This window comes from Micromys minutus, assembly GCF_963924665.1.
Source record: "Micromys minutus genome assembly, chromosome: 9".
NCBI lineage: Eukaryota > Metazoa > Chordata > Mammalia > Rodentia > Muridae > Micromys > Micromys minutus.
In genome coordinates, this window is record NC_137978.1 from 6,714,661 (window position 1) to 6,858,839 (window position 144,179).

A 144,179-nucleotide genomic window follows, 5' to 3' on the forward strand; every position below is an offset into this window, starting at 1 on the left:
GGAGCAAGCCATTTCAAGATACTGCTCTCCCTTAAACCCCTGGCATGGACTGAGGCCTCCCTTCGTGTGACGGCTATGGTGCCCCGAGCACCTCTCTCTGAGGCTGCAGAGGCCACAGGGACAGCCAGTTGATAAGCATCCTGCAGTCAGAAGATAGGTAGAGGCAGCAGCCCCACCAGAAGATGTGAGACAAAACCACTTGTCCTCAGAGCCCCAGCACCCTTCTTCACACAACTCGGTAGTCTCTCCCAGAACTGACCCTAGATGATCATGAGACCGTATGACTCACAGTTGAAACCAGAAGATTTTCCTGAAATACGGCGATATAAGTGGAATAGCCGGGGGCGGGGCGGAGAGGGAGGAGGGGGGGTTGATGGTTCCGTTGATATTAGAGTATGGGCAGTTGACACATCTACCACACAAAGTTGTCTATACTTAATATACTTAACAGGGGCCAAAGAGGTGGATAGATATGGTTGTCACCAACCCTGGTAACCTGGGTTCCATCCTCAGGGCTCACATGATAGAAGGAAACAATGTGCTGTACCATTTGCATTCACACACCTGCATGCATGCACACACACATGCATACACACACACACATTCGTGCACACACACATGCATGCACACACATGCACACACACACATGCATGCACACACATGCACACACACACATGCATGCACACACATGCATGCGCACACATGCACACACACATGCACACACACATGCACACACATGCACACACATGCATGCACACACATGTACACACACATGCACACACACATGCACACACATGCATGCACACACACATGCATGCACACACATGCACACACACATGCACACACACATGCACACACATGCACACGCACATGCATGCACACATATGCACACACACATGCACACACATGCATGCACACACATGCATGCACACACACATGCATACACACACATGCATGCGCACACATGCACACACGCTCACATGCATGCACACACATGCACACACACATGCACACACACCCGTAAATATAAAAAATTTAAAGCATAATAGATAGCAATGAATACACGAGCTTTATTTCTTTTGCGATTCAAAACTTTCCCCTATTCGAAGCTGCAAAAGGAAAACCTGATTTCCCACGCGCATCAGGTTGTGGGTAAGCTGAGCAGTGAGAGTGGTAGGTCTGGCCAAAGTGAGACACTGTCTTTCAGATGGTCTACGGTGCCTCATCCTGGAGCTGCATTACAAGGCTAATAGAACGAGCCGATGGGGTAAGAACGAGTGTTCTGACAGAAGATTAGCACCACAACATCTCTGATATTCTAGTAGTGAAATCAAGCCTACATCGAGAACCGGGGAGTCTATGAGCAGCCGGGTTCTAATTCTATTCTGTCTGCTTGGACTTATGCTAAGAGGGGGAAATGACAAATAGCCACAGAGATTTTCTTGACATTGTGCTTAACTGAAATTTCAAAATAAATCAGTCAGGATCATTTTTTAAAGACTTATAACTAAATTATCACTGGGTCGTTTTGTTTGGTTCCTGACTGGGTTTCTGAGGGACTCGTGGTGAGATACACGGAGATCTGAAAATGGACCACAGTGTGCAAACATTGCAGTTTGGTTTGATTTAGTCTAACTCTTGTGTAATAACTTTCATTGAAGTGTGGCTTGAGGAGCAGGTTAGGAGCCCGAGGCCACAGGCTCATCTTGTTCTTGTTACAACGCGGATGCCCTGCAGTCCCCACACTATATATCAGAGGCTTGGCACTGGAGTCCCAGGACTCATCACGAGCGCAACCCTCAGAGCAGAGCTGCTGAGAGACAAACAACATGGTTGTGTTTGCTTGGGAAATCCTGCTCCTTAAAGGAAACAGAGGGGTCTTGGAGGAGCCTGCGAGTCAGAGGAAGCCAAGGAAATGTGGTTAAAAATAATCCACTTTCCAGAAAGACCAGCCATTTCCCTGATCTCAGGAGTGGTGGGACAGGGTTTCTGAGTGCTGCCTGGCTGCTCTGTGGAACGGTGACTTCCAAGCAGCTCCTCTGGCACAAGGGCTTCTCGTGAAAGGAGGAAAACAGTCTCAGGTCTCACATCTTCATGGGCAAAATGTAGGATTATGCCAAAATATCTCTCGGGTCTCATCCCACCAAGAAATTGGGCAATTCAGTCCCTGTGACACCTTGAACCCATCTCTGAATCCATTTGCATCCGAGTCTACAGAGAGAAGTCTTCCTGTGAGAAGAAGGAAGAGTCTAAGAGAAGTCACAGTGGCTGGGTACTTCTGAGGCAACGACTCCTAGGCAAGGACAGGGAATAAGGTTTGTTCTTCAACATCTAATGCCATGAAAAGATGAAACAAAGGCCAAGAGGGAAGACATCGTAAATAATGAAAGGCCACCAGTTTAAGTCAGGAATACTGTTAGAAGACCATCAATACTCTGGGCATTGATTATTGTGTGTCCGCCTCCCGTTGTCTTTTGACGAGGGCTTGAACCATTATAAAATCAAATGGGCCTGTTATACGTAGATGCTTACATGTTCTGTTTCTGTCTCTCTGTCTCTCTGTCTCTGTCAACCCCCTCCCCATTGTGGAATATGCATTTAGGGGGAATGGAGGTTTCCTCAACTGAACACAGAACCTGCTGGTGCCAAGGAAATCAGATGTTTGGTGTAAAACAATCGGTGAGACTGAAGTGACAAACCTAAAATAAGTCAGCCAAGAATGCATAGAGCCCAAGAGCCTTCTCACATATCCATACACACAGACACACAGACACACACACACACAGACACAGACACACACACAGACACAGACACACACACAGACACACACACACAGACACACAGACACACACACACACACAGACACACACACAGACACACAGACACACACAGACACACAGACACACACACACACACACACACACCCAACAAGCCTCCATGATCAATCCAGACTATTTCCTAGAGATGGAAGAAAGAGATCCAGGAAGACACACTGTCTAATTCCATTCTTATTCCGTTGTGGATGCTTCCAGTATATGGTGTGTGTGAGTGACTCCGTTGTGTGACAGCAGGATCCAAGTGCACCTCACCAAGAGCCAGCCAGAGTCAGAGTGCAGCTCTGTCCTGTGGACATGTGCTAAGTGTTTTGCTGAACAAATGTCTAATATGCAGATTCAATGTGGCCATTTGTCTCCTGACGGGAAAAGGAATCTGTGCTCTCTTACGAAGACATTAAGTCCTCTTATCTATTCAATAGCATTAGAAAGCCGAGGACGGAGAGATCATGTCTGTGTGTCTATCACAGGCTATACAGAAAGTTCCAGAACACCCTGGCCTATAACGAGGCCATCTCACACCAAAGTAAAAGATGCAGTTTCCTCCTTTAGTGCTGAAGGGTGGTATAGTTCAATGTGCCCACATAAGGAAACAGCATCCTCAACAACAGTAATTTTAAAGAAATACTTAGATTTGGGGGAGTACAGAGCTGTTCTTTATAAATGTAAGGAGGCATCCGATGAATACCAAACCTAAACAAAATATCAGCCCAGATGGGAACCCACTACCCAGACAGAGCTGTGACTAATTCTGGGGAAAGAAACGGAGAATTGTTGAAATCAACTCTATCTGAGGAGGGAACGTTGCCTAGTTAGTAACATAGTCAACCAGCTGATTCTACATGTTAATAACTTTCAGGTGAGCTGGACATAATGATGAGCCCTTCAATTCCAACACTCAAGAAGCAGAAGCTGGTGAATCTCTATGAGTTCAAGACCAGCCTGGTCTGCAAAGTGAGTTCCAGGCCAGCCTAGAGGTAGGTCTCAAAATGAAAGCAAATCTCGAAGCTTCCAGGTGTTAGAGATTTTATTTCCCAGGCCTCGCTGAAAGCAGCCCCTCTGCAGGTAACCTTGCCTGGGGTCTGCCTCTCTGTGAAATCTAGAACAAACTCAGCTCTAGTCCCACGGAGTTACGACGGGGGTGAGGATTTATGATTTCAGTGTTCAATAGGATGTGGGGGCTTGCCTTAACTTTCATTGTACATCTCAGCCACTAACACAACATTCTGACCAAAGCTGGCTATCTTTGTTAAACAGAGTTACAGTAGAGGGTATGTCCTGAGTAATCTCAGCTTTATTCTGAAGCTCTATTATTAAGAAGAAAAAAATGAAAAAACGTCCCTAGCTTCCATGTTCTCAATTCTCTTAAAGCCCAGTATTCCCAAAACCAAAGTAACTGTAGGAAACAAGGATTCGTTGTAACCTGCGGGTCCTTCCCAGTTCTCCTTTTGTTTCAGGTCATGGCCATGACCACCTCGAAGCCACCATCTCTGAGAAAAGATGAAAATGGAGGCTCAGACACTAGCAGTGTGCCGTGTGGTCACTAGGGAAGAAAGGGACTTAGGAGATGACTCTTCTGGGACCTGCCTATCTTACACTACTGTTCCCTCAAAAACTAAGAAGTTATGTCTTAAGTCCTAAAATAAATATGTCTCTTTCGATTGTCTTTTTTTTAAGCCATTTTCTCTGAACTCTAGCTTTCCTGTAGCTAGCTCTGTAGATCACCAGGCTGGCCTCAGATCCGCCCACATCTGCCTCCTGAGTGCTGGGACCAACCGTGCCGACCACTGCCTGGCAAGATTTGACTGTGTACCCGGGGCTCATTCCAACCCTGTCAAGTCCAGCTCAGGCACGCCACCTCTCTCACACGTCACACTCACACTTCACACTCTCCACGTCACACTCTCACACGTCACATCGTACCACAAACACGTGTGGGATTAGCTCCGCTCACTGCTCCGCTGTGCCACAGAGCTGCCTGTTAGACATAAACCAATTTATCGTGGCGTGTCTGTGTATTCAGTTTCTCCTTGTTCCTTTTTGGCCAGAATAGATGGGCAGGGAGGGGACCTAAAAACCAAAGCATGGTCCTGGTGCAGTGACATGATTCCTCACACAGCTTTCCAGGCCGGCTTTGTAAAACCTGCAGAGGATGCTGATCACAAGAGGAGAGGAGACTGACTATACCTGATGGACACTGCGTCCCACCGATGGACAGAAAGCTTTATGGAGCATTTCAAAGTCCCATCTGATAGCCCCTTTTAATCAACCTTTGACTAGAACAAGGCCCAGACCTGGTTATAGTCTGCCCACGGCTGCCCACATCCACCACGAGAAGGCTTTTTTCCCCAGCACCTCCCCAGCACTAGACGGATGGAAATATGGGTTCTTCTGTGCAGCACAGAACTTAAACATAATTATATTACTATCCTAGACACCCATTAAATATGATTGAAACAACGCCCATTGCAAGTCCTAAAAACCTTAACCACCAGTTTTACTTCTAAAATAAAGTAAACTGCCAAAAGTTCTGATAAAAGTGACAATTGATATTTTTAAGTAGTGGAACTGAAATTTCCCTATAGCGGAGACAAAGGAATCCTTACCCAGGTAAAGTGGAGAAGCACCAATAAATTTAAGGTAGCTTACGCAAGTTAGCAGTAATGAATGTCATCCTCTGTTTTGTCATGAGAAAAGATCTTTCTGCTGCTAAAGGAGACTGATTTAGATTATGAATAGCTGTAGTGATTTGCAAAAATGGCTCCAGAGAGAAAGAATGAGACTCCATATACTCATGGCACTTGAGGTTTCTGCCCTTTTTGTTGAAAATTAATTTGTCCTGTGGGTTATTGGATTCCAGCTCAGCCAATGTATATTGCTCAGTCATCACAAATTTACTTAAAATTTAGTGTAGCTGAAGTTCATTCAACAAGACAAAAGTCTACAGTTGAAAGCTTCTAAAAATCTTCTTTAAAAACTGGCTAACGTGTAATTGAAAGTGCTGGGGTCTAAGTAGATTCACATAATGTTTTGCAGGTATCGATATATACTATATTGCGGTGCTCAAAATGGATTTTTCTCTTGTTTTCCGAGGGAAAATCGGATAGAGAGAATGTATCATCCTTCGGTGAGGGAAAAGGGGCTTTTGGTCAAAGTGTCCACATTCACAAAGCCCATAAGCCCCGTACTGGGGTTAGACTCTGTAGCACACGTCATGACGTCTCATTTGTTCACAGACTTTTACATTTTAAAACAAATGTTTTGAAGGCAAACAGACCGAGCAACTTCTTCAACCCTAAAGATATGACGGTGAGAACTCTGAACTCACTGACAGTCCCAGCTCGGTGAGTTCTCTGCAGACAGCTCATGGCTGGCTTCTGATGCTGCAGTATAGGGACCAAGATGGCCAGGGTCACGGGAGCAAAAAGGACGGCGCTCCTCTACCCGACAAAAACAAGTGGAGAAGAAAGGCAGATGTGGCTCAGGAGAGGCTCTGGCGAGATGGGCGGATAAGGGCATGGTACATAGGAAGAAACTGTGAAAAACAGCTTTTATTAATTCTTCCTCTAAAGCGATTCCCCGCCCGTTGTCTCTGTTTCTGTTTTTACACATTTAGAGGTCCTTAGTACTTAAAACACACATGCATGTGTTTGACAATCTTTTTCCCCTTCAAAGGGGAAATTTTTTAAATTTCAAAATTTTAGATACATCTCAAAACTTATTCAATAGTTTTAAAAAAATCACATCTTGAGAACCTCAACTGTAATGAAGGCCATGGGGTTGCTCCGAATTAAATTATTGAGACACAGGTGGCAACAAAGCTTTGTTCCTCGCATTTAGAGAAGAAAGATCGCTAGGTAACAAGACTTTCCAACAAGATGTAGTATTACACAGTCATTAAGAACTAAACCCAGATGATAAAAACACTAGGCCACATACTGTCATTAAGATAAGAAAGCAGGTGCTGTTCAGAGCAACCTAAACCAGAGGACGGAAATGAGAGCTTCGTTTCAGTCCTAAAATCTGATCCGTAGCAGACTTCACAGCTGACCCTCTCTCAAGAGCAGCAATGGCTAGAGACACAGTTGGGCAAAAGGAGATCAAGCGCTGAGCTGGTAACACTGTGGACAGGAAGTGTTATGTCAAAGGACCCCCCGGACCTGAAGACCCTTTTGATTCAGGACCCCTTGTTCCTCTGGAGATTTATGGGCCTTGCAATAGGCATCTCATCTCTTCCTTTCTGGCTTAAAGAGAGTCAATTCTGAACATGCTTCTGATTGGCATGATGTGGAATTGCAGATGATCTCAAATTTTTTTTAAGTGAGAAAAGGAAATTTCAGGAAAAATGAAAATGACGGTACATTCGGGGGAAGCATCTACAGAGAGCCCAGCCATGTGATCTGCTGCTGATACTGACCCCTTCACCCTGACCTGTTTCAGCCAGGTGTAATCCGTACACCCTTAACCAGGAATTAAAACTCTACGCTGCTTGCTACTTTAATTGATTGATGCTAAAAGTTTAGAAAATTCAGCCGAACCCTCGATCGCAGAGCGCCTTTAACCAAGCCTTCTCTCTCAAAGCAGCGCCCTCAATTGAGACTGGCAGAGCACATTTTTAGCTTTCGAGCAGCTCTGTCATTCCACACAGAATGTGTCTGCCACTTCACAGGACAGCCTGAACTGAAAGACATGGACTTTGAATCAGAGAATCAATAGAACGCTTAATGGACAATTAGGAGAACAGCTGTAGGACTGTCAGAGCCCCATCTGTACACAGCTCGAACAGCAAGCCTGGACAGGACAAGGAGACAGCACGCAAGGCCCCAGGGCACTGGGCCTGGGACAAAGCCTCCCTCTGAGCCTCTTTTAATGTGAATATAGTGTTCTTTTTCATCGCAAATCTTAACACGTGTAGAAAATTATGGAAATTGCTTAAGCCATTTGTCAACTTACATCATGTGAATTGATCAATAAATTTCACGACTTTGTTGTTAATGTAGATAAATTTTGGCATTTAATTAAGCACGAGTGAAAATGTGGCCACTTTTCATTTCAGCAGATGCATTTGTAACACAGAACTACAGGGGTAAATACAACCCAATCAGGGGTTAGCACTAAATATTTATAGACAATGTAGTGATTCCCAAAAAAGACACAAAGGGTTTCCACAATGAAACAATTGCTGTGCGCAAAATCTGAACTGAGTCCCAATGGAGTCTGTAGGAAGTGTGAACAGAATCTCAACATTGAAACCTCCACTGAAGAGCTGCTCGTGTGTTTCCTTCATAATCCTGCCTCTACAGTAAATTTACAGTTTCAAGTTTCTTCACGGAGTGAATCTAAATAGTAAGAGACTGTAGACATGTACTAAAATTTCCATGTTAAGATAAAGCCAACCCTTTTCTATTTCTGTTAGTAAACGCATTTGCTACGTGCTGGGTCCTTCTCTTACAGACTAGAAGGGAAGGCTCAGGATGCTAATTTATTGAACATAACATGATTTTGGTTACAAGGCTGGTCAAGAGGACACTGGGGTGGTAACTGGAGACAAGATGCCAGACAATGGAAATGACAGCATGAACTTTTTAGGTTTCCTCCATATGACCTGAGGGGCCCCAAGATGAAATCCTTGCTCCTGACAGCCAGAAGTACCATAGCCTTAACCCTCCGTGGCAGAGTCTGACATGATAAACTGCTGTATCTCATTTGAGGGGGGACAGGTGCCTCTTGGTGATTCTGCTGCTGCCTTCAGGGAAAGGGGGATTCAGAATCACATGGCTGTCTTTAGAACGAAATCCACCCCATAATTCGGTTCTCACCATTGTCTGCCGGCTGGAGGCTGGGCAATGCCTGTCCTTGCAGAGCAAAGCCGGCATGGTGCCTGTGTTAAATCCTTTGTAAGTGTTTACAAAAAAGTTTAGGGAATTCAAAGCTGATCTCTCAGTCCTGTTTTTACAATGCCTCCATGTCAAATTGACCATCATGGCTCCCGCAGCTTGGCACTTACTGCTGTTCTGGCAGGACCGAGTCAGAGATGACTCTAACTCCAGACTCTAATACAGAGAAATGAGAAGCAAGCAGCCAAGGAGAGAATGGATATGTCTTTTTACAGAACAAAATTACCCATCAAAAGTCCCAGCCAAAATTCCTTTTCTGGAGCAATTGTGTGTCCGTGTTTCTTTTTATACCGAAATTTAAATTTCCTAGGATTCAAAACTCATCTTTGCACACCTGAAAGGAAAAGGGGCTGGAACCTGTACCTCAGCTCTAACACAAGCAATCAGGGGTCCTCTGTAATCGCTGAAATGTGGCTTCATGAGGTCATAATACAAGTGGTTTTTCTGAGTAATGTACAATCAGAGACTTTGAGGGAAAACACTCTTGCTTATGCTAAAGAGATACTGCCATTTGTTGAGTATTTTATGTGAACACTGAAGAACCAGCAAGGTTAGAACAGTAAGATTCCCTAAAATCAAGATTTCAGAAGATTACAGATGGCCACTTCTCCCAACAGTAAATACCATCCCTTCCCCTAAACCTGAGTCTAGGCTGGCCTTTAGAACTGTTTTCCCAAACTGTTTTCTAGCAAAGGAGGAATACTTATCCTCACTCTAACCTTCAAAAGCTACTGTTTTGGCATTTTTCAGAGCCAACTGTTATGCTGGAGAAACATTTAGGTGTCTCTAAATGAGAGGTCCCTTGGAAATGTTCCTGAATGACGTCAGACCATTTTGCAGCTTCAAGCACCCACAATCCCAAGGAAAAGAGTAACCACAGCACAGCAGAGGGGCCCCATCACGGAACCCACCCAGCCCACAGAATCACAGAGAGAAGCATGTGGTTAACAGAGTGCATTTGTAAGAACGAGCAGAGAGAGAGTCACAGACTTTTACGTTCCTCACACAATGCCTCAGATGTTTACAGGGAATGACTAATGTGTTTGGAAATTATGCAATATGTTATACTTTACCTTGGTTTACGCCACAAATACAGATGTCCTGTATTTTATGCTGTCATGGATATTAAAAAAAAAAAAAAAGACAGAAGACAGTAAGTTTAGGGGAGCTTTGTTTCACACAATCAGTAACTGAAACTTCCATTCTTTCTCAAATTCCTCATTCCTTTTGAAAGTGTGGTGGCTGGAGACACCCATACCCCTATTCCTCTTGTAATAGGAACCCAACAAGAACTGGAAGTCAAGCTGCAAACTGGCAGGGAGGAGGGCAGCAATGATTTTGAAAAGATGCTTAGGTAGGTTACCTCTCTCTTCTATGGGCTCACTATTCTCCATGCAGTATCGCTCCATTTCCCAACTCCACATCAATGCCCCAGCGGAATATCATCTGCTTTTAGGAATGTGGTCTTGAAAATCAGCCAATGACCAGATTTACTTAAAAAGAATAGCATTTTTCTAAGGTGTTAACAAATAGGTGGCTATTTGTGCTGGTAATATTAAAATTGCCAAACAAAAACTAAATTGTTCTCGTTGTTATTGTTTTGAAAGGTTCTACATTGTATTACTGGGCAAACCACCCACCCAGGTTAAGCGTGACCAAGTCTCCAGGTTAAAAATGTTGAACTTCATCTGGTAGGACTGATCAATGACCATGATTAACTATAAACCTGCAGACTTGCCATCACTGAATCCTAGTAGACCCAACTACATTCTCCTCCGAGTCTTCACAGGGACTTGTACCTGATTTTGTTACCAGTTTTCATTCAGATCCATTGATGAACAGGACAGGTTTGCTTTTGTTTCTCTCTTGGTTCTGAAAGTCTTGTGAGAAGCAGAGTCGCGTGTATGGTGAGCGATGGCAGACAAAAGGAGACGAGGAAAGATAAACCTTGGTAAAATATTTATTTTCATTTTATTTGTATTGGTGCTTTGCCTACATGTCGGCATATGTACCAGTTCCTGATGCCACAGAAGACAGTATTGGATCCCCTGGAAGTAGAGTTACAGATGGTTGTGAGCCACCATGTAGGTGATGGGAACCAAACCTGTGTGTGTCCTCTGCAAGAATCATAGAGCTGGGCCATCTCTCCTGCTCCAGAAACTACTCATTGAAATAAATTGTCTGTGAGCTACATGGACGAGTTAGACCAACAGAGAAACCCTGCCATAAGCAGGTGCACAGCTTCAACAAGAATAACTTTACTGTTGGGGACTGACTAAATTTAAAGTCCTTTAAAATTCTGTCACCTCTCAAAAGCATGTCATTGTTTCAGGCTGCCCTAACTAATCCCTTATTGCAATCACCTTGGTACTAATCCAAATTTCCTTCTCTATTGCCCAAAGGCAGAAATAAATATATCCTTAATCTAATATTTTATCTCTAATAATCTAATATTCAAAAACCAAGAAGATTGTGTGAGACACTTCCTGCAAGAAAGTATAATCATGACCCTTTCCACTGTGCTAAAGAGGGTCCAAGAACTATGGCTGTCTGTCTTTATTGTGAGGTCTCCAAAAGTTCGCGGCGAGTTAGTCCCCACTTTGTCTGTGGGAAAGCCCCGAGAGGCACCGAGAAAAGGTGACAGCTGCAAACGCACTTGTTCCCAGGTTATGTCTGATACCAAAAATGCTGACACCGGAAGTGAGTCTGAACTTCAGGGTTTCTTGGCAGAACACTGAAAATATCCACCTGTACCTAGGAAAGAAACAGTGTGGCCCACTGATTCCGGAAAACCTCAAGCTTGGTTGTTTCAGCCACCGGTGGAGTCACCAGATGTGGGACTGAATCCTGCATGTGATTCACCAGCCAGGTATTCTTGGGCGGTCTTCTTAAGCTAACCCTCCATGTTCTTCCTTGGAAAGAAGAGCATAACGTGGCCTACTGTGTGCTAAGTGCCTAGGTTAAAGACTCGGCAAGAACAGAACAGGTTGTACAATCATCTAACCAACTGTACAATTAAAGAACTAGGAGGTTAGCTTCAGCAGAGCAGGAACCCTGTGAGATTACTGCTTTTTCTTCCTCAAGCACATAGACATGATGTCTAAAGAAAGATTCTTATTCTAGCCCATGTGTCCACATTATTTTCCATGTTACTTACACTGTTCATCACACAGAAATCACTTGGTTTGAGATTTTTATCTTTTTACCTCCTCTGCTCACTACTAACAGGCAATAAGCCACCTAAACCAGGGTTGGGGGAGGGGAACATGTACCTACCACTGCACCGGGGCTGACAGTAAGTTCACCTGTGAGCACGAACTATCACATCCATGCCCCACATGTGACAGGAGACCTGGAAGGAAGGCAGTTTTGGAGGCTAGGCTTGTCAAACCTTGGCAACAGGCTTTGTAAAAGCTTTTGTAAGAACCGAAGACCTTGGACTTGAAGAGACCTGCGGAGTCGTTGTAACTCAGTTAGGAATGTAGGAAGACTGAGAGGGTTCTAGACAACTTGCCGCAGGTCAATGACGAAAACAAGCAACACAAATCAAACAAAGCCTCTCAAAATTCCCAGGACTGAAGTTCTTCGTTATTTCATTATTTACCACACGTCCCACATTCGCCTCTCACACTGAGGAAAAGTGTGGTCATTATCAGAAAACAAGGTTATGACACGTCATCTCATTCTTTCTTCAGGTTGATTTTGGAGCACAGCAGATCTATGACCAAAGGCCTTGGCCACCAACACACTGCAGACTCACCATGCGCTGACACCTCTGGACATCCATGAAGGGTCATCTCGTTCCAACAGCTAAGTGAGCCACACAACCAAGCAAAAACACCCACACTCCAAAATACGACTGCTGCAGAGCAGACTTTCTGTAGTTTCCGTTGCTCTCGCTGTGGTCACGTGGCTATCAGCAGGGTTAACGCCAGTGAAGGCACGAATGAGATGATCGGGCCTGGGGAAGGGGAATCATCGAGAAAAGTTGCCGGGAGGCGGCTAAACCACACGTGAAACTGGTATGAAGGAAATTTTCTCAGTAGCTAAGGACATGCACGTCACATGACTGTATCAGAGCTGCGCTGACGTCATCATCTTTTCCCACTCCGACTTCTGCAAGCAGCGAGATGGGAAGTGCACAGAGGCCATTAGTCAGCGTCATCACAGGCCTAATCTGGGCCGACACTTGAGTGTCTTGCTCTTGTTCTGAGGTTAGATGGACTGAGTGACCTTTGGTGAGCTTGTGGCTTTAATGAGGGTTTGTTTGGTTGGTTGTTTTGGTTTTTTGAGATGCTAAATCACACTCTACCAAGATGCAAACAATCACAACAGCTTCCGTTTCCTTTCCTTGTAAGATAAGCATGTTAAGAATGCATCCTTGATTTTCTGATCATCAAGGTCTCTCGGTAGCTTGGGAAGAAGCTGATTTGAATAAGAGACATGAATTTGGTTCCATTTTCATTGCATATCAAATAATGCTAATAGATCACAGAGAGCCAAATGCTAGTTCTTCAGAATGTGAAGGCATTCAGATGTATATTACAAGTATATTAACACAACTCTAATTCAACACATTTAATTCTTAAATGCTACATACACTTGTTCAATCTCCCATTTTAAAAGTAGAAAAGGTTAGATTATAACATCAGGTTAGCTCTCTTTGAAGCAGGTAATAATTAAGTTGATTCACTGTTGCAATTACTGTCAAATCCCCTTTAATTACCAGAGACTTTATAGCGGCTTCATTACACGTCTGCCATAATGCATTGTGGCCCTAAGGAGAGGTGTCGCAGGAAATTCTGCATAGCATGGATAATTCTAACCCGAGGTTACAGCTTCCAGCAAAAGCTCCCACACTGAATTTATCTTTTTTTGACATTTCTCTCTGTTACTTGAGCAGTTAAACTGAGGTAACATCACTAAAACACCTACCAAACTTTAAAAGTTACAATCGATTTCTCCACTGCCTTTAAAACAAAACAAAAAGAGAGAGGGAGGGAGAGACCGAAGGGTGGAGGAAGGATAAATTAGTCATCAATTACTGCCCCACAATCATTCCATTCTTTTAATGATGTGCCATTCAAGTAGACGCCAAATCTACCCACCGAAATCAGACCTGTGACTCCTCATTCTCCTCCTTCTTGTGGATATTTTTTAAAAGATGGAAGTCAAAAATTCAATGGAACTCTAATAGATAATCCCAAAGAGAAAAAATTTTAAATTTATTAGTGATTTTGACAACTAATATCTGGGGAAAGTAATCATTAAAATACACAATTTCCAAGTTTCCCCAGTGCTGCTTGTATTCACTGGAAAAATCTTTACAAACCTCAGCCTGTGAGTGGGACAAAGTTCAGAACAGATAACAGAACGCCTCTCAAAGATTCTTTTCTTTAAAGTGAGGCATTCGCCCCACAGAATGCGTTCGGTTCAGAGGGGCCCCAGTGTTGATGACAGTATTGGCATCTGTGTGAACAGCTAAGGGCCTGGCTTTGTACAGCAATACAGTTATTAAATTTCTCCAGAGACCATGACTCATTAATCAAATATTCATACATCTCTGTAAATACAAGCCGAAACAGAGAATACCCTCAGAGCCGGGCATCCCAACACAAGTGCTCTTTCATGTAACACTGACAAAATCCTGAGAACATGTGGTCATGTTTTGCATTTCTAATGTACTATGTACTCTTCAATCCTTCATTTCCTAAAAACAGAACACAAGCGATCTTACTCATTGAAAGTGTTAAACAGCCACAATTAAAATGACTGCGTTATTGCTTCATAGCATCTTTTTTTAAACAAGGACAGTGAATTGATTCTTCTGTTCTTTGTTTACCATCAAACAAGTAATTTTTCCCAGGCGGATGAAGAAACCCAGGGCCATGCTCCTATTAATACAAGAATTTGTATTAGCATAGAAAACAACGAATTGCTACTTAGAGTTGGAAGGCCAAATGGCTTAACGTATTAGCAGACATGAACTTGCTATATTTTGCAAAGCCCTGGGTCTGTTTTGTGACACCAGTGTCCCCTCACTTGGTACGGTAACAAAAGGTCTTTCCCGTTCAGTGTCTGGAAAACTGGGGTCTGAGAGCCAACCACAGATGAGAAAGCACAAATGTTTCCTCATAAGGCTGCTAGGATTAGGTCCTTACCTCAGGGTAGGCAAGATGGGCCATGGAAAGGGGAGAGAGAAAGGAACATGTAATGTAAACCTCCCCCTTAGCACGTAACTCACTTTCCCAAAACAGGGATTGGGTTCTCAATGTCACCTCCACCTCATCCTGCCCACCCATCCCAGCCTACTGCTCACACTGCCTGGTCCCCCAAGCTTAGGCCCAGGACTGTTCCCCACCACGTCTGCTCTCATCACATCTGGTCCAGGACTCCTCCTCCACCCACACGTCAGTCTCTCTAGATTTCACCTCCGTCCTTCGGACGTCTGACGAAATATGGTGTGTGGACACCTAGATTCAGCGGTGGAATCAGGATGGTTTAAATCCCGGGTCTGCAAAAGAACAGGCAATTGATGGCACCCAAACTTTTTTGTCATGGCGTGGAGATAATGAAGAGACCTGTGGTTCGTGCGCCATGGCTGCTGTCCTTCAGGCTGATTCCAACTTTTCCTTTGTCTGATGATACCAAGTCCTTCCCGAACTTAGCCAGCAGATTTCTCCTGGCAGTTAAGTTCCTCTGGTGACCAGAGCCTTGCACGTCTCCCGATGCTGGCTCCTTTCCTGTGGCACACATACCACACGGTACCACCCACCACACCACACACCACACACCACACAGTAGCCTGCACTCTGTTCTTCCTGCCGAGTTCAATGGCTCCCACTTCCCAACACTCCTTTGCAAGTGTGGTAAGAAACTATGGGATGCCCCTGGAAATATTTAAGTTGTATATTTAATGTATAATTAAAGTAAGCTACTCATCCGTGACAAGGTTAGAGTTATGGCTGATAACACTGTACTTTGCTTCTGACATTCCTAATAAAGAAATTTGCAAAATAAAATAAATTCTATGTTTAAAGTGCATGTTAATGGAAATATAGACACAAGCTTATTCATCCAAGTTCACAGATCCCCGAGGACTCTTCAGAGGTTCATCGTGTTAAGAATGAAATGCATTGGGAGCCTGGAGAGTTGGCTCAGTGGTTAAGAGCACTGACTGTTCTTCCAGAGGTCCTGAGTTCAATTCCCAGCAACCACATGGTGGCTCACAACCATCTGTAATGGGATCAGATGCCCTCTTCTGGTGTGTCTGAAGATAGCTACAGTGTACTCACATTAAATAAATAAATAAATAAATAAATCTTAAAAAAAAAAAAAAAAAAAAAAGAACTGCATTTAGTAACCCCATACATTTCTTAACCCCATACATTTAGTGAGCAAGTCCACAGAGCCTGTAGACTTATGCCTATGTAAAACACAGGTAAAACCATAGAGAAGGGCTTGAGGAATCTTGCAGTTTTAACTTCTCACGGATTAACGTATGAAGACTAAACCTCAGTTCTGATTCCCAGTCTGTCCATCCTTCCTTCTGTGTCTTCCAGGCATCCACTGAAGCCCATACGGCAGCCCAGGCCTCACTGCCCCAGCCGCCTGGCCTCCCTCACTGTGCATAACTGCCATGCTGTGTTTCGCCCACTGTGGTTCCCCGAAACTGACCACCCCAGCCAGTGTCAGGGCAGCCACACCTCCAAAGTCCCCACAGGATAATTCCTTTCCGAACCTCACTCTCATTTAGGAGACTGGGTATTTACACTACTTTTTTTTAAAAAGATTTTATTTTAATTGATTATGTGGATATATGTGTGGGAGGGTTTTTTCATGTGAATGCAGTGACCGTGGAGGCCTAAAGGGGGTGTCGAATCCCAGAGCCAGAGTCACAAACTGTTGTTTGCCTCCTGTTAATGTGGGGGCTGGGAGCCAAACTCTGGTTTTATGCAAGAATATTGGGCACTCTTAACCACAGAGCCATCTTCTTCAGTCCTTGTGCTAATAATTAACTCATCTCTGCATACATATAGCCATATTAGGTTTTCTAATTTATATCCATGAAGGTTTTTCTAATCCTGTAACATGTTAGCTCTATTTTGGGACAAGCCAGCGTCTTACCTTGTAAAATTTCTAATACACCTGTTTTGGGGTCTATCATGTGATCCAGTTTCATGTGTCTAGTCTCCACCCTTAAATCTCTCATGCTTGTATCCCACCAGTTCAAAATAAATCTCTTCAATCCTTTTAACCGAAGACAGACATTAACAAAAGCTGATCACATACTTAGCACCTATTGATCAGCTCAGGCCAGGCATTTTCCACACTGAATGTTCACACACACACATGCACACACACACATGCACACACACACACATGCACACACACATGCACACACACACATGCACACACGGACACACACCTGCTGTAACTGTACTTGCTTCCTCAGTTGTTATGCCAGCTAATGTGTGTTGAACAGCTTTGCTGGAAGCCATGTTTCCACCTAATTGTTGAAGTAACAACTGAAAGAGCCAGTGTGACTTTGCCCACTGTCATCTCTACTGTGAAATGCTGAAAGCTTAGGCAGGAATAAACAAACATTTTCCTTTTCTTAAAAAAAAAAAAATCAAACCAACAGCACTAGGTAAATTAATAAAGCAACATTTGTGAAGCTTGGTTCTAGCAAATGCCCTGGCAGTGTGATCCTTACGCGATACATCTTACTTTCTGCGCATCTACCATTAGTGTTTAGGATCACGTTTATATCATGAAAAAGTTCAATAATATTGTATGTTTTTAAAAGAGATATTGAAAGCAAGGAGGACATTTTGGTAGAAACTGACAAATCCTAAACCAAGAAAATACAAGGACTAAGAATTACCGGGGTATCTGGGTGTGGTGGGTGTGTCTTTAATCACAGCACTTAGCTGGGACAGAGATGGCGCCTGGGTAACAGCATGCTCTAGGCCAACAAGTTACATAGTAAGACAAAACAGAAAGAGTAGAGGAGGGAGTGACGGGGAGACGGGAGGGGGAAGAGAGGGAAGGAGGGAGGAGAGACTAAAACCATAAAGGAAGCATGAAAGAGCATGAACAATCTTGAAGAAGAAATGAGGCTGGAGAAGTAACTGTAATTTCACACTGTCCAGCAAAGTTAGTAATGAAGACAGAGTGGACTTGAGGGTACCTCAGTGGTACAATCCTGTGCTTTCATTAGCACAGCCAAGGCCCCAGGTTCAAGCCCCACTCCCACCCCCAGCCCTCCCCTGGCATTCAACTGAGGGTCCAGAACCAAATCCGTTATATTCACTGTCAACTGAGTTTCAGTCACAATGCAAACACTGTTCAGCAGGATAAAGGAGGAGTCCTTTTAACAATGGCGCTTGAACAGCCAGAGGTACAAGGATGAATCCAGATGTCTGCTTCATAGCACATACAAAAACCAGCTCAAGATGAATACAATGTAAGAAATACAATCATAAAACCATTCTTTTTAATCACAGATTAAGAAATGGCTTCTCCATATGATCCTAATAGCTCAGACAGAGGTCAAACAGACAGAGAAATTAGACTAGGATTAAAACTGGAACTATTTTGTGTTCTTCCTCCGCCGTGCCCTCCCTCCATGTGGTCCTTTGCCATGGGATCCAAAGTAACAGGCCTAACTGACCATGGACGGAAACCTTTATCAGGAAAATAAGACAATCCACAGATTGAGAGGAAAAGTCCAGAAATCATACAACTGGTAAATAACTTAGACCCAGACATAGAAAGGACCCTTACCACTCAGTAACACAATGACAAATGACCCAACTTAGAAATGAGCCATCAACCTGAATTTCCTCTGTGGCGCATGAGAACTGTGCAGCACACGGCAAGATGCCTAACGCCGTTACTAACTGGAAAATCCACGAGGATGAGGCGGGAGAAAACTGGAAGGAGCCTACTTCAAACATTACTGTACCTACCCTGGAAGACATTTTGGAAGTTCTTCAAAGCGTTAAAGACAAATTTCCCTCACACTATTAGCAATTTAATTCCTAAGCATATGCCCAGGAGAAGCAAAATACAGGCCCACGTAAAACTGTGGACATGGCCGGCTGTCGCACCATATTCAGAGGCCAGAAAGTATAAATAATACAAACGTCAATCAATTCGTGAATAAGCAAAATGTGATTTATCAATCTGCTGGAATATTCTTCAGTCACAGTAGGAATGAAGTACATGTAAGAGAGTCGTGCTAAATGAAGAAATGAGAAGAAAGACCCAGAAGAGGTAAATTCCTGTAAAGTAAATCAACAGCTGTCAGACTGGGAGTAAGAAGCAAGGGCAGAGAACTGAGGAGCAGACAGAGCTCCTTCTCGGGACAATGACAAGCTGGCTCGGCACAACGCTGAGCACTAAAGGTCTGTGTCTACATTTAAACAAACAAACAGGTGGCCGGTGAGACGGCTCAGGGGCCACCAAGGTGACAACCTGAGTCTGATCCCTGGTACCACAGCTCCTGTCACGCTGTCCACTCAGGTAATCACATAGGCATGCCCACAATTGCACACACACATGCACATACACAAATAAGTTTAACAAAAAACTTTAAACCCACAGAACCGTACACTTAAAAACAGCAAGGGTCAATACACGAAACAGCAGAGCTGTGGTTTGAACCAGCTACAGTGCCCACAGCTTTAATCCCAGTACTTAAGAGGCAATGGCAGGCAGATCTGTGAGTGTTCCAGGCCAACCTGTTTCACACAGCCAGGTCCAAGTCAGCTAAGGCAACATAGTGAGAACCTGTCTAATGGGGGACGGAGAGGGCTGTTGTTTAAAAACCACCTGTGAGCCATGAGTGTGATGACACTCTGGTTGGGTAAGTGACCCCATAGGCCAAGTGTTAAAGGCTTGGTCCCAGCCACTATTGGGAGGCACTGCAGTCTTTAGGAGGTGGGCCTGGTGGAGAGAAATTAACTTTGGAGAGGATATTAGGACCTGACCCTCCTCCCTTCTGTGCTGCCACCATGCACCCCTGCCCCTGCCCTGATATGTTTGCCTTTATCACAGACCAAAAAGCAACAGGGGCAACTGACTGAACAGAAACCTCCCAAACTATGAGCTAAAATAGGCCTTTCCACTTTTTAAGTTGTTTGGTCCAGGTATTTTGTTATAGCAATAAATTGCTTACTCAAATGACTACCCTTATCTGGGCCTTAGATGCACATTAGATACATCGCCCCCCCCCCATCTCCATCCCCATAACTACCTTAAATAATAGATTACACAGTTTCTGGATTTTATTACCAGTTATTCTGTAACTATGTCATGAAGAGAGGAGAATAGGGATGATGAAACTACTGGTAAGAAATTGCAGATCTCATGAATCTAATGAGTGTACAGACAGAAATAATCAGCCCCTGTGAATGCTCAGGAAAATGTATATCTACTTTAAAGCTGACATGTATACGTTCTATTGTGCAAAGAAATAAGAAGAGATCGGGCTACAGCTGTATCAAGATCATGTCAAGCCTATAGGATTAAAAATTTGAGCTTCAAATATTTTTTAAGTATTTTTAAATTCCCTTTTATAATATTTTAAATCTTCTTAAACCATTATTTTAAAATACCTATTATTCAGGCTCTTCAGATTCAACTGTCTCAAGTCTCTATAGAAACAAATTATATGTGAAATATAGGAGTGACTCTGAGTGTAGACGTGGGCTGGCAGCCAAAAGGGTTATGGCTGGAAAGCAGTAGTCACAGGTCACAGGTCATAGGTCACAGGTCACAGGAATGAACACCATGTAAGCCAGAGGTTAAAATACCACTGCTGCATAAATAAAAACATGAGAGGTTGAGCCCATGGTGGCCCCTTCACCAAGAATAAACAGATTAATCAAATAAAAATCCAAGTTCAACCAACTGGATGTGCTTCCATGATACAGTGAACATGTCCTGCAGAGATGGAAGCAATATATTTAGGCATCAAGGGGTGAGTGTGTTTTCTCTCGTGATAGCTATTAAATATAGTAAACAATGTGCATGCACATGTGTAGTAGCTCCCCACTGACACCCTGTTCTAATCACTCTCCACTGGGGGCTTTCCCACCCAGCCCTAATTTCCCTGCATCCATCTGCTGTATTCTAGTACAAGCACACTGCTGAAGCCGGGGAGCAGGAGACCTCTCTACACCTCTACACCCAGTGCCTCTGCAGCTGCCCAACGTGGCTTTGGGTGGGGAGAGATGCTTTTATTCTTATGAAAAACAAGAATCCCAAGCTTTCCAAGAAGCTGCTCTTCTGGTGTATTCTCTGTTTGGGGGGGAGGCAGCCTTACAGGTTGCCTATACCCCTTGCATCCACATGCAAAGGCTGAAGGACACTAGGCTTCCTACTCTCCCTGTCTCTCACAGCCACAGTCTCTTGAGACAGGGTTTCTCACTGAGCCTGGCACTTGCCATCCAGCCTAGCCAGCAAGTCTCCCAACCCCCTGGCTCACCTCCAGCAGCCACACGGTCTATCGGTCTATCGAGTGGGACTTGGGGATGCCAGCTCAGGTACTGGGGACTTACAGCAAACGCTCTTTCCCTGAGCCAGCCCCCATCCTGCTGCCTTGAAGCCTCCTGTCTAGTTTCCGTCCTATCTGTTCCTGAAACATACTTTCCTCCTCAGCTAATGTCTGCCTTAAAAACAACACATTCAATGAGTCTGTGTTTACAAACTGTTTCTTCATCATCTGTCCTTCCTCTTGTCTTCCGGTTTTGGAAAATCCTTTATAGTTTTTTTTTTTTTTTCTTTTAATGCTGCCACATGAAGACACCTCTATGTCGAAAACAAGCTATTGGCGGTGATCTGTAACGAACCATGGCAACGTGACTTCTCTGGGGTAGAAGGGGAGACTGCATTACTAAGCTTTGACCGGAGTGCGGTGCTTTCTGGCACGGAATATTAGAGATCACTAAAGAGGAGGTTTCTGACGCAGATCTGGATGGATTACACAGGGATACCATTCTCTTGCTTCTGTTCTAACGTCAACCACTCTAGAGTCGGAATTAGCATATAGGCTGTGTTTACCGCACACAATAGTGACAAATCCCAAGGTTAACAGACTCCAAAGTGATCTGAGTTTTAATCTCCTGAGATTACCTTCTCGCTAATATAGATTTAATGGGATTGGTTTTATGTAACACCAGGAAAATGAGTACCTTGGGGGGAAATTTAGGAAATACATTGTAAAGGATCTTTTCATTTCCTTATTCATTCGTTCGTTCCATAAAGGATGACTTTCAAAACTGCCTGCTGGTGATCAACACACTGGCAAAAATAAAAATAAAAAATAAAATGAAAACTTTGTTAAACATATTTAAAAAATGTGTACAAAGTCCTTTCTGAAATGTGACAGGTAAGATCTAGTGACTTTAACAGGAGGCTCTCCCATCAGGACTCTCACTTAGAATCTTAGACTCTCCCTTGGAAGAGGGCACCCCAGCCTCCCTCCTGGCTGTGCTTCCTGTCTTACAGAACTTTAAGTCTGTGTTCAGTGCAGTGTGAGGCCGGGACACACAGGGGTCTGTCCTGACCCTCAGCGACTCAGCAGCTGCTTCCCTGGAGGAGGAGTAACGTAGCTCCAGCTGGTCCTCGGGTGCGGGCAAATGGGTACCACTCTTGCTTCCCACACACGCCACTGAATACACGTTAGACACATATCAGTATCTCAGAGTGTCTGATGCTGCACATTTAGTCCCTGTCAAGTAGATGACTATGTTGTAAGATGTGTTTGTTTTGACTTCACAACATCCTAGAGAATATTTTAAAACATAATTTCATGTCAAAAGTGCTCTGTCCCTCTCTCACCATTCCCCAGGTAGAATTTTGTCTCACTCAAATATTCTGCTTTAAGGTTATCTTTTAAAAAGCTAGGGAAGTGCTGAGCTCCAACTGTAAAAGGTTTTATTAAAGTTCTTAGATGGGAGCACTCACACCGGTACTGGTCCACACTCGGGTCTGAGTCTACGTCCTCCCATGGCTGCTAGGAGCAGAGGCCTGTCTACGGAGAGAGAAGCGCATAAAACCCAGCAGACTCATGGCTTCTCCTTCTGCTGCTGCTTTGACATTCTGGGAAAATTCATATTGAACTTAATTTGTCCAGATGTATCTAGGGCAAAGGGAAAATTTAGATTTTAGAGCACCTCAATTCAATACAAAATCCTCCGTGGGAAATGTCAAGCCTGCATTCACTCTTCAGGCTTACTGAGGCCTCTGCTGGGGCTTGCTTGCATCACTGAAACACTAGAGCTTCATAAAATAGTTAAAACCCTGCTTCCCGCCGAGCAACAGCATCATTCCCATTCATCAGAAATAAATAGAATTCATCCATCAATTAAAATAATCCCAACAATAAAACCAAAAGTATCTTATATTCTCATGGTTTTAATTAAAGTATTTGTTTTATAATCCTGGCTTAGTAATAACTCTTATTCTCTTATATCACAAGCTTGTCTTTAAGTAAACTCATAGCACAATTAAGGCAGATTTAACCTGTACATAGTCTCGGCATCTAAATGCCATGACATTATTTAATACAAACAGTAAAATCAGAAAGTATCCATATTTTTCTTGTATTCATCATTAGAGTTAAAAATTAAGTAATTCATTGGATTTCCATAAAATTTCACTGTTAAGATAGAAAACAAATGCTACAACAATTCTGTAATTTCCTTTACCTAATTAAAATAAATACAGATACTATGGAGAACTTAACTTTTAAATATGTGGAGAAAATCAACACTTTAGGACAGCTCAGAGGCAGAACACCTGCCTATCATATACAAAGCTCTGGGTTCAATCCCCAGTCTTGAAAGAAAGAAGGAAAGAGGAGGGAAGGAAAGGGGGGGGGGGGAGAGAAAGGGAGGGAGAGGAAAACAAATGTTTTATATTCGTTCCTCATAGAAGACTCTGCAGAACACATAGAGAGTAGCTGCTATGAAATCATATTGTTAAGTATTGCCTTAAAATCCTGCTTACATAATTTTATGTGTCCATTTCATTATCCAGATACATAAACCCAAAACAACCTCTGGTTACATTAAGAGCAGGAGATTGAGTAGCTCTGAAGATCAGCCTCCTGCCATTAATACAAAGTCAGGCTTTTAAAGTAATTTGGTGATCCGAATCCTTGAGGAAACAAATGATAAAACCTTCAGGAGACCAATGGGCCCAGGTAGAAAACGCTGGGGACCAAAAGGCTTGCAGTTAATGTAGTGTTCCATTAGCACATCTTTGGGAAACAGGATGCAACCAGATCCTTGTTATTTCTCACTGGAAAGCCAGAGCCATCGAGTCATTTAGAAAAGGTATTCAGAAAAAGGCCTTTAGAATCTAGGTGTTTTCAAACGTGCAGTGTTAAAGGGACGTGCAGAGTTAGGGTCCCCAGCTCACGGCTTCTCTCTCGACTCTGCTGCACTCAAGCACTTCTCTCACTGTCTTCACCTTTACAGGAGGACAAACTCTTCTGTGCTAAATCTTTTGAAATTCTTCTTTTCATCTTCGAAGAAAAGGTCTTCTTCACTAGCTGCAGTAGATGAAAAATCAAAGTCTCTGGAATGGCCATTTACAAAAGTAAATAATGGATATTTCTCCTTAGAGGAAATTTTCAACATCTGTAAGAGACAGCACAATGAATCATTCACCGGATGCAAGTGTGCATAGTAGGGCGGAGAGACACAGCTAAGCGTTTTAGCCCTGACCTTGCCTGTTCCTTTCTCTGGTTCCTGGCTGTCTTAACCGTCCTGCCTACAGGCTCAAAGCTGACCGGCACCACAGTTTACCCAGAAACACGCAAGCTGGATTATCTTCACCCCGAGGCCTCCAGTCTTCAAGTCCATTTACTCTGCAGTCATGATGAAGAGCTAACTCGTGTGACAAAATGGCGGAGAAATGCTGGGAAGGACTGTTTGGTAAGGTGACACACATAAAAGCAACGTGACACTGAATCAGAAGGCCCAGTCTTAACTCGAGTCTGCAGCTAACCTCAAATGACTCTCCCTTATCCTCTGAGAGCCTAAGTCGGCCATTTTCCCTACTTTGGAGATTTGTTTTTAAAAGACTAAAAGCAGTAATATAAAGCTCTTTTAAATACTCAGTTTCTGGGCCATTGAGATGGCTCAGTGGGTAAAGACTTGCCACCAAGCCTAACAAACTGAGTTTAATACCCAACACCCACGTGGTGGAGAGAATTAATTCTTCCTAGTTGTTCTCTGATTTCCACACGTGTACAATGACGTGTATATACTCACAGTTTTTAAAAAGGATAAAAATTTAAAACATAGTTTGTTTTTTTCAAAGATTTCTATACTAAAGTTTTTGGCTGAAGTACTTCTGCTTTAATCTAGTCAGCATGAAAGAGTGATCTCTGGTTCAGTCATGACAAACTGCCTCCTTACACAAAAGCAGCCCCTAAAATCTTGTGGGAGACCTGCAACTATTACATAATATACACGTATATAAATTGCAAATTCAAGTGTATTTGAACAATTTTAAGTCTTTCTGTTAAACAAATTCTATTAAAATATAAGCCATGTTCATAAAAATAAATAGAATACTTTCTCTGAAGAATTTTTGGACAAAAAAAATGTTTCTTGTTTTTGTTTTTAAGACAAGATGTAACTATGTCCCCAGACTTGCCACAATCACACTGCCTCTGCCTCCCAAAGGTTGGGGTCACCTGCATGTGCCAACAAAACTTAGTTAAAAATAAGGACCAATAAAACTCTGCAAAGTCCAAGCTATCCAGCAAGGGCTGAGAGAATATCAACTGTACATATACACATCACTAATTATTGTTATCACCTGTAGATTTATCACATACACACACACACACACAAGCACAAATGCATGCACACATTACATTTGTAGCTTCTTTTGAAATATGACTTAAATAAGTGGCTCTTGCAAAAGAAACAATGTTTAAAACATTTCAATGAGACATTTAACATAATTCACATTTTTTTCTTTATGGTTGCGTGGAAACAAACCATTTTTAAAACAACCAAGTACTAAAAAACATTAGTTGATAAAACCAGATCTTATAATTTGTTTCTGGCTTCTATCTTTTCATTGCTCTAATTTATTGGATTTGCATTCTACAAAAAAAGAGGAGATGGGCAAAAAAATCAAAATAGAGAACAAGAGGCAGAGGAAATTGCATCTGAGGAATCATCCTGTACCAGCCAACAGCTGGGATGCAGGCCAGGCGCGCCTGTCACTCCACACCAGTCTCCTGTCGCTTGAAAAGTCCATTATCGGACGGGCAAGCATCCGTGTCACATTGCCCTCAGAGTTTAGAGTTAGAATCTCCCAGCTTTCCTTTCAAGATCAGAAAGGAGCCATTTGGGTTTGTTAGCTATGAGCAAGATGCTCATCAATGATCAGAGTTCAATCTGCTCCCCAGGGGAAGTGTCAGAAAGGCTCCTGAACTCTAAGGCCGCCTATCTAAAACCTGTTTCCAGCTTTGAGAACTCTCAGTGGCGAATCTCTGAGTTTATTTAAAATAACACTAAAGACTCAAATGAGAACAGGACATCGCAAAAGAAGACAGGTTTATCCAGGGGACTGAAGACAAGTCTCAGTAGTTCAGCTTACCCACCCACATGGCAGCTCAGAACCATCCATAACTCTAGCTCCAGATCTGATGCCCCCTTTCTGCCTTCCATTGGGCACACGTGTGGGGAAACACCCATCCACATTAAAGTTAAAAATGAAGGTTTATCCACACCAGTTCCAATTCAATGTCCACATAAAACCTGCAGCATCTGACTGAAGACTGCCTCCACAGTTAAGGGCACTGGCTGCTCTCGTAGAAAACGCGAGCTCAGTTCCCAGCTCCCACACGGCACCTTCAACCACAGGTAACTCAAGTTTCACGGGATGCAAGACCCTTTCACTTCCAAGGCACCAGGAACACATGTCTTGCACAAATATCCATGTAGAGAAGAACTCATAGACATAAAAAAGAAATAAATGCACTTCTTTAAAACCCCACCATCCGTGTTTACAGCAGGTTCTTTCTCACAGGGTCAAACCTTGGGAGGTAATCAAGATGGTGCTGCTGTTTCTTAGAGAACAAATACTGAGCTGATCGAGAAAGTGGGACAGTAGAGCATCGACCTATAAAAGCACATGTCACAGCCTCACGTGCCTGTTACCACGTGGAAAGGGTCAGTCTGACGAGACTGCATACTGCGGGGCCTCAGCCAGAAGGCATTGGGGAACACCAAAGGGGGCTTGTAATTGCCTAGTTCACTCTTTTCTAAATTAATAAATTCAAAACCAAAGGACTGAAACAATTACAACCACACACCGCATCAACAATTGCATTGTCACAATTACATCAACGATGGAGAAAGGAACACTCCTCCACTGTTGGTGGGGTTGTAAGCTGGGACAACCACTCTGGAAATGAGACATAGTACTACCTGAGGACCCAGCTATACCTCTCCCGGACATAAACCCAAAAGACCCTCCAACATACAACAAGAACACAATCTTCACTATGTTCAAAGCAGCCTTATTTATAATAGCCAGAAGCTGGAAAGAACCCAGATGTCCTTCAACAGAGGAATGAATACAGAAATTGTGGTACATTTACACAATGGAGTACTACTCAGCTGTGAGAAACAATGACTTCATGAAATTCTTAGGCAAATGGATGGAACTTGAAAATATCATCCTAAGTGAAGTAACCCAGTCACAAAAGAACAGACATGGTATGCACTCACTGATAAGTGGATACTAGCCCCAAAAGCTCTGAATACCCGAGAAACAATTCACAGACCTTAGGAAGCTCAAAAAGAAGGAAAGCCAGAAGGTGGATGCCTCAGTCCTTCTTAGAAGGGAGAACAGAACACTCATAGAAGATACAGGGACAAACAGAGGAGCAGGGATTGAAGAAAAGATCTACAGAGGCTGCCTCACCTGGGGATCCACCCCATATGCAGCCACTAAACTCAAGCACTACTGCTGATGCCAAGAAGTGCTTACTGGCTGGAACCTGATATGGATGCCTCCTTAGAGACTCTGCCAGAGCCATACAGATACAGTTGAGGATGCTTGCATCTAACCATCGGACTGAACACAGAAACCCCAAATGAAGGAGTTAGAGAAATGACTGAAGGAGCTGAAAGGGTGTGCAACCCCATGGGAAGAACAAAATTATCAACCAACCAACCCTCCAGAGCTCCCAGGGACTAAAACACCAACCACTGAGCACACATGGAGAGACCCATGGCTCCAGTCACATATGTAGCAGAGGATAGCAGTGTCTGGCATCAGTGAGAGGAGAGGACTTTGAGCCAGTGAAGACTCGTTTTCCCAGTGTAGGGGAATGCCAAGGTGCTGAGGTGGGAGAGGGTGGTTGGGAGAGAGAGCACCTTCATGGAGACAAGTGGAGGGGGGGTATGAGATTGGGGAGAAAGGGGATAATATTTGAATGTAAATATAGAGAATATCCAATAAAAATGAAAAAAATGGCTAAAATCTCAAAACAAAAAAAAAAACAACAAAACAATTATATCAATAATTCATTATTGGTACGTGTGTCTCCAATGACCTAACAACAGACTTTCCAGATACTTCCCACAGCCAGACATCTTTCTTCTTTTTTTATTGGATATTCTCTGTATTTACATTTCAAATGTTATTCTTTTTCCCCCCACTCCCGTCCCCCTCCCCTTGCTTCCATGAAGGTCTCCCTCTCCCAACCACCCTCTCCACCTCAGCACCTTGGCGTTCCCCTACACTGGCCAGACATCTTTAAGAATAAGAGGAACTAGTAGCTTGAAAACTTTGGGGCTGGACAGATGGCTCAGTGGTTAAGAGCACTTGCTTATCTTCCAAAGGACCCAGGTCTTGTTCCCAGCACCCACACCAGGCAGCTCACAGCCACCTATACATCCAACTCCAGGGGATCCTTGGTGGACACCCACACAGACAAACACAGGAACATAAATAAAAAGCACAAATAGTTTTTAAAAGAAAATCAATCCTGAATTTAAAAAAGATGGAAAATCTGACTTTCTAATTAGAACAATGGCAGTGTTGTCAAAACCTTGGGAATTTTCAAAGTGGATAATATAAAACCTACATTTAAAAATTCCAAATTAGAGACAAAATATCACTAGCTTAACACTATTCAGAGTAAAATACATGTCAATCAATTGATGGTTTAGGAAATGTTTATTCTATAATCATTTTTAGATTTATTCCTGTATGTGCGCATATATGCTGTGTGTATGCCATGTGTGTATTGAGGGAATATATATCTTACATGTGTATACATGTGTATGCTGTGTATTTATGTGTGCATGTGCTATGTGTGTGTATGTGTATGCCATGTGTGGACAAGTGTTAGTGTCTTAGTCACAGTTTCTTTTCCTGCACAAATATCATGTCTAAGAAGCAAGCTGGGGAGGAAAGGGTTTATCCAGCTTATACTTCCACACTGCTGTTCATCACCAGAGGAAGTCAGGACTGGAACTCAAGCAGGTCAGGAAGCAGGAGCTGATGCAGAGGCCATGGAGGGATGTTACTTACTGGCTTGCTTCCCCTGGCTTGCTCAGCCTGCTTTCTTATAGAACCGAGGTCTACCAGCCCAGGGATGGCACCACCCACAATGGGCTGGGCCCTCCCCCCTTGATCACTAGTTGAGAAAATGCCTTACAGCTGGATCTCATGGAGGCATTTCCTCAAGGGAGGCTCCTTTCTCTGTGATAACTCTAGCTTGGGTCAAGTTGACACAAAACCAGCCAGTACAGACAGAAGAGGGCATTAGATCCCTTGAAGCCGCCGGAGTTACTAGCGGTCGTGGCCAGCCTGAACTCAGGTTCTCTGGAAGAGCAGTAAGCACCCGTAACTGCTGAGCCATTTCTCCAGGACCCAAAGGCTTATTATATAATCTATTACAAACTTTTATTAAATGTGTGTGTGCACCTACAGAGGTCAGAAGAAAACTAGCTAGTCAATTCTTTCCTCCAGCTACGTGGGTTCTAAGGATGGAATTCAAATCATCAGGGTCACTTGAAGACACTCTCACCTGCTGAGTCATCTCCCAGCCCTATCCTATATCTTTAAAAACAAGATATAAATCTATTTATAAAACTCTAGAAGCATATATAATGAAAACATTAATGCATATCTGTAGATGGAAAAATTAACACTGAGCTTTTTTTTTCTGTTGGGGTGTGTGTGTGTGTGTGTGTGTGTGTGTGTGTGTGTGTGTGTGTGTGACAGAGAGAGAGAGGGACGGAGAGAGAACTTTCTAAACTCCTAAGCATGTACTTCATAAATTAAGAAAACTCTCATTTTTAAACTTTTAAGATAAATTAGTTTACAAAAGCATAAATAATTTTAAAATGGGACTTGAGCAGTCTAAATCCTAGTCCGCTCTCACAGCAGAGCTAACGGATACTGAAACTGCTGTATTACAGGAAAGCAATGTGATCATACTTTATCTGTGGACTGGGCTGACAGGCCTCAGAATTTAGGTAGGAAATGCCTAGAGGAAAAGGTGAGTAGTTTATCTCATCATAAAGCTAGTTAGGAGGATGTAAGTAAAATCAGGAAACATCTCTTTCCCCATGCCAACGCCCTTGCTCCCGCAGCCCCACCGTGAAACCCTGCTAGTCCACAGCACTCTGCTGACGCGCTCCATGGTCACTGTATGAGCTACAGCATATGAGCTGATCATTCTAAAACCAGGCAAAAACATGAAAGAGTAAAATGTCAAAATCACCCTGAAAAGCCTTCCAATTGCTTAAGTATGTCAGTGTTCACGCTGTATGCACATCCTTTCCAGCGGCATGTGTAAGTGTGCAATATGGACTACTACACCATGAAGTCTGGCACACTCTCAAGTTCCCGGGAAGAATTAGGAGCTGGATGCCAGCCTGGACTAAATATATCAGGACACGGTCTTAAAATGCCACAGCTAAAATTACATATATGTACACATGAATACACACACAGATAAATAGATGATAAATAGATAAGTAGATGAATTAAATAATAATAGAAGATAGATAAATGGATGAATGGATGGTAGACAGATAATAGATAGATAACTATATTAATTAATAATTAATAAATGGAAGATAGATAAGATACTTAGATGGCTCAGTGGTTACGAGTACTGGCTGCTCTTACAAAAGACCAGGGATTGATGCCCAACATCCACATAGTGGCTCACAACCATCTGCAACTCCTGATACCTCTCTGGCTTCTACAGGCAGCAAGCACACGTGATACACAGATTTATGCAGATGTGTAGATTGTCCTGAAGCTGTTTGTATTTTAATGTTAATTCCACTTCCCCAAGAAGAGCTGCCCAGTCTCATACTCTTGAGGTGACTTCAACTGAACCTTCCCATTTTCATTATTAAAATAAAGGAAAGCCAGTGACTGGGCGGGCGAGGGAGGTAGAGAGGGCTGAGACCTCTGAGGAGGGTAGAGGATGGAGGGTGAAGGTCGTGGCAAGATGGAGGTTCCCAAGGACCAGCTAGACCCAGGTGATATTGATTGGCATTAAACAGCTATGAACATTAAGGATTTTATAGGTCTACTATCTCATATAGAAGGGCAGTTTGTATCTTTGTCTATTTGATTGAGGGTTGAACACATAAACCTGTATGAAAAGCTATCAGGCTGTAGAGTTGTATTTATATGGGATTTTGGGGTAGAGAATCAACCCGGGACAGAGGCAGAGAACAGGCGGTAGAAAACCACCAGGGAGGGGAGTTTCTCGGACAAGTTGGGCCGTGGTGGTGGCTCGGGCAGAGCAACAGTGGTGCGAGAGGCTCCGAATCAGGGTCAGGCCTGAGGAGTGAGACCCCAGGGCCAATAAAGAAATAAGTTTATTTTATATTTTTTAATATTTACGGCAACACAGGTGAAATGCCCACACACATAAAATAAAATACATAAACAGACACATTTCTCTGTCAAGCATCCGTGGTCCTGCGGCATCTCACTTCCCAGTGTCCTTTGAATAACTTTCCGTTCACTGTTGTCTCCATCTAGTCCACAGCCCAAAGCACAGACGATCCACCCTCCACCCCTCCTATGTACTAGGTCATTCGACAATCCACCCTCCATCTCACCTATGTACTAGGTCATTCGAAGATCCACCCTCCACCCCTCCTATGTACTAGGTCATTCGAAGATCCACCCTCCACCCCTCCTATGTACTAGGTCATTCGAAGATCCACCCTCCACCCCTCCTATGTACTAGGTCATTCGACAATCCACCCTCCATCCCTCCTATGTAGGTCATTCTGTATCCCTCCCTTTAAAATGCTACCTGCAGGCTGGAAAGATGGCTCAGCAGTAAGAGTACCAGATGCTCTTCTGAGTTCAATTCCCAGCAACTACATGGTGGCTCACAACCATCTATAGTGAGATGTGCTGCCCTCTTCTGGTGTGCCGGCATACAGGCAGGCAGAACATTGATTGTACACATAATAAATAAATTCAGCTTCAGCTTTCTCTCTGCCGAGCATCGTTACCATCCATTGTGCGCAGATGAGGTGGTGAACACTGGGGGATCGGTGCCATCTCTATGGTTTCAAGGCTACAGGGACCTGATAAAGCCAGGGTTTTATCATGGCAGCTTAACTCTAATATAGCCAAAACTCTATACAGCCTTCAGCAGCAAATGAAGAGTCACTGTAACATCAGATCAAATCAACCATACTAGAGTAGAACAATTTATTTCTCCCCAAATTAGTTCAAGAATTTCTATCAATAGCGATTTCTTTTATATTAATTAGTAGTGGAGTTGTTGCAAATGACAAATTTAAAAAAACAATTAACAAAGGTTTTAAATAATAGAACCATTTTATCAACAAGAAGTCTTATTTTTTTTTAACTTGGATTGTTTAGTTGACATTAAAAGACAATCCCTATAATTCCCTGGCCTCCCTCTCCTAATTACAGTAAGATTACTAATGTCCCATATGTTTAGTTTGCCTTCAGGGCAGGGGAAGTGGCTGAGAGACAACATTGCATCCATACCCCATTTCGTCAGTGAAACATCCTCCAAAGTCCTAGTCCACACCCACCCAAAGTGTATCTACATGACTGAGACCCCGGGAACATGAGGGCACATTAACACCATAAATACAGTCAGGATCCCTCTTGTAAGAGAAAGTAGAAAAGAGATGGGGATTAACAAGTATCCAGTGCTTGTGTGCCACTCGTAGATGAGGACCGCACGGTAAAAGATCAAACAAGGCCTTGTGCTAAGTACATCTTCAGGGTCTGTGGTCAGAAACCGCCAGGCTGAGACCCGAAGGACACGAAGGTAACAAGCCCTGTCAGCTGATGGATTGGAGACGGCAGGACAGAGACTGCAGTCCTCCAGAGCAGACCTCACCAGTCCTGCTATGAGAAGGTAGTTTGGGTTTCGTTGTTTGCTTAAACCCTCAGCTCATAACCATTTTACCACAGGTCTCTCACAACACTCTTCCTCGGATTTCTCCCCAGTGTCTTCTGGTTCTTCTTCACACTTCTTTCCTGACCACAGGACAACTCATCCTTCCAGCTCCAGGCGGATTCCACTGACTATCTCAGCCCACGCTGACGGCTCCTCCAGTGGAGCATAAAGGTGACTAACACTGGCTGAGCCGCTGGGCCGACTGTCTCACCTTCCTCAATGGCCGAGGTGCCAGCACTGGCCGACAGTTGCTGTGCAGACTGACCGTCTGGTGCCTGACGGCTCTATACTGTATTGTCATTATTGTCACAATGTTAGTCTTATGGCATTTATTAAACATAGAGAGTCATTTGTCGTTAATGTCCATTCTTGTCTTTTTAATGAAACTATAAACCCCTGAAGATTAAACAAGAAACCAAGAATTCTTACCACCAGATCCGAAAGGGAAAAGGATGCAGCTAGAGAGCATGGAGCTAAAGAAATAACATCTCTGGGAAACACGATCGTAAACACGCACCTGAAACACGACATTTTCTGCTGGGGAGACAAGAATGTTGATCTAAGAGGAGAACGCAGACTAACCTTCTCTCTCCCTATGAGGACCAGGCGCAGGAGGCGGCTCCCAACCGAATACAAAACAAGTAACCGAACAACTGCTCAACAACAGGATCTACCTGAAAACTGAAAAGACTTTGAAGACTGTGATCGCTGTCACTGGAAATAAAGACCACTGCAGGGAAGATGAATTCTCGTGTAAACAGGGACAGGGACAGAGATGGTGAGCAGCCCTGAGTTGCTGCAAGGGGTTTGACTCAGCACTACCCCTAAATACTTCTCTCCATTTTTTCTAAAGGCTTGTTTATTGTATGTGTAGGAGTGTTTTTCCTGTGTATGAGGCTGTGCACCACATGCAGGCCTTGTGCTCACAGAGAAGAGAGATAAGACCCCTGGTAACTGGAGTTATAAGTGGATGTTAGGGACCATGTGGGTTCTGAGAATCAAACTGGGGTCCTCTAAAAGCCAGCTCTCTAGCCCCAACAACTGCCATTTTGTGAAAGTTGCTGAGCTTCCTAGAACTTCCTTAGCCGTATAAGGGATGTACTGGTATCTACCTTAAAAAGTTCAATTAGAGTGAGATATGAGGGTGCTCAGCAAAGGACTCAACACCAGACAGAGACACATTGAAGGCTTCTCTGATCTCAACTGTCTATGAACGTAACTTTCTTCTGCGGCTAGCAGATAACTAGCATAGAATTTGTGTTAACCCCTATTCTATAATGAAGTCATTTCTTTTTTAGTTTTTATTGGTTTATCATTTATTTGTGTGGGTGGGTGGGTGCTTCTTTGAGTTATAAGCCTCACATGCATGCAGGGTACCTTGGAGCAGAAGAGGGTGCCAGAGCTCCTGGAACTGGAGTTACAGACAATTGTAAGTTGCCACGTGGGTGTTGGGAATTGAACCCAGGTACTGTGAAAACCTAGTCAGTGCTCTTAAGTACTAAGTCATCTTTCCAGCCACAGTGATTTTTTTTTAACTTATTTATATAAGTGCACTGTCGCTGTCTTCAGACACACCAGAAGAGGGCATCAGATCCCATTACAGATGGTTCTGAGCCGCCATGTGGTTGCTGGGATTTGAACTCAGGACCTCTGGAAGAATAGTCAGTGCTCTTAACCACTGAGCCATCTCTCTAGCCCAATTCATTTCTTAATATTGTTGTTTTTTTGTGTGATTTTCTGGCCTCAAACAGCAGCACTAACAGGTAATGTGTTTGCCAACGAAAGCAGTAGGCTATATAATTTCTTCTTGTTTGTTATGCCTGTTTCTCTGAAGTCCGTCCTGCAGAACTCAGAGGGAAACACTCTGCACGTGCAGAGACAACACAAAGAAGCAGAGCAAAATGAAACCGAATGATTTGCTCGATTTCAAAAAAAAGTCCTTAGACAAAGAGGAACTAGACACTCAATGAACAGGATTCCCATTGAGGACGTGTGAAGTCAACACAGTCACCTACTTACAGGAAAACAGTAAACCAGGCCAAGCACATTTTCATAAACCTCACTGACTTCTCAGTCTTCAGAATGGTGCCACAGCACATCAGAGAGGGAAGGAGCTTGCTCACTGGTGCACAGCACATCAGAGGCAAACAGTACAGCCATGGATGCCAGCCTATCAGATCTTAGCTTGTAGTGCTTAGAATTCAAACCTGAGAACTTCCAAAGAAAGACGTTCCCACTGAGGGAACGAGAGTTTACATCGAACTTTTTGACCACCAACTCCCTATAGGAAACAGGAAACAGGAGTGCACACCCCGAGAAAAGAGGAACGACAGATCATTTGGAGTTGGACTCATGACTCCCAGGAAAGAACTGGAGACCCGGGAATGAAGGGAGCCCCAGGGAAACAGGAGTGGGAAGGCAAGAGTCAGCCAAACTTGGTTTTAACCCCACACTGGCCCTCACTTTGTTCCTGAATGGAGAAGCGTGGGCACAATCAACAGATTTTGGAGATGTATGTACATACTACCTTTACATATACATATATGTATACATAATTACATAGAGAAATTCATTTCTAGAAAAGTATGTTTTGAGTTATGCATACTAACAGTACTAAGCCAATAACCACTGTAAACTGTAGGGTAAAGACACAGCAGTTTCAGGAAAATAGCCCTGGAACATAACTGAAGACTATATAGCGCAGTCACTGAGCTCTTTGAGAACTTTGAAGAAAAACTTTGAGCAAAGCCTCGTTAATTCAGTCTTTCATTCGGCAAACATTTACCAAGCCCTAGAGTGTGGCAGCGCCCTCAGAGGGAAAGGCACGCACACGCGGAAGCGGCAGAATGCACACAGACGAGGCACACTCGTGGAAAGTGAGCGACAAACCAGGAAGGAGGCAACTGCACATGACACAGCACACGTGAGGAAGCACCGGAAGGAGCGTGAGTACCTGTGGGACGGAGAGGGAGTTGGGAGAAGAAGGCAGACGGGAGGTCCAGGGCTGGTGGGGAGGAGGCAAGGAGCCTTATGAGTTAGTACAGGTTTGAGGCTGACTCCACGTAGGTTGAAAAGAAGCTACGAAGGTATGAATGAGAAGTTACTAGCACAATCTTAATCTCATTTTTTAATTTAGTTTATAAGAATGGAAATTTGCCTGTATGTCTCTCTGTGCACTATACGCACACACAGTGGCCATTAAAGCCAAAAGATGACATAAGATCCCTTGGAACTGGAGTTGCAAAGGGTTGTGGGCCACCTCCTGGGGGCTGGGACTCAAACCCAGCTCCTCAGGAAGAGCAGTCAGTGCTCTTAACCACAGAGCTCTCTCCAGCCCCCTTCATCGGGAGTTAAATAAAATCACTGTGGCGGCTGTGTTGGCTACAGACTGTATAGCAAGGTGACAGTTAAGAAACTGGAGCAGACATTTCAAGGTGTCGTGATGGGCCAGAGTACCACTCACCCCGCATGCCGGGTGGGAGACAGCGGAGGTGATGAGAGATGCTTGTGCGGCACACACGGGGTGGGGGGGTGGAGAAGGACCTAGTCTGAGGGCAGGGCCCATGAAAATGGCGTTGCAGATTTATAGAGTAACCAAATGCCCTCTCCATTGCTCCGCTTCACTTCAGCACTTTCTATAATTTACTTTAGTGCCCACATTCCTCTGGATGGGTAACAGATAAAATGTAACAGGTCTCCTTCTATACGGGGTACCTGTGGCAGAATTCTGGTAAAATAGAAAAATAAGGATAGTTTTACAATTTTTAAAATGGATCTTTTTATTTTATAGTCATGTCTTACCACTTTAAAAAATAGCTAACAGCCACTTTATAAATATGCTTATTAGGAGAGCCTGTTAAAATAGCATGCGTCAAAATAACTCCATCACCAAGAGCAACCATAAGGATGGATCAAACAGGTAAAGCACCAGTCAAAAGCCTCTGGAGGCACGTGAGACGAGCACGTGGTAGGGGGAGAACCTGGTGGGTGGAACGGAGCAGCCGGTGCCAGGGGCCGGTCCCACTTCCAAAGCCAGCACACAGGCAGGAGCAGTGTGCCGCTGCCCTACTACATGCACTGAGGCAGTAGACATCACCTAAGGTGATGGAACAAATTGAAATCATGTGCCAGCCACTAAAACTCAGCAGGAAGACAGTATTCTGTGTCACCTGCTGTAAGACATCTGACCTGGAAGGTATATGGCCTGAAAATCGTGAGGAAACAGCAGTCCCCACTATTAGGGACAAGCCACAGGGTGTCTGTCTGTTTTGTCTTGTTTTAAAGCAAATCTGGTCATCATTAAAAGTACAAGATGAAGTGAGAGTCAGTGAAGACGATAAACTCCTCTAGATTAAAGCAGGCTCAAGACAGACAGACGTCATGTGGTTCCTGCTAACGCTCAGACCCCAACATGATAAGCAGTGTCACTTCCCGATTAGAACAGCTGAACTGAGTTTATGCAGGAGACGGGCCGTAAATGTAATCAGCACACACTCAATTCTTCAGTCACGATGGGGGGCATCATACTAGTAAGTACTCTCACATGGTTCTTAGCAAAGTTACTCCATTACATTTTCAACTCCTCTTGAAGATTTCTAACTGTCCGTTTGAAATGGATGTGAAATAAAGGCATAAACAAACTGTAACAGTATTTGTTCATTGACAAAAAGCACTACAAGAAACAAGGGCCACACAAAATGACCCCAGACAGAAGCAGTGTGAGAAAGAAGGAACAGAGGCATCAGGAAGGCACCACTCACTACAACACAAGGAGTTTAGAGTCCTACAGAATCAGATTCTAGACAGAGAAGCACAGAAACAGAACATAAGGCAGGAAATGCTACCAGAGATAGAGAAGCAATTGCAGTTACATAATTGTAAATGATTCAGTGGGGCCAGGCGAGGTGGTGCAGGCCTGTAATTCCAACACTCGTGATGCAGAAGCCAGAGAATCAGGGACTTGGGCCTTCAAAATGGTTCAGTGGGTAAGGGGGCCTGCGGCCAAGTCTGACGGTGAGTTAGGTTATGGGAGTCCATGTGGGAGAAGAAATGAGCTGACCCTTCCAAGCTGTCTTCTGACCTATATACGGGGACACACACACAAATAATAAATCTCACATAAATAATAAGTATGATAATTTTAAAAGAGAGAGAATAAATACCAAACTAGCCTCAGCTACACAGTTTTCAAAGCCAGCTGGAGCTACACCAAATCTGTCTAAAAGAAAGGAAAAAAAACAAAACCAATCAAGGGGCTAAAGAAATGGCTCAGTGATTTAGAGCATTTGTTGCTCTTCCAGAGGAGCCAAGCTTGATTCCCAGCACCCACATGGGGGCTCACAGCCAGCTGTGACTTCAGTCCCGGGGCATCTGATGCCCTCTGCTGACTTCTCAGGCATCAAACATGTCCAGGGGAAACAGACATCATGTAAGTAAAACTGTCACACATAAGATAAAATAAATAAAGCTAATAAAACTCATAATTAATCAATAGAAAAAAATTTTAGTCAATCAGTAGATTCAATTAAAGAGTAAGACCTCATGACCATAATTGTACATAATTAATAATATTGCCACAAAGTATATAAAACTAAGAACAGGAAAATATAAAGAAGAAAGAATTCTATCCCCGGAGGTGGGAGCTTATCCCACAATTGGGGCCATCAGACCTGGTAGCAGGCCCCCTTATCTACTGAGCCACCATAATGGCCCAGTGTCTTAATTCTCTTGCTCTTGTATTGATGTGACTCGTCACTGAAACAAACAGCTGGCAAAGGCACTGTGTGGTGGTTTGAATATGCTTGGCCCAGAAATGACGCTATCAGATGTGGTCTTGTTGGAGGAAGTGTCACTGTGGGGGTGGGCAATGAGACCCTCCTCCTAACCATGTGGAAACCAGTCTTCTCCTAGGCGGTCTTCAGATGTAGATGTAGAACTCTCAGCTCCTCCTGCACCATGCCTGCCTGGATGCTGCCATGCTCCCGCCGTGATGATGATGGACTGAACCTGAGAACCTGTGAGCCAGCCCCAATTAAATGTTGTCCTTATAAGAGTTGCCTTGGTCATGGTGTCTCTTCGCAGCAATGCAAACTCTAAGTAAGATACACTGTAAGACTGCTTTGGGTTCATGGGTTTCAGTCCATCATGATGGGAAGGCGTGAAAGTATGAACAGCTCTACTCCTGGTGACTCCTCCCCACAAGCTAGGACTCATCTCCTAGAGCTTCTGTAGCCTCTGCTGCCAACACCACACCAGCTGAGGATCAGGTGCAGGCACACATGCGCCTGTGAGCAACACCTCAGATCTGAACCATGGCAGTCACTTAGCTTTCAATAATAAGTTAAAAAGCGCGTGGGAAAATAAAGGACATAAAAAAATTAAGGGAGGAAAGGAAAGAGGGACTGTGGATGGCCAAAACACCAGAGACAGGGCTAAAGAGCTACTCCATCAAGTCTTGAGAAGTCAGCAGCTGTTGCAAATTCCTCCCCAGCAAACCTCACTGTGCCAAGGGAACTGGGTGTTAAAGTCAGACCAGTGGGTGTGGCCACAAGGGCTCCTGGACTTTGAGGAGTTCCGTAGAACGGGACAGGTAAAGCGTTCAAACGCTTCTTGACTAGATGAACTCACCATCATCTAGGTGGTAGGTGTCACTGTCAATCAGAGGAATACAGATTAAAATACAAACTGATACTATCTCGTAGACTGTTTATAAATTTCAGCCAGGCAGTCTCAAGCGCCAGCACATGAGGCGTTGGGAATTCTTGCAGACTGCTTTTAGGATTACTCTGGACAGCATTTGACAGCAGGAGGCAAACAGAAGCACACCGCCCTCTGCCCAGCATTTCTACTGATGTACAGAGTATCTCTAATGCAGATGGGAAGAATTAGACATGCACAAGAATAGTCTTTCAGACACTGTTTGTAGGGCTGAACGGATGGCTCGGTGATGAAAGCACTTGCACAGAACCTGGGTTCAATCCCCAGCACCCACATGGGAGCTCCATCTGTAACTCCCCTCCCAGGGGGCCTGACGCCCTCTTCTGGTCTTCATAGGCAATGCAGTACATGTGATATACTTAAATAGCTGCAGTTAGAACACCCATACACACAAAAACAAGTAACCCTAGCCAGGGGGTGGTGATGCAAGCCTTTAATCCCAGCACTCAGGAGCAGAGACAGGCAGATCTCTGTGAGTTCAAGGCCAGCCTGGTTTCAGAGCTAGTTCCAGGGCTACCCATACTATACAAAGAAAACCTGTCCTGAAAAACAAATAACTTTTTAAAAAGAAAATACAAGTAATAGAATATTATTTGTAACTAAGACCTGAAATAAACCATTTTAGGTTCTTAGAAACAAGCTAAATGATCATCAAAAAAGTAACTTGGGTAACATACAAAGTAGCATGTGATGTTACAGATGTGTCAGAATGGGTGTGGTGGACCGATCTAACACTTAACAAGTAAGAAAAGGAGTGCAGCTGGGGAAAGGGCCACTCACACTGGACTTATAACCAATCACAGTATATGTGTGATTTTTCATAAGCGCGGTGCTAGGATGCAGGCATTTTTTTATATGTCTATATGCCTGAAATTTAAATTTTAATGGCATAAGATACATTATTAATGCGCTGCTGCAGCCTGACATTCATGCTTCTCTCCAATATTATGCCAACGTACGTCCCCAGTGTCACCCGTGCCATGCGGCTACTTCCTCGAAGTGCTTCCTGGGCTGCAGACATTCCCACATGGCCTTCCCTGCTTCCCGTGTGCGCTTCTTTTCCTCACTTACAACTTAAACAATTTTGTACACACAAATGGAAAGGGAAATCACGTACACTACACCCACAATGTTCTCTACCATGAAAATGCATGTGTGCATCTTTAGTGCCACGTGAAAATATCAGGTATTACACCCTGGATTAATTGACAAGTCATTTTCCAAGTCTGCTATAAAAGATTGCTTTGGTAGAACTGAAGTCTCCAGAGCACACCCTTCAGGGTTCTGCTCAGACGGTCAGAGGACGGAGACCCTGTCCTGCATGTACACGGGCTTCCATCAACATGGAGTGGGCGTGTGCCACAGTGTCCCTTCTCTTGGCCTTCTCCCCAGTCATTGCCTTGGCTTTAAGCACGTTCCCTTCTTACTAAGCAGTGGAAATTATGTGCACACTTTCAGGCTCAGCTTAAATATCACCATCCCAATAAAATACTTTGACTCGGATATGCCATCTCTCCGGGTTCTACTCACTCCCTTCCCCATCAATTTCTTTCTAGATTCAGTTGGCGTTTATCATATTGAATGTAATGTATGTCTGCTTGTCGCATTCCTCCCTCTGCACAAATGTTACTGGAGTCTAGAAGCTTTATGTCTTATTCGAAGCAGGAATTCCACCTCGGTCGTCGTACACTTAGTACACAGCAATTATGTACAACCTAAAGACAGCTCCAGCTGATAATTACCTTAATAATTTTATTAACATTTCTCAATCACACAGCATGTGGAGATTATTCACCCACAGAACATTACAACTAAACATGACAATCTAGGCTGCCTAGCTTCGTCATCAACATGAGGAAAAAATAAATCTTATTAGAAAAAATGTAGAAAACGATTGGGCTGACTGAAGATGCCAAATTCTGGTGTTGGGGGTGCGTGCTTAACTTAGGACTGCCCGAGACACAGTGATTGACAAGGCTGAGCTTTGACACCACTCAACAGCCCTTAGCTTAGAGAGCGGTTTGCTGGTCCTGAAGAATCCTCGGTACTTCCAGAAGACACCAGCAGTTTCCTTTGCCCTTTCCTCTGGCACCTCAGCAGGATTCTAATGGCTTTTCTGGGTTAGAAAGCCATGGTGGCTGCTTCTGATCAGAAAGTCAACAAGCAGCTCCTCGTTAAATGCCTTGGTTTGCCTCAGCCACAGTAGTACAATGCACTCCTGTTTCAAACGCACTTATTCGGATCCAAATAGGAAGTAAGCCAAAGAAAACAGAGAAATTCACCTTTCTGTGGGAAATATTTATCAGTATCAACATCTATCACTAGATTGCCTGGATTTATTATATATTTTAGGACATTCACGGTACTTTACAAAGACAAAGGAGTATCAAACCAGAACATATACTGTCAGCCATGATTTTGGGGAGGAAGCAATGAGGAGTGAGGCCCATGGGTGGACGAAGGAGGCGCTCACAGGGCTCGCCCTCTTCTGGTTCACTTTTTCTATCACATTCCTGTTAAGTTTCTCTCTTTCTCTTGGCATGTCAAGTAAACTACAATTCCCTTTTGAGACACTGTATTAAACATTTTCATACTATTTTTATATTGTTGAAGTGAACTGTTAACCTACTATGTCTATCTTCCTGAACGAATAAAATCAACTGGATGCTGAACAAAGCTCGTCGCACATCTGAGTCCCAGCTCCAAGCACCTCACGGTGGTTCTAGTCTGTTGACTTCCTATGTAGTCCTGGCCTGATAAAGACGCCCATCCACTTACTCACACTGAGCGCAGGAGGCATAAAGCTCCGCATGTGGTTAAAGCAGTGCCCATGCACCAAAAATGCACCAGCTTACATGGAGCAAGTAGCTGGCCCAGTACCTACTTCAGCGAGCACTTAAAAGTGGACCCGACCAGACAAGACACAGTTCCTGGAAACTCACAACACACCTCGATTAATAAAGCAGTTCTGGGAATCCCAAAAATATCACTCTCTTTTTTAAAAGGTAAATAAAAAACCACTTGGACTAAAAAGAAATAAAATTTGACTTGATCAAACTTCATTAATTTTTTTTTCTACCCCTAAGGGAGTGCCCTTTAAAATCCTCTTCAAATAGGATGTAACCTAATTGCTTGCCCAGGGCCACAGTTGACAGGATTTGTGTTTCAACACTGCCACCTAGTGGACAACACTTTTAACTAGTCTCTAACTTCATCTGTCTCAAATGCTGGTTCCCCAAAGTTAGTAATAATAACATTCAAGGAGGAATGCTACATGTATGTGCATGTAACAGTTACACACCTATTGTCATGGAATAGAAATCATGTCATTTACAAACATCACTAAACAGTGCTTTTAATAAGGTACCTTAGTGATTTCTTCAGATGCTCGTTCAAAGTCCTGGACGTTTCGACAATAAAATCCTATTGTGCAACTAGGATCCATTTTTCGAAATGACATCTTCTTAGGAGATGGACAGTGGAATGTCTGTAATTTTTAAAATAGTTTGGAATTAATTTTCCCTTGGTGGACTCTTTCCCAAAATATAATAAATACATTTTCTAAGGAGCCTTTTAACCCTTACCATTCTCTACAAAGATGCAGAACACAAGAACCAGTGCTGTGTATTTAACCAAACCTTTACCCTCATGACACTATGCTGCTCAGTAAACAACGCCAGTTCATCAAATACGGGATACATTTCTAATACTTGAAAAATGTACGGTCTAAGAACCCTGTTAGCCAGCCATCTCTATGAGACTGAGTTGAGTCTGTTTTATTAGACATTCTTTGTTGTTTATAAATTCATAGCAGTTTTATCCATATAGCCAAAAGTGAGAAATGAACCAAATATCCATCAACAGAGGCAGTTGAGGGCCCTGGCTGCTGTTGCACCTACAAAGTGGTTTCCAACTGCCTGTAACTCCAGTGCCAAGGGATCCAATGCCCCCTTCTGGCCTCCATGGGTACTGCACACATGAAATACACATACTCATACAACCTAAAATAAATAAGTCTTTTTTAAAACATAAAAATTCAAGTCATACCACAGTTGTTTGGAATTAAAAAGAAGCAAACTCCTTTCGTGTGCATGTGGATGAAGGTTCTTTTTAGTCTTGTGTGTTCACATGGATATATGAAGGGTCTTCTTCCTAATGCTTAAAACTCTCTTAATAAGATTATTCTTATAATCTAACACACAAACTCCAGGCTTCTGTAAATGCCCTATACTGATACAGTCAGGTCCAGAGCTTTTGTTTGTTTGATTTTGTTATTCTTGTTACTCTCATACAGGCTGTCACTGTGTAGCCCTGGACAGCAGACTTGGCGCTGTAGACCAAGCTGGCCTCCAACTCACAGGAACCCACTAGCCTCTGCCTCCCGAATGTAAAATTACTGGCCCATAATTAAATTTTCTTCCATTTTCTTTTCTAATATTCATTTCCATAAAGAGCATGAGATGAGGCGGGTGAAACTCGCCCATGGGGGCTCTGCAAAGGACATCCATTCTGAGCAGGCCAACTCTGTGTTTCGGTCAACAGCATGCCAGTAACCCCGCACCAAACCCTGACCTTACCAAGTGCTTATTAGCTCATCCCTTCTTTAACAAGTGGGATCCAGACCGGCTAACATCCCAGCACAAGCACTGTTTCACTGGACTTTCCCTAATATGGTTTCAATTATTTTATTTTAAAGAGATTCTGAATCAGATCTGAGGCACAGGGGAGCTGAGAAAACTATAAGCTGCAGTATGGAGGAATGTGCTAAGGTACAAGGAAGCCTTTTACACAGAGCGCATCTAAAAACAGCCCAATTTGCTGAACAGGTAACAAGAACTGACTCTTCGGTTTTTACTGCCCGGTCGGGAAGACAGTCAGAACGTCTGTCCTAGGTCCAGTGGCGCAGGTCCAACTGGTCTGTAACTGTGGCTTCTCTCCATAAGGCACTGACCAGAGCTCCTCCTAGAACAGTTACTAGAACAGCACGTGCCTGGCCCACCGCAACCTCCATACATAAGACCCGAACTCGCTAACCTGTAACTTGTGTCTAAAAAGAACCTGCTAATTACCCACACAGCACAGTTATAAGTCTCTGATTTCACTCAAAATCGAAGCTGCTTGTGGCCGTCCCTGCTCCAGGGGTGGGACTCGGAAAGGCACCTCAGATCCTTCTCCATGTTTACGTCATATTGTTTTGTGTCTACCTAAGATTCTAAAGTCAAAACAATATTAATTTAGATTCTGAATCATTTCTATTTATTGTGAAATAAGTCTGCTTTTTAAATATATTCCAAAGTGGTGTTGCTAGGCTATGTTCATTTTATGATAACTCATTAAGCTATGCATTTATCTATGTAAAATTAAATAAAATTTAATTTTAAAATTCTGATGTTTGGTAATGGCAGCTTCTACCTACATACATACACAACTTAGGGAGTAATAATTATGTATACTTCCTTCGGTAACAATGAAATATATTTCTGGAAAAAGAAGAATCAACTCCTATTTATTTCATTTTAATGAATCATTTTTTCATTGCCAGAACAAATATTTATTAGGCACTTATTAAATTCCAGACATGATTACATGTTTAATTAAGGAATTCATTTCCTAAAAGAGATGCTGTGGGGTCACACTCCTTATATATGCTCTAAGAATAATAATCCTTGGCACAATGGATTGATTTTATTACTTAAACATATAAATGGTACCAGAGCAATTGTGTTGAGGTAGGCCTATGCTATTCTGGAGCTTGATATGAAGTAGTAAAGAACATGCCTACTAACTGCAGTTCACATTAGTTAGAGAACATGCCTGCTAACTGTGATTTACATGTGTGATTCATAAAGAGTGTAGCTCCTCGTTTGTCTGTCTGTCCGATAACCTTAATGCCACTATTTTCTTAATTTATTGGTGACGATTAAAACAGTCATCACTGTATGACCTTTCTAGGGTCTGGAAGTTGGAATTGAGGACTAGGAATTGGAGCAGATGCACAAGCCCGTTGACAGAGCTTCTCTCACCTGTAAGGTGGCACGTGCCAGTAAGCTCGCCACTTGGAAGACAGCGGGTCTCTGTGAGTCCCAGGCCAGCCAGAGTGACACCATGAGACTGTATCTCAAAGCATAATATTAAAAACTTAAAATATCACCTTGAAGAACAGTCTATAGTTCTGGAAGTATATGAAGTAAGAACTCAGTGTCTGGTTTAGGAAACCTTACATCACCAATAGCATATATGAAACACTGCCTCGTCTGGGCTCTGCGCAGGGCTGGATGTGACTTGAAAAGAAGCTCATTTCAGCTCTTGGGTCCCAGTGGTAAATGGGGGATGCCAGGGCAGCACTCAAGGCAGGGGCTTACAGCAGAAACCACTGAGGAGCGGAGAAGCGTGGCTCCCTGCCTCACGGCCGAGCTTCTGCTCAGCCACGTTTCTTAGACAGTCCAGGGCCTCCTGCTTAAGGATGAACAGCCACAGCCTTCCTATGTCAGCCAGCAGTCACGGACATGCTGGTGAGCCAGGCTGGGTGACCCAATCCCCCGAACTCTGAGCTGAAGCTGAGCAGGAGAAACATTGTTTATACAAAAAACACATGTGCAGATAAAATTATATTTCTAAGATAAACATATGGGCACACGAATGCACGCGTGTATTATGCTCCTCCACTCCAACAACTAAGATTCTGTCTTATTCTGGTCACTGACAATGAAAACCTGCAACTCAGTCTGCACTTGCTACCAGGGCCCCATGTTCCCCTCCTAGTTCTTCACTGTCTTTTCATGTCTTCTCTAAGGGTGCAAAAGTGCTCCTTTGAGGCCCACTGTCTACTTGGAAAATCCTATGTGTGCCTTATACATTAACAGCTGGGCGTGGCAACGCACACCTTTGATCCTAGCACTGACTAGGGCAGAGGCAAGTAAATCTCCATGAGTCTAAGCCCAACCTGATCTACATAGCAAGTTCAAGGCAAGCCAGGGCTATAGAGAGAGAAACCTTGTCTCAAAAGAAAAAAAAAAAACCCTCAATGAAGAGAACTCAAGACGAGGAAGATTCTGTTCAATTACTCATGCTAAATCAACAATATATTCTAACATATTTATGAGGCAATATCACAAAGATGAAAGTCACATAAAGATGTAACAAAAGCATTTGGAGATATATAGAAGAGCTCAAGAGAGGTCTTCAGACTTTTATTTAGAATATTTGATAAATGACAGTTCAGAAAGAAAGAAGTTGGCCTAATGTAATTTCAAAATGTTCAAAATTCAACTCTAAAAATGTTAAGAAATCAACATGTAAGAATAATAGCAAAGGATATATTTAAACATATTCTCTAGACTAAATCTTGTATTTCAAATTGCACAACCCTGTTAGACTTAGATCACTCATTTAAAATATCAGGATTACAGGTAATTTTTCACACGGAGTTGGATAAAAATGTTTGTGATTTTGTAGATAATAAAAATTATCCACAAAGATGATGTTTAACAACTAAAGTATGAAGGAGGTTTTAGGTTATGAATGTTATTCACCGTCTACCACAGTCTGGATGCTTCGGGAAACAAGGCAGTTTAAACTCCTCACTTGATAGGACTAAAGCACGAGTGAGGTTAGAGGGGTGGAGACACAGGTCAGTGGCAGCGCCTAGAAAGGGTGGGGCCCTCGGCGGCTTAGGCACAGCTGCTCAGCCGACCTAAGGCTTACTGAGGCTCACATGTAACGTTTATGAACTGAGGAACACGGAACTTACAGAAGAGGCTAGGCTGTTTTATAATACATCTTTCTTGCAGTTTGTTTTCATGCTGACCCCTTGAATACTACTAAGTGTTAATTCTGAAACAGAATGTGTCACGCATTCATGCCAGCCCTGCCCTCTATAACCACTGCCCTTGCCATTCCTGATCAAAATTGTCCCGGTCTGATATAATAGCGACCCATCTCACTTTGAAACTCAAACTTCTCTGACCAAATATTAGATAATAAAATGGCCACCTACAGGGAGAGAAGAGTGTCTGAAATGAGCTTCAGTGGCGCTAGGAGTCCAAATCAACTCCTGAAGACGTAAGCAGAGGCAGCGCTCCGAGACCTCCCTGCTGCTCCACACCGAGCCTCGGCTTCTCTCCTTCCCGGACACACCCAACCCTCTTCTCTGGGTGCTGCTTAGACAGTGCTTAGCTGACTGTGGCTTCGCAGACTAGCAAAATACTAACTTATGGCTGTAACAGAGGAAAAGCCAGGCTGCTAAGCAACAGCCTGCCTGTCCAGTGAGAGGACAATGGCAGTACTCTGTGTACGGTACCTCGAGAGGGAAATCCTTTATGCTGACATCTACAAAAGACTGGCAGTAATGAGGATCCATGTAAATCAAACTGTCATCTGCAAGGACAAAACAGAAGACAAGTAATTCACAAAACACCTTATTATGACACTGCTTACAATCCAATCTCTATGTAGAGCAGCTGGAAAAAAAAAAAAAAAAAAAAAAGACTAGGTGTAACAGCCTGCCGGCCTGAGGCTCACCACCGGAAACGCGGCTCTTCGAGACACAGATTAACTTTGCATAATCAAATATGCTTGTATAAGCAGAATTTCATAAAGCGATGAGACTGTCATTTAATTTTTGGTGATGAAATTACTTTCACAAACACACAATTATACTCTACAGTTTGCATATGAAAAATGCATTGGCTCCTCTGTTCTGACAGCAGGAATATATTGCTTGTCATTTCATCATCAGCGAAGGCCACTAAAGACCGAGAGAAAGTAAATATGTAACTAGCGGCTACCAGGATGCAGCGCAGTCTTCTCGAATTCCGGGAAACCGATAAACTGCTTTTCTGTGCAGTAGCAGAAATGAAGCACACGTCTTAAGAAATCCAGCTACACTGTGGACCAGAGCGAGGGGCTCCGTGGTCTCTGTGAAACCAGCTCGTTTCCATGAATCTCACAACTTTCCACTTTTAAAAGAAAACAATTAAAAAAAAAAAAAATCATACTTAGTCACTGACCTTGAAATCCAGCAAAGTAATAGGACTGTTTAGGCTTGCCGCCAATGATGCCTACACAATATTCAAGGCTTAAAACACCCTGTCAAAGAAAATTAATAGGTTTAGATCAGGAGTCAGGTAGAAATGGCCTGCAATAGTCGGGTCTGCAGCGCCCCAACTTCTCCACAACAGTTACTACTTGTTTACAGTTGCTCCGTGTCCCGGCACCCTTGTCTTCCAAACTGCCTCCTTTTTCTTTTAACCACTCAGTGTTAACTCACATCAGTTTATCAGGATGTAGCTCAACAACATGGACAGGCTACGATGTGCCACGTGGGAAAACCATGAATAACATTGCAAAGCACAGAAAGTCCTACGAAAGCAAAGCTCCTGTTCTTCTCCTAATGAGAACATTCAAGACCATCTAGATCAGCGGTTCTCAACCTGTGGATCGTGACCCCTTCACGGAGTCACCCAAGACCATCCTGCATTATCAGGTATTTACATTGTGGTTCCTAACAGTAGCACAGTTAGTATCACGAAGTAGCGGTTGGGTCGGCACAACAGGAGGAGCTGTTAAAGGGTCATAGCACTAGACACACTGAGACCCTCTGATCCAGGGGACTAAATGAAGGCTTACATGGCCCCCAGTCCCCACCTCAACACTATCCAGCTCGTGACTGAATTACAATGCAAAGCTGCTATACATTCATCAGAGAACATACTGGGGGGTGAACACAGTGGCCCGTATACACTACCCTAGTACTCAAGAGACTGAGGCAGGAAGAAAGTTGCAGTTCAAAGCTAGCCTGGGCCACAAAACAAAAACAAAAAAAAAAAAAAACTTTGAACCTTGGATGTTGATCTTTCCTAAGCTAATCATATACAAATGAGGTGACATCTTTGAGGCTAGGCAGTGGTGGTGAGTGACAGCTTCCCACCAGGCAACCATGCGGGTAAACAACAGACATTCTGTAGCTCTAAGATTCTATCCCCTGCTATGACACGGTGTTGCCATCTTTAAGTCAGACTAGCTGTGATCGCTTGAATGGGACCGTCACCAACAGCCTTGTAACACTCCCTAGCAGAGGACAGGGAAGGTCATCTTGGGATCCCAGCTGCTAAAGTGTACAGGAGGTGAAAGGCCACACAGCCATTGTACGTCACTGAGCGTGCTCAGGTGAAGATTGGCAAAGACAAAGTCACCAACTCACCCATGTTCCTGTGAGGAACCCGGATCTCATGGGTTCACCAAACTGCACTCAACTGGAGTACTTTCTTTGGTGTGCTGGTGTGCTGTGTGGGATGAGTAGGCATTCCCGCACATCTTCCTAGGGAAAGTGTGTGTCGGTGGCTGAAGCTATAAGGCTTGACAGGTCAGTGTGCTCAGGCTGAGGCATTGCCACGCTACCCTCACTAAGGGAGACCTGCAAACCCGGGGCTCACTGAGCCACCCTGCCTCATCAGGAAGCACAAGAAATTAGCCAAGAGGCCAGGGGAGTGCTGGAGGCATGCAACTGAACAAGATGAACTTCCCCAAATACCATCCAGGGGAGTCTAGGAAAGCTGGTCAGTGAGCAGACACAGGTCAATCCTGCAAAAAGTAAGGCGGGAGCTGCTCCCATCACTGAGGTGCTATGGCCAGACTACTAAGTTCTGGGGGAGGAAAAGCTCCCTAAGCAGCCTGTCAACACGAATGCCAAATTCTTCAGCAGAGGCACCAAGAGACTAAGGGTGTCGGAGGTGCCTGTGTCCTGAACATTCCCCTTGTGTTCTGACTGTAGGTTCTTTGGTGACATTCCTATACACTCTTGGCTGTCAGTTGGGAGCCTAGGAAGATGTGAGGAACGCATCTGATGCAGTGTGTGGCAGGGAGACATATATCCCACTCACAATCTCAAGCTCTACAACGTGTGTGTGCATCGTGGGCTGATTCAACAAACTCCTATGGATACATGTGTCTCCCTCTATATATATATATATATATATATATATATATATATATATATATATCCTATCAACTTGACACAAGCTAGAAAGTTCTGGGGAAGAGAAAACTCAGTTGAGAAGATGCGTCCATCAGACTGCCCGTAGGCAGGTCTAGAGTGCATTTTCTTCACCAGTGATGATGCAGGAGCTTCGAGCCTCCATGGATGGTGCCACCCTGAGCAGGCTGGGCAAGCCAGTAAGCAGCGCTGGTCCACGGCCTCTGTGTGATTGTCTTCCCTCAGGATGTGACCCGGGAAATGTAAAACAACCTTCTTCCCTAAGCTGCTTCTGGTCATGGTGTTTATCACAGCAACAGAGGTCCTAAGACGACTGTCAACTTGACACAACTTGAACCACCTAGGACAGATCTAAGGATGCCTCCAGAGAGGCCTAACTGAATGTGTGTGGCACCATCCTGTGGGTTGGGGTTCCAGTCTGAATAAAGAGGAGACTTCAAGTAGAGTACCAGCATTCATTTTTCTCTGCTCCTTGACTACTCCCTAACCAGCCACCTCACACCCCTCCACCTCAAAGAAAGAGTGTGTGTGTGTGTGTGTGTGTGTGTGTGTGTGTGTTAGTATTTTTTGTGTTGTGTACCATATATATTATAATTGGTATATAATATACCACATATATTATAATGCCCGAAGAATCTTTTTTTTTCATTTTTGAAACAATGTTTCATGCTGTCCAGGACACCACAAGCTTACTACATAGCTGAGAATGACCCTGAACTAACCCCCTCCCTCTGCTTTCCCAGATGCTGGTATTACAGGTGTGTACCACCACACCTAGCTTAGAGCTATTATTAAAATGTGGGGGAATATCTCCTTGATATCTGCCAATGTTACATATACAGATTTACTAGTACAATTGTATGTGGTTAACCACTGCATATGCTACGTTCTTTTTCTGGATTTAAAAAAGTCTATGTGAATATGTATGCCTGTCTGAGTTTATGTACACTATATCTGTGTGGCTGCCTTCAAAAGCCTAAGGGCATTAGACCCCATGGGGCTGGAGGCACAGAAAACTGTGAGCCGGAGTCAGTGCTCTAACCACTAACCCATCCTTCCGGCTCCATGCTGCTTCACCTTCTTGCCACTCACTATCCCATGAACAATTTTCATATCAATAAACACATGCATCTCTTTGATAACTAACAGTTGTAGTCTATGCCTCCAAACCCTCTTAAATCTTGAATTGTTCTAGGTTCCTTACTCACTGATTGGCTAGGCTGCCTGGCCATCCAGTGCAAGTCCACACGCCTGGTACTGGGATTTCAGGAACACACCGCCATGCCCAACTCTCTGTAGGCATGTGGGGTTCAAACTCAGGTCCTCGTGGCTAGCAAAGCCCTGTCTCCCCAGCCCCAGTTCTATTTCACTTTGAGACACTGTAAAAGCAATGCTAAGACTAAAACACAGTAACATATAGGGGACTATATTTACTTTGACCGTAAAAACTAACTGGTGGGAACGCAGAAAGCACGGTCGGGCCCTTCTATATCCTAACTGCTGGCGTGGTGGGCCAGGCAGGGGACACAGCTGAGGATTAAGCAACCTTAATCATCAAATACGAATACTATTCTGTCTTCTCATTAACACTAAACGCCTGTTATCTGCAGTGGCTGTTTAGAGCTTTAGTGGCAACTTGGGCTGTGTTCTTCAAGTGACCACAGCACATGCATTGTCTGGTGATGCAACCCTACTGTCTGCACTTAGAAGACACAGACATGCAAGTAGAAGGTCATACACACCCACATCTGTTCTGTTCTACATGATGCTGCAACACACTACTGTCATCATCAGAGTTCACACCACTGTCATCATCAGAGTTCACACCACTGTCATCATCAGAGTTCACACCACTGTCATCATCAGAGTTCACCGTCATCATCAGAGTTCACACCACTGTCATCATCAGAGTTCACACCACTGTCATCATCAGAGTTCACACTGAAGGGCCACACGATCCAGTTACAAAGCAAAGGGGAAGGGAAAACATAGTGTCGTAAGTAAGCTTCCAATCTTGTGTAGGTTAGCATTGACAGCTGTCCTGGGCTACATGTCACCTGCAGGCTAAGGACTGAACACCTCTGCACTGTCACAACAAAATTCAGCCCCCTAAAGTTTATTCTGCCAAGTGTTTCATTTCAGCAAGGAAAAAAATTATTTTATCAAAACTGACATAGTAAAGCTACAAACTTAACCAAATACTCAATACTGCAAATGAATTGCTTCAAGACTGAATGTCGTAGTGCCAATCAGAAGACAATGTGTGTGACCAGACGGGTTCTTTTGGTTCAAGAAACACAACTGTACACTACAGGGCTGAGGAGACTTTACACTGGCTCATAAGAAGGGGCGCTGGCTCTCCACACTACCTCATTTCTGTTTATATCATCAGTCCCTCAGAGGAACCACTGTCACCATAACAAACTATGAAATGCAGTAACAGTTTTAAAAAGTTTGTCTTAGCAGTTTGACATGATTTAATGTTAGTTTTAAGAATGACTACAATGGCGACATTTTTTATTAGAAAAGGGTTACTAAAGTGGAAGCCATGGGAACCATGTTGCAAACCTTGTTCCTGCGTCCCATCAGTGAGCACAGACTGAAAGGCCTTTCACTCTGTCACAGAAGGCTGCTCTTCAGACTCACACATGACCTCTCAAAGCTGAAATTTAAAATGCCTGATGCCAAACTTCACAACGTATAGCTGTAGAGTCACGACTTACTTGTGGGAAAGGAAACGGCAACTCTTTTCCATGTTTTATATCAGGTATGACTGAACATAAAACCAGGGAGAACTGAGCACCTCTTACCTTCACAAACTCCAGATAGTCGGTATTGGTTCTTTCTCCACCAAGTCTAACAGGAACTAAAATAATGACAGCCTTGTCATGTGCATCTCCGGTCACAGAGTCAGTCTGTTTGTCAGTTACGTCAGAGCTGTACACTGGGAGAGACATAATGGATATGTACGTGTTAAATCTTATAAAGGCAGCCGTATACATATTCTCACTCTAATTCCACCCCTCTGCTGACTGGTCATCTGGTCTCTGGTATCACTATCAAAGTATCACCAAGTTCAAATTTTTATACTCATGGCCCCTGGAAACTCAACAGTAGTGAAACACAAATCTCGGTCTCCCTGAGCATATGTTCTGGCCAGGAAACTGATGACAAAGAAAAGCGTAAACAAGACAAAAAGTGTGTAACTTGGATAGATGACGAACACTAGCTAAACTGGAAGGCACCTGCCCCCGAGCCTGACAATCTGAGTTCCACTGTCAGAACGACAGAAGGGAAAACAGATTCCTGCACTCTGTCTTCTGCCTTGTGCGTACACATGACTCCCACACACAATAAATACGTGTTTTAAGGAATACAAAATGCAATCTGGAGAGGTGGCTCATGGGTTAAGAACACTGACAGCTCTTCCTGAGGTCCTGAGTTCAATTCCCAGCAACCACATGGTGGCTCACAACCATCTGTAATGGGATCCAATGTGTATCTGAAGACAGCAACAATATACTCATATACATAAATAAATAAAATTTTAAAATCTAAAGAAGAAGGAAGAAAGAAAGGAAGGAAGGAAGGAAGGAAGGAAGGAAGGACGGAAGGAAGGAAACACAGACCAGGCTTTCCACAGTCTGAGCCCTCATTGGTCGCCAGGTTTGTAGATAGTAAACCTTACAGACATATTTCTTACTCTGCTAAAACATTAATTTTGTCCTATTAATAGCTTTTCTTAAGCACGGGTGGCTTATTTTATTTCAGGAAGTAAATAGAGGCTCTATTTCTGTTCTGGGTACCAACAGAAGACGACAAACAACCTTGAGACGATTTGCTAGCACACTACGTCTGACATCCCTGCCCTGGCCTCCCTGAGCCAGGGTTATAAGAAAGAGCTATCTTAACCAGTTTAAACTGGATAACCAAAAAGGAAAGCTAGACCAGATGTGTTGATACGCCCTCAGAACTGGCTTGCAGGGGTGATGGGGTAGGTTGAACTAGAATTATAAGGTCAAGACCCATCTAACCTACACAATGATGGCCCATCTCAGTGGTAAGAATGATAGCAAAATAATCATTTTAAATGCTCAAAATTTTTCTGGCAAATATATTTAAATTAGCAATTAAAGCTTTTTTCCCCCAAAACTACTAATTCCTTTGACATGAGGGGTGTTATACAGGAACAATAATAAATTAGCTATGATTGTCATCTTCATAACCATTTGCAGTATAACCAGGAAGAGAAGAGCTATGTATACATGAAGAGTCTGAGCCGATACAAACCGGCCAGACCGTCACACACTCCATACCTGTGCAGTCCTGGGCCACATAAATAGTTAGCCCTTGCAAATCCGGGTGCCTTGCTTCTTCAACTGCTTTTCTAGGAAAATAATAAACATCCTTAAAATCCTACCCAGAGTTTTCTGTTGTCACTAAGGCTTTAGTTTTAGAAGGAAAACAACCATGGCTGCCCTGCCTTTCTAATAACACCTGCAGAATGTCAGACTAACTTACCCAAAGGCTCTAAATGACGCTACAAAACTTAACTTCAGAACCCCTTCGTATAAACTTACCTCCCAGACCTCAAAGGGCATCTTCAGAAGCTCCCTGCTGCATAGAATGCTGTCTAAGCAGTGATTCACACAGCTTCAAGATTTGTGTCACAATAAGACATCCACCACAAAGGATGGATTATGGGACTTGCCCCCACCCCTTTGAACAACAGTTTAGCTCCCGACATCTCATTAGACATCAATAAATTGGTTACATTAAAAAAAGAAACAAACAAACAAAAAAAAAAAAAAAAAAAACACTAGTATGGCCTTTCCAGTCTCCAAGTTGAAAGAGATGGTAGGTTTCAGAACATACAACAATGTAATCTAATGAGAACCTAATTAATCTAATTAGAAATAGACCCTGGATATCTGTACCTATAAACGAGAGCAGGAAGCTCTGTGTGTAGGTTAAGACAACTGTAGTTCCTGTGTCTTGACCCCCCATTAACAAAGAAAAGCAGAAGGTTTTCATGCAGCTGGTCTTAAGAGCTTCGGCTGTGTCCATTCACGGTCAAAGGTGGTATTTCTTAGCACGAAACAGAAGAACTGAGAAGAATGGTACCTTAAAATGTGAGCGACCACTGCTGGTCCATACCAATCACCAGCCTTTTTCCCAGACTTCTTCCCAAACTCTATCAGTCGATGTAAGCCAAAGACAGCCACGGGGGAATCTCCAAACCAAGAGATGATTTTCCTGTGATAGAGCTCATTCCGTACTGCGTGGTCATCAGAGTGCTTCCCAGATGTTTCCTTCAGAGAAACTGCTGAAGTTCTGAGTTCTCTTTCCCCTGAAAGAGATGCTTCCAGGGACGCAGTGAACTTTCTGACAGTGTTGGAAGTCCATGAGTCCGAGTCCGAACTTTCAACAGGCAGCGCGTCTGGCCAGGTCCACGCTGCAGAAATTCCAAGGCAAGACTCAGACTTTCCAGACAGACAGGCCTTGCCGACTGTACTAAGTAAATATGTGGCGTTTAAATAAAGCCTAACAGGTTATTGAACCAAAGCAGAGGCAGAAATCAGGGTGACGGCTGCAAACAGCGACATACATGGTGGAATGGCCGCCAGAGGGTTCTCTGTGCAGTAATGAAAATGTTCTAGAACGGGACCTTGTGACGGCCATAGAACTCGGGGTGCATACTAACAACCACTCAACTGGTCACTTTAGATGAGTATGTTTATTTAATAAAATTTATCTAAATGAAATAGGTTTTATCCCAATAAAGCTGCTTTAATATTTTGTTTTATTTTTTTGAAATTAAAATATAGTGTCATCATTACAGCTTTCCCTATCCTTCCTCTGACTCTCTTGTACCCCGTTCTCGGCTCTCTCTCAAACTTATGGCCTCTTGTTTTTCTTTAAGTGTTGGTGTGTGTGTGTGTGTGTGTGTGTGTTATGTGTTTGTGTGTATATGGATGGATGTGTATGTGTGTGTGTGTGTGTGTGTGTATGGATGGATGTGTGTGTGTGTGTTGATGTGTGTGTGTGTGTGTGTTTGTGTGTGTGTGTGTGTATGGATGGATGGATGTGTATGTGTGTGTGTGTGTGTGTGTGTGTGTGTGTGTGTGTATGTGGATGGATGGATGGATGGATGGGTGTGTGTGTATTTCTAAAGATATAAGTATAACCTGCTCGTTGCATGTAGTGTTACTTGTATGCATAAGATTTCAGGGCTGACCACTCGTAAAAAGCTGCTTTGAAAGAGGAAAATAAACATGTAGGCCACGCATGGAGGCACACACCACCTTTAATCCCAGTACTTGGGAAGCTGAGAAACCTGGTCTCTGTGAGTTTGAAGCCAGCCTGAGATGCACAGTGAGACCCTGTCTAAAAAGTAAAACAAAGAAAAGGAAACAAATCTAGCAAGTGACTCAAGGCCCTAAGCCCAGCACATGGGAGGCCAGCCTAGCCTACACAGGAAGAACCCACCTCAAGAAAATAAATAAATAAATGCAGTGGGATGGGGCACAAATCAGTGTTTGTCTAATAACTCAAAGCCCTGCAACCTGCAACCCATCCCCCTACTGAGAGGAGAATAAAAACAGAAGGAAAAATAAAGGAAAGAGGAACAAAAGAGGAAGTAAGGGGTTGGGGGACGGGCAGGAACAGGGAGGGACAGGACCAGACCTGGCCTAAGATGTGCTTATAAAATAACACAATAAACATATAAGCAAGCCAATATAATAACATCAATGATGCTTAGACCTGACTGTCTCAGAACTACTCTATGATTTCTAACTTTTCCAAACTGGGGATGTACTACACAGAATTAGGAAAAAGTCACAAAAAGAGAAAAGTCAAAACAAGAAAAGATGCTAAAAGTACAAATGGACGTCCTTCAATGTGGTTTTCTTCCTTCCTTCCTTCTCTTCCTTTCTTCCTGTCAATCTTCAGTTGAAATAACGACCCCTGTCCTCTACTGCCAGTCTGTCTGACTTCTAGGCTTCCCAAAGGCATTAAATAAACAAACAAACAAACAAACAGAAAGCCTTTATTAACATTCATAGTTCTCTGGGAAGATAAATCTTTAGGGAGAAGATTCATTTTGATACATGTTTTAAAAAGAAAAATAAGTAAAACTGCTAAAATTTTAACTTTAAAATATTTTTAATTTTTTAAAAAATATGTGTTAAATATCTTTTGTTCCAAGATACTTTCCGGGTATCTTCCTCCGGAATACTATAAAGTATTAATCTTGGAGATTAATGGTTTGTTACAGGATAATAACAGCAGCTCTCCAGCAAACTAAAACCTAATAATGAATAGAGCCAGAGAGGATAGCAGACCTAAATGCAGACCTAAAACAGAACCAGTATTTTACTGTTCAATAACGCAGCAATCCTCAACACGGGACCACTGATATATCACCCCCAGAGAACCTATGTAGACTGAGTCTTAGTTGGGTTTAGTGGTTACAACACTTTTCTGGCTACACCAGAGAACCTATATAGACTGAGTTGTAGTTGGCTTTAGTGGTTACAACACTTTTCTGGCGTGTAGCCAAGACCCTGAGATTAATCTCCAACATAGAAAAGTTTTAAAAATTTTTTTAAAAAAATACCTTTTTCTTTGTCTTAGTCACACTAATCACAAACTTGTTTGATCAATGACTAATTGTCTCAATGGAAAAGTCACTAGTACAGGGATACCGTCTAACACTTTAAAAGAAATCTGATAATATTTAGTAACCTGAAGACAGTAAAACAAAACTCTCTTACAAATGTATACATTATAAAACTGACTGATAGAAAAATGACACTAGAAAGTAAATACAGGTAAGTTAAATATTGATGAGATTTATGAGGGTTAAAAGTCTAAGCACCCCCCAAAAGCTCTGAATATCCAAAAAAACAATTCACAGACCTTATGAAGCTCAAAAAGCAGGAAGGCCGGAATGTAGATGCCTCAATCCTTCTTAGAAGGGAGAACAAAACACTCATGGGAGGAAATACAAGGTCAAAAAGAGGAGCAGAGACTGAAGAAAAGATCATCCAGAGGCTGCCTCACCTGGGGATCCACCCCATATGCAGCCACTAAACTCAAGCACTATTGCTGATGCCAAGAAGTGCTTACTGGCAGAAGCCAGATATGGATGCCTCCTCAGAGGCTCTGCCAGAATCATACAGATACAGAGGAGGATCGTTGCAGCTAACCATTGTACTGAACTCAGGGACCCCAATGAAAGAGCTAGAGAAAGGACTAAAGGAGCTGAAAGAGTTTGCAACACCAGGGGAAGAACAACATTATCAACCAACCAAAACTTCCAAAACTCCCAGGTACTAAAACACCAGCCAATGACTACACATGGAGAGACCCATGGCTCCAGTTGCATATGTAGCAGAGAAGAGGTCCAGTGAAGGCATGTTTTCACAGTGTAGGGGAACGCCAAGGCACTGAGGTGGAGAGGGTGATTGGGAGAGGAAGCATCTTCATGGAAGCAAGTGAAGGGGGAGGAGGGAGGGGAGTGGGTGGAAAGAGGATAACATCTAAGCACAATTCTTTAATCCCAGGACTTAGGCAGCAGAGACAGGCAGATCTCTGAGTTCGAGTCTGCATGGTCTGTAGAGAGTTTGCCAGGGAAGCCAGAGACCTCCTGTCTCAAATAAATAGATAAATAGATAAATAAATAAATAAATCAGTGAATGGATGAATGTCTGAGTACTGGGGCTGACTGAGACTTGGGTCAGCAGCACCATGTTAGAGAGTTTATAAATGCCTCTAACTCCAGCCCCAGAAGATCTGTATCTTCTGGCTTTCACATAAGCACATACATATTTATTTTAATAAATCTTTTTAAAAATCTAAACATAATGTTCTCACTAATTAGAAGCCTAAAACTTTAATACAAAGAATTATAGCCAGGTGTGGTGGCTATCCCAACATTCGAGAGACAAGTAAATGGGACTCTTTATGATATCAAGGCCAGCCTGGTCTACATTGTGAGTTCTAGGCCAGTTAAGGCTACATAGTGAGACCCTGTCTCCAAAATAATAATAATAATAATTTAATTAATCCAGAGAATTATAGATCACTTATGGTGTTTATGTATGATAATATATAAATGATATAACTTATAAATATGATATTGTATAATTGTATATTTATGTTGTTTACTAAATTTCTATGTAATATATTTCTATATATTACATATAAAATAATTAATCTATAATTATATTATATATAATGACATAACTTATATATGTCAGCATATAATATATAGTTAATATATACTATTAAATGATATAATAAATATAATATATAATAATTATGATAAATGTAATTATTTATGATGAAATTTTCAAAATACTACTGCCAAGTACAAATAAAAAAAAAAACAGTAAAAATTCTTCTGCCCGGGACTTAACAAACTTAATGGGGCAATCTAGAGAATTCAGCCAAAGCAATAAAATGTGAAGTCAGTTCGCTGTGGTGACAAGATAGCATGTTGAAGGAGAGTCGGGAACATGTATGTTTACGACACCAGCTCAGCAGACGTAACAGATGACCTTAGGTCAGTGGAGCATCTTGACCTCACAAGGTGGATGTGCTAGACAAACTTGGAATAAAAAGAGCAGCGGCCAGACAGGGACTTGATTTACCTCTACCAAGAAAATGCAGTATGAGCCCCTGAGCCAGCAGCATCTGGCCGGTCCGCAGTGTGCAGCCCCAGCCGCAGTCTGTCGTCAAGGCGGAAGCTTCTATCTGAGGAAATTCTTCCCTGTAGGTCAGCCATATTCTAGAGATGAAATCCTTACGGAACTCGTCCACATTCCCCGCAATGACGTGGTCTTCGATGGCACATCCTGATCTCGCAGGCGACATCTTGTTTTCATCTACAAAGTATTTAAGATGCAAGTTACACAGTATAAAGATGGTGACCACGTGTGCCTTAGTGGTAATTATGTCTGCCCGGCACTACTACGTCATCTCTTCTAAGAGGAACGTAAGCCTTCCAATGTCCAATCAAATGAGAATGATCCCGGAAGTGGTTTGCACCCTGGGGAAACAATACAGGATCTGCAGTAACACTGCCATTACCAGTGGCCGTCTGAGCCTCTGTAAATCACTCCTTAAATAAGAGGGTAATATAAAACACCTTCTCTTTTTACCTCAGTTGGCTCAGGACACACACATTCAAGCTCTTTGAAAAGTGTCAAGCAAATAAGACGTCATGACTTGTCAAACATGACAATGTATATAGTCACATGAAGTACACATTGTATTGTCATGAATATTTATACTCAAATTATAAAGTCAAAACTAATAAGCTACAAAGTAAGAATGTATATTTTTAATGTAAATGTCCCTTATGTCCAAACACCATTTTTCCAAATTTGTTGCTACCTACACAAATTTTAAAGGCCTTTGCAAACTGATTATCTCTAACACAGTTACTATGAAATGCATTGTTTGCCCAATAATTCACAGAACACTATTCTCAGTGAACTGTCATTCCTCATTAACTCCCCTGCAGCTAGAGACACTGCTCCGCACTGGTACAATCTAGTGAGCACCAGTGCCGGCTGGCCTGGAAGTGTGGGCGCACAGGCAGAAACACATCTGGCTACATCTCTCAACAAGTGCAACATCCGAAGCCTTTCTGCAGGATATGAAAGGCTGACAGTTTCACAATGCAGTCTGTCTTCATGCTTCCTTCACCCATCCCTTCTGCTCATTCTGAAAAATCCCCATCATTCAACCTTCATCTATATTCAGCAAATGGTAATAAACAAGTGAATTCCAAGCCTCCATTGACATGACTTTCTCTCAATATTATACAGAACTTAAAGTTAGTTACAAATAAAAGTGCCTGGAAATTAAATATGGCACTACAATATGTCTAAAGGGCCCCTTTTGACATTCACATTAGTTTGAAATGTGGTACAGTAGTTCCTGAGTCTCACACCCCATCCTCCACACACACAGCTCCAACCTCCTCTTTAGAAGTCATTTCTTAACCTCTTCTGACCCAGACAACACTGAATCCTACAGGGAAATCGTCAGTACTGAGTGAACTTTGTCCCAAGAGCTTTAAGAAAAATGAGAATATTTCAAGGAACCACACAATAAAAAGTGGGGGAAGGGAGCAAACAGACATAAAAGAGAAAGAAAATCATTGGCAGACAATACTAGAGGCTGTTACACAACACTAAGAAATGCCAAGAACTACAAAACCTATACCAGTAGGTGGGCACACACTTTTCGATGACAGAGGATCATTCCACTGGAAGGAAGAAGTTTTCAGAATGCCTAGATCCAAATGAAAATGAAAGCACAGTGTCTGGAACCTCTCAGATATACGGACACCATTTACAAAGAAAGCAGATGGGCAGCTGAGGGGAGGAAGTGTGAGGAGAATATGGGCCATGAAAGCAGTAAGGACATGAAGGAGGGGAGAGGAGGGTGCAGAGGAAAGTTCTGCAAAGTCTGCACCCAGAGAGCCCGACTGACTGATAAGAATTTCCACAGAGAGGTTGGAATGTGACCACTGGGAGGATGCTTGCTGGTGTCACTGAGGCGATCCTTCCTTAGCCATCATACACTTAAGTTACCAGAGACCTTAACAAAGAACACAAGCATCTATCTGGGTGGTTAACATGCCAAGGCAGTTTAATATGGAAATAAACAAAACGTTTAGCAATGGAAGTCTTCAGAGATTTTTTTTAATGTTTTACATGTTTATCACTTACCTTCATATTTAAAATGGTAACATTTTCCAAGCAATAAAACAGGTGAATTTCTACTAAAATATGTCTTTGTTTTCAACACCCAACCTGCATGAAGAGAAAGAGGGTTCTGGCGTTAAAATTTCAATGTAAAAGCCCTACCAAGTCTCTTTCCTGTAGTTGATGGTAAGGTATGATTACCCACTATGTATATGCATGTTTTGAAGTTACAAACTATTTAGACAATGAAACAAAATTAGAGACTAGTTTAAATAAGTTTAAAATTTTAAAAATAAATGAATAAGCTTTGCTAGTTTAAATAAATTTCAGTCTCTTAACCATAATCTTTCCTTATTAGACATGGAAGAGGAAAACAGTGATTTTGACTTATTTTGACAGGCCACAATGCTCTCTTGACACAAACTAAAAAGGTAGGAACTGATTATCAACTTTTTGAATTGTCTTTCATCTCAGGCATTTTAAAGGTACAAAATGCTTGAAAACCCCTGGAGAGGAACTTGAGAAAAGCACATAATAGGCTAGCACACCTGGTAAAAACCAGTCTCGATAGAACTGTCTGGATGCACACAAGGTTCTCAGACATCCCCATCTGGGCTTTCAATCCCCTGTCCTAAGCCCCAGCTGAAGTCACAAAATCTAATTATCAGGTTGCTTCCTTCCCTTCAGTCAGCAGTGGAAGAGCGAGGGGTGTTCTCTTCGACAACCATGATGGCAGGAACCCTTGGGAATCTCTAAGCAGTGGTCCCCTACAGTGCTGAACACGGCCAAGCCTATGAAAACCCTGACTGCTAAAGGTGGGAGTGAAATGTCACAGTGGCACAGGTCAGTAAGGCCTAGACTTGGGAGCCTGAGGCAGGAGAATCACACATTCTAGGCCTACACAGAAAGACTTGGTCTACACAGAGAATCTCTCTAGGAAGAAAGCAGAGCGGATGGTTTTATACACAAGGGCATGTATAGACTATACATTCTATAGCATGTATAGACAGAATTATGTTGACAGACAGAGGTCTAACAAACTATCTGTTGCGGTAAATAATAAAATGTTCCGTTGTTATCAGCACCACAGTCTCACTCCGAGGACGCCGCTCTAGTGCCGAGCTGAGCACACACCATGCGGTCCCCACATGGCCCTCTCTCAGCTGTCCCTCCTTTAATCTGGCTAAAGGAGTTTCTGGCTACCAGTGATGACCCAAGCAGGGCCATGTGGCACCAAAGGGATCTCTCTATCTTGGCGCTCCAATCTGCCTCTACAAACTCAGGCGGGATTCACTCCATCCAACCATGCTTCTGTCTGGGGTGGCCTATGACTTCCCCAGCATGTTACATTCACACACTGTCCTCCACAGCCCGGTACAAACATGACTCACATCCATTAACTTATCAAACAGGTTTATATGTTAAATTCACAATCCACAAATCCTCTACACAATAAGCTCACAACCAGCAGACAAGATACAAACTGCCCATCCAGAAAAAGTAAATTAGACCCATAGAAACCCTTAGAAATAATCATGACAACCTCATCAAGCTAGAGATGCACCGAGAGAAACATACACGTCGGTTTCCATGTTGCCTCTGGAATCCCTCGTCTCCCTCTTCTCCCTCCTCCAGCCTTTCTCCACCTACCTCTCCACTATCCAATCATGTATAGCTTTAACATCAACCTACAACAATCTGCCTTTACATTATACAGATCTATTAACAAAAGTTTAAAACTGGGCTTTTATATTCCCTAAAGCACTTTATACAAACGAAGAAAAAAAATGTACTAAAGATTATGATGGTGCACGAAAAGCCCTCTGCTGGACAGGGAGGCAGACAGGAAGTCAGACACACTGGTCAGCCTCCACTGGCCTTCACTTGGTTTACCGTAAGGTATCAAAAAATGTTTCCCTGCTCACAGTCTTTCCCCTTCCTCAAAATGTCACCTATCGCTACCAAATTAAACTCCTGGTAGCTCAGCCTTAACTAGACAGATTTTCTGTTCCGAAACATCTGACAGGACCCAACAAGATGGCTCAATGAAAAGCTTGTTGCCAAGCCTGAGCTCTGTCCAGAATGCACCTGGTGAAAGGAGAAAACAAGGCCCACGGCCGCCCTCTGACTTCCACATGTGTGCACAGCACACACACACACACACACACACACAACGTGCACACAGACACAAACTGAAAACTCAAAAGGAACAAAGAAACAGCTTGTGGTTAAGAGCTGTTGCTGTTCTTGCAGAGCTCACATTCGGTTCCCCACTCCCAAGTCAGGTGGTTCTCCACCGCCTGTTACCCCAACCCCAGGGTACTGATGCCTTCTTCTGATCTTCAGGTGCACAAAGCCACACCCAGACACACGTGCACACATATTAAAAATATAAAATAATTTAAAATAAATAGAAACGTTAAAACCATACTATTACCACTTATCAGACTTAGCGTCGACCTCAGTCTCAGTGAAGACTGAGGCACAAGTTAGAACTCTATTCTCCACTGCTGTACAGCCCGACTCACACTCTTGTGTGATAAAAAAACAAAAAAAGTCTCCCAGAGTCCATCTAAGGTCTGCTCCTTTCAGAGTCGCCTTTGGGGATGTCTTCACCCTTCCCCACTTAGATCTGGCTCTCTTCTAAACTAGGCCATGGGTATTCATGCGCTGTGTGCACCAGAAACTAGACCAGGGCTTTCCATATATCATAAATGTCAGATCATATCCCACAACAGCAGCTATCTTTTTTCCCCAAAAAGCATCAGGTTTCTGAGAACTCAGTAAAAACACACTCAAAGAACCAACCTATAAAAAGAAACCCCTCACTATCTCCTTCCTGTGGTTTATTCTTTACCTACATCTTCTGACCAACCCCAGTCCAATCTTTCCTCAGAAGAGGAAGAGGATGCAATCTGAGGCACTGCAAGAGCTCATCTAACAAGAACTTAGGATCACGGTGCTTCACTGTTACACATCAATCACAGGACGCACACTCTCCCCTGCTCTTCTCTTCCCTGTGAGACCTCACAGCAGACTGATTTGCTCTATGCTCAGTGCAGAAGACGGTCCAGTGCTTCTCAAAGGACCTGACATTTTTCTCTTTTTCCACAGGCACATGGGAGCTTGCATAGTTCAACACATCAAAAGATTAACCCACACACTGGACTTTCTCTTTTAACTACTTGGTTTTATTTAACCACTTCCCACTTAGCTTTATAAATCCATTCATTATATGAAACTCCTTACCTATCTTTGCTTTAACTTACTGATGCTGAATCAGGATACTATGGGGGAGACAGGAAGAAACTTAAGATATAAAACTACAGAGCCATGGGGAAGCTGGGAGGCTTAGAGGGGGAGCAGTAATTAGCACATGTTTGAAAAAGCCATATGGAAGATTTTATAAATTTTCTTCTATACACACACACACACACACACACACACACACACACCTGTTGCTGTAAATATTAAAAAATAAGAATGGTTATCTCTTTATCGGCCCTGAGGTCTCACTCCTCAGGCCTGACCCTGATACGGAGCCTCGAACCCATGCAAGCCGCCACCCAGATCTCACTCCATTCACACAACTCCCTTCCCTATTCTCCACCTCTATCCTGGGTTGTTTCTCTACCCCAAAATCCCACAAACATAACTCTACAGCCCAACAGCTTTTTATACAGGTTTATATGTTCAACTCTCAATCCACAAACCCTCTACACAAGATTGCATCAAATAGACAAAGATACAAACTGCCCTTCTATATGAGATACTACACCTGTAAAATCCTTAATGTTCATAGCTTTTTAACGCCAATCAATATCACCTGGGTCTAGCTGGTCCTCTGACCTCTGAGACCTCTCCTCTCAACACCCCCCTGCCCTGCCCAGCCACTGGTTTTCCTTTATTTTACTAATTAAAATGGGAAAATTTAGATAGTCATCTCTTGAGTATGTGAGTAGGCAGCACAACACTAACTGGAATTAGTGGATTATTTAACAAAATATGGGAGCAGGGTGGAGAGATTTGTAACCAAAGAGTTGGAGAGGTAAACTGAATCAAAATAGATTATACACATACGCCACACGCACTCTCCACAATGAAATTCTCAAAGAAAAATATAAATATCATGTTTAAAAATTAATATCATGATTAAAGGTGTGGTGTCACACACCTTTAATCCTAGCACTTGGAGGCAGAGGTAGGCAGATCTCTGTGAGTTTGAGGCCAGGGTGGTCTAGGGATGCATAGACAGACCCTATATCAAAAACAAAAGCAGGGAGCCAACAGATAAGAGCCATAAACAACAATCTTTACTTAATGCAGTTTTAATCATTATTTGTGTGTGGATACATGAATGGAACACACATGCCACAGCAAATGTGGAAGACATAGAACACTTGGTACGATTAGTTTTCTCAATAAATTGTGGAGAGCCTTTTTGGCACCTCTGGACAGTTGGTGGCAGACAATCTCATTTCCCAGGACATTCTGAAGCTGGCCAAAGGCAGGAACCTGGTCTCAGTGCTACGCCCTGAAAAGGCTAAAAGGAAGCACATTTGCATCTATAGCTCAGGGCAGAACCCTTAGGAACGAGGAAGTACATTTGCAGTACTTAGGGATGTAGCTCAGGGCGGGGCAGATTCTGAGACGCAGGCACCACAGACTCCAAGGACCACATTTTTGTCCCTGACCTTTACACCTGGCCTCCAGAAAGATGTTTATGGAATCTTTGGTTGTTAACTTGCTTGTTCCAGGACTATGAACTAATGTTATTTTTCTGCATATAATTAAAGTGGTTTAAAAGAGGACTGAATAAACCAGGCTTCGCTTCAGCCTCAAGTCTGGCCAAAGTCATGTCACAACTTTGACTAACCATGTCTTTCTTCTTTCAATCCTCGCTCCAGCTCTGAGGAACCTGTTGTCTGACCGAGCTGGTCTCGGACAATAAATCACATAAAAACCATTATCCATGGACTAGATCAAGCAGAAGAAAAAACACAAATGTTCTAGAATAAGCAAAGCAACCTTGAAAAAGAAAATTAAAGTTGGAAAACTGAACCTCTGGTTCTACACTTGATGACAGACATACATAAATGGTAATGCTGATACGCTGGCATACAGACCGACTTATGGTAAGTGAACCAAGCTGAGAGGGGCAGAAATAAACCATCCTCATCAGCTGACAAGGACCTCCAAGGTGCTGGCAGGGAATGAAAAGATGCAGCTATTCTGGAAAGCCGTTTGGCAATTCTTCGAAAAGTTACAATTATTGTTCAGCCATTCCACCGGCATGTATGACTCAGCTTTAAAGTTTCCTCAGGGGTCCTGACAGCCTTAAAGATGTGGTCTCTCTCTCTCTCTCTCTCTCTCTCTCTCTCTCTCTCTCTCTCACACACACACACACACACACACACACACACACACACACACACACACACACAATCTGTACAAGAGCACCTTCAACAACACTAGTCACAGAAACTCAACATTAACTGATGAAAAAAAGCTAACAAAATGCCAGGTGCAGACACCCGATGAAAGATTACATAACATACAAAAAGGAACGTCTGCTGATCATGGTGCCACTCCCATGGGACCTTCGTGTTCAGCTGGCTGAGGAAGATCATGAGTTCAAAACTAACCTGAGCCAGATAGTTAGGGATAACTAAAGTTAAATGAGACCTTATCTCAAAAGGGAAAAAATTAGGACTGAAGGGGTATCTTAGAATTATATACAGTATGTGTTTACTAGAGATGGCTCACTATGTAGACCAGGCTAGCCTTCTACCACTAGAAGGTTGGGTGCACAGGTAGATCCTACCACACCCACATTTTAATGTAGAATATTTAAGTCTCTAATCTCATGATTAGAATATAATCTAATGATTATATTCACTGTCTTCCTGAGATTCTTACCAGCACTGTTTCTACTCCTTCATATTTCGTGACTGTCCAGACATGATAAAGTATTTCAATCTCAAGTCAGTTTACACAACACTTAAATCACAAAACCTACTATATTTCATGTTGTTCCAAGCAGAGATAAATTTAGTTTTCAGCTTGTCCACTTCATCTGTTCCGGAAGCCTCCATATTCAAAGTCTAAAGAAACAGCCATCACTTGATTCCATTCTTCTAGAAAAGCCAATGTACTGAAAGAAAAAAATAAGCAGATGAGTAATCAGCACACTAAGTGGTACCATGCTGCTGACGTCACTTAACAGAAGGTAACAGAATCAGCAAAGCAAGCTGAGACTCCAGCCCCGCCGGGTGGGTGCTTCCTAGAGTGCACAAAATGGGGGTTGAATTCCAAGCGACACATAAATACGGTGGTGCACATCTGAAATCCCAGAATTCTGGAGGGAAAGACTCCAAGATCGGAAGTCAAGCTTGTCCTTAGTCTGAAATCCCAGAATTCTGGAGGGAAAGACTCCAAGATCAGAAATCAAGCTTGTCCTTAGTCTGAAATCCCAGAATTCTGGAGGAAAAGACTCCAAGATCAGAAATCAAGCTTGTCCTTAGTCTGAAATCCCAGAATTCTGGAGGGAAAGACTCCAAGGTCAAGCTTGTCCTCAGTTGTGTACTGAGTTCTAATCTGAGCTACAATGGCCTCATCAGAAAGGAAGGGAAGGAGAGAGAGAGAATTTTTTTCATTTCACACTTTTTCTAGAGTATGATAGTCTGTAAATATTTTAACTACAGAAAATGTAATATAAAGTATGTAAAATAGAACTAACATAAAACTAAACAATACCGCCTCGACAGCTCTCACGTGAATGTGTGTGAAGAGCATAGCTCCGATTGAAAGCTCTCGAGAGCACCCAAGGCCCTGCTGTTCTTACAGGAGCTGCGTGGGAATCTTACTGAGCTGCTGGCTGCCTTCAGTAACTGCCACTTCACTAAGAAGTCCTTGCTTCCATGTGGCTGTGTCTAACTGCTTTGCTTTGGAAATTGTCTCATGTTTTAGACTATCTTCCCTCTCAATACTGACCAATACCAATTTGTCTCAGTCACGGTTTCTATTCCTGCACAAACATCATGACCAAGAAGCAAGTTGGGGAGGAAAGGGTTTATTCAGCTTACACTTCCACATTGCTGTTCATCACCAGAAGAAGTCAGGACTGGAACTCAAGCAGGTCAGGAAGCAGGAGCTGATGCAGAGGCCATGGAGGGATGTCACTTTCTGGCTTGCTTCCCCTGACTTGCTCAGCCTGCTTTCTTATAACCCAGGTCTACCAGCCCAGGGATGGCACCGCCCACAATGGGCTGGGCCAGGGATGGCTCCACCCACAATGGGCTGGGCCCTCCCACCTTGATCACTAGTTGATAAAATGCCTTACAGCTGGATCTCATGGAGGCATTTCCTCAACTGAGGCTCCTTTCTCTGTGATAACTACAGCTTGTGTCAAGTTGACACAAGACCAGCCAGTACAATTGACCCCTTGTCAACCTGACACACAAACAAATCACTATTAAGCCTCAACCCTCAGTTTCTTATTCATCCCCAAGATCTAGATAACCTGAAGAGTCCCACGGCCTTTACCAATTGTTACATTTTTTCTTTTTATAATTCAAAGTCTCTAAATTGTGGGCTCCTCTTCTTCCTTCAAGAGGGAAAGATATCAGGGCACAGTCACAGTCAAAGCAAAATCAGTTTCTAACCATCCAGTGTCTGGGAACCACTTAAGAACTTCTGGACTCCTCCAAGGGCTTGAGTCACTTCTCCAGCTCTGCCCTTTGTAGGACACACCTTGTCTTCTAGGCTCCAGCTGCCTGTTCTCCACTGCTGATGCTGTTCTTGGTGGTCATCTCATGGTACTGGCATCTCCAACACACCACTGTCAGTCCTGGGGCACTAACTGCCACTGAGGCTGCACCTTCACCAATGGCCTTCCATGGCTTCTCACAGTGCCAAGCCTCAGCTGCTCTCCATGACCCCTTCATTCCTTCAAAACCAGTACCACCTGGGTGACTCTCACACATTACCAAGTCCAGCCACAGCATGAGGTACAACCTTGGCTATCCTGGAACACAGCTTTGTTATGCTCTCAGAAAACAGTTCCCATATTTCACCTCAATGATGCTGGTCTCTTAATCACCACTAATTTCTTAGCTCCATCTGACCAGCATCAATAGTCCCAGTAATGCAAAAGTTTTGCTTTAGTCATTCTGATATCTTGTTAATCACAGCTGATTCTTCAGCCCCAGCTAACCAAAACCACAGAATCTTCACAACCAAATCAGCAACAGCCTTGATCAAAGAGTTCCCTCTGAAATTTCATAACCCAGACCTCCATCTTCTGCACTGTTCTCAACATTATCTTCCAAGCTCCTACAGAACATCCCACAGAGCTCTTAATATCCCAGTGGCTCTTCTAGCTCATTGTCCAAAGTCCTTCCACAGTCCTCCCCAAAACAGGGTCAGGTTGTCACAGAAATACCCCACCATGCTGGTTTCGCTTGAACTGACAACAGAAGTGCTTTTGGTTTAAGAAAGAATGTAGCCTGAAGGACAGTTGAGACTCCTGAGGGAGGAACAAACTGTAACAGGAAAGGTCTGTGCTCACCCGCAGTCACTCACATTTACTTTCAAGGAAAGCCTGCTACAGGACATTATGCTTTGAGGTCATAAGTATGTTGTAGAAAACCCTGGTATCTGTTCTTTAACACCACCCTATTTCATGGGATGAATTAAAGCTATGAACTACACACCACAGCTCTAGGTAGAAGGAATGTGTAAGAGCAAATGTGCCAACAGAGCTAGAAATATAAAACTGTGTTAAAGGGTTAAAGGGGCAGGTGGGCAGACCCTGAGGACCAGGAGCAGCTGTGTCAAGGGTCAGATTCTTGTGAGGCGGCAGGGGTAGGGGGTTTGTTTGTACCGCAGCCTGGGGGAGAGATTGGAAAAGGTTGAGTTACAACTTCTCAAAAAGAAGGAAAAAAATCAGTAATGACTATATATTCAAATGATGGAAGTCAATCACATACAAAATGTCAGTAATATTTTACATGGAACTCTATGAAGTAAAAGCTCTACCTTTGTAATTTATTTTTATTATTAAATTGTTGACACCCAGATGACTTTTTTTTTTTATTTATAATCCTCTTCTTTCAGTTTCATCTGGGATTACAGGTGTAAAACAAAATGTTTAGCTGAGTCTGTTTTAAAATAACAAAATTAGTGAAATGTTCAACAGGGAAAAGGAGTTTGCTACCAAGCCCAACAACCTGAATTTGACTCCCAGGATCCACATTGTTGGTGAACAAAACTTTTGTCTGAGAGTTTTCCTGTGACCTCTACACATGTATTATACATACAGAAGCAAAATAAAAAAATCAAATGAAACCAATTACTCACAAACGAACTGAAACGAAGCCAGTGCATGAAGTACAAGCATAACACCTGGTCTTGTTGAATGAAACTAACGATTGGACCATGTGCCTGAGCACCATCCCCAACAGGTACTCCTTAGCAAAATGAAACACAACGGTTGCTTTAGAAATCTTACCTTTCGTTTATAATATTGTGGGAGGAAGGAGGGTGAGCACACAGCGAGCGTGTGCGCGGGGTCACAGGATGAGGAGCGTAGTCAGCTCTGCTGTGGGATCAGACTGGCACTGCAAGCCGCTCTACCCACTGGCCCACCTCACCAGCCCTCACTGTCAATTTCTTATGTGCTCTCTTAGCAAAGTCTGCCCCAAGTTTTTCATCCATTAGCACTATTTCTGTGCCTGTATTTTTTAATGGTTTATTTATTTATTTAATGTGAGTACACTGTTGCTGTCTTCAGACACACCAGAAGAGGGCACCAGGTCCCATTACAGATGGTTGTGAGCCACCATGTGGTTGCTGGGAATTGAACTCAGGACCTCTGGAAGAGCAGCCAGTGCTCTAACCTCTCAGTCATCTCTCCACCATTCTGTGCATGTGTTTTTAAAGATTTTTTAAATTATTTTCTAATTATCAAAGATGGGGTGGGGACATGCACCTGCCACCCACTCTACTCCTCCACACCTGCCAATCAGCTATTTACATGCTCGAAGCTTAAACTCTAGAAAATGTAAACCCTCCTTAAATAACACCTTAGAGTCCAGCATGCTTAGCACAGAAGAGTAGAGGTGTCCACAGCTACAGCAGCTGTCTCCTCTTAGAGCTAATGGACAAGCTGAAGACACTAAAACAAAAATTTTTTTAATTAAAAAAAAAATTTTCGGCAGAGCGGAGCCTGGCCCAACCGCCAGCCGGAAAGGCGGCTCGTACAGGCTGAGCAACTGGTGAGTGGGAGACCTAGGCTGCAGGTGAGCAGAGGGATCTCTGCAGAGTGCACACAGAAAGGGCACCCCCTGCCCTGACCTGCCCTGTCCTCCCTGATCCAGTGACCGGGAACAGATCTTAGGAACTTCTGTTCCCACCCGGAGACGACTTCAGGACACAGAGCAGAGCCTGGCCCAACAGCCAGCCGGAAAGGCGGCTCGAACAGGCTGAGCAACTGGTGAGTGGGAGGCCTAGGCTGCGGGGGAGCAGAGGGATCTCTGCGGAGTGCACACAGAAAGGGCACCCCCTGCCCTGACCTGCCCTGTCCTCCCCGATCCAGTGACCGGGAACAGATCTTAGGAACTTCTGTTCCCACCCTGAGGCAACTTCAGTACGCAGAGCGGAGCCTGGCCCAGCTGCCACCCGGAACCTGGGCTGCCGGGGAGTAGAGAGATCTCTGCGGAGTGCACACAGAAAGTGTACCAGGGACACAGACCAGATACAAGGGAAAGGCAAGAACATATCACTGACAACAAAATGGCAAGAGGAAAGAGAAAGAGTATATCCCAAGGAAACCAAGACAATCTAGCAACACCAGAACCCAGCTCTCCAATAGTAGCAAACATCGGAATTCCAAACACTCCAGAGAAAGAAGACACAGACCTGAAATCATGCCTCAAGACGCTGATAGAGTTACTTAAACAAGAAAGGGAGGAAAAGCAAAAAGATTCAGAAGCTTTTAAAGAAGAAACAAGAAAAACACTCAAAGAACTCAAAGAACGAGACGAAAAAAGAACCAAAGAAATAAAGGAATGGAAGAGGGAAATTAAAACAGAAATTGACACAATAAAGAAAGCGCTAAAAGAGATAACCCTAGAGTCAGAACACCAAAAAAAAAAAAAAAAAAAAAATCAGGAGTCACAGAAGCAAGTATTTCCAACAGATTACAAGAGATCGAGGAGAGAATCTCGGGGGCAGAAGACGACATTGCAAACATAGACAAAACAGCCAGAGAAGATGCAAAAAACAAAAAGCTCCTAACCCAAAATGTCCAGGAAATACAAGACACAATGAGAAGACCGAACCTAAGGATAATAGGAATAGAAGAGGGAGAAGAGTATCAACTAAGAGGCACAGTAAATATCTTCAACAAAATCATAGAAGAAAACTTCCCTACCCTCAAGAATGAGATGACCACGAGCATAAAAGAAGCCTTCAGAACTCCAAATAGGTTGGACCAGAAAAGAAATACCTCCCGACACATAATAGTAAAAACATCAAGTGCCCAAAGTAAAAAAAGAATACTAAAAGCAGTAAGGGAAAAAGGTCAGGTAACATATAAAGGCAGACCAATCAGACTCACACCCGATTTCTCAACAGAGACTATGAAAGCTAGAAGAGCCTGGACAGACATCATGCACTCCTTAAGAGAGCACAAGTGCCAGCCCAAGCTGCTATACCCAGCAAAACTATCAATCACCATCGATGGAGAGACAAAGATATTTCAAGACAAATCAAAATTCACACAATATCTGACCACAAACCCAGCACTACAACGAATTATAGGTGGAAAACCCAATACAAGGAGGGAAAATACAGCCTAGTAAAAACAAGAAAACTCCTAAACAAGAAAACTAAAAGAAGAAAAAAACACAGACACAACTCAACCCAAAAAAGCAAAAATGGCAGGAAACAGAAACAATTATTCCTTGATATCTATTAACATAAATGGTCTCAACTCCCCAATAAAGAGACATAGACTATCAGACTGGATACATAAACAAAATCCAGCCTTTTGCTGCATACAGGAAACTCATCTCAGAGACAGAGACAGACACTATCTCAGAGTAAAAGGGTGGGAAAAAAACTTCCAAGCAAACAGCTCCAAGAAGCAAGCTGGAGTGGCTATTCTAATATCGAATAAAGTAAACTTCCAACCAAAAGTTATCAAAAAAGATAAAGAAGGACACTTTTTACTCATTACCGGGGAAATCTGTCAGGAGGAACTCTCAATCCTTAACATATATGCTCCAAATAAAAAATCACCCACATTCATAAAAGAAACTCTACTAAAGCTCAAAAAATACATTTCACCCCACACAATAATAGTGGGAGACTTTAATACCCCACTCTCACCAATGGACAGATCAGGGAAACAGAAACTGAACAAGGACACTGCAAAACTAGCAGAGACTTTGAACCAACTAGAATTAATAGATATATACAGAACATACTATCCTAAAGTAAAAGAATACACCTTCTTCTCACCACCCCATGGCACCTTCTCGAAAATTGACCACATAATTGGACACAGAACGAGCCTTCATCGATATAAGAAGATTGAAATACTCCCATGCATCCTCTCAGATCACCATGGTCTACGGCTGGTCTTTAACAACAACAAAGACAACAAAATGCCCACATACACATGGAAACTAAACAACGCTCTGTTAAAGGATAGCAGGGTCAAAGAAGAAATAAAGAAAGAAATTAAGGACTTTCTAGAATTCAACGAAAATGATAACACAACATACCCAAACCTATGGGATGCAATGAAAGCAGTATTGAGAGGAAAACTCATTGCCCTAAGTGCTTCCAAGAAGAAACTGGAGAGAGCTCACATCAGCAACCTGACAGCACAGCTAAAAGCCCTAGAACAAAAGGAAGCAGATATACCCAAAAAGAGTAGACGGCAAGAAATTATCAAAATTAGGGCAGAAATAGACCAAATAGAAACAAAAAAAAAAAACATTGAAAAAATCAACAAAACAAAGAGTTGGTTCTTTGAGAAAATCAACAAGATTGATAAACCCCTAGCCAGACTAACTAAAGGGCAAAGAGAGAGTATCCAAATTAACAAAATCAGAAAGGAAAGTGGTGACATAACAACTGAAACTAAGGAAATTCAAGAAATCATCAGATCCTACTACAAAAACTTATACTCCACAAAATTGGAAAATCTGGAGGAAATGGACGAATTCCTAGACAGATACAAGGTCCCAAAGTTTAACCAGGACCAAGTAAACCATCTAAATAACCCTATAACACCTAAAGAAATAGAAAAAGTCATCAAAAGCCTCCCAACCAAAAAAAGCCCAGGTCCAGACGGGTTCAGTGCAGAATTTTATCAGACATTTATTGGGGATATAACACCAATATTCGCCAAACTATTCCAAAAGATAGAATCAGATGGAATATTACCCAACTCATTTTTTGAGGCTACAATAACCCTCGTACCTAAGCCACACAAAGACCCTACAAGGAAAGAGAACTTCAGACCAATCTCACTTATGAACATTGATGCAAAAATACTCAACAAAATCCTTGCAAACCGAATCCAAGAACACATCAAAACCATCATTCATCATGACCAAGTAGGCTTCATCCCTGGGATGCAGGGATGGTTTAACATAAGGAAATCCATCAATGTAATCCACCATATAAACAAACTTAAAGACCAAAATCACATGGTCATCTCACTAGACGCTGAGAAAGCATTCGACAAAATCCAACACCCCTTCATGTTAAAAGTCCTGGAAAGAACAGGAATCCAAGGCACATATTTAAACATAATAAAAGCAATATACAGCAAACCAACAGCCAACATCAAACTTAATGGCGAAAAACTTGAAGCAATCCCACTAAAATCAGGGACTCGACAAGGCTGCCCACTCTCTCCCTACCTATTCAACATAGTACTGGAAGTCCTGGCTGGAGCAATTAGACAGCAAAAGGAGATCAAGGGGATACAAATCGGAAAGGAAGAGATAAAAACATCACTCTTTGCCGATGACATGATAGTGTACTTGAGTGACCCCGAAAATTCCACCAGAGAACTCCTACAGCTGATAAACAAGTTCAGCAAAGTGGCCGGATACAAAATTAACTCAAACAAATCAGTAGCCTTCCTATACTCAAAGGACAAACATGTGGAGAAAGAAATTAGGGAAAAGGTACCCTTCACAATAGTTACAAAAACTATGAAATACCTTGGTGTGACTCTAACTAAGGAAGTGAAGGACCTGTATGACAAGAACTTCAAACCTCTAAAGAAAGAAATTGAGGAGGATCTCAGAAAATGGAAAGATCTCCCATGCTCATGGATTGGAAAGATCAACATCTTAAAAATGGCCATCCTACCAAAAGCAATCTACAGATTCAATGCAATCCCCATCAAAATTCCAACCCAGTTCTTCATGGAATTGGAAAGATCAATGTGCAATTTCATATGGAATAACAAAAGACCTAGAATAGCGAAATCCATCCTCAACAACAAAAAACATCTGCGGGAATCACTATCCCTGACCTCAAGCTATATTACAAGGCAATTGTGCTGAAAACTGCATGGTACTGGTACAGAAATAGGCAAGTGGATCAATGGAATAGAATAGAAGATCCAGAAATGAGCCCTCATGTATATGGTCACCTGATTTTTGACAAAGGAGCAGTAAACATTCAATGGAAAAAGGACAGCCTATTCAACAAATGGTGCTGGTCCAACTGGCACTCAACATGCAAAAGAATGAAAATAGACCCGTTCTTATCTCCTTGTACAAAGCTCAAGTGTAAGTGGATTAAAGATCTCCACATTAAACCAGATACACTGGAACTATTAGATGAGAAAGTAGGGAAAACCTTAGAACACATAGGCACAGGAGAAAATTTCCTGAACAAAACACCAATGGCTCAAGCTCTAAGGTCAAAGATTAACAAATGGGACTTAATGAGATTGCAAAGTTTCTGTAAGGCTAAGGACATCGTCAAGAAAACAAAACGGCAACCAACAGAATGGGAAAAGATCTTTACCAACACCACATCAGATAGAGGCCTAATATCCAAGGTGTACAAGGAACTCAAAAAACTAGACACCAGAGAATCAAATAACCCTATTAAAAAATGGGGTACAGAGCTAAACAAATCATTTTCAGTTGAGGAACACTGAATGGCCGAAAAACATCTGAGGAAGTGCTCGACATCCTTAGCCATCAGGGAAATGCAAATCAAAACAACCCTAAGATTCCACCTCACACCAGTCAGATTGGCCAAGATCCAAAACTCAGATGACAGCAGATGCTGGCGAGGCTGCGGAGAAATAGGAACACTTCTCCACTGTTGGTGGGGTTGCAAGCTAATACAACCACTCTGGAAATCTGTCTGGCGATACCTCAGAAAATTGGATATAGTACTACCTGAAGACCCAGCTATTCCACTTCTGGGCATATACCCCAGAGACACTTTAATACACAACAAAGATATATGCACCACAATGTTCATAGCGGCTCTATTTATAATAGCCAGAAGCTGGAAGGAACCCAGATGTCCTTCAGAAGACGAATGGATACAAAAATTGTGGTACATATACACAATGGAATACTACTCAGCCACCAGAAACAATGACTTAACCAAATTCTTAAGAAAATGGCTGCATCTAGAGAAGATCATCCTGAGTGAGATAACCCAGTCACAAAAGAACAGACATAATATGCAGTCACTGATAGTGGGATGCTAACCCCAGAGGCTTGCACTCCCCCAGAAACAACTCACAGACTGTATAAAGTCCAAGAAATAAAGAAAACAAAAAATATACATATATTCACAAAACAAGAAGACTTTGACTATTTCCATGTTGCGTTTTGTTTTGCATGTACTTTACGCTTATTGCAACTAGTACGTTTTCAATGCATACTGTCAAGCCCTTGAAAAAAATCAAGTACTGACTAAAAAACATATTCACATGGTTTTATGTAAAATTTATTTTAATGTCTGAAAAAACAGTACTGACAAAAATGTATAATTTTAAGCAAAAAATGTTTAAAATCTTTACATTTATCTTTGTTTTGCAAAATAAAGTCGTTTAAAAAAAAAAGAATGTAAAAAAAAAAAATTTCAAACACACGATAGGGAATACTTGTGTCCTCAGAACATGCTTAGAAAACAATGAAGGACCAATAGCAAAAAAGAACAGTATAAAAGTTTTGCCCCGAGAATGCATCTAGTAAGGACTTTGAGGGTTCTTCATATCTTCAGTGTAAAAACATTTTCTTGATACACAGTTCTTTCATAATGGTGACCTAAATGAAGAAATGGAATTCTCAAATATCATCTTAAGTCCAAATGGCAGAGAGGAATCTAAGTCCGGATCGGAAGCTCGTTTCCCACGCCTGTCCTGCGGCTCAGGTGCTCACAATGCTCACGGGCTATGCAAGCCACCCTAAGGTTTACCAGAAGGCTGTTGTAAGAATATTAGTGAGGAAGCTGGAGAGGTGGCTCACTGGTTAAGAGCACCTGCTGCTCCTGCAGAGGACCCGGGTTGGATGCCCAGTACCTACCTACATGGCAGGTCACAGCACCTGTGACTCGAGGCTCAGGGGATCCAGTGCTCTCTTTTTGCTTTTGAGGGTTCAAGGCACATGGTAAACATACATACACATAAGCAAATACTCACATATGTAAAATAATATAAGTCCTAAAGAGAAAAAAGGTAGTAGTCTTTCCTTCAAAACATTAAAAAAAAATCCAAGCCTACACAGAGAAACCTTGTCTGAAAAAGAAGTTATTAATATTTGGACTATCTGAAGATAGCTTTATTGTCTTGATTTTATCTCTAATATATTTTTATTATTTACTACATTTTGATTAATAAATGTTATGTCAGAATCTCAGTAACTTCTGATCAATTCAAGCCAACTACAAACACTTGAAGATTTTATGCTTAAAAATTAAGTCAATACATAAAAATCAACATTGTAAAAACTGAAGCTTGCACAAATATCCAGACTGAAAAGGAACTTACAGAATCTCCAATAACCAGACAGTGTTAAAGTCATGAATAGCCCTCAGTCGCTGGTCCTTGTGTGACACACGACAGCCCTTCAGTGGTTTCTCTTAACCAATGATGCTTGGGAGAAAGGGGTAGCAAAAGAAAGAAAATGTGCAAGTATAAAAGGCTTTAAATTGCAAATCCCCTTCTAGTTCACACTCACCCATCACAAATCACTACCCTACCCCACAGAAATGAGCCCTCCTTTGCAACGCCTTGACAGCCACACTTCCTTTAGCTTCTGACTGGACACTTCCACATCAAGGTAGTTAGTGATTACTGTACAAAACCCAAAATACAGTTATAACTGTAACGGCCCAATACTGTTGTGAACTGTTCATACTCCTGTGAACTGTTCTGGGGAATTTATGTAACTTCAGAATATCTGCTCATGTTTAACAACTACAGTTCCTTGAGAGATGGTGTATGGTGGGCTAGGGTGATGACTCCATTCATAACTGCTAGCCTGAAAAGCATAAGAACATAATTCAACCTCCAGAAACCGTGTAAGATGCCGCCAGGATTCTCCTATGATCTCTAATAACTGGTCATGCTTCAGCCCTTAGAAACAAATTCTTCAATTTAAAATCCCAGCTTGTGTGTGTGTGTGTGTGTGTGTGTGTGTGTGTGTGTGGTTTGCTTTTTGTTTTGTTTGGATTTTGGATTAGTTATTTGTTTTGTTGTTTTGTGAATGGTGGTGGTGTTTTTTGTTTTTTATTTTTGAGACAGGGTCTCTGTCATCCTGGCTGTCTTGGAAACTTGCTATGTAGACTAGGTTGGCCTCTAACTCACAAACATCCCTACCTGCCTCTGCCCCCACGCGCAGCCTCCAGCTGATATTTTAAACACCCTTTCTAATCCCATCCCATCTTCTCTTTTCCACATGGATGAGCCCCAGTTCCTTTAACGGATCAGAAGGCTGTAGATAATGAAGGCCTGATGTCGGTACTAATGAAGGGTTAGAAACAGGATGCCAGCAGAAAGCTGAATCAGTGGAACAGATGAGAACGAGTCACAAAGGTATTCACACATAAGACTGAGTCCTAAGTCACCCAAAAATCCGACATCCGACATCTAGGAGGACGATGGTCACACTAACAGAAACAAGAAACTAAATGGAGAAGGCTACGTTTAAAACAAGATATAGCAAGGAGCTGAGGACAAGGCTCAGTGGTCAGGGGCACTGGCTGCTCTGGCAGAGGACCTAGGAGCCACATGGCAGCTCACAGCCATCTGTAACTCTAATCCCAAGAACCCAACACCATATTTTGGCCTCCAGAGGCACCAAGCATATTTGTAATGCACCAATTATCATGCAGGCAAAACACTCATTCAGAGATAGAGAGACAGATAGATGATAAATAAAATCTGTATATGAAATAAAACACTGAGTTTGAAATTTATAAGAAATATAGATAAATTCTTTCTCAAGTTATCTTTCATTAGTCACTTTTACCCAGAAAAAAAAATCACAGGTGTTGAGGGCAGTAACTATGTACTATTTAAACACAAAATATCTCACTTATTCACCAAACAATTTGAGAAGCAAAGCACTAAGGGAATAATATTCACGCCATGAAACTCAGCTCCTGCCTTCATCTACCATATCTGCTAAAGGCACACCACTGAATGGTCATGTACACATGGGGATACAGGGCAGAAGTATCCCCCCTTCCCAGTGAGAGCATCACACACAAACAGTGTCCTAGGACAAACACAGTTACAACTGCACTGTTCAAATACAAAGACATACAAATGCATCTTTCTATTCTGAACAGAATGCAGAAAACATTGCACATAACACTCAGGAATGTGTCAGTGTCCTCAACAATTGTGTCCATTGTTAAAGAGTGTTGCCTGAATTGTGTCATCTCTCCAAAGAAGAACATTGTTTCAATCGCTTCTGCCTTGCAAATTGGGTTTTAAAATGATTCTTAATTTCAAATAATATTGCAGCAACTATGAAATATACCCACAAGTTTGAATCCTTACAAATGTAAAAACAACTATAAACGACAGACATGTTCTTCAGTAGATATAACTGCTCCTGGATTCTCTATAACCTCATAGTATGATAAAGTTTACATTATAACGTCTACTTTAGTAGTTTTGTAGATGACTGATTTTATATTCTATTAAAAAGTAGTTTACTAGATACCTATTTTAAATTGAGAATATAACTTTGAAAACAATAGTCTAGGGTCATAAAATGGCAAAGTAACCTTTATTTCCTAGATGTGTTGTTGGGCACGATGAGCTAGTAATCTTAAAACCTTATGTGAGTGTTACAAAATAGAATGGATAAACAGATATGTTGACACAGTTGAGAAGCCTAATTCTCCCTATGGTAAAATAATAAACACACACAGGAGAGAAAAGTATGAACTGGAATGAAGAGAATTCTTCAATGCTGAACGTGAACAGAGCTTTTCTATAGTCTCATCTTAAAAGAGTACAGATAAGTGGTTGTTTAAAAGGTTTAGAAACAAAAATACCAGTAGCACATTCAAGCCCAGATCTTGGTTTCTAAGCATCAACTCACAGTAAATAATCCAGGACTTTGTGGTTAAGTAGCTGACTCCGGATCCCCAGCAGAGACTGGACCGGAGAGCACAGAACACCTAACAATGCACACGTGTAAGAAAATGCTCAACAGCCGATGAGGACGTATCTGAAGGAAATGGGGGACAAGCTTGGAGGCTGCCACTGACCAAATCTGAGATCATTTATCATCCAAACAAACAAAAGGTGGTGGGGCTGGAGAGATGTTAAAAGCACTGACTGCTCTCCCAGAGGTCCCAGGTTCCCAGCACCCACATGGTGGTCTCAACCATCTGTAACTCCAGTGTTAGGAGTTACACCTGATACTGGACCTTCCACCCTGTTCTGGCCTCACAGGACACTGCATGCACACAGTACACAGACATATATGCAAATAAAGCACTCATTACAAAATCTAAGACACAAAAACAAAACAGGACGACAGTTACAGATTATAATGCACTGCAGAAATTGTTTAAGAATTCTTAAATTGAGGGAAGTCAAGGCAGCAGCTAGAGGCGGGTGAAAGGAAAACCTGGAGGTGGGAACCAAAGCAGAAACCACGAAGACACACCATTACTCGCTTCTCTACACAACACATAAATCCCCGCCCAAAAATAAGCACTGCCCAGTGAATGGCACTCCCACATCAATCATCCATCAAGGAAATACCTCCCACACACACCCAAAGGTCAGTCTGTAGAAGGCAACGCCTTGACTGAGGTTCCTCTTCCCAGGCAACAACTCAACTAACCAGGACACCCAGAGCCTAACTGATAGAAGGGATCAGACTAATGAGTCCTGTGAGGTACTCAATAAAATAATTGGTTTGTACTTAAAAAATATCAATTGCCTTTAAAGATAAGAGGGAGGGAGGAAGGGAGCAGGAGAGGGGGAGAAGATGTTCTCTGTAAAACAAACGAGAGAAAGGGTGGGAAGAAGCTCGGTGGAAGGGCAGCTGCCCATAGCGCAGGCCTGACGCCCTAGGTCTGAGTTCCAGCAAAAAAAAGTACAAAGAGAAGAGAAAACAAATGACAACTCAATATATTCTATGAAGAATAATTATATTTATTATTTTTAAGCTATGGTAATATTGTCTTGTTTGGGAAGAATTGGGGTTTTGAATATTGATGATACAATAGATAACATTAAGGTTAAGGAGCTATGGTATATTAATGGTGGCTTGGTTATAAGAAAATGACCTAATTATTAAATCTCCATGAGGAAGTACTTAGGATGGATGTATCATAATGGTGTCATCTTACTTCCAAATAGCCCAGTAAGGAAGAAGCATCTATGTATGTGTAAACATTGGAGGCACAACCACAATAACAAATTTCAAATGAGGGATAGCTTTAACAGCTAGCAACCTCAGCCTGGGCTTCGAGGAAAAGGCAGAAATTAGGATGACCTTAGAGCAGCTCAACTACTTCCTCCTCTACTCAAGAGGGCGCTCAGGAATGACACATTCTTTTGTTTTTAAGATTTATTTGTTTACTTATTATATGTGAGTACACTGTAGCTGTCTTCAGACACCAGAAGAGGGCATCAGATCCCATTACAGATGGTTGTGAGTCACCATGTGGTTGTTGAGATTTGAACTCAGGACCTCTAGAAGAGCAGTCAGTGCTCTTAACTGCTGAGCCATCTCTCCAGCCCAGGAATGACACATTCTAACAATTGATAAATAATCACAAACCAATTGGACACGAACCCTGCACTGAGTTGTCTCAGGACATAATAAAGAGAAAAAACTAAATCACATTTTCTTCAAAGACAAATAAAACTAAAACACTGTCACCAAAGTCACATGATCTCAGAATATGCAACAATCACCAAAACTGTTCCAGGGTGGCTGGGGAGCTTGGGCACCAGTGTCTCTCCTGACCCTTATGACAAGGCTAAGGCCAGCTCTACTGTTGTCAGTGTCTTCGCTGTTCTGCACGGCTCTATGGCCGTGCTCTAGTATACGGGACAAGAGACACTGAATTCAACTCTGCTGACTCCGAGTTTGAAGGACTTTGTCACATACTCTACGCTATCACCACCACTGTGAAATATGAAATCTGAACAGGCTGTACTGACTTACTGACAGGTTCTGAAGGAAAAGCCATGTCTGCATTGTTCTCTGTACATGTGTATTCATATATGAACCAAGTAAGTGAAGATAAAGTTTAGCCAGATGCCCTATTTACTGCCAAATCTCAAGCAAAAAAAAAAAAAAAAAAAAGGTTACTTAATAAGGTACCACTCAGTTAGTTAGGATTTTATTGACCATAGGAACTTTTAGAAACAGAAACATTTAACTGGGGATGGCTTATGTTTGGTCCATGATTGTCACGGTGGGAAGCATGGTGACACACAGGCAGACATTTGGTAGCTGAGAGTTCTACATCTGGATCGACAGGCAGAGAGAGAAACACCAGGCAAGGTTTGAGCAGTTGAAACCTCAAATCCTACCCTCAAGGAAACTTTTCCTCTAACGGGGCCACACCTACTTTAACAGGCCACTGTCCTAACCCTTTCAAATGGTGCCATTCCCTATGAGCCTGGGGGATGGGAGGAATCAGGGAGGGAATTTACATTCTAGTTTACACAGTAAATTCCAGACCTGGCTTCATAGTGAGACACTGTCTTACATACAGAGACACACACATACACACACACACAAGCACTGACACACAAAAAAAATTAACTAAAAAAATTAATCTATAATATCACTGCCACAATAAGAGTACTAATAGCAAAGGTTTATGCCTAGAAACCTGATCTTTTACTAATCTCTATCTCAAAGAATTCACCACTGTCCATTGTCACAAGACCTTTGTCTTATAACTAACTGCCTAGGGGTAGCCAATGACATCATTCCCCTCACCTCTCACATCCATTGGCTTCTGCCTTGACTACTCTTCTCCAGATGGTCTCATCTAACTCTCTCCTTACTGGGCTCTCTCCCATCTTCAGTCTTCCCCTCTTCCTCAGGGTAAAGAGCATCAAGTCCTACTGTAAGAGCCCTTGACAAATTTGACCGTCTGGTGTATGCCTTCTCTATTACACGGACAATTTGACAATTTGTGATAGACTGTTTTACTCACTGTGCTGGCTAGTTTTATGTCAACCTAGCAGGAAACTATCTTATCTGAAAGGAGGGAACCTCAGTTGAGAAGATGACTCTGTATAAGGCATTTTCTTAATTAGTAACTGATGGGGGACGTCCACTGTGGGTGGTGCCATCCCTAGGTTAGTGGTCCTTTAGTCTACAAGGAAGCAGACTAAGCAAGGATGATGAACATTGTAGAAAGCAGTATACCTTCATGGCCTCTGCATCAGTTCCTGCCTCCAGATTCTGTTAATGATGAACAATGTAGAAGTGTAAGTCAAACAAGCCCTCTCCTCTCCAACTTGCTTCTGGCTCATGGTGTTTTATCACAGTAACAGAAACCCAACTACGAGCTCACTACTCAGGGACCTAGAATAATGCCTAGTTAACAAATAAAAGTTATATGTGAGATAAAGACTAAAAATGGATTCATAAACAGTCCTAAAAATAAAAACAAAGAGGTTATAAGGCTCACAACATAAGGAATACCTAATGACATAAATTCTGGTACCGAATTTTGCAACTTAACTCTGAAACCTAAACATACCATATAGTTGACAATCAAAGCCTGTTTAATTGATGATAACCATAAAATAGAAAATTTTGATGATTACTTAATCCTACGATTTTGTTAAAAACAGGTGAATCTACAAGTCGCCTACCTGATCTACTTCTTCAAACCTGACAAGCAGCCATCCTGGTCTCTAGGCTGCCAGCCCATCCCCACAATTCAACTGCAAATACCTGCTACCAGCCTTTCACTCAGGTTCCTGCCAATTCTCAATGTAATCACTAGGGAAATCCAAAGCTCAGCACTTCACATCTGGCTCTGACCACTGATCCACTGAAAAGTGTTTTCTCTGAATGCAGAACGAACACCTGCTAAGTGCATGGCAGCTGGTAGATGACAGATAGATGATAAATACATCGATGGAAGGATACACAGATGTTAAATATGAATGAATAGATAGATGGATATATAGACAGATAGACAGAAATGGACAGATATAAAATGGCCACTTAACTCATATTTGCTGAACCAATGCTCTTTATGCATCAAAGATGAAGAACAAATCTTTGCACCTTTGGGGCTGGAGAGATGGCTCAGTGGTTAAGAGCACCGACTGCTCTTCCAAAGGTCCTGAGTTCAATTCCCAGCAACCACATGGTGGCTCACAACCATCTGGAATGGAATCTGATGCCCTCTTCTGGTGTGTCTGAGGACAGCTAAGTGTACACATACATATTTTTTAAAAAAAGAAGAATAACTAAACTTAAACTCTTTGAGCTTTCTTTTCTCCATTTGCAAAACATCAATAATAATAGCTCACTGAGTTCATATAATGTGAAGATAATGCTTTGAAATGATATCGAACAAAGATGAGTCGTGGAGGCCAGGTGGTCTGACCAATAAGTATTATCTCATTAAATAGCAATGCCTGGTTCACCATCATCTGCAACTCCAGTTCCTAGGGCTCAGATACCCTCTTCTGACTTCAGGGGCACCAGACACAAGATGAACGGACAAATGTGTAGAAAAACACTCACATAACAAAATATGCTTTTAAATATATATATATATATATGCATGCCACTTTATAGGAAAAGTATCAATCGGGTAGCCTCTCGACTCATTTTACTAATGTCTACAATCCCCCACATCGCCCAACTCTAGCTTCAGTTCTCAAACTCTTAGGGCAGGTGAACCAGTCATTAGATTCTGACACTAGACTAACACTACACTGTTTGGAAAAATAAAAGCTTTATCATTTGAAACTCAGAAAATACATTTCAAAGTCTTTCCAATCCCTCTGGGCACTTCCAAAGACGCATAATCTAATTAGAAAACCACAAACAGCAGGCAGGAAAGATCACTCCTTTGTGTCTATCTGCCATCAGCTGACTCAAGATCAACTCCAAACTCCCAAGAGAATGTAAGGTCGGAAAAGATAAACAGAAGGAAATCTTCACTGAAGCAATTCAAATATTAAAAGCCATAACACAATATATTCTTAGCTCCGAGGTCGCAATGAACCCCATGTGGAAAAGTAATCAATAACTTTATATATATATATATATATATATATATATATATATATATATATATATATATATATATATAAAAACCCTGAGAAATTTAAACTTAAGCAGAGTCATGCTGAGCTGAACGTAGTAGTGACGTTGGGTCACCGCACGGAAGACTGTTTTCTGAGTTTCCAACTTCAAAAACCCTCAGATGTGCGTGGGTACGTCAGAATGAGCAAAACCCAGACTATGAAGTCAGCATTATTAGTACAGCCAGGGTATATAGTACTACAGATTGCCGTTACAAACAACCCAAAGAGGCAACGGGGCTACCGATGGTCAGACTGAGATCTAACATTTACACACGCACGCACTTTTTGTTTTATATGAAGAGACACTGGGCAGTGAAGACCAGTGGGAGAGAGTCAATGGGATAAGGCAGCTAGGGAGAAAACCTCTCCTGTCCAGGAAGGACAGGACAGCTGGCCACTGGCAGGCTTACAGTTCAAAGGGCGAGGAGGAGTCAGAAGATAACCCGCAGGAGAAAGCAGAAGCTCCGAAACCTCCAGGAACCCAGACGGTTGGCCAAGGGTCTGCACCAAGGGCAGCCTCTCACCCCCACCCCACCGGCCATTCGGAGACTACAAAGACCAAGCTCCAACCTTCTCCACTCCGCCAGCCTCAAGCCGACTCCTCGGCGACACGGGACTGAATAACTGCACAGCCCCGCAGGAGTCCCCACACCAGGACACGCTCCGGCTCCAGCTGTCGCTCCGAACAGCGCGTACACACCGCGGGACGTGCGGCACACGGCCCTGCGCGGCCACCGTAGCACAGGACTCCGAAGCCTCCGCAGGCCGCGGTCCTGCAAGCAGCCCTGTCCGAGACCCTAAGCTCTCAGGCTGCAAGCTCAGAGCCTAGAACCGTGCATTTGTGAGCGGCAGGCCAGTGTCAGGATTATAGCTGTCCATCGTAGCTGTAACTACCGGACTTGAGCTACCAGCCGCTACGCACTGTGAGTGTCTGCGGTCTCGGACTACAAGATCCAGCATGCTCAGAGCTCTGGGTCCTTATGACCAAACCCACTTGGATTAAAATACTATCTGTCTATCTACTCCAAGGCAAACTGTGGTAGGGGTATTGATTACATCCTGGTGGAGCTATCTAGGGACATGTGCATTTAGTTTTCACATTCAGAGTCTTGTCGTGAATTGTAGTACAGGACCTGCCTTTTAAAGAAATAGGGAGAGAAATACTAAATGAATACAACATGTAGTTCTAATATATTGTTTTCAGTAACGCAGACTGTTGGAGCAATGCATAAGAAAACAAGAGGAGAAGTCCTTGGGGCTGTGAAGGCTTGTTTCCCCAGTGTAGGGGAATGCTGAGGTGTCGAGAGTGGGTGGGTGGGAGGGGGAGCATCCTCATAGAAGCAGGGGTGGGTAGGGAAAATAGGAGGGGGCACTGAAAAGGGGGATGACATTTGAAATGTAAATACATAAACTATCCAATAAAAAAGAAAGGAAGAAAGAATAGAAACTACGAGGGGGAAAACCAACAATCTCTTCTAGTAGTTGCTTGGTCCATAAGGCTGGAGGTCTCAGAAATCCCAGTCTAGCCCTGGGATCCTAGACTTCTGGAGCAGTCTTCATTTCAATTCCAAAAAAGCTGGGTTTAGTACTGGCAGCAACAGGATAAATGAACTTGGCAGCAAGGGGGTTTGTGGGTGGGGCAAATGGACATAGAACAGCTTCCTTCCTTTTTATTTGGGCTGCTACCAAAAATATCCCGGTCTAAATTTAGGGTGGGTCTTTCTACTTCAAGTAATCTAAGAAAACTCCTCATGGGCTGGAGAGATGGCTCAGTGGTTAAGAGCACTGACTGCTCTTCCTGAGGTCCCGAGTTCAAATCCCAGCAGCCACATGGTGGCTCCCAACCATCTATAATGGGATCTGATGCCCTCTTCTGGTGTGTCTGAAGACAGCTACAGTGTATTCTCTGAAGACAGCTACAGTGTATTCTCTGAAGACAGCTACAGTGTATTCTCTGAAGACAGCTACAGTATATTCTCTGAAGACAGCTACAGTGTATTCTCTGAAGACAGCTACAGTGTATTCTCTGAAGACAGCTACAGTGTATTCTCTGAAGACAGCTACAGTGTATTCTCTGAAGACAGCTACAGTGTATTCTCTGAAGACAGCTACAGTGTATTCTCTGAAGACAGCTACAGTGTATTCTCTGAAGACAGCTACAGTGTATTCTCTGAAGACAGCTACAGTGTATTCTCTGAAGACAGCTACAGTGTATTCTCTGAAGACAGCTACAGTGTACTCATAATAAATAAATCTTTAAGAGAAAGAAGGAAACTCACCACAGTGCCAGCAGCTTTAGTCTGAGGTAATTTCAGATGTGGCCAAATTAACCGCCAAGATTTACCAGATGTGGTCAAATTAACCGCCAAGATTTACCATCACTCATGTATTACCAGAATGACTGTTTTTGGCATACTATATTAACAAACCATGAGAACCAGGGCTTGAATTTCTATAACTACAGAAAACTATGGTATATTATATGTATACCACAGCAGAGGCTTTCTGTAGATTTATGGTAAAACAAACTTTACTTGGTTAGAATCGGTAAGGAGAATGCCTAACATCCTTACAGTCTCACACAGGAGCCACTTCCTATTCTCAAACACTGGCTAGGAATCTGCTACCATATAAACTGCTTTCCAACCCCAGTGTGCTAAATTATGCAGTACAAGCAAGTAAATATTTAAAATCTATGATCATGGAAAAATCTGCTGCTTTTCATACTCATACAGCAAACTGGAATCGCAGTAGGAGAGAACTTTTCCGGGAGTGGCAGCTGGGGTGCTGATGAGCTACAGTGAGGAGGGGTAGTGCTCACTGGTGTTTGTGGTAAGTGAACATCACGTTACAGTGGTATTAAGGAAGCTTTTGAAGTATGCTACGTTTCTGGTAGACTTATTTCTAAAGCGGTTTTAATGTTCAACCGCGTAAATGGACACAGAGGAGAGGTTTAAAGTACATAGTTTATGGAACAGACTGCTTTTGAGGGATTCTTAGAGCTGCAGCGCCCAGCAGGAATCTCTCCTGTAAATGTCTTTGTCTACACAGCCAGTCGCCATATAAGCAAGAGTCAACACTGGACAGACTGCCCGTTTCAACAGATTAGGGACAAAGCACTTATTAGCTGTTCCTGGAGCATGGATAGATTTGATAATGAGGAGATAATGAGGAGAACTGTCAAGAGAAAGGGACAGAGAAGAGAGCTTCAGCACTTACAAAGTAAAAAAAAAAAAAAGTATACAACGTTGACTGCACAATCACTTAAACATTTGTTTAACTGTAACCCTTTATCAGCTGATCTAGAACTGCCTTTGAACCTGTCTGTCCCTCAGACTCCAAACACTGTATTTAGTACAAACTAAAAAATTATCGGGGTTTATTAGTGTACACAGCATCCTTCTCATTAATACAATTAACTCATATTAATGTGTGGGTTTTACTGTTGCTTTGTCTAGGAACAGTGTTTCTTGTAGCACAGGATGGCCTGTCTTAGTGTTTCATTGCGGTGAAGAGAACACCATGACCAAGGCAACTCTTATAAAAGATTTATTTGGGGCTGACTCACAGTTCCAGAGGTTCAGTCCATTATCATCATGGCAGCCTCCCTATAGACATGGTGATGGAGAAGGAGCTGACCCAGAGGCAGACAGAAGGAGACTCTTCTGCAGGCAGCCAGGAGGAGGGTCTCTCCTGCACTGGGCTGAGATTCATAGCTTCCCGTGGACCAAGCATATTCAAAGCACCACAGTCTCCAACTCAGAGCAGTAGAGAATGACCTTAAACTCTATAAACTCCTGCCTCTAAATTTCAAGTAATTTTAATGTAGGGTATTTTATTTGAGCAATATTCTTAGGCACCTATTTGTGTTTTAATTTTTTATATAGGTATTGTTGGGCTCCTCAGGCCTGGAACTTACTCTGTAGCCTAGGCAAGCCTGCTGCTTGTGAGCTGCTTGCCTCAGCCGCCTGAGTATCGGATTACAGGCCTATGTTACCAGGTCCAACTTCAAAGTAACACTAGTTTTGTGGGTTTGTTTAAAGAAATGTTGTTGCTTTGGTTTATTTGTTTATTTGTTTGAGACAGGGTCTTACTGTGTAACCCTGGCTAACCTGATACTCACGGAAATCTAGCTGCCTCTGCCTCCTGGATGCTTGGATTAAAGGTGTGAGCTACCACCCCTGGCTAATCCAGGTTATTCCTAATGTTCTTGCTTTTCTTTTAATTAGTAATCCAAGTAATATAATAAAATAATGATTCTAACCAGAATATTTTATTGATCAGAGTGCCACATTTGATACCATGAAAGAGCGGTTTACTGGAGTTAGGATTGCTCATTTGGTAAAGTACCCATCATGCAATTGTGGGGACCCAGCATCCTCATAAAAGGCCAAAATGGCAGTACATATCTATTCCTGTGCTGGAGCAGCTGGGGCAGAGAGGTGGCTCCCAGGAGCTCATTGGTCAGCAAACCTCGCTGAATTACTGAGCTCAGTGAGAGCCTTCGGCCTCAAAAAATATAAGGCAATTAAGCAACTGAGAAAAAAATGTTAATCTCTGGCCTCCACACACATGCATACCCATGGATATACACTCATATGGACACATGCATGCACACAAACACAAAAATACTCTAACATCTGCAAAACATATAATTTTCCCAGCAGATACAAAAATAAATCACTTTTTAAGCCTTAGCAACTATTCAAAAATCAATTAATTTCTTGTATCTTATCAGATCATAGCTGCATAAAACTAGAAATTATGCGAATACTTGGAGATTGCACAAAACACTTTTGAATGCTTGGTGGGTCATTGGATAAATCAATAAGGGCAAGGAGAAATTCTTAGCGTGAAAGGAGAAAGAGAAGATAATGTGGTGAAACCTTCGGGATACAGATAAGGCAGTTCTAGGAAGTTTGATGGTTATGCCTATATTTGGAATCGTGACCCAGGCACACTTGGCAGGGAAGCAGAGGGTTCATGCGTGTACAGGCTGCCTTGGCTCCATCAGGAGATGCTGTCCCAAAACAAGCAGCAAGATACAGGAGGTCTCAAGTAAATAACTTCATGTTGCACCTCAAGCCTCTAAAGTCATGAGACTAATCCAGACACAAAATTAGACGGAGTAATAGTAATAAAAACAGTAAGATCGGGGCTGAAATAAATAAAGTGGGAAAAGGGTAAAAGATTTATGAAAAAAGGATTTGGTTATTTTAGAAGATGAGTGAATTTAATTAAACTGAAAAAAAAGGAAGACTTAAATCTGTAAAAGTAAAGAAAAGGGGCTTAGGTTTTTAATAAGAGTAAAGCAAAAAAACCTCACAAACAAAACTGTAGAATTAGGTGGATTTTTAAATATTGTTGCTTTATTTTAGTGTGTGTGTGTTTACATACAGCTTACATACATGGTCATAGTCATGCCACAGTGTGCATACATGAGGTTGTGAGACAAGCTCAGGTTTTCAGGCTTGGCAGCAAGCATCTTCACCTGCTGACCCAGGTTGACAGCCCGAGATCAGATAAGATTACTGTTGTGCTGCACTGTACCTTTAAAGATCTGTCTCCAATGCCCATCACACTGTTCTACAAAATAGAAAGAAATGCTTCTAAACTATTTCTATAAAGCCAAAATTTTCTAGATACCAAAACCACAGAGAAAAAAAAAACAAAGACTAATTTTTCTAATGAATGTAAATTTTCAACAAGACACAAAGCAAATTCAATGAAACAGTGAAGAATTGTACACCATGGTTGAGCTTTGATTAAATGTGACATAGCGCACAAGCAGAACCAAGGACAGATCACACGGCTATCTCAATCAATGCAGAAAAGGCCTTTGACAATTTTCAGAAAAGCTTTCATGATAAAAAACCCTCAAGAAACTAAAATTAGGCCTGAGGAGATGGCTTTAGTGGATCAAACGTTGGTATGGAGACTGGAGTTTGGATCCGTAGGAGGAAAAGGAATCCTGACTGTCATGACACTCCCCAGGGCATGCTGGCTAGCTAGACTAGTCACACTGGAAAGCTCTGGGTTCAGTGAAGGTCCCTGCCAAAATAAATAAAATGGAGAGCTATTGAGAAAGCACTAGATGCCAATTTCAAGCCTCCACACACATGGGCATGTACATTCATACACATGCATCCACACACGTGAACATGTATATACATGTATATGTATACAGAGAGAGAGAGAGAGAGAGAGAGAGAGAGAGATGAAGAAAGGAAGAAAGGGAAGGAAGGAAAGAAAGAAAGGGGAGGAGAGAAAGGAAGAAAGCAAAAAGGAAACCAAACCTCAACATAATAGTTTATATACAACAAAGGTATTGCCGACAAACTACCAACCAGGAAATGTCCTTCTAAGAGCTTCTTCTAAAATTAGAAATAAGACAAGGCGTCCACTTTTTAGGGCTTCAATTCTTCATCAGAAAATAACAGCAAGAGAGAGAAATAAAAGAGCTACAAAAGAGAAAGTAAGAGGTCAAACTATTCCAATTTGTAGACAGTATATATTTAAAACCCTAGAGATTTGTCTTAGGGTTTCTATTCCTGCACAAAGCGTCAAGACCAAGAAGCAAGTTGGGGAGAAAAGGGTTTATCCAGATTACACTTCCCCACTGCATTTATCACCAAAGGAAGTCAGGACTGGAATTCAAGCAGGTCAGGAAGCAGGAGCTGATGCAGAGACCATGGAGGGATGTCACTTACTGGCTTGCTTCCCCTGGCTTGCTCAGCCTGCTTTCTTATAGAACCCAGGTCCACCAGCCCAGGGATGGTACCACCCACAATGGGCTGGGCCCTTCCCCTTGATCACTAGTTGAGAAAATGCCTTACAGCTGGATCTCATGGAGGCATTTCCTCAAGGGAGGCTCCTTTCTCTGTGATAACTCCAGCTTGTGTCAAGTTGACACAAAACCAGCCAGTGCAAGATTCTATGGGAAGAATGTGACTTTCTTTGGAAATTAGTGTAAAGTGTTAAGAAGTGCCATGAAACTTTAAAACATAGTGTTTATAAATAGCTTACAATGACATGGAAATGGGCTTTAAGTCATCAGAATGAGCAAAGACAGATGGATGAACATAAAACTCATTTCTTGGTAGAGCCGAGTGGCTACTGTCTTGTGTTTGCGCTCCATCTGTGACTCGGAGGTATTCATGAATGGCATGCTTACACAGATGGATATGCTGACTGTGCTGAGCAGTCTTCAGAACGGGCCGCTAGCGACACTGACTGCCTTGCTTTCGCTCCATTGCGCAACCGTCTCCCTTTGAATGTGACCTAGGCCTCGTGGATAGTGTCCAACTACTAAAACACACAAAAAAGTGCTGCTTGCCAGGCCCATGACTAGGTTGCATAAAACCGTGACTTCTATCTTGTTGACCAACTCTGTGAGCCTCTTGGGTCACATGCTTTCATGAAACAAGTTGCTATTGTTGGAGAAAACGTGTAGCAGTGAACGAAGGGTGTCTAAGGCCCAGGAGGAACTCAGCCTCTCAGTCCAGCCACCCCACAGAACTACATCCTGTGAAGAGCTGGGTAGGATGGAGACATGGTCTTGGTCCACTCTGTGGCATAGCCTTGTTAAAGACCGTGAAGCTTAGGCCATGCCCAGATTCTAAAAAAATAAGTTATGAAATAATAAATGTTTTTCTAAGCCATAAAGAATTGAGGAAGTTTGCTATACAGAATACATAACTAGAGTGTGGCTGAGATATTTGTGGTACTAAATAATACATATTCATAGATACATAGGTCTGTGTGTGATAAATTATGAAGTAAGACACCAGTTCTTTGGGCAATAAGACAGGCTTTGAGCATTGGTATCGGGCTGGCAGTCTAACTGGGCAGGGGAACACTTGCCTTGCATATGTGACACACTATGTCACAAAACCAAAATAAAAGTAAAACAAACATTGCACACCTTTAATCCCAACACTCAGGAGGCAGAGACAGGCGTAGCTCTGAGTTAGGGCCAACCTGGTCTACAGAGTTCAAATACCAGACAGACAGAACCCCCCACACACCAGACTTATCTTTTTTATTTTATGTACATGGGTGTTTCTACATACAAGTCTTGCACCACTTTAATGCTAAGTACCTGCAGACAGTTGTAAACCACTTAGCCATCTCTCCAAGCCCTAAGATTAACCCTTGAATACCTGCATTTCAGCTCGGACTGGTTGAGATAACTGTGGGCCAGGAATCATCATGAGGACGTTCACATTAATGAACATACACACACTAGCAAAAATGTCTAAAATTAAGCATGTCGAGAATAGAAACCTACATGCATATAATGTGCGATTTTAAAGTTACAAAACTAAAGTAGCCTCCTAAACTAATCTGTTATTCCAGGAATTCTAGGGGCAGGTTACACTTTGCCAAGTTGTGTGTGGTTGGCTGGGTTGGGTTCTTTTGGGTTTTTGGTTTGGTTTGGTTTTTTATTTTTGGGGGTGTGTGTTTTTTTTTTTTTGTTTTTGTTTTGTTTTGTTTGTTTGTTTTGGTTTTTTTTTTTTTTTTTTTTTTTTGGTTTTTTGTTTTGTTTTTAAGACAGAACTTCTGATCCTCCTGCCTCTACTTCCTGAGAGTGGGACACAGGCATGCAGCACCACACGAGGCCATGCAGCTCTGGGATCTGTCCTATCTATTTATTCGCCTCAGGCAAGGATCAGGGCCACATCCAGAGCCCACCAGTAGTACTTTAAGATTCATTTTGTTAAACACTCGTTCTGATGGCTTGAAGCAAGAGTCAGTATTAGGGTCTGCATAGGTCAAAAATGTGTGCTACCTTACGGATATTATTCTTTCCCCCAAAAGCACCGATGGGCTATTAATCCTAATCTGTGTATCAGAGCAGCCAAACACCAAAGCGTTGGGCGGCTCCATATACGCGATGCCATGCTCTTTCTGGACAAGCTGCTAGGATTCCTTCCAGACCCAGAAACGGGGGCCATTCCTCTGGCCGTGTTCTCTGCAGTGCTGCTGCATGTCAGGGGACCGGGTACCCCCGAGGCACCCCTCAGAATCACCCAGGATGGACAGAGGACTTAGCTTCATAGTCCGAGGAGCTAGAAGCAGGAAAAGGATTGCCACAGGACAGCTGCTGCCACCATTATCTGGCTAATCGTGAGAGACAGTGTATGGGAGTCTCCCTGGAGTAAGCGCTCCCACACCGGTGAGAAGGGAGAGCGGAGTCACGGTGGACTGAGGCCAGGACAGCTCCTGAAATGCTGGGTCCTGTTCAAATCCTTATTTTGTACTTCAAAACCACACGGGGGGACAGGAAAGCAAGCAAGACTTTACAGAAACGTACGTGACAGTCAGCAGGGTGTTAAGGGCAATGACCCACGGTTTCCGGTATTTTTCCAGGTCATTCTGTTACAGGTAGCGAGTGAAGTCGTGCTTGGCAGATACAATGCTTTAAATAAATCACTAAATAAAAGCAATAAACCAGAATCTAATCATTGGTTTTTTTCTAATGTACTCTATTTCAACATAAACCGATAAACACAAAATGGCCATAAAAACCAGTTGCAGAAAAAAAAAAAAAATAAAAAACAGTTGCAGAAATTAAATATCAAGAAAATAAAACTGCCAATCGACAAGTGAACTAAGGGACTAAATTACAGTTTCCATAAGAAACAAATATCAAATAACTATTTTCCTAAAGTTCAAAATCACTTGTCATGGGGAAATGAAAATTAAAGCTACTTTGCAATACCGTCTCACTCCAGTCAAAATGGTTGCCATCAAAGGTGTCGAGGGAAAGAAAACATAATTGACTGCTGATGGGTGCAAATTAATACAGCCACAAAGGAAATCAGCGTGGAGGGTCCTCTGAAAATCCAAAGTACAGCTGTCATGTGACCCAGACATCCCACTCCTGGTCTATGCCCAGAGAACTCTATGTCCTACCATAGAGACATGAGCACATCAAAGCTTACTTCTGCTCCGTTCACCACAGCAAGGCAGCGGAAGGAATCGAACCTGCTACATTTATAAAACGGAGCAGTATTCAGCTCTAAAGAGAAACGGTCCAGGGCAATTAAAGGATGGCGGTGCACACCTTTATTCTCAGCGGATAAGGAAACCGGCAGACTGAGCTGTGAATGAGTGAAGCCAGTGTGACCCACAGTGAGCTCCAGGCCAGGCGAACCTCCATAGTGAGACCCTGCCTCAAAAAAACGAACAAGGACTAGAAGGGTTTCAGAACTGAAGAGACGGCTCAACCATGAGGGCGCACGCGCTCTTCCAGAGGACCCGGGTGTGACTCCTAGTGCCCACCTGGTGGCTCACTGACTTCTGTAGTTCCACTTCCAAGGTACCCTCTTCCGACCTCCGTGGGCACCAGGTATGCAAGTACTATACACACATGCATACAAGTAAAACACACATAAAAATGGAATAAATCTAATAAAAACTTTTAAGTAATGTAACATTTTAAAAAGATTGCAGAAAAATGGATGGAGTTAAACTGTACAATATTAATTGAGGTAAAATCGCCTGTTCTTCATACACAGATCCTAGCCGTGTGTGTGTGTGTGTGTGTGTGTGTGTGTGCGTGTGTGTGATGTGTGCATGTATATGTGTATGTGTGTCTTTGTGTATGTGTGTGTATATATGTGTGTATATATGTGTATGTATGTGTGTGTATGTGTGTATGTATGTGTGTATGTATGTGTGTGTATGTGTGTATGTATGTGTGTGTTCATGTTATGTGTGTCTCTGTGTGTGTGCATGTGTGTATGTGTGTGTGTGAGTGCGCACTCGAGTTGCTGTATATGGGACTAGAGTAGAACATTTAGGAGGAAGAATGAGAATGACAGGATGACCGAGTCGGATGACAAGGAAGGACAGAAAGCAGCCAAGGACACCCAAGCCATGGAAGGATAGAAGCTGATTAGTTTTCTAGTTTTAACTGTCACAGATTTTTCTTTCAAGCAATTCCCAGGCATGAATGTACTTGTTACAAACTGGGACTCAGGAGTTAATGACACTCTCCTTAATTATGACGCATAGTGCTGTGTTTCCATGGACCAAGCTTCCCCGGAAGTTTGGCTCAGTCCCCTTTGCTGGAGACCAGCAGGGATAAAACCCTAATGTATTAAACATCCAGTGGCCAGTAGATGGCGATAGTAACTTGATATTTGATTCTCAGTTCCTTCTATGTTAAAAGGACACTTTAAAAAAATAATAATGGGGTAGACCTTCTCCCATAGGAATTCCGGAATGAGTTAGCCTACATTTGAATAAGGCTTAATACCCACAGTAATAAATTTGTACGTAGATGTATCTGTTCTGTCAAAAGCTCCATATTTTAAATTCAATATTTTAATAGCTAATAAGATAGAGACCATTTTTAGCTAGAACCTAGAATTTCAATTGTTTCATCTGTCATAAATAAATGAAGTGTGTGTGTGTGTGTGCGTGTGTGTACAGTGTTTGAATTCAGACCAGGACCTCACATACATGCCAACCCATCACCAAGCTCCATCACCAAATTCCATCTAGCCCTTGGTGTTTGGAGACAGGTTCTCACTATGTAGTTTGGGTGCCCTTGGACTTCCTACATAGCCCAGGCTGGCATCAGCATCAGGCTGTAGAGTGGGATTTTGGGGTACAGAAACACCCGGGACAGAGGCAGATTCTCTAGAACCTTGGACCCCTCAACTTATTCCATAGGTGACCCTAAATCTCGGGTATTCCTTCAAACATCAAGACAAGTGTTCGGGCCCTTGTATCCCTTTCCTCAGTCATTGGATGCAGGCTGCCCTCAGGGAGGTCACAGAGCCTGGAGTTAAGATCTGAGGAAACCACGCCTACTACTCAAGGTGCTGGCTGGCTGGCACACCACTAAACCCATTTCAGACTGGCTTTTGAAGAAGAAAATGAGATCCAAGGAGAAATTAAGCTGGAAAGTAATACTAAAACCAACATCACTGGAGCCCACCAGTCAGCTTTGCCATGGAATTAATTCCACTTTCTATATATAGACTGTCTGAAGTTGGGGTTCTGTCCCTTGAGACTCCTGGCTAGCGCTGATACTCTCTGAAGAAGGCCAGGAGCACTGTTTTCTGCTTCAGCACGTGTCGAAATGTTGGCACTTTACTACAACATTTATTACATCCAAGCTCACACGTCGATAGCAATGCAAAAATGAACGCTATCTTGTAAGTTCTTACTGAATTAATAAAAATGCAAAACAGTAAACTGTGCCTGGGCATAGATTTGGAGTTCACAGATTCCATAAAGTAAGAAAAATACAGTGTAAAATTGACTTTACAGGCACTCTCTTTCTGTCCCACATAACTGAGTTCGGAGGCAGAATGAACTTGCTGTGACTTCTCTTGGTTTATTTGATTTTTTTCTGTTGTCCTTAAAACTGGCTCATACGACAGCCACCTATACTTCCCGTTTTCTTCTGTACTCGTTACACAAGAGCCGAAAGACGTCTTTTTAAAGCAAGAAGCTGCCTTCCCAGAAGCCCCCAACATATACTCTTTTGTGTCTACTTAGTCTAAAATGATTAATAAGGTCAAGGTAAATTCACCCAATGAGTTGGCAAATTGACAAATTCATTGAGCCCACTGAAGACAGTCTTCCCCGCCCCAGTTCTCAGAGATGAGGGAGGGGTCTCAGAAATCGGCAGAATTGACAGAGGGTCGAAAATAGATTCAGGACCTGGCACAGAAGTCAGCGCTGGAGTCAAGCCAGAAGATCTTCACACAAGCTAGTGAGAGATAGCCGAGAAATCAGTAGAGATCAGAGAAGTGGGCAAACTGTTCAAAGGCAGGTGGTTGGTGCTTGATGCCTAGCTGGCCAAAAAGATTGAAAAGTGTACACCAATCACAGATGACTCCAAAACGGGAGTTTTCTCTTCCAGGCTGACACAGTTAGCCTAAGTGTTTTCAGATGTCTGTGTTTTTACAGCATCGGCTAAACTAACCCGAAGAGCCTCTCTATGGAAGCTCTTAGGCATGTGCTATGACATGCTGCCTTTCTCTGCCACACTCCTTCAAACATCAAGTTCTTTCTACATTAGCTTCTTCATGAACTGAACTAGACAAAGCTGACTCGACACTAACCATTGGTGAACACGGTCAAGTAGTTTTTGAAGTGACAGAAACTGGCTCCTTTACAATAGGAGACACAGCTGGAGTGGCTGCCCAGACAACTTCCCTGTGGCCCTTTCTGGCTCGAGATCCCAGATATCCGATCAACCTCCTCACTAGTCACAGCGGTCCCATGTGGCGTGTGCGCGCAGTTGGGGGGCATAGAGTTCCTTCCTTCCTAAATATTTTTCAGTTTGAAGTTTCAAGCCCCAGCATAGCACATACTCACACAAACGCACGGTCGAGCCAGCTGAAAAAACCCAGCGTGGATGAACCCATGAAGTCCTGCCCAAGTCTGAGTGGCTTTGGTAGTTGATGTCTGCGGCGGAGGTGGGGGTAGGGAAGGTCAGTGTCCTTTACGGCTGCAGCCCCGGGAGACTAACCATCTCCAATAAGCGGCCCTTCATCCGTGCACATGAAGCTGGGAAGGAAAGTGGATGGGAGGGAATGGGGGTGTGTGGATTTAGTCAAAATACATCACATGAACGTGTAAAACTCTCAAAACATTTTTTCACTGAAGAAATATTCTCAGATCGGTAATCCGATCACGTGCTCCACCGAAGCCGAGATCTCAGATGCCTGGCACATGACCTCCAGGATCCGGCTTATTGTTGAGCTACAGACTTGACTGGAAGGTGCAGCGACAGGGACCGGCTTTACGTGCCCACGTGAAATAATTTTGAACCCATACAAAAGATGAGGACCAGTGGGTCTCAGACCCTGACCATGAAGCAGTGAGTGGTCACTGACCTCTAGGCAGAGAAAACGTGAGCGCCATGATCACCCCGTTTCACTGAGCTCAAGGTCTGCAGAGGCTGAGGTGGCTAGAACCGGCGCCGCACATCAGAGAGGAAATTGCTGCCTAGAGGAACTGGCCTGAGACCTACTGACGTCTCCCTGCCACTTCAGTGCTCAAGGTCTGAGTCACGTGTATGTGTGCACGCTTGTGTGTGTGCGAGTGTGTGTGTACCTGAGACTTTGAGAAAAACACAAATTTCCCTCATTTTCTTTGAGTATATTCATGTCTGACTTGAAAAAATAAACAAATACACCAAATGTTATCAATAAAGTTTTGAAATGTCAGTAAAATTCCATGTTTTCTCCCATAAATCTCTACAACAGGTGTCTGTTGGTTACCACCAAACACTCTTAACCGATGTACCTGACAATTCCACTTCTGGTTCACCTTTAGAAAGAAAGAAAAACAAACCTCCAATAGTTTTTGATTATGAAAGGGTTTTTCATTTTAATGTTTATACATGACAAGAGTTAGGAACAAGCTAGGTAATTTTCTTCCATGTAAATTACAATGACATTCTATGAAATACTATGTAACAACTGAGAGGACGTTTTAGTGTCTCATTTGTTGACACAGAAATATGCCCATAAGTACTGAAGCTTTAACCCAGGTTATAAAATGGGTTTGTGCATAACTTCTAAACAAAAGTAGAATACATATCTGAATTCTGGAACGCTGTAACTCAAAATCTCAGCAATTCTCCTTTCTGGCTGGTGAACTTCCAGGAGTTTGTGTGTGTGTGTGTGTGTGTGTGTGTGTGTATGTATGTGTTTGTGTGTATACACATGAATGTATTTGTGTCTGTTTATGTCTTCCATGTACCCCAGCCTCCAGATTTTTTTCTAAAAACAGAGAAAACATCTACAGCCAGATGAATATTTCATTCATAGAATATTATTCATAGAAAACTTTTATTTGCCAGTCTTTAGATCTCTTATCAGAATCATTAGTACATTGAGACAACTGTGCACACTGATTGATACTAACCAGGAAGCAAATGAGCACTTCCTCACTGCTATCCTCGGGGAGAAATGTTACACAGTTAAGATGAAATACATTTACAAAAACATGTCAGAGCAGCTTTCTCAGGGTCTGGCTGACCCAGTGCCGTGGCAAACACTGACAGTGACCTATGTCCGGAGGGGAAAAGCACATGTCATGCCTGACAATTTGATGTCCTAGATTTATCAGAACAGACCTGATTTGTTTCTCTCTGTTTTTCCATAGCTATTCCTTTGCTGGCATTTGACTTTCATGCCCTAGAATAATTTTTTTCTACAAATAAATTAGTTTATTTGAATAAAAATCTGTGGCTAAATTACAAGTTATACTTTAAAAACAATTTTTAGATTCATTTTATTTTATGATTAGGAGTGTCTGGCTGCACTAACCTAACTAACCAATCGCATACCTGGTGTTCCCAGAGGATGGAGAGGTGTCAGGTCCCCTGGAACTGGAGTTACAGACAAGTGTGAGCTTCCATGTGGATGCTGAAAACCGAACCCAGGTCCTTTACAGGAGCAATAACTGTTCTCAACCACTAAGCCATTTCTACAACCCCCAAATTACAACTTCTACTTTTAAAAAGATGTCTATCACGGCACTAGGGCTGGAACAATTAATGCCCAAACACAGTAATTTCATATTGGTAGGTAGAGCAGAAATATGAATGTTTTAGATGTTAAAGATCTAGCTGGGGGTCTGGAAAGACGGTTCTGTACATTAAGAGCGTGCAGTGTTTCTGCAGAGGACAAGAGTTACTTTTGAGTCACAACCTCCTGTAACTCCAGGCCCAAGGAATGAAACATAGTCTGGCCTCTAAAGATACCCTTATAGGTGTAAATATACACACATATACATAAACAAAAATAAAATGAACATCTTTAAAATCCATCTGGACCCAGGCATGGTGGCATGTGTCTTTACTTCCAGCACTGTGGAAGCACAAGCAGGAACTCTTTCATTTCAGCCCAGACTGGTCTACATACGAGCTCCAGACTAATCAGGGCCACACATGAGATTCCGTGTATATTCTGTGCAGATTCTGTGCAGCCAGAAACCGCAATGCTGAATTCTCAGTCTGTACCATAAATATTTATGATCCAAATCACAGTGGTGACAATAGTTCATAAAAACCTACTATGTGTATCTTACGAGGAACTGAAAGAAAGGATCCCGATGGCTCCTATAATGGAGTCACAGGAGATGTTAATTACGTGAGTGGGTCAGAGTATACTATACATACGTGTCAGAATATCATACATTGGCATAAAAATACTTCCTGTCAATAAAAAATAAATACTAAGCAAGTTAAAAATAAAACAAAAAAGAACAGAAAGAGAATAAAACAGAACACTGAGCTGTTCTGCATAAAGAGGAACTGAGAAGCAGAAGTCATACAGATTGAGTTTGTTGTTCTTGCTTTTATTTACTGCAGGAAAATTAGACTAAGAAAAAGTGGAAGTCACTGACAGTTTCCCAGCAAGAACATCTAGTGGGAGGCTGGTGTGGTGGACATGTATGTAGTTCAGCACTGGAGAAAGGAGTTCTAGGTCAACCTGGACCCTTCCCCCAATTCCCACCCCTAAAACAAGCGATATCAGCACACCATTATTTTCCATATACTATGAAGAACATATTGTGTTTTCCCATACTGTGAAAAAATCTCAAAGCAAATCTGATCATTAGAATAACATCCCTTTTTCTAGCTGTGCACAGGGTTAGGAGAGGCCAAAGTTAGGGCCACGTGTCAAATGGAGAAGACAAATGTTATCAGACCAAGAGGCTACAGCACATGGCCAGAAGATGAGAGACCCAACGCTGTTGGGTATGGAGCTGGTGGACGGCAGCTGGGCAGGACTGACTGCCTTCCTCACTAGCAGGGAGCTGCTGGGTCCCAGCTCTGAGAACCAGAGTACTTTAGAACGTCAGGGTTACTAAAATAATCTAATTTAGAAGGTCTACATTTTATCAAGCTTGTGAGAAAGGTTTTTATTAAAACTTTTATTATCTAAGTTATTTATTTAAAATTGATTTGTTATTTGAATTTTCTTTGTTTTTTTTTTTTTTTCCTTCCTTTTTCTTTTTAAGCAGGTTCTGTGCATCCTTGCTGTGGGGGACTCTCTCTGTAGACTAGGCTGGCCCCAAATTCAGAGAGCCTCCTGCCTCTGCTTCCCAGAGCCGGAATCAAGGGTGTACACCACCGCTGCATAGCATTATCTGAATGTTTTTCATTAGAAAGGTTGATGAGAACTGGAGAAATGGCTCAGTGGTTAAGAGCACTGACTGGTCTTCCAGAGGACCTGAGTTCAGTTCCAAGTAACTACATAGTGGCTCACAACCATCTGTAATGGGATCTGATGGACTCTTCTGGTGTGTCTGAAGACAGCTACAGTGTACTTATATAAATAAATAAATCTTTTTTAAAAAATGTTGACAGTTGGGCTATTGTTAATCCCACTGGGCAAGAAAATAAGACCACTACCACAATTTTTGAGACAAATTTGAAGCAAGCTTTATTCAGTAGTGGCCAGAACCAAGTCCATACCTGTGTTTCCCAGAGTATGGCACCAAATTATATTAATCAAAGGCTTATAAAGACAAAACCCACAAAGTTATGTATTCCCATCTTCATCCAATCAGGAACAAGCATACATCCTAATGTATTTCCTGCATACATACCTCCCTCCTACATGTTGGAGAATATCCTGTACAGTTGGGACAACCAAGCTTTTTTACAGAAGTGAAAACATGCTGCTTGTTATCCTACTTGAGTAACAGCCCCCAGAATCCTAGGGTAAGTGGGGCTTTGAGGTTGGGGGTAGTTTTGTTTTATAAATCTCTTAAGCACAGTCATTTAAGCTAAAAACAAAAATTTTAGCCATCTCATTCCTCATTTGAGTTGTCTCCTGAGTCAAATCCTTGACCGTATGACGGGTACCTGACCACTGAGATTGACGACCACTGGCTGAATGGTGTTGACAAGAATTAGCAGAGACAGAAAAGCCAAAGGCTCTGTGATGGCTGACATCACAATTACTATCTAGAAGAAGCTTAGAAATGAAGATGGGAAATAGTCATTCACTTCTCTAAGCCTCTCCCCTCTTTTTTGCAATGTTATTTAGTACAGCCATATTATCTCTAACGATTCCCAAGAAGTTTGTGTAGAGTTGCTTTCCCTCTCACGCTCTCTCCTCCCTCTTTGGTTTTTTGATGTAGCTTTTTCCTGTGTAATCCTGTCTGTGGCCTCAAACTCATGTAGATCTGCCTGCCTCTGCCTCCTGAGTGCTGGGAATAAAGGCGTGCACCACGCCCAGTTAACAATTTTCTCTTAAACCCATACATTAACCTTACTGTTTTACTTAGAGCAGGTTGGATGCCCTTTTGTACTATAGAAGTAGTTTAGCTAATGAGTCCATATGTTCATAGATCTTAGTCTCTGAATAGGCTTAGCAATTTAACAGGTAGCTCTCCCGGTAATAAACTCTACAGACAGTCACTATGTCTCTTTTGTTTTCTTTGGACCTAACATTCCAGCCTTTTGCTGAGGATAAGGGGCAATGCACTCTCTTCTGTAACTATTCCCTGATGAAATTAGGACACCGTTGTCAGGACACGGGAAGGCTGGAATGTTAGTCAAAGGGCAGCAAGGGATCCAAACGATGGGGCGTTCATATGAAGCATCTAGTTCACTGACCCGCTGCAGAGACCACATCAGCGTTCAGCAAGCCCAAGGCTCACAGCAATTTTGGAGCCGTTTGTAGTCTACAGATGATTCTCGGGTGGTCTGTCAGCCAAGTAGAAGTTTGCTAGGACAGGTATAGACAAAGGATAGAAGTTAAAGTTTAGGAACTGAAATAAAAATCTTACACCTGGAGCTTCCAGGATCGTAGTCCTGGTTATGTGGGGGAAGAGTATCAAGAACGGGGGAGAGAAAGGGGTCTCACCCTTAGGAAAAGGCAGATGGGGAAACATAGGCTTTGGCTGAAAGCAGTACTGATCTGGAGTCTGTTTGACTTATGAGAAATAACCAAGTCTTATGACTCCCTTGACTCTTTGAAGCTTACATGAAATTTATAGATTACAAATGGAGATGAAAGTTTTAGATGTCATTAGATATGCATTACTGCTGCTTATAATCTGTAGTTAAACCCATACTGTAGAAGAAAAACAAAACAGCTAACAGGTACCTGTAAAACATCTGGAGTAGACTCGTGCCTTTGAGTCATAGTAAAAGCTATGTCTTTAGGTTAGAAAGCATGGATATTCATTAATCTTTCCAGAGAGCTAGATATATAAATCCGACAAAGATATTTCTGACATGATGAGAAACACATTTAAGTTTATACTCAGATGATAACTGTCTTATTTAGGGTTTGTTTTGCTGTGAAGAGACACCATGACCAAGGCAATTCTTATAAGGACAATTATGTCTTGCTTACAGGTTCAGAGGTTCAGCTCATTATCATCAAAGTGGGAGCTTGGCAGCATCCAGGCAGGCAAGGGGCAGAAGAAGACTGGCTTCCATGTGGTTAGGAGGAGGTCTCCTTGCTCACTTCCACAATGACTCTTCTTCCAAGTAGGCCACACCTACTCCAACAAGGCCACACCTCCTAAAAGTGCCACTCCCTGGACCAAGCATATTCAAATCACCAACCAAAGGAGATTTAAAATCTTGAGTTTATAACTACCTTTATCACCTTATCAAAACTCCATTGGTCAATGTTAAGACACTGAACCTTTGAAATCTCCAGTTTAACAGTAACACAGAAGAAAAGGAAGTCTGAAATATTTTTCATTCTAGGTCATTTTCTTCAACCTTCACAACTTGTATTTACACACTGAGAACTCCAGAAATTACTCAAGCTTTCACATCCGCAGAAATTACTTTCTTACACCCTCATAACTTACATGAACTTTAAACCTTTAATTTCTATCTAATCACTTACCGTAAGATTAAGTGGTTAATTAGTGAGAAGCCACTGTAAGACAAGTTCCTTTAAATAAATGAATAGTAACCGGTTACATGTGAAGCCTGTTTATCTCTTAATACAAAGCCTGTTCGCAATCACATAACCTTATAAGTAAATATTTAAAGAAAATGTCACAGGACTCCATTTTCTTTAAGCATTTTAAATGCCACATTCAGCAGATCTCTGAAGAGTTTGAAGATAATTATGAAGTATACCTCATTTTAAATGAACTATACTTGTATTTACTGATTTGCTTGAGGCTTAACTTTGAAATCACATGTAGGAGGTGAAATAAAGATTTATACTCTTGTAATAAATCACATTAGTACTTGAATGACTACAAGTAGAGTTCTGAACTCATTAAAGACTTTTATCATTTCTAAGGTGACTATTAATTTGCACATCTTGATCATCCCTTTTTGTATTCTTTTTATTGGATATTTTCTGTATTTACATTTCAGATGTTATCCACTTCCCCCAATCCCATCTTCCCTTCCCCTCCCATTGCCTCCATGAAGGTGCTCCCTCTCCCAACCTCTATTTGTCCCATTATTTCCTCCCATGAGCAGCTCCCTTCTAAGAAGGACTGAGGCATCTACCTTCTGGCTTTCTTTCTCTTTGAGCTTTTTAAGTTGTGTGAATTGTTTCTTGAGTATCAAGCTTTTTGGGTTAGTATCCACTTATCAGTGAGAACATACCATGGGTGTTATTTTGTGACTTGGTTATCTCACTCAGGATGATAGCTTCAAGTTCCATCCATTTGCCTAGGAATTTAATGAACTCATTGTTTTTAATACTGAGTAGCACTCCATTGTATATATATATGTACCACATTTTCTGTATCCATTCCTCTGTTGAAGGACATCTGGGTTCTTTACAGCTTCTGGATATTATAAATAAAGCTGCTATAAACATGGTGGAGCATGTGTCCTTGTTAGATGTTTGAGCTTCTTTTGGGTATATGCCCAGGAGTGGAATAGCTGAGTCCTATGTCCAATTTCCTGAGAAACCACCAGATTGATTTCCAGAGTGGTTGTAACATCTTACAACCCCACCAACAATGGAAGAGTGTTCCTCTTTCTCCACATCCTCACTAGCATCTGCTGTCACCTGAGTTGAGTTTTTATCTTAGCCATTCTGACTGGTGTGAGGTAGAATCCCAGGGTGATTTTGATTTGCATTTCCCTGATGACTAGGAATGTTGAGCATTTCTTTAGGTGCTTCTCAGCCATTTGATATTCCTCAGTTGAGAATTCTTTGTTGAGCTGTATCCCATTTTTAATAGGATTATTTGATTCTCTAGAGTTTAACTTTTTGAGTTCTTTGTATATATTGGTTACTAGCTCTCTAGCAGATGCAGGATTGGTAAAGATCTTTTCCAAATCTGTTGGTTGCTGGTTTGTCCTTTTGACAGTGTCTTTGCTTTACAGAAGCTTTGCAGTTTCATGAGGTCCCATTTGCTGATTCTTGATCTTAGAGCATAAGCCATTGGTGTTCTGTTCAGGAAAATTTCCCCTGTGCCTATGTGTTCTAAGCTCTTCCCCACTTTCTCTTCTATTAGTTTCAGTGTACCTGGTTTTATGTGGAGATCTTTGACCCACTTGCACTTGAGCTTTGTACAAGGAGATAAGAAAGGATCAATTTGCATTCTTCTGCATGCTGACTGCCAGTTGAACCAGCACCATTTATTAAAGAAGCTGTTCTTTTTCCATTGAATGCTTTTAGCTCCTTTGTCAAAGATCAAGTGACCATAGGTGTGTGGGATCATTTCTGGGTCTTCAATTCAATTTCATTGATCTACCTGCCTGTCTCTGTACCAATACCATGAAGTTTAATCTCTTCAGAAGTTTTTTGGGTTTTTTTTTTGTTTGTTTGTTTTGTTTTTGTTTTTGTTTTTTTTTTTTTTTTTGTTTTTTTATTGTTGAGAATAGCTCTTGCTATCCTGGGTTTTTTATTATTCCAAATGAGTTTACAAATTGCTCTTTCTAACTCTATGAAGAATTGATTTGGAATTTTGATGGGGATTGCATTGAACCTATAGATTGCCTTAGGCAAGATGGTCATTTTTACTATGTTGATCCTTCTAATCCATGGCCATGGAAGATCTTTCCACCTTCTGAGGTCTTTTTGAATTTCCTTCTTCAGAGATTTGAAGTTCTTGTCATACATATTTTTCACTTGCTTAGTTAGGGTCACATCAAGGTATTTTATATGCTTTATGACTATTGTGAAGGGTGTCAATTCTCTAATTTCTTTCTTTATCCTGTGAGTAGAGGAAGGCTACTTATTTGTTTGAGTTAATTTTATATCCAGCCACTTTGATGAAGTTGTTTATCAGCTGTAAAAGTTCTCTGGTGAAATTTTTGGTGTCACTTAAGTATACTATCATATCATCTGCAAATAGTGATATTTTGACTTCTTCCTTTCCAATTTGTATCCCTTAAACCTCTATTTGCTTCCAGTACTATGTTGATTAGGTAGGGGGAGAGTAGACAGCCTTGTTTAGTCCAGATTTTAGTGGAATTGCTTCAAGTTTCTTACCTTTTAATTTGATGTTGGCTACTGGTTTGCTGTATATTGTTTTTACTATGTTTAAGTATAAGCCTCGAATTCCTGATCTTTCCAAGACTTTTAACGTGTCAAATGCTTTCTCAGCATCTAAAGAGATGATCATGTGTTTTTTTTTTTCTTTGAGTTTATTTATATAGTGAATTGTAGATGTCCTGAAGCTGTTTGTATTTTAATGTTAATTCCACTTCCCCAAGAAGGGCTGGCTAGTCAACAGACTCCAACTGAACGGTCCCATTTTAATTAGTAAAATAAAGGAAAGCCAGTGACTAGGCAGGGCAAGGGAAGTAGAGAGGGCTGAGAGGTCGAAAGAGGTCAGAGGACAGAGTTAGAGGTCATGGCAACATGGAGCTTCCCAAGGACCAGCTGGACACAGGTGGGATTTATTGGTGTTAAAAAGCTATGAACATTAAGGATTTTACACTTCTAATATATAGAAGAGAAGTTTGAATCTTTGTCTATCTAATGCAATCTTGTTGTGTAGAGAGTTTGTGGATTGAGAGTTGAATTTATAAACCTGAATGTAAAGCTATCGGGCTGTAGAGTTGTGTTTGTGGGATTTTGGGGTAGAGAAACACCCTGGGACAGAGGCAGAGAGTAGGAGGTAAAAAAACCGCCAGGGAAGGGAATTGAGCCGTGGTGGCAGCTCAGACCAGGTGACAGAGGAGCTTATAGCTCCAAACTAAATTCGGGCCTGAGGAATGAGACCACAGTGCCGGTAAAGAGATAAACCCATCCTATTTTTTTTTTTTTAAATATTTACTGCAACAGTGAATTACATTGATGGATTTCCATATATTGAACCATCCTTGCATCCCTGGGATGAAGCCTACTTGATCACGGTGAATGATCATTTTGATTGTTCTTGGATTCAGTTTGCAAGAATTTTATCGAGTATTTTTGCATCAGTGTTCATAAGGAAGATTAGTCTAAAGTTCTCTTTCTTTGTAGGGTCTTTGTGTGACTTAGAAATGAGTGTAATTGTGGCTTTGAAGAATGAGTTGGGTAGTATTCCCTCTGTTTCTATTCTGTGGAATAGTTTGGAGAGTATTAGTATTAGGTCTTCTATGAAGGTCTGATAGAATTCTGCACTAAACCCATCAGGTTCTGGGCTCTTTTTTTGGTTGGGAGGCTTTTGATGACTGCTTTTATTTCTTTAGGGGTTATGGGGCTGTTTTGATGGTTTATCTGATCCTGATTTAAATTTGGTAACTGGTATCTCTCTAGAAATGTGTCCATTTCCTATAAATTTTCCAGTTGTGTTGAGTATAGGCTTCTGTTAGAAGGATCTGATGATTTCTTGAATTTCCTCAGTTTCTGTTGTTATGTCTCCACTTTCCTTTATGATTTTGTTAATTTGGATACTCTCTCTTTGTGCTCTAGTTAGTCTGGCTAAGGGTTTATCAATCCTATTGATTTTCTCAAAGAACCAGCTCTTGGTTTTGTTGATTCTTTGTATAGTTCTTTTTGTTTCTATTTGGTTGATTTCAGCTTGAGTTTATTTCCTGCCTACTCCTGTTGGGTGTATCTGCTTTTTGTTCTAGGACTTTCAGCTGTGTTGTCAAGCTGTTAGTGTATGCTCTCTCCAGTTTCTTTTTGGAAGTGCTCAGAGCTATGAGTTTTTTTCTTAGCACTGCTTTCATTGTATCCCATAAGTTTGGGTATGTTGTGCCTTCATTTTTGTTAAATTCTAAAAAGTCTTTGGTTTCTTTTTTTATTTCTTCCTTGAACAAGCTATCACTGAGTAGAGCATTGTTTAGTTTCTATGTGTATGTAAGCTTTTTGTTGTTTTTGTTGTTATTGAAGACCAGCCTTAGTCAATGGTGGTCTGATAGAATGCATGGATTATTTTGATGTCTTGTATCTGTTGTGGTGCAATATATGCTTTGAGCTTTAGTAGAGTTTCTTTTATGAATTTGGGTGCCCTTGCATTTGGAGCATAGATGTTTAGGACTACGAGTTCATCTTGATAGATTTTCTTTTGAGTAAAAAGTGTCCTTTCTTATCTTTTTTGAAGACTTTTGGTTGAAAATCAATTTTATTTGATATTAGGATGGCTACTTCAGCTTGTTTCTTGGGACCATTTGCTTGGAAGGTTTTTCCCACAGCCTTTTACTCTGAGGTAGTGCCTGTCTTTGTTGCTGAGATGAGTTTCCTCTATGCAGCAAAATGCTGTTTAAGTATCCAGTCTGATAGTCTATGTCTTTTTATTGGGGAATTGAGTCCATTGATGTTAAGAGATATTAAGGAATAGTGATTATTGTTTCCTGCTCTTTTTGTTTTTAAAGGTAGAATTGTTTGTATGCTTTTCATTTTGGGGGTTTATTGCAATAAGATTAATTTCTTGCTTTTCCTAGGGTGAATTTTTCCTCCTTGTGGTAGAGTTTTCCATCTATTATCCTTTGTAGGGCTGGGTTTATGAACAGATATTGTGTAAATTTGCTTTTGTCCTGGATTATCTTGGTTTCTCCATCTATGGCAATTGAGAGTTTTGCTGGATATAGTAACCTGGGCTGACATTTGTGTTCTCTTAGAGTCTATATGATGTCAGTCCAGGATCTTTTGCTTTCATAGTCTCTGTTAAAAGTTTGGTGTAATTCTGATCAGTCTCCCTTCATATGTTACTTGCCCCTTTTTTCTTACTGATTTTAGTATTCTTTGTTTTGAACATTTGTTGTTTTGACTATTATGTGTTGGGATGAATTTCTTTTCTGGTCCAATCTATTTGGGGTTCTGTAGGCTCCTTTTATGTTTGTGGTCATCTCTTTCTTCAGGTTAGGAAAGTTTTCTTCTATAATTTTGTTGAAGATATTTACTGGGCCTTTTAGTTGGGAGTCTTCACCCTCTTCTACCCCTATATCCTTAGGTTTGATCTTCTCATTGTGTCCTGGATTTCCTGGATGTTCGGGGTTAGAAGCTTTTTGATTTTTGCATTTTCTCTGACTGCTGTGTCAATGTTTTCTATGGTGTCTTCTGCCCCTGAGATTCTCTCTTCCATTTCTTGTAGTCTCTTGGTGATGCTTGTGTCTATGACTCCTGATGCCTTTCTTAGGTTTTCCAACTTAAGGGTTGTCTCCTTTTGTGACTTCTTCATTATTTCTATTTCTATTTTCAATTCCTTCACCTGTTTGGTTAGCTTTCCTGTAGCTCTTTAAGTGGTTTTTATGTTTTGTGTTTCCTCTTTAAGGGCTTCAAATTGCTTGCATGTTCTCCTGACTTTCCTGTACTTCTTCAAGTGTGTTATTTATGCACTTCTGAAGGACCTCTGTCATCATCATGCAGTATTTTAAGTCTAAATCTTGTTTTTCTGGTGACTTGGGATATCTACCATTTGCTGTGGTGGGAGTACTGGGTTCTGATGTTGCCAGGTTGTCTTGGTTTCTGTTTATTAGATTCTTGCACTTGCCTCTTGCCATCTTCTTATAGGTGCTGCTAGGTGATCTTGTTGTCTCTGACTGGAGCTTGTCTCTCCTGTGGGTCTGTGGGCCCACGGTCTCCAAAGGGAGATTGTTCCTGGGTGTTCGGCTCTCTGGGTAGGCTGTGAGTTCCGATGGTAGTACCCGATCCTGATGCAACTGGGCCGGCTCTGTCCTGGGGCCAGAAGTGTCCGTTCTCAGGCAGCACTGCTACCTGGGTCCCGAGAGTTCCAGGCGGCCTCTCCAGGATAGACAGTGGAGAGGAAGTGTGGACTCGCCCCTGGGCTCAGGAGTAAGAGCCCTCCGGCGGCTCTTGCAGTGCCCAGCAACTTGTGGGCAGGCTGCTAGTCCTGCTGCAACTGGCCATCTTAATCATCTTCAACAGTTTATAATAGCTTAGTTACTTTTATAGCATTAGGGTTTGCATTTTTATCCCAGTTAGGGCTAGCCTTAAAAAATAGCAATTTCTGAATTAAAGATCTTTTAGTATCAAAATAAAACCTTAAATCATAAACACAGTCCCAAGAGAGATGAGCAACTTCATTTTCCTGGGTCTTACATGGTGTACCATTACAGAATATTACCGTTTCTTGTATAACTCAGTTTATCTAAATAGTTAAAGCTTAAAGTTAGTAAAGACAAGGAGGCTGGACATATATCTTAAGTCGGTCTCTGCTATGTAGAATAGACCTGTGGTATGGAGAGACATCCTCTTAAGGTCTTTCCAGACTTCTTAGGTCATTTTCTTACTACATTATAACACAGGGATATCCCAGTTTCTCTAGTTAAGTGTTTGATGCTCAGAGCTGTGGCACCAACTCAGCTTTTTATTTTTTTTTAAGATTACATATATTTAAAGACAACATAATATAAAAGATTTTATAAATTTAAAATGTTTCATAGCCTTATAAATTTAAAATTTTTTAAATCCATTTTTTTTCATTTAACTTTTTTGTAAAACTCAGAAAAATTCTTTTTAAAGAAGTTCAAAATCTCTCAGCTGTGGGCACCTACAATATCAAAAATAAAGGACCAACTTTTACTTCAAAATAAGGCAAAACAAAACCCCAACAGTGCAAACAATTCAATATCTGAGATTCACTCCCCATCCTGTGTTTCCCAAGGGACTCGGGTCCATTTCTGCCCTTGGTAACACATACAGCCTATCTCCTAGGCTCCAGCCAGCTCCACTTCATTGTGGCTGTGGCTTCTGGTAGCCATCACAGGTCACCAGCATTTTCAAACCTGCTAAGGTCCCTCTCCTAGTTTCTCTTCAGGAACTCCTTCCTTGCCATTCAGTGCCAAGTCTCTGAAGCTCTCTGTGACCTTCCTGATTTTCAAACCTTGTAAATGTAACATATTCGCCTGATGTAATTGTCATCTGTAAGATTCACTGCCTCATCTACTAACCTAGGCCTAGTGCTGAAGCTTCCAGCCTCCATACAGTCGTATCTAGGTCTAGAATGTTTCCAGCCTCTGAGACTTACTGTTGAATAAGCTCACCCTTTCTAAATCTTTCTGAGCTCTGGTTAGCTGGTTCAACTTAGCTGTTCCTGCTCAAACTCCTCTCTGAGCTGACTGATTCAATCTGGCTTCTCTCTCAGACTCTCAGTGAATTGCTCTAGTTGGCCTCATCCTAACTTTGGCAGTCTGTTCTAATCTTCTGGCTCCCTCTCATTCTCTGGCTTGCTCTGTCTTCACCTGAGTCTACTTGTTCTCTCTGCAACCTGTCTTTGTAAACTCTTCGGGTGATACTGCCTCCTTCTCTCCCCATCTCTCTCTGCACCGTTCTCTCTTAAGTAGCTTCCTTTTCTTCTCTCTTTTTGTGAATTGGGCAGATCCTATTCTGTCAAATCTTTCTCTGATCTGTCACTTTGTCACTCCATTAGACCTCACTTTCAAATCTGAGTGCTGTCATCTTGGGGTTCACAGTGTAATCAAATATCCTGTAAGACCACATGGGTTATTGGTCTTAAAAGTTCGGCGACCAGCTCGAGGTAAATGTTTGTGTAAGAACACGTGGAGATGCAGCTTCAAACCTCACACAGGTGGCTCTAGTCATGTGACTGCTGCCTCTATCCTGATAGGTTAAACAGCTAAGATGGCTACATGCTGTTTATATCCTAAGGAAGCATCAGACCACCTAGTTACTATAAGACTACTCATATAGAGATTTTTAACTATCAACCCTGTGCTAAGTTAACTTTTTCATTACAGATTTTTGAACATAACCATAAACTTACAAAATCTTGAGGAACAGAAAGTTCACATAATAGTCTTACAACTCTTGAGATAAGGTTTATGTTGCTGTGGGCAATGCTACACAGAAAAACCTTGTCTCAAGAAAACTAAGCAAAATAAAACAAAAATAGACACACACAAAACAACAAACAAACAAACAAAACAACTAAACCACCTAATAACCAAATACCATAAACAGGAAACTCAAACCTCATTTACTCACTTACATAATATATACATATATTTATAATATATACATATGTATATATAATTACACCTGTTTTTCATTTATACACCAAATCCAATAAACAGGTTTAAAATATTCAAGCCGGATATAAAGCACTAAAGTTGCAACTCAGTGACAGAACATGGAAACATGAGGGAGACCCTGTGTTCAGCCTCCAGTGTTCATTTCCAATCAATCAATCAATCAATCAATCAATATTAAATTGTAGGCTTAAAAATAAACAAGTCAATAAATGCAGACAGATGTTAAATTGTTGGTTTAAAATGTTTTTCAACCTCGTCAAATGAAGATTCAAAGCCTTTCTGAAGCAGCGCCCTTCATCCTTTCTGCCCATAGTTTTTCTGTTCTTTCCTCTGGAGTCCTTGCCTGACCTCCCAGGCTGGGCTCAGTGTCCCTGCTTGTGTTCTCAGTGCTGCTAGCAAAGCATGTTATCCTGTCACAGCAAGGAGACACAGCAAAGCCAAAGTAATCTGGCAAGGCAATTTAGTTTTCAAGGTTTGGGAAAGGCCCAAGCTAGACCAACAAGCACAGCATGCTGGGATAGAAAGTTCCACTTAGCTTCTTTCTAATGCTGAGTAGTGGCTGTGTCTCAGTGCATTGGTGGGCGCTCCATCTCACACTCTGACTAGATGAAGTAATTCATATTCTCTGCAAAGAGGAAGTGTGTGACAGGGTCAACTCTCAGGAATGTCTGACATCCAGGGTTTGGGCAACGCTATGCCACAAGATAGGAAAGGCATTGTAGAATGCCCTAAGCAGGATGCTTGAGAGATGACTCAGTGGTTAAGAGCACTGTCTGCTCTTCCAGAGGTCCTGAGTTCAATTCCCAGCAACCACATGATGGCTCGTAACTATCTGTAATGGAATCTGATGCCCTCTTCTGGTGTGTCTGAGGATGGTGACAGTGTACTCACATATATAAAATTAGGCAGACAAACCATCTTTGATAGAGTTTTTCTCAGCATTCTTACCAATACTTTCCCTCTTTCTGTTTGCCACCTTTGTGTTGAAATGGTGTGTACATCCTGTCTCTGGGTACACGAAGCCTCTGTATGGGAACCCTTCATAAGGCCCAGATGAGCCTGTTCTCAAGGTACCTGTTATGTTACAGGTATTGCTACCATACCAAGTTCAACCTCTCGTCTTCAATAAGCCAACTAAAGGGAGCAAATTAATAATGAGAAGCAGAAGAGAAGTTCAGCAGCGATCCAGTGTCCCCTAAGCTCTTTGAGGGGCCTGACATAAAGGTAAGGCTTAATTAGAAAGAAAGAGATATTCACAGCTAAGCTATCCCTGGCCATCAATGTCCTAGGTCCAAGTCTGCAAGGACATCGGACAAATTGTAAATCTTACTACAGGAGATGCATTTATTCTCTGTAAGCCCTCAGGACACTCCTGCATACAAGATCATTTCCTGGTGTCCTTTCCTCCACTAGTTATAGCAATAGACTGGAACGCAGGATTTCTTTAGCTGTATTCGTTCCTGCCAGACAGATGGGCTATCCTTTCATACAGGTCACCAATTTCTTCACTGCACTCTTTTGTTCTCTGAAGAAAGCTTGGGAAGAATGAGAACGCTGGCTGCCTTTTACTTTAAACATACATACATACATGCATACATACATACATAAACAAACAAACACACTATATCTCTCAGGTTTTAAATGTCAAATAATTGTATATTTTCTTCTTTGATTTTATTGATTTATTGAGTCTCTTGCTGTTTATTTGTTTTGTCTTGTTTTTTCCTAAACTATCTACATTTTGCATTATTCTATTATTCTTTATTGCAGTAGATGGTAATTTGGAATAACTTTTGAAAATTATTTCAATATTTAGGATGTGTGCATTTTGCATATACATGCCATTGTGCACATGAATAGCTGTGTGTTTCTTTAAGTAGTGCACAAGTTTTCCTTTTCCAGCTCTAAATTTCGTGAGTCACAGCTACAGTTTTTCCATTGCACTATATTTCCGATCAGCCCTTGATCTTCCTCAAGTACAGTCTGTACCGACTTCCACTGGAAGTGCTGTCGATTTATTTCTATTTTCTTATTTGATGTGTCTGGGTGTTTTGCCTACGTGTGTGTGTGTGTGTGTGTGTGTGTGTGTGTGGTGTGCATGCCTGGTGCCAGTGGAGACCAGAAGGATTTTAACATACCACGTACATTTAATCCACTGTTTATAATGAGGACTCTTTTGCACATTTTGTAGTCTAGGAGTTGCTCCAAAAACCACATGAATACTGATCTCAGCCAGACAAGCCGAACCCACATCCTTAACACTGGTCAGAACAGAGACAGAGTTCAGAAAGAATTATCTGAACTGTGACAGTGAACATCTTTCTTTGTCAGCTTATAAAGGAAAAAACCCACAAAATCCACAGTGAGTTCACAGTAGGTGAAGGATGTGTTAGCAGGTGGTCAGCACTGACTCAAGCTATTTTAGACATAGCAGTTCAGATTGACCTTCGATTTGACCTTTGATGGTTTCTACGTAAAGCTTTGTGGAATTTCTTAAGATTAAGAAATCTCAGAACATACAGAACATATGACACACTTCTCTGTGCCAGTGACTGGAAGACATGTGACAGCAACAACCTGAAACAGCTGCAGGCATGGAACAAAATGGGTACAGCTATGCTGGGGGATTGGGGGTGTCAGAGCATAACAGTGTAGTTGTTATTGTTGGCTTTTTACGACTATCACACTTCTTAAGGCAGCCTGAATACTGATGAGTTATTCAGAGAAGACAACTTACAAAGAACAGAAAAGAAAAACCACAAATGTGAGTATGTCAAGATGTTTCCAACAACACTACAGCCAGCTAGCTCATACTGACTCACAAAAATAGATTATTTTATATTCAGGGATTTTTGAGTCAGCTGTTAAAAGACAATTAGAAATTAGATAAACTTATAATACCCACTATAACCTAGAAAGTACGTTTATTAAAAACGGAGGTAAACATTCGAAACGCCTTACCTGTAGTCATTTAGGCAGGCCTTTACCTACTACTTTCTTAAGGCTATTTACAGCCATTGTGTCTTCGTGCTGGGACATTCTGTAATGGGAGGCTGTCGGCTCCTCTGACTTCACATTTAGAGAAGTGGCATGAACATCTAAGACAGGGCAGTGTCTAGGGCAGATGTGCACACCTGTGATCCCAGCCATTTGTAAGGATTTGGCAGGAGACTCATGGCTGAGGCCAGGCTGGGCATCTATCTTAGCAAGACTTTGTCTTAAAACAGAACTTTCAAAAATGACTAAAGACATAGCACATGGAGTTCATACCCCAAGACGGGAGAAAGGAAGAGGGGGTGAAGAGAAGAGAAAAATGCAAAAAGAGAACGGCAGAAGTGGGCATATTTAAATCGTGGAAATTGGAAAATGTATAAGATATCGATCTCCATCTTCCATTTATCTAGACGTAAACTGGGTATGAAAGGGTTAATATGGGATGCATAGATGACTCAGTTGTTAGGAGCACTAGCTGCTCTTCCAGAAGGCTAAATATAAGAGCCAAAGTCAACCTATAAGCCGCACTTGCCCAAGGACAAGATAACTTCTTGGGATTGTGGGAGTTGTAGTTCTTGGGAAATAACAAAGCTACATTTCTCTCTAGTGAGAATTTGGGTTTTTTAAAAAATCCAGTTATGTTATATGAATGTATTTTGTTTTAATCCCAGATATGAGATGTGGGACTGCTTCAGTTTGTCCACAGCCACTAACCAGGATTTGTCTCATGCTATAGGAGCATTATCTTTGCCAGCTGCAGATAGTTTAATTCTGGGGACTCTGGAAAGGTTATAAATGCCAGAGCCCTGACAGACTCTGAAGAAGGCAGCCACGGTTCCCTTTGCTGCTGCCCCATTGCCTATTGCTGCTTTGCTGCTTTGCTGCATGACTGGATATTCTGACCACAAAGACTGAACTTTCCTAAGTGGCACAGCCATACCCACTAGAAACCATGGCGAGAGTCACAAAGCCAGCACAGTGCTTGACACAGTCCCAGAAAAGCTGATCGGATTGCTACAATCTCTGTCCCCCCCCCCCCCCCCCGCCTCCCCATCCCTCTAACTTTTAGGGTTTGGTCTCTGTGTGTTGCACTCTTGGGGACTTTCTACTTTACAATTCATCTTATTTCTTTTCCTGAGAAAAAGTGTGTCTGCATCTTTTTAGAACAATCCTAAAATTGACTTTATCTGGCCACTGTTTGGAAGCCTTCCTCGTGTCCTGGAGATTATGAAGCACAGATAAGCACAAAGCTAGATGAGGTCCTTGCCCTGGGAATTTTCTTGGAGTATCTGCCCTGTGCAAACTGAAACCGTAGAACTGGTGCAGGATAAACAGACACAAGTAAAGCGCCCTGGCTGCCCGGTTACGGATTCAAGGTCTCCTTTCATTATAGGCTTAGAGTCTCTAAAAATGTTGTTTAAAGATAGTGGGGGCCAGATAGGGTATATTCTGAAGGAATAAAGCTCAGTAAATAAAATAGACTGACTAAAAGAAGCTTTTCCTACTTTATAGCCCAGATGATGAAATGTAGAAGTTAGGTGTTAGTATTTGCTACACATAAAAAAAAAAAAAAGAGACAAGTATAGATAATTTTTGTGTAAAGTGCTTTAAAATACCAAAAACTGCCAATCTTAAAGCAGGTTGTCATGTAATAAATGTGTTTGCCTTGGAGCTGACATTCTTTAGATTATTTAAATTGGAGTTATGTGGCTAATTATAATAAGAATCATCTGTTCTGTTTGTATTTTCTAATTGTGACTGAACTTGTAACCCTGGACATACAATGGAAAGTCAAAGATATATTCTGTACCACTTAGATAATCACTAGTCTGTCTTTGTTCTGGAAAACTTGTATAAATAAAGAAGTTCCTGGTTGCTAGTTAGTCAGAGCAGCAGAAATGACCTGACTTCTAAGTCAGAGCCACACAGGGGCGGGACTGCTATCGAGATTTTTCTGATCATCACTCCTGACTCACTCCATCCCCTCATCTTCCTTATCTCTGAGGGCCACCCTGTCAGGAAGGACCCTCTGACTCTGTCTGCTCCATGCTGGGAAGGTCCCCAGGAAGGCCCCTGGCATCCAAGAAACCTGATGATCCTAATTAGCCGGAAGTAGCCTATAGAGATTTATGTCCCCTTTTCACTCTAACCTTCTGTCTCTCCTACCTCTGTTCTTAGAACAGGCCACATGCCATCTTCTTCTGTGGCCATTTTGGGCATTCACACATGTGGTTGGTAAAAATCACCCCTCAGCATGGACAAACATGGTCCTGCCTAAGGTCAGACCAAGCCTCTCTCTCTTTCTGCCTCTCATCTCTCTACAGCTTCTTCATTAGTGTGTGTGTTGCAATTAAACAAAGCAAAAGACATTCTCCCAGTAGTAAAGAAACAAACAAACAAACAAAAGGTTTCTGTGCTTCACAGCACTCAGTGAAGAATCACTCACTCCCCCATGGACAAGTGTGATGTTTTCTGCTTTTCCTCTTCCTGTTTTGCTTTCATCCTGTAGATTTATGATAAGGCAATACATGATAGACAGGGAGAGGAGGTGGGAAAAAGGAGAGGAAACGGAAGAGGAGGAGTCAGGGAGAGGAAGGAAGAGGAGGAGAAGGGAGGAGAACGGACTGTTTCGGCAAGTGAGAAGGATTTCTTAGGAGGGGAATAGAGAGTGTAGTGGGAAATCTGCCCAAAATAGACAGCAGTTTGTTTTCCTAATCACTGAGTTGTGTTTTCATTAAATGAGTTTATTTGGGTTGAAGAGGAAAATGCAACAAAATGGCGAGGTTGAGAAGGATATTGCAACATCATCCTGCCCTTTGACTTAAATAATAATGTCAACCAGCATTCAGGACGGAGCCACATGCTTTCGTTGTTTGCAACCATGCGTGGCCTAGGTACTAAAGTTCAGCTAGAGTAAATGAAACCACTAGATAAAAGTAATTAACCATAATGATTTTGTGATTTACATAATTATTTTCAAATTGCAGGTTATTCCTACTTTCAGTTAGTAAAGTATGGTATACATGCACATCAATATTAGTTTTTAGATTTTTAAAAATGATTTTAGTTATGTGTATTTGTGTTTTGCTTACATGTATGTCTGTGTATCATATGCATGCCTGGTGCCCTCAGAAACCAGAAGTGGATGCTGGAAATCACACCAGGTCCTTTGGAAGAATAGCAAGTGCTCTTAACTGCTGAGCCTTCTCTAGTGCCAGATTTGTTTTTGAAAACTGACTGTTAAACATTTATCTGTGGGCTGAAGGGAAGGCTCGGAGGTTAAGAGCCAGAGGTTCTGAGTTCAATTTCTCTTAACCACCTATAATGGGATCTGATGCCTTCTTCTGGTGTGTCTGAAGACAGCGACAGTGTCTTCATATAAAATATATAAATATATGCATATAAAATAAATAAATAAATCTTTTAAAAAATTATCTGCTCTTTGTCTCAATAAGGGTGGCGGCTCCTTGAAAGGTCACCTCAGGTGAAAAGGAAACCCATACAAAGGTAGCGTGGACACACCTGCCTTTCTCTGAGCAGCTACATGGAAATGCTGCTGAAGCCCTCTGCTGATGTCAGACTGCACTTCATGAGCATTTCAGCATGGACTCAATCCTCTCCGGGGACTTTCCTGCCCTTCAGTCCCACTACTGACTGCTGAGCTTCCTGGATTGAGCAACTCTCTCATTTTCTGCTTCTCTAGTAAGCAGGCAACTGTTGTTGATTTACCCAGCCTGTGTCATGTAAGAGAACCGAATAAATCCATTTTTATTTAAAAAAAAATATGTGTATAAGCCTCAGTCATCTTTTTACTGAAAACTCCACATGAACACTAACTAATTTTGTTTGGTTCCCCAAGATTCTACACAATTTAAATGTTTGTTAATAGATTATTGTTGTGAATGGGTAAATGAAAGTTCAGAAACTTTGCCTTCTTCTGAGGACCAACAAATACAAATCAAGTCCTGGAAAGAAAAGAAAAGAGTATGCCAAACTGTAGTGAATATGATTCTAAAAACAATCCTGTAACAGTCAAATGTGTTAAGACAGAGGAGAGATGGTTCATTTGGAGGAGGGGGAAGCACAGAGCCGATAATCACAGACTTGTTTGTGCACTTGCTTTTTATATCAAATCCCTAATGCAGTACATATAAGGAGAAAGTCCAATATTCTGCACCCTAAAATAGCCCGATTCTGGAGCTGTCTCCTAGAGGTACCAGCATTTTCTAACGCCACTGTTGACCAGGAGAACTAATTGCTTGCTTTATGGCTTCAAGGTTTTTATGTAAAATAAATGGCAATAAGAATCAGGAGATGCAGCTAAGAAAGAGTCAGATAGGGTGTGCCTCTTAGTGAGCATAATCTGTTCTCACTATAGATCCTAAACTGAAATCTGGCATCTTAGTTTATGTGAGGAACATTACAATGGAATTAGCCCTTAGACTACAAAGGAGGGTGTTCGTTCAGAGGCTTGTGAAGTTGCTTAAAGTACAGAACTGCTCAGTGGCAAGACTGAATTTGTTAGCATTCTGCTGGAGGCGAATCCTAGGGTTTTTATTTGGACAGTGCTTCTGGAAACATCAGCTATCCATCCTTCCTATTCAGTCTGGCTGCACTGCTTAGCTACCGCATCTCTGCCTGCCAGTCACATCACTGCTATTTCCTCCTGTCTTCCTTGGACTTTTAATATTAAAAATGTATCTACTCAGTGCCTAAAATTGAATTAAAAAAACAAATGACTACCCAGAGGGATGGTGGAGGAGAAAGTTTATTATCGATATTATCTAGATTTTATTGTAGATATTACAGGCAAACATAGCTAGAGGCAGGGGCATCTGGGAGACTCCACAGTGGACTTGACCCTGAGCCACATGAAGGGAGGAGGGAGAGAAAGGGAGAGAGGCATCCAGGAAGACAGGTAGGAACTGAAGGATGCTGGGAGAACCTGGTAGCAGGTCCACTTTGATATGTTAAATGGGCACCTTAACCATTTGTCCCAGGGTTTGTGACTTCAAAGAAACCAGCTTAAGTATTCTCCCATCTGTACTTCCAAAGGCAGACACTGCTTCTGCAGCGCTGTTGACAGTCTTGTTCCAAGGTAAGACCAAGTGTGATGGTCGTATTTACGGGCTAGCCTCCAGTTTAGGGGAGATAAGTCAAGCTATTTTTTTTTCCTGAGACAGAGGGAGGGAGCCTGACTCAGACTCACATTTCCTGAGCTAACTGCCAATGCACCAAACAAGGAGTTTTATAAAAACGTTCCTCCCGTGATCACTCAAACCCTCCAAACAACTGAGCTGGAATTAAACTTGGCAGTGATTATTAAATATCGACAGTGTCAGATAACTGACCATTTCCGCAGCAAGGGCAGAATCGGAAATGCCAGAAGGCACCTACACTGCACACACAGGACTCCCAAGTTGGAGAAAAGCATCCTGGCTTTTGTGCCGGGCCAGCTGGAGTTGAATTGTTTTTATTCTTTCCTGTAAGTAGGTTGTGGGAGGAAGTCTTTGGCTGTCTTTCTCTATTATTGAGTAGAAAGAATAATACAGTGTTATTAGCGAAAAGGGAAAGGGGGAGGGAGAGGGTGTAACCACTGTAAAAATAAATTCATTAAAAAAAAACCAACAACGCGTATTTGGTTTAGGAATTTGGATATGGTCTGATGCATCTAAAAGGAGGGGGAGAGAGAGAGAGAGAGAGAGAGAGAGAGAGAGAGAGAGAGAGAGAGAGAGAGAAAGGAAGAAAAGAGCCTCAGAAACCAGAAAGACAATATATAAAATGTTTGACATTTTGTTGGCAAGTGTAACCCAGCACCAGAACACTTTCCCAACATGTTCAAAGCCCCGAGTTTAGTCCCCAACACTGAGAAGAAAATCTGTAATGTCTGAAGTTGACTGCAGTTTAACATATCTCTTCCAGAGTGTTTCCAATCCGTACTCTCCTCTCACACTGGGGTAGTACCGGCCCGGGGTCACTGGCATGTGGGTCTCACTAACATCTGAGTTTTCAATTAGAATAATCAAGTTGTAATTCTTGTATCCCTTTTATTTCCTAAAATAAAAATTCCCTGCAGGAGTTTGAGCTAGAAGTCTTGCTTTTCTTGAGGAGACAGCATTATTGTGGTATCTTTCACAATGACCAAAATTTGGGACTGCCCTTGTTTTCCTCTTCCTTTGGCTGTTCTGTGGCTGGTAACCTAGGCAACAGATTAAATGACTTGTGCTTACTGAGGAGTCATCACAAAGGAATGGAAGTTCATCCTTAAATCATTAATAACTCAAGAGCTAAGACGATAGCCTTGTGGCAATTTTTGGTAGTTAAAAATCATTATGTTTAATCTATACACACCAAGAAAACTGACTATTTCCATGTTACATTTTGTTTTACGTGTACTTTATGCTTATGGTAACTAGTAAGATTTCAATGCATACTATCAAACCTTAAAAAAAAATCAAGTACTGACAAAAATATATTCATATAGTTTTATGCTAAAATTCTTTTAATAACCTGCACATGTATCTCTGCTTTTTTAAAAAATAAAGTTGTAAGGAGAAATAAATAAATAGATAGATAAATAAGTAAATATGGCTGCTGTGAAAGAGAGAGAAAAAGAATGGAAGTTCATTCTCCCTCACTTTCTTGGGATAAAGTAACTAAGATGCACTCTATTTAGCAGGTTGCAGCTACTATTAAGCCTGAAAATTGTGAGGAGACACCAAATCTACAACTGTCCAGTTGAAGCGAGCTTGATCTAGTCATGGTCAGAAAGATGTACACTGATCAGGCCCGTACCTGGGATTCTCAGAGAATGTTGCTGATTTAGGTCAGTCAGATTCCTTAAAGGCCAAACCCACAAGGCTGAGTACTTTCTGCCTTTGTCTAACTGGGGAAAAGCACTCATCCTAAAGTTCCTCCTACCTCACATCTCCCACCTATGTGTGATTCAGCACATCCTGTGCAATTGGAGCAACCAACCTTGTGTGTCAAAGGGAAACACATGACTTGTTATCTTATATGAACATCAGCCAGAACATTCCAGAAAGCTATTTGTCCCTGGGCACGAGGGGCTTATAGATTAGTGATAGACCTTACACTACTTTCACTTCATTAAAAGAAGATTTGGTTTTTGAGACCTAGGGTCGTAGAGACTTGATAAATTGACCTACAAAAGAAGAACATCTGGGGACAGGAGAGAAGGCCTTGGAGTAAAGATTTGAGTATGAAAGACTAAGGAAGGCCACTAGGATCTATACTTACAGTCGCTTAGAAGTAACAGGAACCTTGAGAGGCAGGGGTGTGTGTTCCTGGAGGACCAGCACTGAGCAGAGCCATCCCTGTGGAGAGAGGATCCCAGCTGTCAACATCTGGCAGAAGAAGTAAATATTTCTTCATAGAAGTGGGACGTGGCTGCCTTTCAGTAGACTGTGATCTGGGCAATGGACAGCCCATCAGTGTAGTAATGGACTGAGGGCTTCCTCCTGCCCCTTCTTTTCATGGGTCCTCTCAAGTATGGAACATCACAGTTTTTTATAGAAGACGAAGTAAAGCCCTCTAACAAGAGTTATCAATCTTAACAGACTTGATTGATTTAGCCCTGGAAAACGGTAAAACGTAGCTGTTAACCTCTCATCTTAAAGGGAATAAGAGTTTATTCTGGAGCCATTTTCAGTGGCTGTGGCCCAGGAACACAGTTAGGTTGCCCCAAATTCCATGTTCCAACGTGAAAAGCAGTTTCATGAAATTTCATGAAGTTTTGTGGATTCACAAAATAAAGTCATGAATTAAGGCACATTCAAAATACCGTAGAGGATACATCAGAGAGGCAGGTACAGTGAGACAAGGAAAACTTTCCTACAAGCCAGAGAGGCTGTCTTAGCTTTTGCATTTCAGAAACTACTAGCCTGCTAAGCTAATAGAGTCTTGGTTTCTATCTATCAGTCACAAGATGAGAGTTCTAATATAGCAGTGAGCAAGGAATGGCTGTTCTGGAGAGCTAGAGCTAGCCCAAAATAAAATAAGTAACCTTTGAACCTGCAACATTCCAACCTCCCCACAAGTCAAGATAAAGTAACTAACCTCTGGACCTGTAACATTCCAACCTCCTCACAGTCTCAGTTCCAATGAATCAATCAGCCTCAGCAGACACAGCTTCCTTCTGGGAATCCTCTTTCCCAGTGAATCTATCACTGTCTAGCAATATTACTACAAGCCTCGTACGTAACTCATTGGATAAAGATTCAAGACAAATTCATCTAATGCTCCTAGTCTCGTGATCTAGGTGAAGCTTCACTTGGTCCTGTGGCTCCTGGTGTGTTAACAGCTTCCATCAGAGACTGTATAAGTGTGGAGAGTGGCTGTGGCGGGAGTCCCAACGCCAAGTCTTGTGACTAGCACCTGACTTCCTCCTGCCCCCACCCCAGATTAGCCACTCCCACCCATGACATGAGATCAGGCCAGATGATGTGGACCTATGAACTGCAGCCACGCAACAACATGGACTGAGGAGGTGGAGTTGAAAGAGGATAATAGGACGAGAGAGAGAGAGAGAGAGAGAGAGAGAGAGAGAGAGAGAAGAACGCTGTTGTCGCTCCTTTTCTGCTGGTCGGAGACGGTAGCGACATATAAGGTTCCATTTGGACAGGATCTTGGTCCGAGTTCACTTGGCTATCGGTCACATTCACGATCTTATAGACTGGCAGACTGAGAACCTTATTCAACGGATGGTATCTTTAATTCCTTGTCACATAAGTCTTTCCTGGCCGTTACTTGCCTCATCAGGACCAGTGAGTCAATGAAGTTCACCAGCATGCTCAATGGTCACGCGCAGCATCTCTTCATCTGTGCCTTATGCTACTGGTTAAAGCAAGCCACAGGGCAGGAATTCCAGAATAAAGAGTATTTGTGTCCATCTTTATATCTACAACCTAAGTTCTAGAACCATTTTATAACAATGCTAAGACATTCATGGGGAAAAACCCACAAATCAAATTCAGTATTTACCCCAATGGTTGTCACATTAGTATTCTTTTGTTTAAACGTTATTTTATGTGTGGAGGTGTTTTGCCTATATGCGTTTATGTATCACTTGTGTACCTGATGATCTTAGAGGCCAGAGAGGGTCATCTGATTCCTTGGAACTGGAGTTGCAACAGTGGGCCACCGTGTGCATGGTGGGGATTAAACCTGAACCCTAGTTACTTCTCTAGCCTTCTTATTAACATTCTCTTGCAAAACAGTGACATATATACTTATAACCTGCCACTTTATTATACATGCTTTAAAAACTTTTTCCTAACTATTCCTGAAATAGGTTGTAGAGAGAATATCTTGTGTGTTGTTTGGATGCATCACCTGTCAATTAAAAAAAAAAACCTATGGCCTATAGGAAAGAATTGGATAGAAGGTGGGGCATCCAGTAGGCAGAAGGAATTCTGGGAATGGAATGAGGTGTGGCAGGAGTCACCGAGGGGCTGGGGGTTGGGAATGTGAAGAGGACAGGCACCTGGTACCTAAGCAGAGGTAACCAGCCACATGGCAGAAAGTTCATTAGTATAAATGGGTTATTTAAACTATTAATTAGCCAGGGCATTCTAGCTATATGGCACGGGTATTTGTAAATATATTTTGAGTCTGAGTTGTAGTTCTGGGGAACTTGGGGCTGGGATGAAAAACAGCCTCTCATACAACAGGGAATGAAAGTAAGTAAGTAAGTAAGTAAGTAAGTAAGTAAGTAAATAAATAAATAAATAAATAAATAAATAAATAAATGACAGTTACTGTAGAGTAAGCACTTGATTAAAGGGGAGATAGGGTCTAAAGTATGTATTATGTAATATTTACTAAAATGAGGAAAACGCTCATTTCTACTAAACAGCTATCAGAAGCATTCCTGTAAATTTTGCTTTACACACTGTAGTGGCTTTATTGAGATACAACCGCTTTCCCATAGGCTCAGCATTTGAATGCTTAGGCCCCAGTGGAGGGTGTTGGGGAAGTTTAGGAGGTCTGGCCTAGCTGGGGAAAGTAGGTTACTGGAGGCAGGCTTTGGGGTAAAATTCACTTCCAGTTTGCTCTCTCTGCTTTGTGCTTGCAGCAAGGACGCGAGCTCTCAGCATCCTGTTCTGTCCTGTTCCCGATGCCGTGCTGATGCTGTGTTCACACGTCTGCTCTGCCCTCAAGGACTCCTATCCCTTTGGAACTGTAAGTCTAAATACACTTTATCTTCCTTAAGTTGCTTTTGGTCAGGGCATTTTACCACAAGGACAGAAAAATGGCTAATGCATGGATTAAAATGAAAATTCAAATAGTGATGTGCCAATAGTATGTCATATTGGCAAAGATTTGAAAGTTCTGTTGGGGAGCTTGTGGGAAAAACATAAGAAACTAATACACATAACAGAGACCTGCGGGATCCAGATAGATGCCATGAAGAAAATTAAAGCAGGATGAAGAGCTGGAGCCATACAGCCACAAACTCAGCACTGGTGCGTGTGTGTGTGTGTGTGTGCGCGCGCATGGTGTGTGGAAAGCAGAGGACAACCGTATGCAGTATATATATATCTGTATGCAGACATCTGCCTGCCTCTGTCTCCTGAGTGTTGGGATTAAAGGCATGCACCACCATGACTCCCTCCTCATTTTTTAAAAAATTAATTAAAATAGAATTATTTATTGACAGGATATTCCCATGTATCTCTGGCTGGTCAGGAACTTGCCAAGTAGACCCAGCTGGTCTCAAACTCATAGAGACCTGCCTGCTTCTGCCAAACGTTGGGATTAAAAACAAGTGCCACCACGCTTGTCCGCACCCCCTCCTTTTTTAAGACAAGGCCTCTGATCGACTTGGAGCTTATCCATAAGAGTTGTTTTCTGGACTGTGACCCTCCAGGTATCTCTTGTCTCTGACTCCTTAGTACCGAGATTACAAGTATGTGCCACAGTGTCACTTTTTTAATGGGCTCTGGGAGCAACTGTTATTATCAAATGTTACTATTATTATGCTTGTGAGTTACCAAGCCATCTCCCTAGCCCCAATGTCACCAGATGTATAAAGAATAATCTAATGACTTTTCTCAGGGGAGGAGAAAGTGCAAAAACTCAGACATGGGAACAGATTTTCAAGTAATAGGCATGAGGAGAAACCTGGTGCAGCTGACTCACGGAGACGAAGAGGAAAATGACGTCAGAGAGGCGGCCAGGGGCCGGGTGGTATAGGATCTGGTAGATTATGTTAACCAAAACAACACAATCTTATTCTATGAAGCCATTTGTGATCGAGAGCTGGGAAAGAGTCATAGTAGTGCTGATCTTTGAAAACAATCTGAGGCTGCTGCAACGGTGGAGTGAGGTGGAAGTGATGTGAAGTGGGAGCAGAGGACTGAGGTCTGGTGTGAAGTGGGAGCAGAGGTCTGAGGTCTGGTGTGAAGTGGGAGCAGAGGTCTGAGGTCTGGTGTGAAGTGGGAGCAGAGGTCTGAGGTCTGGTGTGAAGTGGGAGCAGAGGACTGAGGTCTGGTGTGAAGTGGGAGCAGAGGTCTGAGGTCTGGTGTGAAGTGGGAGCAGAGGACTGAGGTCTGGTGTGAAGTGGGAGCAGAGGACTGAGGTCTGGTGTGAAGTGGGAGCAGAGGACTGAGGTCTGGTGTGAAGTGGGAGCAGAGGACTGAGGTCTGGTGTGAAGTGTGAGCAGAGGTCTGAGGTCTGGTGTGAAGTGTGAGCAGAGGTCTGAGGTCTGGTGTGAAGTGGGAGCACAGGTCTGAGGTCTGGTGTGAAGTGGGAGCAGAGGACTGAGGTCTAGTGTGAAGTGGGAGCAGAGGTCTGAGGTCTGGTGTGAAGTGGGAGCAGAGGTCTGAGGTCTGGTGTGAAGTGTGAGCAGAGGACTGAGGTCTGATGTGAAGTGGGAGCAGAGGTCTGAGGTCTGGTGTGAAGTGTGAGCAGAGGTCTGAGGTCTGGTGTGAAGTGTGAGCAGAGGTCTGAGGTCTGGTGTGAAGTGGGAGCAGAGGTCTGAGGTCTGGTGTGAAGTGGGAGCAGAGGACTGAGGTCTGGTGTGAAGTGTGAGCAGAGGTCTGAGGTCTGGTGTGAAGTGGGAGCAGAGGTCTGAGGTCTGGTGTGAAGTGTGAGCAGAGGTCTGAGGTCTGGTGTGAAGTGTGAGCAGAGGACTGAGGTCTGATGTGAAGTGGGAGCAGAGGTCTGAGGTCTAGTGTGAAGTGTGAGCAGAGGTCTGAGGTCTGGTGTGAAGTGTGAGCAGAGGTCTGAGGTCTGGTGTGAAGTGGGAGCAGAGGTCTGAGGTCTGGTGTGAAGTGGGAGCAGAGGACTGAGGTCTGGTGTGAAGTGTGAGCAGAGGTCTGAGGTCTGGTGTGAAGTGGGAGCAGAGGTCTGAGGTCTGGTGTGAAGTGTGAGCAGAGGTCTGAGGTCTGGTGTGAAGTGGGAGCAGAGGACTGAGGTCTGAATGCCCACTGTGAATAAGAATTCCTGGAGAGAAGCTGTTTTTCAAACAGAGATTGGCTGGATCTGAAGAGGTTGGAATGCTACAGGTCCATAGCATATTTCTAGTTCATGCTGGATGCCCTTTAGGCCCCTAAATAGCCATTGCTTATCCACCTCTGTGTCAGACCTAATGTTCTGTCACTAATGGATAAAAGACCTCTTGAAACTAACAGCACTTGATATAAGACTTTATTCTGTTACCGTAAAAACTTCATGAAAACGCTACCACACTAGAACATATAAGATAAACTGAGTATGTTTCTGGGTCATGGGCACGCATATTTGACGTCAGAATGAACTATCTCCTGTCCCCTTTGTGGTGACAGCTGTGTTTTTACATCAATACAGAACAGATTTCCCAGCTCCCTCCAGATCCTCTCTTCCCAGCTCAGTTAAGGTCGTTTGCTTTTTTCCTCCATAGTTCTTTCCCTTGGTCAAAGGAACTCACCAACCCATGCTTTCCTGAAGATTGTCCAGAAGCTGTTTGTATTTTAATGTTAATTCCACTTCCCCAAGAAGGGCTGGCTCGTCCGTGACCCCAATTGAACCTTCCCATTTTAATTAGAAAAATAAAGGAAAGCCAGTGACTGGGTGGTACCAGGGAATTAAAGAGGGCTGAGAGGTCTGAAGAAGGTCAGAGGACAGAGGTTAGAGGTTGAGGCAACATGGAACTTCCCAAGGACCAGCTGGACTAAGGTGGGATTTATTGGTGTTAAAAAGCTATGAACATTGAGGATTTACAGGTCTAATATCTCATATAGAATGGCAGTTTGTATCTTTGTCTATTTGATGTAATCTTGTTGTGTAGAGGATTTGTGGATTGAGAGTTGAATATATAAACCTGTATGAAAAGCTATCAGGCAGTAGAGTTGTGTTTGTGTGGGATTTGGGGTACAGAAATACCCTGGGACAGAGGCAGAGAACAGGCGGTAGAAAACCACCAAGGGAAGGGAGTCGCGCTGACGAGTTGAGCCATGGTGGCGGTTTCCTACTGGGCACCAGAGGAGCGCGCAGCTCCGACTAAAACCAGGCCTGAGGAGTGAGACCTCAGGGCTGGAAAAGAGAGAAACCAATTAGTATTTTATAATATTTACTGTGACACTTTCACCTTTGGCCTCCACTTTTAAGGGCTCAGATAACACAGCTCAATTACGGGGTGTAACTGCAAGTTAAGGATAATGGGGCCCAAAATTCTGCCTAACACAAGCAGGAGATGCACTTGAGCTTAAACCATAAGATAGATTTGGCCCTTTCTTGCTCTGTTAAAGAAGGCTATGGTCCGAAGGGCGAGGCAGTTTTCTAAGACAATTTTTCCAGCTGGTAACTAGTGCAGAACTGGTTTTACACCAACAAGGAATGGAATTCTCACAAGGTCTGAATGGTACTGCACCTGGGCGCCCCCTTAGCCTCCAATGAAAGCTCAGACCTTGATTTCAGTCTTGTATGATCCTATTGGAGAACTCAGCCAAGCCCACCCAGGTCTGTGAGGTCATAGGTGGGTGCTGTTTTAAGTTTGTGTGATTGGTGAATGTAACAGTAAATAATTAATACAACTTTTTCTTGCTTGCTATGTTTTACAACAGAGGTCTCAGCTCTTCACCCCCGCCCCCAGTATTCCTCAAATAAGCTTCTTCCTGCCCCGATCTATGCATGTAGCCGTTCCTGTGAAATCCCCTGCTTATCACCGGTTCTTACTCCTCTTTTAGATGACAGCTTAAATGTAAGAGCCCGAAGAGAGACTTTTCTAACTACCCCATCTTAAGTAGCAGGTTCCTAACTTACGCCTTAATTCTCTATTATTTTCTGCCTAGTGGCAGTAGACCACTCCCATGCATCAAAGTTCAAAGCACTTTACATTTAAACATTGCAAGACTGTAAAATGAGTGACTTTACTTTACTTGCACATGTGAACACAAACACAAGAGCCGGAGAACTTGCAAGGATCGCACACTTGGTAAAGGGCAGCACTGAGAACCCAAGACGTCTTAGCTCATGAAGACCTTCTTCATTAGAAATAACGATCAGGGGTCTGAAGAGGCAGCAGCAGTTAGAATTCTACCCATCCTCGCAGAGGGTTGGGGTGGATCCTTAGTTACCATGTTGGCAACTCCCAGCTCACAACCCCCGTAACTCCAGCTCCAGGAGAGCTGACATCTTACCCAGGAGAGTCAGAGGAGGAGCCAGAGGAGAGGAACAATTGTTGCAATATCTTTTTCAACCCGATCGCCATTTTGTTGCATTTTCCTCTTCAACCCAAATAAACCCATTTAATGAAAACACAACTCAGTGATTAGGAAAACAAACTGCGGCCTATTTTGGGCAGATTTCCCACTGCACTCTCTAATCCCCTCCTAAGAAATCCTTCTCACTTGCCACGAACAGTCCTCTTGTTCTGTTCAGCCCTCTCCTCCTCTGACTCCTCCTCCGTTTTCCTCCCTGACTCCTCCTCTTCCGTTTCCTCTCCTTTTTCCCATCCCTCTCCCTGTCTACTCATGTATTGCCTTAACATAAATCTTACAGTTAACTCTGGGCTTTTTCGACATCCCTTTACGACAGAGCCGAACTCAGGTAAGTCTTGCTGGGGATCGTCCACTATCTCTGGCTGCCGACAGTAGCCGGCCTGTGTTTCACACTGACTTCCCTGCCTCTACTGGGTGAGTTTCTCCTGGAAACAGCATACAATAACTAATTCTACTCTCTTCCCTCCCCACGGCAGTTTCTCTTTGGATAACAGAAGTGGCCCTTCCCACCTTTGAATACCCAAATTATAAAATATGTTTGAGATTGCCCTTTGCCCCCTCTAAAAATCTCTCTGCTGTACCCCTTTTCCGCTATAAGTATTAATCAGTGTTCAAGATCTCTCAGCTCACCCTATTGACTCCAATTAACCTAGTAAAGGCAAGACTCTAGCCTGTAAAGCACTTCCTCAATAGCCTAACAGGAAGCAAAGACATCTAGTCCCAGGCCTTTAACCCAGGCTGCTGGAGTCCACGGGAGCTAATTGTTTAGATTTCCTGTATTTGAAGCACAAATACTTCCTTTTCCAATAATAGACTCGCTAAGGCCTCAGTCAACACAGCAAAATTAGAGCCTTCAAGGAAAGTGCTGAGTGGTAATTTAGGTTGGGAGGTCTGTGGGCCTGGAACATGGTTCATAAAGGAATGGCCTCTCTGTTCTCAGGCTCTTGATTATGGTTTTGGAGTGACTCCCTTATTTTATGTCACCTCATGGGGTTCAGAGCCTATTTCTTACAAACAAAAGGAAAAGGAGGTGTGACTAGTCTGCAAATATGATTCACCAAGGAATGCACATTTCCATTTAGAACCTTGGTTATGAAACAGGGTCTGACTCCCTCATTTGCCTCTGCTCCTGCCCTGTGACCCTGGTCACAACCACACCAGGTCATTGTCCATGTTTTAGCACATTCCATGCTCTCTCACCATTTGCTCGGGAGTGTCGTCTAACATACTTACCGGTGACAAAGGTGACATCATTTGCCAGCTGTGCCCACCTCCTCTAAAGAGCACGTACGATGGGGAAAGGCATGTAGTTGCTCGCCTCCAGTTTAGCAGAGAACATGGGAAGGAAAGGAGCGTGGCATGGGAGTGTTGGCTACTTAGTTTTTATAGCCCCTGGGTCCCAGAGGGAAGAAAAATTCTCTTTGTAATAGAAGCTCTTCTTGGGACCCCAAAACTTATAGCATGTGGGAAGAATTTGACAGTGACGGGCAGAGTGAGCGAGAAGTGATGGACAGATGCTCTCCCTCATGTCACACTTTATAGTGAAAAGAAAAATATCACGACACAGCATGCGGACTTCTCGCTACAGAAAACTATGACAATTTGTTGAGAAATATTCTACATTGGAACTACTTGATTTGTGGAAGACTGTTTTTTAAATTTTAGTTTAATTTTATGTGTTTTGCCTACATGTATATTTGTGTGCCTGCCTGGTGACCATGGAGACCAGAAAGGGGCACTGTATCTCCTGGAACTAGAGTTATAGATGATTGTGAGCCACCATGTGGGTGCTGAGAATGAACCCGACACGTCTGTAAAAAAAAAGCAGCACTTGGGGGAAATAATACGTCTTCCCAGTGAGCGATCACTCAGCACACCTAGAACTTAAGTGACGAAGAGAAAGTTTTTAACCATGCTGGTCCTGATGGAGCTAGCTGGAGGTAAGTGAGGGCATTCCATCTGCTCCGGTGTCTTCTTACATGCCTACTGGTAGTTGACTCTTAATTGTTCTTAAATCAAAGGCGACATCATTTGATAGCTGTGCCCACCTCCTTGCTTCTGTCTCCTCTGCCTGGTCTTCCGCCCCAGCTCCAGCCGGTCTGAACCGGTCAGCAGCAGAAGGATGCCTAGTCTCTCTCTGCTGAGGGATCCCCAAAGCAAATGGCCTTTTCCTTTTGGGCAGATGAGGAAGGGACAAACATTTACATATGCTGCCAGCCTGGTGCCAGCATAGCCATTAACAACTGAGAATACACGACACACTTTTATAGTCAGTTGATACAATATGTGTGGATTTTCTCAACAATCGTATAAAGGATATTATACTAGTTATTCTAATTTGATAATAGCAACAACTTTGATCACTTGCAAAACCCACCTTTTCTTTGTTTGTTTGTTTGTTTGTTTGTAAACAGAATCTAAATGTGAAGCTTTGGCTGGCCTTGAACTCACAGAGATCTACAAGCCTTTGTCTTGGATTAACAGACATGTGCCATAATGCTCAGCCTTAACCATTCAACACTTTTATTCTTCTGCACAATTTGTTGATTGGCTTTTGTTGATCTTTTACAGGCTTTGTCCCTTAACGTGCCATAACTATAGTTACTTTAACAGTTTTGTCTTTAAAAATTTACTCTAGAGATATAGTTGATTTTTCACACTACCATTACAAAAATGGGGGTTTTGAATAGAATAGACTTATTTTTCTAGTGAGTTTTATATTTTCTTCCTTCCTGTTTTCTTTCTTCCTTCCTTCCTGTTTGTCTGTCTGTCTTTCTGTCTTTTTGTTTTGAGACAAAGCCTCACTATATAACCCTGGCTGTTCTGGAACTCACAGAGATTAACTAGTAAGTTATTTCTCTGTTGGTAAAATGAGCCAGTTCAAACCAGATTAGAGTGTATATATATATATATGGTTTGTTGGGAAACTCTTGGCAGGCAAATTTACTGGTCCCAAGGACTGAGGCCAGGGCAGTAACCATGAAGAGGGGGACAGAAGGGGGCGGAGAAAGGAAGAGAGAAGGCGTGTGCAGAGAGAGGAAGGGAAGAGAGAAGGAAGGGGGCGAGACAAAATGTCTGGCTTCTATTGAAGAGCCCCTGGAGGGATGGCAGCCCAGCCCCTGGGCTGAACATTCAGGGTAAAGGGTGTGGTTTGTCTATTAGGGACTGGGGGATTTTGTAGAACCCAGAGCCCACGTCTGCTTTGGTATGTAAAATAGGCACCTCAGCTGTTAGGTCCTGGGTCTAACACTGCCTCAAGGCCTCTGCTTGGTTAAAGGCTTCCCCACCACTTCTGTCCCCTATTTTGAGCTCAGCTCCAAAGTTCTTCAATTTCTTGTTCAAGTTACTTTTTCACCAATCAACCCCCTGGTCTTCTTACCTTGGTGAAGATCTTAAAAGGCTGCTCTTTTGAATGTCCTGTCAGATAAGTCAGATACTTCCACTTAATCAGGGTTGGTTTCTGGAGATTTACCCTGCTCTTTATTCGAGCCACAGTTCTTTGTTTCTGTTTTTCTTGACTCCTATGTTGGCTTCTCTACAAATGAATCGCCTCCGCCCATGTTGGGGGGGGGGAGTAAGCAAGAGGGGAGACAGACAGAGAGAGAGAGAGAGAGAGAGAGAGAGAGAGAGAGAGAGAGAGAGAGAGAGAGAAGAGGGGGCAAGTAGCCCCTTTTACAGTGCCAGGAAACTGTGGGGCGGAGCATATCTTGGCTGTTGCCAGGTCCCTGTGGGGTGGGGTTTACCAAATCTCAACAAGGTGCGTCTAAGCTGCAGACCCTTTTGAGCTATGAACGCTTTGTGCTCGTCCGTTGGGTGCTGTTCTAAGTGGACCCTGCGCACAGGTTAGAAGGCCCTGGGTCCTCGACTGAGTTTCCGTGTGTGATGAAGCTCAAGGAACCAGATGGGGTGATGCTTGTTCCACTTCGTTGCCTGTAAAGAAAGTCGAGAATCAGAACCGCTCTATGCTCTCTGCTTGACAACATGGCTTCCTTTGAACCAGGGAGACATGGAGTGTCTGCATGTTTTAAAAGTTACTCTTTTTGTTTTCTGTGGTCTGGGAAACCGAAGAATGCACAGCTCTGTCGACGTGCAGAGCTAGACAAAACAGGAGCCAGTCCCGTGGGCGACACGGTTATGAGGGCAGGATCGCTTGAAGCTCATAGAAAGCACTTCCGAGGTGGAGTGCAGAACTAACTGGGTTTATTGCTGTTCAGAGCAGGGAAGATGGTACTGCGAGTATTCACTCCTTGTTCAAGCAAATGGAAGTCTCCCGTCCACCTCGCAGAGGGAAGTACCGGTGTGGAGTCATTCCGAAGGGAGCAGGGAGAAACGCACAGGGACCGCTCATTTTGCCCCACAATTCCAGACGCATCACCCCTCGGCCACCCTCCAGTGATAACTAGCAAGGGTTTGTGTCCTGAGCAAAGTGAAAGAGGCACTGTCTTTAACTCCCCCTCTCCTTTTATCTTTCTGATAGAAGTTACACGTTTCCAGGGACGCTTGCGGAGGAGGTACTGGAAGATAGAAGATGCAGAGCTCAGGGAGAAACAATTCAGGGAGAAAGAACACCAAGGAACTCGCTGGCTGCCAGAGGCTTCAAATCTTCCACAGAGTGTTTGGGTGGCAACGTCACCGAAGCAAATGAGAAAGAAGACCGAAGAGCTGCTCACTCTCATCACCAGCTCTGCAGGAGAATGTCGCTGAAGCACTCTGGTGATGACCTTTTAAAAAGGCATTCTCCGAGATGGAGTAGAAATCACTGGTAGAGGACTAGCAGGTACTCAGTCTCCAGCACCACAATAAACAAGCTAAAAGGTAGCTCACAATCGTCTATAACTCTGGTCCAGGGCATCCAACAGCTTCTCCTGGCCTCTGCAGACCCTGGGCACATATACGTCCAACAGGCATAAGTGCAGGCAAAAATACTCTACATATAAAATAAATCTAAAACAAAACCAAAAGTGGAATACCTTAAAGTAAATTACAAATTAAATGCAAAATGAAGTTGGTTTCGGCTTACACTAGCAAGAGCATGTTGCTCTTTCCTGTCTGACAGGAACAGTAAAGAATGAAAGGGGTGGGGAGAAGACCAGGAAGGGAAAATGCTATCAATAGAATAATTTATGCAAATATTTAAAAAAGGATCACCATACTTTTTGAACTGCATTTTTTTCCCTTGAATTTTTTTTCTCTTCCATACACAACTGAAATTCTTGAATTTGAAAAGTATTTTGCAAACATTTTGATATGGCCACTGAAATAAATATGGGATTGAGAGAGACTGTATTAAGTGATTGCTTTACCTAACAGATAGCTATTGTCAGGCTTGAAGCTCAGGAGTATAACAAAGTAAGATGGGAAACCGTTGGCCATTTCATTAGCACTGAGCTCACAATCTGTCACAATAAATGTCTTCTCTTGAAATCATAGCAAGAGAACATGGCAGATGAAGGAATCTATCTCAAGGTTACATACATAGGTGCTTAGTGTAATCGCTTTGTAATGATACCTATTAAAACTAAGAACAGTCAGCGTACCTTTTTGAACTTTATAAGGCAATAGAAAATTTTCTATAAAGAATATTAGAAATAGTTATCAATCAATCAATTGAAACCTTCTGGTTAGAATAATAGATGTACTTAACCTGTGAGCATGCGATTAGTGTGATTGAGGACCCTTTGTCCCCACTCCTGAGGTTTCTTCCGGTTAGTGTATCTTAGCCTAGTGTCCCTGGTCCTCTGCCAGTATCAGAATTGTTCCATCCTGGGGTGGTAAGTGGATGTGGACAACTCAGTTCCCCTGTCTTGGGATATGGTGGAAGAGAGGAGGCTTGTGCTTTTCTTTCTGATTTTGCAGGGACAGGCCTGGAGACGGAGGGGCAGGATTGCCTAGGAACTGGGTAGGTACGGGTGATGGTTCTCGATCCAGCATCGCTGAGCACAGACAGCAGCCTTTCCCAGCTAAGCTTTATGAGTAGTGAAGGGGATGTCTTTTTATTTCCACCTATCACGTCAGAAACCAGCTGCAGAGAGGAATTCCTTTTGACTCCTGGTTTCAGAGAATTCAGTTCATGGCCACTTTGTCTGTAGTGAGAAGGAATATTAGGGAGGAAGGAGCGAAGTCTCTTTCCTGATGACCAGGAAGCAGAGGTGACAGGTGTGGGCCAAGCAGGGTAAAGTCACAACAAATGCATGTTCCAGCTAAGTCTCCCCTTCCTAAAGTTCCCAAACTACGGTTACCATTTATATTTAAGAGCCAATCACCCTTTAGATTACGTTGTCATTGCCCTGTAAGTGTGTAACAATATCATAAAGCTCAGTGGGAAGTGTTCAACCTCTTTAATTGACCTGGATTTTGAATTCAAAATGGTAAAGCCAACTGTCTTGAACTGATGTTCCTCTTTTTACACTCACAGCAAAGCCTAGCATTCTCTTTCTTTCAAACGAGGACTTTAGTATAAATAAGAGGTCTAGGGGGACAAGGAGGGCCCTGGGGGCTTTCATAATTTAACACTTTCAAAAGCACAGACCATAGCGAGGGGTGGGGTTTGGGCTGGAGGGAAGATGCCCCCTGCCCTGCCTCTCACCAGGGGAACTGTGGAGCTGGGCTGTTTTGGGCAAAGTCTCTCCCTGGAGTAAACAGTCTCACGTTGGGACAGGGATGTGGTTAACCGGATGTTTTTTGTTTCGGAGAACTGGTCATTGTACTTGGCAGTGGGTAGAGGACAGGACCAAGGCCACACAGAAGGCCTAGCATTCTTGCAGAGATTAAAATAACCTCAGTATTAAACACGACGCCTAGCGTGAAAAACAGCGGCATGAAACAAACAGCCCAGCGGCATGGGAGAGCTACTAATACATTTCTTCATTTGTGAAAACTCGACTTTTGGAAAGAACGTTGCACTTTAAAAAATGCTTTGAGTTCCTGGCAGCGGGGACCCGGGTAGCCAACAGCCGGTGGAGCAACCGCCTAAGCTTTCCTGTAACTACTGTGATCCGTATTTCACCCCTGATTCTCCGTCTGTGAGGAAGACGCACTGCAGTCGGAAACACAAAGAGAATATGGAAGACTATTACCAGAAATGGACAAAGAGCAGACCCAGTGCCTGACTGACCAAACAAGGGCTGCGTTTCTGCAAGGAAGACCCCTCCAGCTCCATTCCCTGCTCTCTGTCTGCAGGGGCCATGATCCCACCTCCCCCCAGTCTCCCTGGTCCTCCTCGGCCTGGCATGATGCCTGCTATCCACCTGGGAGGCCCTCCCATGATGCCAGTGATGGGCCCTCCTCCTCCTCCTGGGATGATGCCTTGTGGGACCAGCTCCTGGGATGAGACCACCTATGGGAGGCCACTTGCCCATGATGTCCCAGCCTTCAATGATGAGACCTCCTGCCCGCCCTACGATGGTGCCCACATGGCCAGGCATGATCCAGCCAGACGGATAAGAGCCGAAGCAGTTGTTCTCTGTCGTTTTGTATTTCTTGTTTCACCAGGAGACCTTGGTGCTGAGACTGAGTGTTCCACTAGATGTATGACAAGGAACGTCCTTCCTAACAGAGAGACTGCTTCTGGAGAAGTGATACAGAAAGGCACAGTTTTCACTGATACTGTGAGATGTGAAAATAAAACTGTCAGCTCTTTTTTAAAAAATGCTTTATTTTACCATGTGTATATATGTGCCAGTGTTTTTGCTATATGCACGTGAGGGCATGTTCCCATGAAGAACAAAAGCAATGGAGTCCCCCTAAGCAGGAGTCACATGGGGTTTCAAGCTACCCAATGTAGGTGCTGGGAATTGAACCCAGTCCTCTTGCAGAGCTGTATAAGCTCTTAACTGCAGGAGCGTCTCTCTGACCTCCCCCCATATCTGTTTTTTAAAGGGCCAACTAACTATAAATTTCTCCTGTGAAGGACTACATGTCTTAATATTTGGCCATTTAAGATATCTTTGGGATGGGGGGGGGGCTAAAATAAAATGAAAGTATTGTTTGTTTCTGGTTTTTTCAGGGTGTCTCAGTTCGGGTTTCTATTGCTGGGATGAAACACCAGGACCAAAAGGCAAATTGGGAAGAAAAGGGTTTATTTGGCTTATACTTCATCACTAAAGGAAGTCTGGACAGGAACTCAAGGAAGGCAGGGACCTGGAGGCAGGGGCAGATCTAGAGGCCTTGGGGGTGGGGAGGGGTTCTGCTTATGGCCTGCTTCCCTGGCTCAGTTTCTTACAGAACCCATGACCACCGGGGATGTGTGGCACTGCCCTCAGTGAACTCCCCTATCAATCACAAACTAAGAAAATGCCCTGTGGGCTTGCCTACAGACAGCCTGATCTGGAGACAGTTTCTCAATTAAGGCTTCCTCCGTTTGTGTCTAATTGACATAAAACTAGCCTGTGCACTAGGGTTTCTCTGTGTAACCCTGGCTGTCCTAGAACTCTGTAGAGTGCTGTTTATTATGGGCACAAATGTGGACTATTTTGAAGCTGGATAAGATTTATGAAAACCCAGGTAAAGTTTCTATTCATTTCTCATGCAGGATTGCCAAGGTTCTTTCATTCAGAGGTTTCCATTTTTAGCTTAAATAAATGAAAAACACCTGTATCTGCTTGTGGCCTTCCACTCTCCTGGAACTTAACACAGATTGATTTAATGTGAGTTGGGCTGTTTCTGTAAGGCTGTTCTTTTCACCCATTCTTGGCTGTTCTGGGAGGGGCTTTCAGTTGTTTTCCCTGCAGAAGTTCTAGGGACAGAGCGGACACCCTCTCCTTTTGCTCAGTTCAAGCTTTCAAAGTTCATACCATTCTTCCACCAAATCACACAGATAAATGCGCACTGAAGAGCCAAGAGGGAACACTCCGGTGCTGAAGGGCGAGATTGCTTTTGTAAAGCACTAACAGCAGTTTGCAGAGTGCAGGAAGTCGCAGGTCACAGACTGTGAAGGCTCAGGAAGAGCCATCCTGAGTCAAGAGACAACTCTTTGCAATAGAGTATCCATGTGCAAGGCAAACTGTGAGTAAACCTCAAATAAATAACCAGAAACATTGTATCAGTTACTTTTTTTGTTGGGGTGGCTAAACACTGGACATAAGAACTACTTAGGAGAGAAAGGGGTTCTTTTTGCTTATGGTTTGAGGGAATACCTATGGAAACACGGTAGCAGGGTTTGAGGAGGCTGGTCACATTCTACAGTTAAGAAGCAGGGGAGAAGAGGAAGTGGGGAGGGGTTATAAAACTCCACCTCCCTTACCCCACAGTGACTCCCTTCCAGCATAGCTTTATTTCTTTCCTAACGGTTTCAAAGTCCTCCAAAATAGTGCCACCAGCTAGGAGGAATCAAGTGTTCAAACCCAAACCTTAAACAGGGGTACCTTAACAACAGTTCAGTTTCTGTCCTAATAAAATCAGGTGGCTTCCTCCCACCCACTTCAATTACACAATGCTACCAATACATAAGCTCTCTTACTAGTTTCTACAGTTACTTTTCAGTTGATTTGTGTCTTTTCAAACCCATTGCCTCCTTTTGTTTGTTTGTTTGCTTACTTTTAAGTTTTACGTTGTTTTTTTCAAAATAATATTTTTATTGCTTCTTTGGTAATTTTATCTCACTCACTTCCCAGTCTTTCCACATCTGTGTCCACCCACCTTTGTGACCACAACCACCCCCCCAAGTTCAGTCCTTCATCACCTGCGCGCTTGAGAGAGAGAACACACACACACACACACCACCGTCCCTTCTAGAAGTCCTCAGTTGTGGAGAGCTACCCTTCAGCATCCTATCACAACCTTTAAGAGTTCTCTTTGATTGCTTCCTTCTTAGGCTGTTACTTTTGGGGGTGGGGTAGGGGTAAGGGGTTGTCACAGAATTCTTCCATGTTCCTCTTTCTCAATTATGTATCTGCAGTTATCGATTTCACTGCCAAGGTAGTTTCCTTGATCTTTATAGTCAGCTGGAGCTCGGATAATGGGCTTCTTCATAGTTTTTGGCCACAGCACAGACCATGAAGAACCCCCACCTCCACCCCACCTCCTGCTGCAATAGGACTGTGGATCCGAACAATAATGCCCCCGGAGGACATGGACCACGGACATCAAAATGGCCCAGGCTGCAGCATAGACCACAGATGACCGCATGGAGTTAGGTAGTAATATAGGCCACTGACATTGAACTGACCCCAGCCGCATCAGGACCACTGATCTACAGAGGACCTTCAGTGACATCGAGGACCATGGTGGTACTTCGAAGGGATCCAGACCATGAAGTGAACCATTCTTCAGCTAGGGCTGCCACCATTGCCCAGAACCAGAGTGATCCTGAGGTCCGGGCCTGTAAGAAGGGTGAGTCTGCATCTGCCTAAGTTCCAGGCTGCTGCACACCACCCCACCGTCCACACTAGGTATTGGTCCACTGATAACCCTGCCTCACCTTACACCTCTCGCCGCCATCTTGTCTCCAATCCCTCCTCTCCACAGCGCAAACACAGTTCCACTCTTGCATCTTTCCCACTTCTTTGTGGCATTTTCCTTCATCTGCAGGCCGCTGTGTCGTTTGTAGTTGTTGGTGTTTGGTTTGGGGTTTTTTTATTTTTTATTTTTTTTGGTTGTTG

At 42.6% G+C, this 144,179-nt stretch overlaps 1 protein-coding gene across 1 annotated transcript; it reads right to left on the bottom strand.

The window, feature by feature from the left end:
- Positions 1 to 23,138: 23,138 nt before the first annotated feature.
- Positions 23,139 to 88,174, bottom strand: ATG4C (autophagy related 4C cysteine peptidase). Its single transcript, XM_080922025.1, has 11 exons — positions 88,054 to 88,174; positions 68,668 to 68,802; positions 62,673 to 62,756; positions 60,582 to 60,815; positions 56,047 to 56,377; positions 55,239 to 55,309; positions 53,733 to 53,866; positions 48,938 to 49,016; positions 48,229 to 48,305; positions 43,297 to 43,416; positions 23,139 to 24,387 (listed from the first exon to the last, which is right to left on the bottom strand). Exons 2-11 carry the CDS (start codon positions 68,741 to 68,743, stop codon positions 24,220 to 24,222), a joined length of 1,374 nt encoding a protein of 457 aa, XP_080778151.1. The 5' UTR covers positions 68,744 to 68,802; positions 88,054 to 88,174; the 3' UTR covers positions 23,139 to 24,219.
- Positions 88,175 to 144,179: the final 56,005 nt, after the last annotated feature.

Excerpts from the sequence above, each read along its gene's own strand:
- ATG4C (XM_080922025.1), bottom strand. The coding sequence starts at position 68,743 with ATGGAGGCTTCCGGAACAGATGAAGTGGACAAGCTGAAAACTAAATTT. Across the intron at positions 53,867-55,238 it reads TGTGGCCCAGGACTGCACAG|TGTACAGCTCTGACGTAACT; the intron begins GTATGGAGTGTG and ends TGTCTCTCCCAG. Across the intron at positions 48,306-48,937 it reads TTACTTTGCTGGATTTCAAG|ATGACAGTTTGATTTACATG; the intron begins GTCAGTGACTAA and ends TTGTCCTTGCAG.